The sequence below is a fragment of the Mercenaria mercenaria genome, chromosome 14 (genome assembly GCF_021730395.1).
Source record: "Mercenaria mercenaria strain notata chromosome 14, MADL_Memer_1, whole genome shotgun sequence".
Lineage (NCBI taxonomy): Eukaryota > Metazoa > Mollusca > Bivalvia > Venerida > Veneridae > Mercenaria > Mercenaria mercenaria.
The window spans coordinates 31,961,523-32,094,119 of record NC_069374.1 but is presented as its reverse complement, the minus strand read 5'-3'; the positions used below and the strand labels follow the sequence as shown (position 1 = coordinate 32,094,119).

Below are 132,597 nucleotides of genomic sequence, written 5' to 3'. Positions count from 1 at the left end.
CACGATATAAACGATGGATCACGAGCTTCGTGTATTGGAAACAATAGCGACTTTACACAATCTACAAGACTGTCAGGGAAGTATTCAAGCTTTGATGCAACCTGGCATGCAAGTTATTCTCTTAATTAGACGTGCTGAAGTAAAGTTTCAAAACAGTTATTAGTTCAATAGACAGTCACTGTTGTCGGTTTATTTATCTTATGTTTGAGCTTAATGCCATTTTTCAACAATATTTTTCAGTTTTGTAATGACGGGCGGTTTATATAACCAGTGTTCCTGGATTCTGTGACAATACAAATCTGTTCTCCGCAATTAAAGATAGGAAAATGATTATAATCACGAAATAGTAAAAAATATTTGCAATTTTATTTACATATGTTTATAATGTCCATGCATAAAACTTACTGTACTCAATTTGGCAGATACAAATAATTCGTACACGTTATATTTAATTATATACAATAACTGGCTTCCTGAGTCAAAGATTATGAAGAATGTAATATTAACCGAGGCGATCAATAAATAGTTCAGATACAGATAATGATGTTCTAATTTTTATGAATGATGACAGACTTTGGACCAAATCAAACTATCGCTTTTTACGAACTATATCTGATAAACAACAAGATATCATTAAATGTTTTAATGTTAGATATGCTTGTAATTTAAATGATTTGAAAATTTGTAGTTTATCGATCATTAAGGTTGTTGAGTAAAATAAAATACTAAGAAGCTAAACGAAGGTGTGTATTCCAGTAATAGTATTAATTATTGAATTGCTTGCCGGCTATTGGTAAAAACTATCGATCGGGGTCTGAAGATTATTAATTCTCACAGCTTTATATTCAAATAATTTTTGACATAAAAGCCCAGTAAACATGTTGAATACAGACCGGTTATATAGCCCAAACTACGGACCGGCTATTTATATAAGGAATCGTGCAATGATTTTTACAGCATAAGTAAATAATATCAATTTCTCTTGCATATTTATATACATGTAGTATAATTGTATATTTGCTTGTTGTTGCGTTTTTACATTTCTTTTCTTGTATGGGAATTGTATTTATGTTTCTCGTCTTATAGTGGAATAAAAGATAATCCAGTTTTTTAATCTTGTAGTTAAAGTAGCCCTAGCATATGCCTTGTTGGTGTTGAAATTATATTATAATATTCTTTTGTAAGACTACACTATTTCAAATACAAACATATAAATGAGTGAGTGAGTTGGGTTTTACGGCGAATCGACACAAAATGGTCATATATCGCCGAGAAGAAGTCATATTGCAAACGCCAACTGTAAAGCATAAACATTGATGTAAAAATGTAAAACATACCCAAAAACATCCATGTAAAAATGTAAAGAACACTATGAGTAATGTAAAACATATCTAAAACATCAATGTAAAAATGTAAAGCATATCTAAAAACGGTTATGTAAAAATGTATATACGTGTGTGTTAAAATATCGGCTGCAAACGTAATAATATTGCAAGATGTAAACAAAAATATGAAAAGTTAGATTTTTTGATATATTCCTATCTGCTTTAAAAACGATAAAATATTTCCGACTGAAACGTTTTCAAATAACTCTTTCAAAGATTGAACGTCATAATATGTACCGCGCTGTGTAGCAAAGTCCACACAGTCGATTAGAATATGTTTAATAGTTAGCGGTGTTTGACATGGTACACATTCAGGTTCATCTTCTTTATTCAAAAGATAAGAATGAGTCAAACGGGTATGACGTACTCGACAGCGAGAAAGAACAACTTCCTCCCTGCGAACAGATCTGTTCCCTTGGTGCCATTCCCCTAGAGTAGGTTTGATATCATGAAGTTTATTGAATGAAGCACTGTTCAATGACGATTGCCATTTAGATAAAATGTATTTCTTTATATTGGGCCTAAAATCGGTATGTGGTAATTTCAAATTAGATTGTGATAATAAAAGGGATTTCTTTGCTGCAATATCAGCATCCTCGTTTCCACGAATACCAACATGACTAGGAATCCAACAAAATATAATAGACTTTTTAAAAGATATTTCATGAAACCTGCGAAGAATATTTTGAATGAATGGATTTTCCATATTTCGGTTATGAATTGACTGTAAAACAGAAAGCGAGTCGGAAAAGATAATAAATTTTTCTTCACTATTTTTTTTATATAAAATTTAGAGCTAAATCAAAAGCTTTGGCTTTCGGCTGAAAATATTGTTGCATTATTTGGCAAACGTAATTCTGATTGATGAAGGAGGCTGACAGCAGCACAGCCAACCTTTGATTCATCTTTTGAACGTCTGTGTAAATTGCAAAATAGTCGTTTGTAAGTTGATTTGATTTCATGATATCTGGACTTGAATATTTCAGGGTTTGTTTCAGACTTTCTAAAGGCAGTTTTCAAATCGAAAAGAAACTGTAGGGTATGAAGGGTCCATGGTGGTGTATCTGGAATTGAAGTTTCTTTAATACTATCGAATTCAAAGTCAGTTTCATTCATAGAAGATTTTATGCAAAATCCAAACGGTTTGCTTTGTTTTGGTTTTTCCTCATATGAATCAGAGTACTTTGGTTTAAAAATAATTTCATGAGCAGGATTGGTTTTGTTGGCAGCCACTCTTAAAGAATATTGCAATGAAAGTTTTTCTCGACGTGTGTAAAGAGATGGTTCGTTTGCTTCAGCATATAAACTTTCAACTGGCGATGTTCGGAATGCACCAAGAGCAATACGAAGACCTTGATTATGGATGGTATCTAACATTTGTAAATAAGATTTTCTTGCGGAACCATAAACAATACAACCGTAATCTAGCTTAGATCTAATTAAAGCCCTATAAAGTCTTAATAAAACCGTGCGATCGGCTCCCCAATATATAAGTATCAGGGAAACAAGTCAGTTATAATGATTCACATATTGTAGTATCACGTTAATTGTTGACTTCTATGTAAATATTTGATAAAAGTGCAGGTTCCAAAGATCTTCCAATAAAACTAAAATCAACTTGTGTTTCTTTTAAATGTTGATATGATCGAAAGTTCATACTGCTGTACTTATAAATTATGAAAATGTTCTATTGGACATGGGCAAGTTTGAAGGAAGAAAGTCACAACGGCATTAGATTGCTCACCTAGGTGCATATCTTAACAGGTATTTAGCATATATTTCTTTAATGAATCGGTATCGCATAACAATTCTTTTTAAGGTTCAATGAAGGAACTATTGCTTGAAGTCGTTTTATTTTTAAATTGAACAAACGTTCTCGGATAAAAATATTTTGGAGTATACACTACTAATAAACTTTGATAATGTGGCAGTTGACCTCAATACAATCGACACTGTTTATTTTCCAGTACAGGTAAATCCAATGATTGCTTTACAATAGATCTATGACAGATTATCTTTGAACACCCCTGGACTTATTGGACTCAACTGCCACATTATCAAAGCTTATTAGTAATTTATATCGAATAAATAAAACGCCTTTGGCGGCCATTTCGCTGAAGGGCACTTTCTGCCTCTCATATGGGTTCGAGCCTCACGTTGGCTGAGAATTTTTCATGTGCTGAAGCCATCTAGCTAGTTTACTCAAGGCCGGTGGTTCTACCTAAGTGGTGAAATAATGTCTGGAGAGGCAACTGGGGTCTTCATCTACCACGAAAAGCTGGAAAATCGCCATATGATCTATAATAGTGTCGGCGTGACGTTTAACTCCACAAAAAACAACAACAACAACAAAAAAACTTAGCGGCTATTATTTTACGAGTTCCAGCGGCTTATAACATCTTTAGTAGGGGCTCATCTGAATTTTCCTGCAAATATGATATTAAAATTTGTCCAGCATTTTTTTAAAGAAGTATATTTTTGTCTATATTCTTATCAGAGAATATAAAATATAAAGATTTTACTGAATTTAAAATGATAAGTCTGTAAAATCTACTGAGCTACTATGAAATTATAGACTTCATATGACAAGTTTTGTCACGATTTAGCTATGTGAATACAACAACACATTCATAAATTGTAATTTAAACTTACGTTTACACTGTTTAGATAGATACGCATATTAATTGTCGGATAATACGAATGCGTGGCAGGAAAAAAAAGCCCCTGACCATGAAAGTTTGTCATGGTCAACGTAATACGTACCTCTAAATAAATCATACTTGACAAGGGGAATGTGTTTTTGTAAAAATTTTAATTTTACGTATACTGTAATTACGAAATCATGTCACATTGCTTACCTAGTTTCATATTGCAGTAATGTTACGAATAACTACAAAGTACCTATCGGTTATTACGTGCATACAAATCTGTTAATGTACTGTTAAAAGTACTAGTGATATCCTATAAATCAACGAACATTACCAATGAAACCACAATTAGGAATCCATAGTAAATAGGAACATAACAAGTGTATTTGAAAATGGATAAAGCAAACACAGTTAAAATATTATAACTAAAATAAAACACCGTTCTTTTGTACCGTTTAGAAATATCTTATCAATAGCAAATAATGTTTACTTCGAAACATTTTTAATGCAATAAATAAAAGCAATAAAAAAAAGCTGTAGAAGCTTCTGGGACTTTACGACTACTATAGTTTATATATTCGCAGGTAGCTTTTTGAACATATTTATCTACATAAAGGTAACAAAATTTAAGTATGTAAGAATGATTATGCCAAGTACTTACAAATAACAACAGACCTAGAAGTTCGAGATATATATACATCATTCAGTATATTTCAAAGAATGATTTTCATGTTTTTTGCCCTTGACTGTTCAAAGATAGTGTCCCATTGCTTTTAAAGTATTTGTTTGTTCCGTCTTTGTTGTTAAATTATTTCACTTTGTCTATGACTTTATTGTATATTTTGAAAATGTCAGTCATTTACACACCCATACTTTCACTTCTGTAAGGTTTTGTTTCGGGAAGACAGCGTCGTTTGAAAGTGGCTGTTCCTTTCTTTATATTACTGTTAAAGGTCCATAACGCTTTTGTTTATTATGTAGCTGCTACAGTTTTGTTATGAACACTATGCATATTTCTTGTTAACCTTTAGCGTGCTGGCGGCAACTGGTTTTGCCTTTGCGACCAGTGCAGACAAAGATCACCCTTTGAATAATAAGTGGTACTGTCCAAATTGAATGATGGACCAGTCCATTTTAAAACTTTAGCAGGGTAAAGGTTAAATCCTATTTTCAGTAACTATTTTCTCAAGGTTTTAAATGTATACTTGACCCAAATATCACATTTGAAAACATGAACAAATACTTCATATAGTTTATGGTAACATAGAATTAACAAGTTTATGTGTATTACTATGCATTGGGTTAAAAAAAATAGTACACGCTGTTTACATGTATAGCTGAACACAGTATAAATGTGTACTACCATTAAAAAACTGGAAGTGTTTTTTAAACAATCAACTGTTACTACATGACATTTAATTATGAAATGTAGCTCTCCATACGCAATTAATATATATATTTAGTAAAGTTACATATGTTTGGTGAGGATTTTCTACATTCAAGTAACTTAATCTTGATATAAATAATTCAGTGAAAGATCTTCTAACAAAATTTGAATTTTAGATAACATAGCAAAACATATAAATGAGTACACTGTTTATGATCACCTTCCTTTATAAGATCATGCACACTTTTCTTGACACCTCATGGGCGTAGGAGCGAGTTTGGGGGGGGGGGGGGGGGGCAAACCTTTCCGACCGGCAGCGAGGGGGGGGGGGGGCAAGGTATTCCCGGTGCATTATTCATGACAAAGCCTTGTACAGGGGCCAAAAGGGCCATAGGCCCCCTCAAGCCTCTATGTTTTAGCAATCATTGAGTTATTCTGATGATACACATACGTCTAGGCACTGAACTGTCTTAATCAGTCATATTATGTATTGTTCTAATTAAGTGTGCTATTTTTTACATTCTTCTGTTGAAGCGCTGGACATACAATCAATTTGTCTAATTGTGATATAAAGTTGTGGAAATATCATTTCCCTAGAATGGAAAATGAAAAACAAAAAAATACATAACGTTTACATGCGTAAACAGGTTTAATAGTTACATAGATTTTGCAGACGCTCAAACCGGAACTGTAGTGACTGCGCTGCATGATATAATATTTTATAAAATGTGATCAAACAATCCTTGGCATGGCGCGTAAAGATTTCAGTACTCACACTACGGAAAGAGACAAATCAGAATACAAGGGAAGGCCAAATGCAAATCAGAAATCAGGAACTAAGTAAGTAAATGTTATATTAGACTGCAAGTTATATCTCTTTTCCAAAATATTGGGGGGGGGGGGGGGGGGGGCAAACTATAGTTGCCCCCCCCCTCTTCTAGCTTTGGGGGGGGGATGGCCCCCGCTGCCCACCACCCCCCCTGCTCCTACGCCTATGAATGTAATTGAATATGCATAACATCTAAATGGGCACCTGTTTGATTTATTTTTAACATAAAATTAGAAGCCTTATGGAACTTCAATTATTAAGAAAATAATCAGTTGCTATATTAAGGAAAAGATATAAAATGTATCTTTGTTAGCTTTGATTCTTAAAAACAAAGGAATATAAGATATTTCCTTTATATACGCAAAGTAAAATGTGTGACATAGAGCTTTTGTTTTAAAAGAAATTTTGAAGTCCTGATGGCAGTTTTACAGTGAGAAAGTTCGGTAGGTACAATTGTCGAATATAAATATGTCGTGACATCAAGTTTAATCTTAACTCATCAAAACTAAAATGTGTAAATTTATGTCAGGTCGCTGAACACCTGCTCCGAGTCGATTTGAATAATGACGTGTTGTTACTATATATGTTCAGAACTTTGTCTGTGTAAATGCTATTTTTGAATAGCCAAAAAGGTTTGACAAAAAGGTAAGATCAAATGTAGAATTTTAGTTGATACTTTCGCTTCAGTAAAACACAGCAAAAACACACGCCATACATTACAACTTCTACTTCTATCGCTTTCTGTTCTCAGCATTTATTACAGTATGTCCAAAGAAGCAAAGGCGCACTTCTGGCTACTATAAGTAGACAGATGGAATGTAAGACAAAAATGCGATCATTTATAGTTTATCAAAGGAGAACTTGATCAGCGTGTTTAGTGGATATCACAGGCTATATCGTATTTCTTGAGTATCGATAAGATTCTTGTTTGATATTGTTATTAATTGTTTTTTGAAACCGGTGTAAGAGGAGCGTGTCATTATTGATACTATTACAACTTACCGGTGTTAGAATGATGAAAAAAAACTCCATTGAATTGCAGTCGTCACTTTCTATAAATATCAAATCAAGCATAGTGAGCACACTTCTAAAATGAAGTTACATTTAACCCTTAACCTGCTATATTTCTATAATGGACTGGTCCATCTTTCAATTTGGACAGTACCACTTATTACTCAGAGGGGTTTTCACTGAAAATTTACTGACTGAATAGCGAACAGTGCAGATCATGATCAGACTGCACGGATGTGCAGGCTGATCTTTGTCTGCACTGGTCGCAAAGGCAGAATCATCTGCCGGCTAAGATTTAATAAACGGTTGTGAAGACTATAGTTCCAGATTATTTTGTACGAGACGGAATAATGATATGCTTTAATCTATAGGCGTGTGAACTAAATGTAGAAAATAATTGAAATTATAACAGTTTTATATTGTAAATAATTTTATTCTCTTGATTTCTAACAGAGGAAAGCAGGTGTTATAGCCATTCTGATTTCTTCACGTTTGATAAACAGGAAGTAATGGCGTGACGTCATTTATCCGTAAAACGAAGAATAAAGTCTTGATTCCGCATACGGAAATGAAAATCATTTTATGAATTAATGGCATTTATTAAAACAACAACGTTACTATCATTCTAAAGATAAAATACGATATTAATATCTTTGACACGTTAAATAATTCAAGTAATGTCTTGAAGGTGGTCAATCACATTTAAACAACATTTAATGACATTTTTTACTTTTTGTCACCTAGAGCACAAAATTGGCGCAATTTCGTGACATACATTGCATTTGTTACAAGCATAAAAAGTATATTCTGGTAGAGAATTATTTAAGGAACAAAAAGACCGATTACACAGAGTTAGATTCCTATTTGAAATGTATATTTTATTATTTTTATAAAATTTTGTAATTACTCCCCTTTAATATGAAAGTATATAAAAAGCTGGGTATTTCTTTTTATTTCGATACAATGTCTAGTTTTTTTCATTTGAATTTGATAGACATATCAACTATTGAACAATCTGAACCAAAATGCAAGTTTAAAAGCTGTGTGTACCTTCGGAATTTTTTTATTTCCAATCTATCTTGGTTGCGCAACCAAGATAGGCAAAGGGAGGTAATAATAATTTTTCAAACTTGCGTTTCTAATGAATTCCATCTAAATACATATTTTTTAATGCAAATATTTAACACATATATTACAATATGTCTAATATTTATACATTTCCTTAGGCAAAGTATGTTTATCAAATTTATATTTATGATAAAATAACTTTATCTTGGTTGGGCAACCAGGATAGGAAAATGAAATTTTAAAAATACCTCCAGTGAAAATCTAATTTGTATTAAGTGTTAAGTGAACATAAATGAGTGTAAATGATCAGATGCTAAAGTTTCGAACAAATCCGTTACATGGCCAAAATCTGATTATCCACCTTTAAAAGATGCTTGAAATATCCGAATGTCTTTAATCTTAGCAAATATCTCAAAAACTAGCAAACGGACTTATATACTTTATACCACCATATTTTAGATCATATTTTAATTCACGACTGTCAGAAGTTTCAATAAAATCTACATTTTAGAAAATTTTCAATTGACAGAAATGTTAACAAAATGGTGATTTTCTCATACGGTCCCATTATGAGAACTTGTGTGAGGTCCTAGTTTTTCAAAACAGTCTGGCAAAAAGTCAAGCACACGACCCTATCTTTTTTATTTGCCGAATTTTCTAAATATATTCTGAAGTTTTGAAAAATCAGGGTTTAATCAAATTCTACATTGTAGAACTGTTTTTGATCCATGTCAGGATACGAGTTATATGACCAAGGGAATTGCCTACGCCTTTAGTATCTTTAACAATTATATAGGTCCTATCCCTATGGTGACTATGACTTAGACTAGCTGACAAACGAAATAGAATGCACTTTGTTAAACCGTATAGTTGGTGAGACCAAATATCTCATATATATAGAATTTTCCTCTAGCTACCTTGCCTAAATGATTCGTGTACCAATGATTCGTAAATGATTTTAATTATGAGCTAGACAATTTCAGGGATCAGGCAAATCACAAAATGTTTCAAACTAACAAAAATCAATTAGCTCAAACTACTATAGGCTGGAGACTCTATACTTGACTCGTCTTTTTGTTGAAGTTCCCGTCAGACAATGTCTTTGAATCAACAACATACGAGTCCTATCGCATAGATGCTCGGCTTCTGTCCTCTTAATTGAAGTTGCAACAATATAAATGCATTGACTCCTGGATGCTCAGCGCCTATATGCTATCACATGTAGCATTCAACTACTATGTAGGTATATCCCCGATGTCTTGGCTGTACTTCGCCAATAACGCTGAACCGTCTATAAGCTGGAACTCTCCTACTATCTCAGTAGATTACTAAACTCTGGGTCTCTATCTCAGCTTCCCGATGCTCAGCCTTTATATGCTATATATTAATAATTTATCCGCCCTGACAGTGTAATTTCAATAACTTCCTTATCAAGGTACTGGGATAAATTATTAGTTGAATCCTCGATGTGTCTTCTTCTATCGCCGGATACCGAATGCCCTCTGTCATCCATCTACCTATTTATACCTCAGCAGATATGCTATTTTTTTGAACTTGTTTCTGATTGGTCCAAATTTAAACATAGCGTTTTACAACGAGTACTTGCTCTATCAAATATCTGGACCCCTTTAACTTTTGTATATGACAATGTGTGATGCTGGGATCCAGCTATCCACATAATGAACCCAAATCAGCCACAAATGATCCAAATCCTTTTATTAACAGACTGAGTAATTCAGCGATAATTAGAGCAATGATAGCATGAAAAGGGAGTCAAGCACTATTTGTGCTTATGAATTACGTTGTCAATATATCAAATATACAAATTATTCTGACAACCTAAACGTGCAGAACTACCTTAAACAAACATAATAATTATATATAATTGAGCCGCGCCATGAGAAAACCAACTTAGTGCATTTGCGACCAGCATGGATCCAGACCAGCCTGCGCATCCGCGCAGTCTGGTCAGGATCCATGCTGTTCTCTAACGGTGTCTCTAACTGCAATAGCCTTTGAAAGCGAACAGCATGGATCCTGACCAGACTGCTCGGATGCGCAGGCTGGTCTGGATCCATGCTGGTCGCAAATGCACTATGTTGGTTTTCTCATGGCGCGGCTCATACTAGTATATTTCCAGTGAAACGTTTAAAAGGATATAACGTATTTTTGGCATGGATTTCATTGTTTGTTTTACATTTCTCTAAACAAGATAACCTGGCTATATTGTTGACAGGTACTTAGCCTGAGACCGCACGGCTTGACACATCTCATCACTAAACTATTTTTTTTATACATTTAGCGAAGGAAACGTTTTTGTTGACTAGTAACGATGAATAGAAAATTGTAACAATTTGATGCTGTGTAATGTACTTCTTGTCTGTGTCAAATGTATTTTACCACTTTTTTGCATCGATATTTATTAATTATTTCATTTCAAATGTCATATTTATAGGGATCGCTACTTTAATGTCTGCAGGCAGATGAACATACAATTTTCGAAAACACTTTCAAACAGTCATCCAGAAAAAATGCTACAGTTATCTCAACATGTTAACAGATGAGGAATTTCTTTTATATATATCTATATTTTATTTTGGAGTTGTAACATTATAGTTCTTATAACTGTTCTGTAATACATTATGACTATCATTTTTATTTGTGTTTAACTGACAAATATTTTCACTCAAAATTTAAGATTAAGAACTCGCCAAATTCGTAACCGCCAAATAGGAAAACGAGTAAAACTATGTGGCGTTTAATGATCACCATACCAAGAAAGAGGAAACGCAGAGATGTCGGTACTTTGACTCCAAAAGTAGTTTGCATTTAATTAACTCAATTACTATTAATAGAATTTAAACAACATAAAAGAGCCCGGAATTGCTATTAAATTGCTAAACCCTAAAAACCATCCTTAAAAACATTTGTTTTGAGAAATTGTGATAAAGATATACAAGATTTATTTAGATTTGTTTCAAAATCACCAAGTTTAAAAAACTTCGTAGAATATATGAGAAAGATTTTCTTTTTAGATTACAATAATCTGAAACAAAACTGTAGATAGAACAATAGAACTCCAAACTACAGAAATATATTCATAAAAGTTACAATGCTGCCGCAAAGAGTAATGCGTGATAAGTCGTATTTTGTTGAAATTGATGATTTTCAATTAACCTTTTATAACAATTACGGCTGAGAGTCAGACTTTTCATGGTACAACAATTATCAAAGAATACTGCGACCTGTTAATATGACCGATCCTTCTGAACGCACACATTTATCAAAACGTGTCCAAACTAAAGTTTCCTTATCAAAGTGTCCACCTGTGCAAGTATTTATATTATCATGCCTGCAGTTCATATGATATATTATATAATTAAGTTAGAAAAATGTTGCTGGACCCCAGGCATAAAGTTTTTTTTTCACAGAAAAGGTTGTGGTTGCCAGACAATCATGAAATAATTTTTATATAATTCATCTTCATGTTTTTATTTCGATGTAAATGAGATGTGAAACCAAAATTTGTAGTCCTGTTTGGCGCCATATGACCTATACTGTGTTGGTGCGCCGTAAAACCCAAATAAATAAATAAATTTATTAATCTTATTTAACCAAAGGATCGCAAAATAACCAACAAACTTATTCAACGTTTTTTTTCTTTGCCTTATAAACGTCAGATTATGACAATAAAACTGTTTAAATCGTAACAAGGTTATTCAAGTCCGACTAATAATTGTGGCAATAATATAATATATAATATATAATATGATGTTCGTTTTTGTATCACCGTCCACTGACCAGATTGACGTTAAATCATCGTGAACATACAGAGTGGATAATGACAAGTAATAACGATGTTATACGTGATATCATATAATTAAAACATCATATTTTGTGTCGGAGGTACAGCGCATTTATCACCAAAAACGACAAGTGAAAAGCCCGTATGTATGACGTCACGCTAAAATTCAGTTTTCGGTAGTTGAAAAAAGGATTTGAACAATAGAGGTTCGTGTTAAATGTTATACTTTTTATTTTAATTTTATAAGCATTTATATTCAGCATTTATATTCATGTCGTTTGGGTTACATTAATATCTGTTAAGTTTATATCTATTCTTATAGTTTTGTTTAGTTATTAATGGTCTCTTTGGAGCCATTTTACAGATACCTGTTAAAATAAAGTTATGAGGATTATTAAGGTACCATATCATTTTTGTTCGACTTTGTTTTCATCCTATATATGTGCTATATATTAAACATGTTTTTAATAAATTGAAAATATATTTTCTAGAAAAAATAATGTTCATATATTTGAGTGTGAAATGTTACAATAAATTTGCTGAAGTATGGTAGAATGTAAGCAAAATATACTGCTTTATATTAAACTGATTGAAACAACATTTATGTCGTTACATACAAATATATTACCAAAAAGAGATGTTATTAAACGCATTACACTACGCCAATAGGAAATTAAATATGTAGAAAATATTTAAAGCATAACTGTTACGAAATTTGTGAAATTGTTCGATTAGATACGACATATTAACATATAGCCGCATATGTAAAACTGTTCCATTACTGCTTATATGTACAAATGTATCCGAATTAGCTAACATGTACACATGTAGAATATATAAAAAAATGTGAATACGTGTGATATCTAGATTCAATGAAATTTTGTATGTATTTCTTCAGTTGCAAAGCTCATATACCTTAGCGGACGTAAATATATTCGAAGGTTAATAAAAGACTAAGCATTTATCAAATTCAATATTTTAACGCTTAACTGATTTAATTATGTCTACCACTGATTTGGAATATTGATACCCTTCTAGAAGAATTAAATTAGATATAGACTAAGTTCATGATTTTATATTCTGGAGCTCACAACAGTTTATCACGATTTTCAACTCTAAGATTAATTTATGTCATGAAAATACATAAATAAAGGTTTCATTTGTTATCTGTGTGTCACATACCATTTAATGCTATGAAATAAATGATTGTTATTTTCGTGTTTCACAACTAAGCTACACTAAAATAAAAACCGCACAGACGTATTCCTTGACGTCATTGTTAAACATTTTGATGCACTAACAGAATTTATCTCAATGCGTTTAGAAACAGATGATGGTAACAATAATAATAATAATAACAATAATAACGATAATTCATGTTGGAAGTATTGTGTAACCTTTAATATTGACACAAATGTTACGAAGTGCACACAATTATGAACCTTTGTAAGTTTTTTATTTTGTGCAAATAATGGATTTAAGTGTTTCCATTTTTACTTACGCATTGTTAGATTTCATTTTTTTGAAATACATACTTCTGTACATATATACATATTTTGTTTTACATTTATTGCAAATGTACATGTGGGATATACGTTGTAAATAAAATGCAAGTACATGACTTTACTGAAAGAAAAATCACGTTTTATTTGAGTAAGCACCTTTAAAGTCAAACACACCTGTAATTGTTTTCCGTGGTAATTCGTCTTCATTTGACTTTTTATGTAAATGACACAAGTGCATGACTAAACTTTTTGAGGAGATATTACATTAATTACTATGGTCTTTTAATTAAATTAAGATGACGTGAACACATCAAAACAAATCCAAACATACATGAAATAAATATGTAAATTTTCAAAGAGCATGACTAATGTATTCACATGATTGATATAGATTTTTGTGTTTTATACTATGAAATAGTCGATTCTTTTCTAAAGTGATAAAACGATATTCAAAATTCTCCGTGAGATCTTTCTCGCAAGGCATAATAATATTTAGGTACTGATTTTTTTTCGAGATATAAAGTCGGGTAATCATTTGGAACTTTTGGAATTAATACTGCATGTTAGAACGTTATGAAGTTCCCATTAAGTAAAATAATTTGAATCGAGAAATATACTATAAAGAACAAAGTGCGACTACAATTTTCATCCTGTTTTAAGCAAATGATTTAAAATTCAGACACAATGTATGAGTTAGGCGGAACTATATCTCTCACAGTGTGAAATTATAGATTTCATATTTTCACAGTATGAGTGATGAGATATAAAAATATTTAACAGAATACAGTATTTTATTAGTTAACATAAAATAATACTCGATACAATATGGAATAAAACAGTCTACAACTGGCAACTTGATTGTATTATATTAAATTTATTAATGAAAATTGACGTTATATTAATTTTTTTTTCAAATATGTTTTCAATTCAAACGAACAAAATTAGGCGTGCTATCATTGACATATCATTTTATCATATAAAAGAAGTAGCTGATGTACTAGCGTTCGACAGTTTCTCAGATACCCCTTATAGAAAGAAGACTGTCGTCAAAAGTGCCATAACCTCATAGAAGATACGAAATGACTACATATTGTCAGTTGTTACTGTATCTAATTTAAGGCCGATAAAGCCTAAGGCCGAAGTGATCTGGCTCTAACATCTTGTACAGAAATATCTTAAGGTCGAAGTAAGTGTTTATTGAAATTGCAAAAGATTATCCGGAAACATAGAAGTTTTAAGTTAAAATGAGGGTAAGTTTAATACTATGAATATCACCTTATAAGATAATCTATGATCAAACTGTATCCTTCGATGCGATACTGGACACAAAAATATACAACTTGAAGACTAGGTGATTAATTGATTAATTGTTACTACATTACTTTCCTGGTGTCTCGAGTCTGACATAACATATAAAAGTAATGTTAATATGTCCTAATTGCACCTATCAACTACTAACCACACATATTGTTATGATTAATGTCACTGTTACTTTTGTATTTTATGTACATATGTCTTGGTTGAATGGAAACATAATCATAAAGTTTTTTGTTTTGGTCTTAACTTGATTGCTAGTTTTTCATTTATTTTTCATATGCAGACATATTTTGTTTTGAAGATATGTACGTTATCAAGAAGTTAAATATGATCCGTCAAAAAAGAAATTCCATATCGACGCATTCTAACTGCACAATTACGTCATGAATTTACACCAAGTCCTAAAAAACAACGTTTCTATAGTAATCACATTTAAATAAAATATACAAAGCGTGCAAGGTTTTGCGTATACAGTTTTGACAGACATCTGATTAATAGACCGTTGCGTTGCTGGCGCTTTTATGAATGTCACTGCATTGTCGTTTCCCTTGCGTGAAATTTAAACAGTATAACCGACTTGCTTAATTAAAACAATAAATAACACGTGTTATTAATTATCTAAGTAATATTTGCCACGAACCTTTGCGTACTGCAGACGTTATGTGAGGGTAAAGTCGGTAATATCTTGCTTCTTGGCCGCCCATGAACGATTGTCTGGATAAATGCCAGATACCTTTAATTTGTTTGATTAATCATTTTGCCAAAAGCGATGATACAACTCTGACTGGTTCAGCCAATTCTGGAAATCTTGGCAGAAAATAGATACCATCTCGACTGTTTTTAGCCAGCGAATGTTCATTTCAAAGTAAAGTAGCCCTCTGCCCTGAAATATAACTAGGCTTTGCGTTGATCTGGAACGAAAGCCTGCACTTCAGTTCGAGGTTTATCATCAATTAGAACCTGAAAGACAATTGTAGCATTATGATCAAACGTGGTCGAATCAGATAGTGTTGTCTTTAGAAGTAATCAGGCAATGGTTGCATTCAGGATTCATAAAAAATAAAAATGTCTTTTGAATCGCTCTTTAGGTTCACATCACAATCAAATAATAAAAACTATTCAACAGTTTTTTTTTTAAAAAATACTTATATTATTTTTTATTAAAACTTATTCGCTAGCTGATTTAATATTTTCTTTATTATTTTGCATTGAACTATCGTATTGGCCTCGAACAAATAACAATGCTGATATGAAATAACCTAAATAATTTTCTTTTAAATAAACTTGTAACCGATGTATTACTTATATTTCGGAAGACATTAAGAAATTTATAACATTTTGGTGTGTACATTTGATTTGTATGTAAATGTTTGCATCTTAATGAGGACATTTCTCTGCTTTTCACAAAATAATCTTCGCAATGGACAAACACATCCATTCATAAGACAGTTTAATGGTATTATAAAAATGTTCTTATCTGAGGGAGTTATAATATTTTAAGCAAGTTGAAAACGTTATTTTGTTTCAGTAAACCAGTTTGGTCATAATTATTATTATTAAAATTATCCATACAGTACAGTGCAAAAAGTGTGCGTATTTTATTCATATTTGAAAAAAATCAATTTACTTGCCTATTTTTTTGTTCGTAGAATTACAATTTTCAATTTCTTCAACGAAAGAAAGTAGACCATTAAGAGGACTTGATACTAAAGAACATCAAGCCCTACACACATATATACTTTATATAAAAAGGGTTTCAGGACAGAGCAAATCTCACAAGATCTTTAAAGACTTAACTTGCAATCAGTTAAAGAGACACGCCCACAGATTGGGTTAAATTTTTCCACATGTTCATTACCACCAAGCTTGGCATAGAATGTATTATAATTATATGACACTGAAAAATGATAAAGTGGGTGAAAATAAAAGCAAGATACTGGTAAAAATGCACGAATAATGTAAATTTTCTGCATTATTTTAACAGCGTTGCAACGGGTAACTACCTTTTGCACAATATTTTAAGTTATTTAAAGGTCCAATACTAAGGAAAGTGAACATTTTAATTTCTTTTAAAAAGCACAGAAACTATTTCATTTTATTGGAAAATGAAAGTTGGTATGTAGAAATTCGAAATAAATCGCAGTATATGTACAATTATTTTTCTATGAAGTATGAAGAAAGTTAAAAAGACCTGGGGGGTCATTCTGTCGATTCATTGAAATTTCAACATAATACACATACATTTCTTTGAGTTCCAAAGACCTTCTGTAAATTTTGACCTGCCAATCTTCATTATTTAGTGTCTTGCAGAAGTCTATGCACTGGCTATGAAAAAAATTGCCAACTCACTTTCCCTTAGTAATGGACCTTTAATAAGAATATCTTGCAACAATCTTATGTCAATAAATTTGTACCACTAGTCACTTTCACTGTACGCACTTTTTTATGGATTTTGAGAGAAATTAGTTTTCGTTTAAAATATGGTGGTAAGTCCCTTTAAATAATGTAAATTAATTGCTTGTTGTACCGGTTTTATTGAAGCCTCAGTTCAACTGTCAAAACCCTAAAACCATTATTGCAAATAATGACACATTATGTAAGGAGAGGACATCCTTGTTAATGAGACTGTCAATCAATTAATAAACTTACAGTTACATGTCAAATGAAACCTCGTCTTGTTACAAAACACTTGTCATTTTAATTTTACTCATCTATCAAGACAATGGAAAAATAGACACGCGATTGTATTCAAATGACTACTACTAAGTGTAATTATTTTATAAAAATACCACATTTCCTTTGACATTACATGAAAGAAAGGACTAAATGCCTAACAATTACATTCTTATAATTGTAACTTTTTAATTTCTATATTACTCAACGACATAAATCATTTAAGAAATCCATTTGATATTTAAGACATTTGTATTCAGATATAATCAAGAAAATAATTGAAAAAAGTTGGGTCAAAATCAGACAATTCCTTTTACAATAAAATATTTAAAAAGTTCTTTTAAAAGCTAATACGCACCATGCAAAATAATAATAGTCTCGGTTTGATAAAGTCTGTTCATGAGAGGTAATGAAATCTGCACGTCTCAACGCCCCCCCCCCCCCCCCCCCCCCCCCCACGCCCCGATCTACTGAAGTATTTGTTAAAATTATATCATTACTGCTCAAGTCACAGCTTGTTTTGATACAAATGTACTATAAAGGTGCTAAAATAATACTGATGCCAACACAACGTGATTGTCCAGTAATACATTAATGTTATGTAACAATGTGCAGTTCTGTTGTTAAATCAAATCTATAAGAATATACTTTGGAAGTATTCTAGAACACCATGTAAAAGTCAAACTATTTCAGAATCTCCAGTATGACTAAAACACAGGAAGAAGAATGCACTTTTAGGAAAGAAAATATGCAAAGAAGCTGCAAAGTGACCATTCCTTATAATATGCACCATGCCACAAGCAGTATTATCAAGCTTATTGTCACAGCTATTAAACAAGCAGTATTATCAGTTATTATATTACCCCGGTGTCCGTCTGTCCGTCTGCGCGGATCGCATGTTCTAGATGTTTCGCTTCAATGTCAAGGTCACACTTAGGGGTCAAATGGATGTGTTTCGTGTCCGCTCTGTAACTCTTGACCCCCTGAAAGGATTTCAAAGAAACTTGACACAAATGTTCACCACATCAAGACGACATACTAAGCGCATGTTCTGGATGTCTCGCTTCATTGTCAAGGTCATACTTATGGGTCAAAGGTCATCGCTCTGTAACTCTTGAACCCCTTGAAGGATTCAAAGAAACTTGACACAGATGTATACCGCATCGAGACGATGTGTAGAGCTCATGTTCTGAATAGCAAGCTACAAGGTCAAGGTCACACTTATGGGTCAAAGATCATGCCTTCGGGCGTATATTGCTCCGCATTGCGGTGCTCTTGTTAAACAATTATTATCAAGCTTATATTCACAGCTGTTAGACTAGAAGTATTGTCAGCTATTGAAAAAAAGCTTCAAAGTGGTACTTTCTGAATGCCCCCCCCCCCCCCTCCCGAATTCATGCATTTATAAATATAACTTATTATAGTTGAAGTCTATGATAGAAAACTAATTTTGCATTACATGAAGATGTCATAATCAAGTAAAAGGCATGTTCATTATAATTCATAAGAATAAGGCTATTGTTTCTCTATGCAAATGGCATCTTTAACATCTTGAAAATAATATGTCTGATTTTATGTTAATTTAATTTAAACTATTATTAACCTGCTATTGCTTTCGGAGTTCTTAAATTAATTATGATGTATGTCTTGTCCTAACTATGTTTATTATTTCTTAACCTTTACCGTGCTTAATTTCTAAAATGAACCCGTCTATCATTCAATTTGGGCAGTGTCTTTTATTAGTCGAAGGGGCGATCACTGAAAATTTACAGACTAAATAGCGGACAGTGCAGGCATACCTTGGTCTGCACTGGCCCACCTGCCGCCAGCAGGCTTAAGGTTAATTACGTAAATAGTCGAGTATATACAGAACAGTACAAAAGTTTTATTTTGATTTGCGCATACAGCTCATCGGCATACAGCATAACATTACATGACAGTCACAATTTTACACAACATACTGTGTCATATTATAAAAAAAATTATATATACACAAAGAATTCATTTCACAATTGACAATTTAGAGATTTGAGAGTGATCATCTTTTAAAATCGTTATATATTTGAAAAACAGAAACACAAAATATATGTACAATAGAATGATCAGTTATTTAAATATTCATTTCTTATTTTGAAACATTTTAGGCAGAAAACTGCTAATTTATGTAGAACAGACATTTTATCTGAATTAAGCAATGCACAGAATGTATACATACTTGGACGAGTTCTAAAATATCTTGGAATATACATATTTCTATACTGATTGTAAAATGGACACACTAAAACAAAATGAAATTCGTCTTCTATATAATTTGTGTTACATAAGGTGCAAATACGACGATTCCTTTGAATGTTTCTATGTCTACCAGTTTCAATGTTGAAGTTGTGCGAGTTTAACCTTAATTTAGCAATGACATTTCTATACTTCGGAATATCAAAAAATGGTAAGGTATTCTGCACGATTAAAGCAAGTTTTTATTTGTCTGCATATGAGCAAAGATGTACATGATAACATACTAGTGCGCCATTCTGCCATATATATTCCCTTAAACGATAATTGGGCAATGGTATGAACAAGTCAATATATATATATGCTTTGGATGTGACATCTGTTCAAGCCCTAGCTAATGTTTCTAGTACTTATGCCTGACTATGATAAAATTTTGTATCTTGTATCTTAGTCCTGACCTATTTCACATATTCATGTATTTTACGTACTTTACACTTAACCTGTAATCGTACCATAAATTATTCTCAGCTGATAAAAAAACTGCATTTAAAACAGTTTATAATTGTGCGCATTCGCATTTTTAACAATTGTATCCGACAAGCCGGAACAAAAAGTATGTCAATACATTAGCTTTAGTTAAGTCAAAATTCTCATTTTTAAATTTTGGTTTTCAACGTGCAGTTGGTTATCTGAAATAATGACATTTGAACATCACAAAATCATAGAAAGAAAGAGTTGCAAACAGAACAGCGTATGTTACATGTATATATTCTGCAACACGATGGTAAATTTACTGATACAATCATTCACTTCGAACAGGACAGCATGAAGGGGCAACAATTCTAGACAGTTCAGCGCCTTTAAAAACACCATTTTCAGAAAACTGTTATATGTTCGTTTCAGTGCTTAAATTTCAGATAATTAGGTTCACCATCCTTTCAACACTTTTGAATACTATTGTTTATATTTATTTCTTAAATGACATTCTTTTGTAAAGTGCTTCGGAGGTGGCCAAGCTTTTGAGAATATTCATTAGTATGAACGGTACGGGATAGTGTGGTAAAAAAGTGTTGGACATTTAGATTGTTCATTAACAGTTGAATCATGACAGTTTGATAAAAGTTCATTTCATTGCAAGATATACTTCCGTTAGATTAAGTTTTAAATATGACGGATTTATATGTCATAGGGTAAATGGGGAATGATAAAAGTGCTGTATAATATATCTTAAAGCTACCACTTCACAATATAAATAAATAATATGAATAAAGTGATTGTTGTTTTTCATTGTACATTCCTTTATATAGTGAAATGGTACTTTAAGATATATACTCCATTATTATTAATAATAATTTAAAGGTATATAAGATCCAAATTTCACTAAAAACATGAACAATTACTTCATTTAGTTTATGTATCTAAACATAACATCAAGTTTATTCAAGTATTTTCAATTGCATTAGGTATAAATAGTACTCACTGTATGTATACATGTGTAGATAAACACATTATAAATGTATACTACCATTAAAAAACTGGCTGTTTTTTTTTAACAATCAGCTATTACTGCATGGCATTTAGTTATGAAGGTAGCTCTATATGCCAACTTTATTTATATATTTAGTAATGTTAAATGCAATATATGAGTATCTTAAACATTTGAAGTGAATATCAAAAGAAAAATATTTGAGTGCAAGATGCCCATTGGATATCTTTAAATGAAGGAGCTTACCATTTTCTTCAGTTGCAGGACTTGGACATTACTGCAAGTTCATACATAATGTAAATGTACAAATGCATGACAATTCTAACATTATGGTATCATATTAAAAGTGTTGATATATCCGAAAGTGTGACGCCCTTTCCTGCAATTCTACTTTGGATTCTAAATCATAAATCAATAAAATAACAGCTCTCGTTTAGCATAATAAAAATTTCCTAATTTTTCACATATATTTCTTTATATATTTCTCAACTTTAATTCATATCTTAATTATGTCATTTACAATTTAATGAATGGAAATTTCAGTAACCGCCTATGTTATGAGAAGGTTTATTTTAGTCGATAATTGATTCATTTAAGGTAAGTTTAATATTTTTGATGACAGTTTTGTACAGACAGACGTGAAGTTTTGACAAAAAGCGTCAAAAGTGTCTTCTGCCCAAGTAATCTGTCATATTAAAGAAAAACGTTCACACCCTAAAATTCTAATCAGGGTTCTCCATTGCCGAGTGGTTACGGTCGCTGACTTCAAACCCCTTGTCCCTAACCGCTGTGGGTTTGAAACCTAGCTTTGAATGCAGAATTTTTCCATGTGAAGAAGCCATCCAGCTGGCTTCTGGACGGTCGTTGGCTCTGTCTAAACGACCGCCCGACCCTGAAATTATGCACAAACGGTATCTAGGGTCTTCCGCCACCATGAAAAATCGGAAAGTCGCAATATCACACGATTGTTAATCTATAGACGTTTCGTTTAACAAAATAAACCCACCAAATTAAAAACATAAATTATATTGACTTGTCGTGGTAATGGTTTAATGTTCGAGGGGTCTCCGTGGCCGGGTTAATATTGAAATTATCTTCAATTCACTCTTCCTATGAGCACTGTCAAATCCTCGTTTAAGGTAGTTCTGCACGTTCGGATAAAAGCTTTTTCTACAATGTAGAATTTGATTAAACTCTAGTTTTTCAAAACTTCAGAAAGTACTAAGAAAATTCAGCAAATAAAAACGATAGGGTGTGTGCTTGATTTTTTGCTAGAATGATTTGAAAAATTTGGACCGCATGTATTTTTTAATAATGGGAGTCTGTGGGAAAATCATAACTTACATATACATAACATTTTCGCGTATAGAAGTTTTTAACTACAATGTAGATTTTTATGAAACTTCTCACAGTTGTAAATAAACATATGGCATATAATGTGGTGAAATAAAATGTAAAGGTTCGTGTGCTTATTTTTGAGATATTTGACCACAGTTAAAGTAAACCGCACATTTCGCGCTAATTTTAAGACATGATTTTGAATTATTTAATGTGTCAGATGTTTTAATATCATGTTTTAACTTTAGAAAGATAGTAGTCATGAATTTACTCAGTGCCATTGTAGTAAATTTGCGCACATTGGCATTAATTCATAAAATGATTTTCATTTTGCGTACGCCGAAGCCAGGCTTTATTCTACGTTTTCCGGATAAATGACGTTAAATCATCACTTCCGGTTTATCAAACGTGCAGAACTACCTTAAAAAGCATTATTCTTTCCAGGTGGTAGTTGGTGCCAGACCTTGACTGAAATAGCACCTGGAAGCGCATTCTGGATCTCCTCGTAATATATCCTAAATTTGAGTTCACATGACTAAAAGTCAAATTTATTATATTTCATCACATGTTTGACGTCGCAGGACTGAAATAAAGCCATTACATAAAATTGATAATACACTAGCGTAATAAAGCTTTGACGTCAACGTCGTTTAAAGTATAGGAGATGTTGGTCAAATTGCTTTGTTTATGAAGTTAAAGAAAGCAAAAATTTTGATTTTCGGAAGGAAAAGCTAACATGTGATAAAAAGAATATTTCATTTGTGATTTTCCTTATTGAATTTATTAAACTCGTTGATTAAAATTGATAAAATGCTCGACAGAGCCTCGCATATTATTATTATTATTATATTCAACCCGTTTAAAGAATTCAGTATGAAAAGACACTCAAGTAATATCCTCTATCTACTCTGATATTTTGATATTTGTTTGAATAGAAAAAATACTTTCAAAACGAATTCAATTGTAATAACATTTGTTCTAATATGACTAGCATTGCTTAAATTAAGTTGACGTCACGTCGGCGTGACATTTAGCGCCATGTATGCATCCAGAAATAGCGCTTTCAAATTTGAACAACTATTTTACTAAATAGCATGTTAAAAACGAAATGTCAATTTGCACAACTGTCTAGATTAATGTACACACATACAAATATACTGAGTTGGTTTATTCGCTGTGCAGAATAATTCGCCATCATTTTCGCCCAAATTGAACTTTTCCGCAAGACGTATATTACCATGGCGTGTATAACCAAAGGAGCGTGACGACCTACTATTTAGCGCCATGTATGCGCGAAGAAACAGTTCTATCAAACAGGAAAAGGACAAACGTCCTTGATCATACGAAATGCCCTGTATTTTCCCTACATATACCCAAACGCACCACCTATAAAATCACTATCGCATTTATCCATCGCTTAAAAGCTTCAGCATAATTATTGTGGAGATGATGTCACTAAAAAGGTTAGACACTGTAACATTCCATTTTTCCACCTTAAAAATTCAAATTCTTACACTTATAAAATAAACTTTCCATCGCTCTTTAAATGATGTATGTAAATATAGTAAAACCATAAACTGTCATAAGTGAAATTTATATGTATACAGAAATATGTAAAATCCGCTAGTTTAAAGGTGGCTAATCACATTTGAGCAACATTTTATTACATTTTTCAGTTTTCATGTATTCTGTTAGAGCCTTTTTTAAGATCCATTACATAGTGTTAAATCTCTTCTGGAAATGTATATTTTGATAATTTTCATGAAATTTTATTATTACCTCCTTTTAATATAAAAAAAGATATTATAAAGAACAGACTATTTCTTTAGATTTTGATATAATTTGTAGTTTTAGATTTGACTTTGATAAATATTGGGATACTTCAGCTACCTGAAACAAGTTTTGAAACACCGCATAGCTTCGAGATTCCATCTCGGTTGCGCAACTATAGGCAAACGGCGGTAAATAAAATTTAATAAACTAATATTTCTAATTAATTTTGGCAAAATGTATACTTGTCAATGCAAATCTTTGACAACTTTAATATAATAGTGCTTATATTCATATGAGCCGTGCCATGAGAAAACCAACATAGTGGCTTTGCGACCAGCATGGATCCAGACCAGCCTGCGCAACCGCGCAGGCTGGTCTGGATCCATGCTGTTCGCTAATAGTTTCTCCAATTCCAATAGGCTTTAAAAGCGAACAGCATGGAGCCTGACCAGACTGCGCGGATGCGCAGGCTGGTCTGGATCCATGCTGGTCGCAAACCCACTATGTTGGTTTTCTCATGGCACGGCTCATATCTTCTCTAAGGCAAAAAATATTAAATCAATACATATGCTAAAGTAACGCTATCTTGGTTAGGCAATCGGAATAGGAAAACCAAATTCTATAAAAACTTCCAGTGAAAATCTAACATTTATTAAGAACTCATTGAACACAAGTAAGTGTACATGATTAATTGTTAAAGTTTTGAACAAATCCATTAGTTGAACAAAGTTTGATTAACCACCTTTAATGTATGAAGAACAATTTAATTACCAAAATGCATAAATAGGACTAGACTTTCACGTCATACAATGTGTTGGCATTCAGCACATGGCTAAATGAATTAATGGGATACATGACAATGTATATGTGACAGATTTGCAAAGTTCTTCCAGTGCTTTTAAAACACAATTTTGCATATCAAATTTGCATGACTCTTGTTTTTCTTTTTCCGGTTCTCATTTAACTTTGAAAGTTATAAAGCTAAAACTGTCGCATTGCGCTTTTGAGATACATGTACACGATTGTCACAAAATGCATTATAACATCATAAAGTCATACCAATAAAATGTCATAGACTGAAATTTGATCATTAAACTGTATATAATATATTACAACAGCCTTGTCACTCATGTTAATACTGTACATGAGAATTTATAAATAATCTTGGCTCACAATGACTCTGTAAAATAACATTAAATAATATTATATAAGAGAGATGGTATTATAAGAAACGGTCGGTGTATTTGAGCAAGGAATGGATTTGATTCAGAACAAAAACATTTATTTTAGTTATATAAATCGCTGGTCCATATATTGAACTATATGGCCCGATGCACGACATTTGGTCGAAAAACATCTCGTCGAATACGACAGTTTGTCAAATAAGACACCTGGTCGAAACGACAGTTCGTCGATGCCGAGACTACGACTGCTGATTGAAAATAATTTTTAACAATACGACACTTGATTGGATATTTTTTATATAATAATCCTCAAATTACATAAGCAGAGATTTTCCAAGGCGTGCTTGATTTGATTGTTATAACAGTGAGAACGGATGGTAAACAAGATTTTTTCTTGAGATGAAAATAGACCCCGATGGATTGAACTATATGGCCCGATGCACGACATTTGGTCGAAAGACATCTCGTCGAATACGACTGCGACAACTGATCGAAAATATTTTAATACTACGACACTTGAAACTATTTCATTTTTATCGACAAAGAAAACTCTCTGATCAAAAAATAAATGTAATTATTTATATGGCCGTGGTTAACATAAGTGCTCTCAAGCGGGTGACTCTGAAAACATTCAAATTTGGTACTGCCCTATAATAGTTCTGTTGCCAATAGAGCAATCTTTGAAAAACTTGTAGAGGGACGCTAAAGCTATAATGATGACAGAAAGCCTACCGATAATTCTTGAAAAGTAATGTTCAACATTTATTCAGCAGATACAGTAGGCCTTACTAAAAACGTGCTGGAACAATATTCAATTTTGATTTTAATGACTTGACTGACCTTTGCCAGTTCAGCACATGATATTAAAATTGCATCTGAAAGAAATACAAGCTTTTTGCATTTTTACTGACAATTAAATAAGTTAACTGCTATAAGATTTTGATTGTCAGTGTTTGAAATGTATGAGGTCTCACATATTTTAGCGAGTTCATACAGTAAAATAAATACTTTGTGTTGCAAGAATTTTAATGTCACAAATGTAAACATAAAATGCCCGCATCTAGTTGTCAGAATATTTTTACTTTTCAACAAAAGTTTTTTATTCTTGTTGATACAAAATTTGACAAAATAGGTGTGACGGAAAAATGGCTTTACAAAATAAGTATAGGATATTTGCCTTATGTTATTAAAATACTTGCTGTAGTCATAAGTTATTAGAGACGTGTAAGAAAAGATTTGAAAGACGAGCTGTAACTTAAGGGATCTTCTTTCTCTGTCTGGAGCGTTCTAACCATTTACTGATAATTTGAATCTCTTATTATTCATTTGATAAAAAAATAGTCCAGTAACAATTTACTTATTATTCAATGATTTGAAATAGTTTGAATCCTTTGTTATTCATTTTAGTTTTAGTTTCATTGCGTTTAAATAAAGAGCATTAAAAAGAGCAAGAAAAATAATAGAAGCCCGGTCAAATACAAACAAATCCATATCGAATATGTGTGTGTTCGGGTTTAACGTCTTTTTCAACAATTTTTCAGTCATATAAACGACGGTGTCTGCTTGTAGTAGTGAGCATAATGCGAATAACATCACTTAAATATGACCTAGAAAATTTGACATTTACTGCATTAGTACACTGCAGCTTGTATACTGTTAGTATTTGCAAATATTGCCAGAAAGATCAGTTGTGTCCAGTAATAATTTTAGCTAGTATATTAGCATAAAATGTTAGCTAGTATAAACAGACCTAACACAATTTAAGTCTTATTAGGCTAGTAGAATTGATGAATTAGCTTTCATTATAATTACCTGCAAAAGTGGACAAAATTTAAAAACCTGATTAGTTGTGCTTTATTCCATTAGTCATATTTACAGACAAAAAAACTGTTGAAACGCCGTGTTGACATCATTCATTTAGTAATCGTACTTAAACGTCTCAAATTCCGCTCTAATGAATTCCACGTACCTTTTTATACCTGAGCAGAAGTGAGCTTTGATTGGTGCTATTTAGAACTTGTTTCCGGTCCAAATTTGTACATAGTATTTTACAACGGATACTTGCTTTAACAAATAGTTGGTTCCCTTTCACTATTGTATATAACATAAGGTGTGATGCTGGGATCAAGCTATCACTACAATTAACCAAATCGTCCATAAATGACCCAAATCCTATTATTTACAGCAATTCAAATATAATTATAACCATGGTAGCATGAAAAGGGCGTCAAGCACTATCTGTGCTTATGTGTAACGCTAACAAGATATCAAATACAAAAAATATTCTGACACATTTGGAAAGACGGTGGGCTGAGTAAGAGCAATAAAGAACTTTAAATACTTTAAACACTATGGGAATAAAGTCTTTGTGACAACAACAGCTGTAAATATTTTTTCATTTTTTTTTTCAAAGTTGGCACAAAATCAGTTGTTCAGCAGTATTACTTAACAAGGCACTCTACGTAGGAAATTTTAGTTACTCAAATATCCATTTGGAATCCCTACGGGACAAGCATATATTGAGCATATATTGTCTAGATACATAGGTACTCATGGTAGCAAAATGTAGGGCATTGAGAAGGGGGTTTCCTAATCTTTTGAAACGAAACTCATTAATTTATTAAAATATCATTTGGTTATAAACAAGTAAAGGATTACTTAAGTATTATAAAACACATTATGCTGATAGACAGAATACATTTCAAAACACATTATGCTGATTGCTAGAATACATTTTCTAACACATCATTCCAGTATCTTTGAGAAGAAAGATCTTTAAAGTCGGCTACAAGGAGACTTTTTTCTTTGTTGCTGTCACCTGTGGTATTCAGAACAAAGATTCGTTGTTTTTTATACGTTATCTCACACAAAATTCATTATAAATCCACAGTTGATATACAGAGTAGACGGCATTTATAGGTCGCGTAAAACGACATATTTAGTTCACGGTCACACTATTTTTTTTATTTTTTTTTCTGCATTCCTCAAAGTAAATAAACATTAAGGACTGTAAATATATTGTGAACGGTGAAAACAGAGCGTACACTTTTCAGACAGTTTTTTGCCTACTTATTGAATATCTAAATTACATTGACGAAATGAAAATGATCCTTACAACAGTAATATGAAATAGATATTGTTGAATAATCGGCTGCAGGAATACGGTATTAATTCAGTTATATCCCATGCTGCTTCAGTAACTGTAATAATGTTCTTGAACTATCTAGAAAGGAAGTACACCTAGTGGGAGCATGTTCTATTCAGTCCGTTTATTTCACTCAGTTTCATAATATCGTTATATTAAAAGATTTGTTAAATTTTCTATAATTAAACGACTTCAGTTCGGTCAGTATTGCTATCTTTCACAAAAAAAAATGAATAAACGTCTTTTAGTTTTATAGAAAGCACCAATTCTACTTAAACGAATCATCAAATAGTTGAACTCATTACACACTCCTTACAAGATATCAGTTTCAAATAGAAAATTATATTGATTGCTTGAATGACCTCTTAAAAAGACTTACTTTATAGTTCCTGAGGTATTAGTGTATTTATTTCTAGTTTCCACATCTCACAGAATTCATTGCTTTTTGCAATTAATTTTCAGTTTCTGAAACAATAGTATATGCATGAGCAGTTATAAATATTCTACCAATGTATAGATCATGTTTCATACAGGGTATATCCTCTATTTGTTCACTATTCCCAAAAGATTCATTTTAATCATTCAAATGAATTGAAAATAGTACGACAAACGCCGAAATTGCAATAAAATAGTTTCTTTTTTGTCAAATTTTTACAACTCATTGATCTGCTCGGTCGTAAATACAGCTGATGTCAATAACAAAACATTTACATCTAGGTGAGACAGCTTTGGCCATACTGACCACAGGACAGTATCGAAACATTGTCTTAGATCAATAAAATCACATAAAAGTTTTCCTTTTGCTATTTCTGAGCAGTTTGTCAATAAATTCAGAGCCACATATTTATCTCTACAGAAGAATCGTCTGACATCATATTTTGCAAAAAAAGTAGTTTTTAAAAGTAGTAAATAACTTTCTTAGACAAAATTAGTAAAGTAATGGGTGTATAATGCGAAGGATTGAGTTATTATTATATGCAAGATTGATAGTACACTTCATCCAGTTTCCTGGAATAATTCCATGGTCAAATATGATATTGAACTATCTGAAAATGTCTGTTTGTTAGCAGGTAAATAATTTTTAACATGTGCAGTTTATCACCAACAAAACAAGCTTTACCAGTTTTAAAAATGTTCAGTCTCATTCAAGGTAATAACAGAAGTTAGCCCATCGTTATCAGGAAAGAATGTGTTAGTAAGTATAAATTTTGATGTGCTATCAATTCCTGCAGAATTTACATAGTAAAAAAATCATACAAGTCTGACAATTCAACAGATATGTATTTTCCTTATTTACACACATTAGTTTCCTTTAGGCATTTGGGCGCAAATTCTTTAATTGGTTTATCCTTGATGTGTTATTTTTTCTACAATAGTTTCTTTTAATAAAATTGCTCTGATCATTACTCCAAAGTTTATAAACACAATTCACTCTTTGAAAAACACGTATGACATTTTACAGCTTTCATTAAATCAAATTATTCTGTCAACAAGTTGTCTGGAGTACAAATATTTCTTGGTGGTTCTAAGACTTTTACTTTCACTATCTTTATGTTACCTAACTGCCTTCAAGTTGAGCATGTTCAAATATTTCTTCAATCTTATTCGTATCTATATTGTTAACAAACTCTTTAAACCTTTTTGACTCCATCATTTTTTTTTTAAATATTTATATCACTATGTGTTTGATTATTTGTAACTGTTTATAAAGTTTTATAACAAAAAGACGAACTTACTGGATCATGACCATCAGATAACAGTGGACAAACATTTAGCACCCTCAAGCCTCCGACACTTGAAAATAAATTTGTTGAAAAGACAAAATTGTCTACTATTGGCCTACGCAGAATTTTTTAATGTATTCAGCTTTCGGTATCATGATTTTTTCATCCATTTAAGCGTAAGAAATCTAAAAACTTATTTCCTATTTGTATAAATATTGTCACAAGTGAACAACAAACCTTTATACTTCGGAAATCCTTTACGAGGGTCAGTCAATAAAAAGCGTGATACAGTCTAATTTTGGCGCCAACATTTTTGTGTGTCAAAATTTATGTGGCGCCAAAATCTATGTGGTCTCCTCTTTTCAGTAGTCTAGGGTTTTAGACACAAGTAATGTCAAAGAATATGACCAACATTTAGCCACATTTCTATTCTTTGTCATAATGACTATCTTTGATAAAATCATATATATAAGCAATTGAAAAATGACAATTTAATTATAATAGAATCTTCAGTTACTCGTCTTTTTGCCATTTTGATACTAAGATCTAGTGTACACGTACGTATAGATATTCATATTGAAGAAACTTTAATCCATTGTTCATACTGACTAATGAAATAAAAACTTTTATTATATATCTATATAAATTCTGTAAAACAATTCGGTTTGCATTTCACAAGTAAATATGAACAGGCGGAAAAAATCCATATTGTACCTTTTGTTTTGTATGTTGCCGGACTACTTTCGTTAATATGCATGACCTGACACAGCTCTATAAATAGCGCACATAAAACTTCACTAAGTTCCATTTTAACATCGATAAACATTGAAGATTTCGTCCAATAACAAAACAACAAACAAAAAGGTGGAGGTATATAATAAAAGGGTCATTATAACAGTAGCTAGATCTTGGTTTTTGTATCCGGCTCTCGTGGATTTTGCTTGCGCGACCCGTGAGATCCGATCTAGCAAAATCCACTCGAGCCGAATACAACATCCCAGATCGAGCTACTATTACAATAACCCTATCAGTTAAATGTACAAGGGCTAAAATACATACTATGATATGAAAATGAAAATGAAAATATATATTACAAATATTTCATACGCATCAGCATATCATGCAAACAAACTGTTTTGCAAAACACTTGAACGACGTATAAAAATGTTAGAATTATTTTACAAAACGATTGCATTTTCAAAGAACTGTTATATATGTCCGTTTTTTTTGAAAATTCATACATTAACTAAGTGTAACGTGGTTTTCAACATTTTTTATTGTTTTATTTATTCTTGACAAGTGGCATGTCTACAGAAGGACAGCATGAAAATATTTAAGTATCAAGTAGTACGGAAAATTATATGCAAGTATGGTAAAATACTTATTGGCAGGTACATTGTTGTTTAAATGTTCCTCGCTCACTTGCATATAAGTTCATTTTACGATCTATGGATGACGTCAGATAGACGTCATTACTGTTTATTTTATTTATTCGGTAGTTGTTTCCTTAATTCCTTTTTGCAAATGGCAATCTGACAAAAACTTCAAATTACTAACTAACAGGAAATAGAGAATATTAGGTTACTGAAAGAAATATAAAGTCGAGACCTTTAGCCTAGACTTTTATATTTTTAGTACAACAACCTAATAAATTTGAATTTATAAAGACAGTAACCTAATGTTCTATTTATCCTACCTTCTAATTTAAAATCATTTTTAATTAAAATTACCAACAATGTGTTTTGTAATTTTAACAAATCCCAAACATTATAAAATAAAAAAGGAAAAGCTAAGACTAACCTTATGTTTTAGCTGCTGAACACGATTTATTCATTTTAATTTTCTGCCGAGTAAAGTGCTAGTGTTATCCGAAGTTCAATTCCAAGTCGGCCACCCATTCTCACCAAGCAGGCTACATTTATACATGCCGTAACGAGGTAATGATAACCATGATAACCGTGTCCTCCATGATCTGATTCAATAACATTCCTTTCCAGATTCAATAATCCTTATGTGCAGAAATTCAAAATCCTGCATAATCGCTGAATCATATTCCATATCCTTGAGCGATTTCTTTGTGGTAATTGCAGATATATTACGTGAGATATCACGAACCTACTTAAAGCTTGTTTATGAAAATCGTTGCATAAATATGTCCTAATTAATTGTTCTTAACACCAAGATGGTGCCGTTTTGAAAAAAAAATGTCAAGAAAAGAAGTCCGGCAAACTTTTATTTCGTCACAGACGTTATAAAGCAACATTTATTATTTCTCTATCTGTTGCCCTTTATTTCGCACGAAGGTAGGATAAAAATAATCAAATAAGCACAAAATTACGTACATATTAATTTTAGGGCTCGGAGTGTGTTACAAATACATGACACAATGAACATGTTTTCCAGTTCTAAAACTGTATTATCGTATTAAAAACTTCTGGATATCCAGAAGGGCCACTCCTTCCCGGAGTATTCTAAGGCATATATCAAAAACAAGTTTTAGTAGCATATGGAAAATATGTTTTTGTTGTTCACTTTTGAAATAAAACTCCACTTTCTTTATATGATTTGGTTCCGTGACATTGAACTTAAGTCTTAAAGAATCTGAAGGTACGCAAAACTTGCATGTAACTGAACCATTGCCAGGATACTTTCGTTTAACATTTTTATATTTCATTGTTGTTTTATTAAAAAATATAATCATTTGATATAGAAACTTTGATAAGTCCATGTGCATAACCAATAAAACTACATATCTAAATCAATATGTGACAATTAATTACTAAGTATTCTTCTTTTTCTCTCAAAATTTCAGTCCCAATATATGTTATTATAAATCATAGATGTTACCTCTTTTTTTCTCCAGCACAACTGGCACAGTTTATAGGGAGAAAAACTCTTTCTAATAGGACTTCGAAAGAAAAGAACAGACCCAACATTTTTATTATTGCATTATGGTTCAAGCTTACATATTTATTCGTATAAAATTGTCAATAAATAGCAATTTTACCGTGCCAGATAATTCAAAATTAGACAATGTTACTCAGATAAAAGGACCAAATGGCTATGTTTATAATGTGACTGTCATTGTTTTTTTTTTCATTATAACCGTAAAATTCATCAACTTCTAATAAATTTCAGTTTTCAATTACTGTAAAAGCAGAAATTTTTGCGAGGGTTTAAATTTTGCTATATTCGCGAGGCCATACATATCGCGAAAATCAATCCTCGCGTAAATAGTCACCATCAGTATAATTGGATACCATTTTCGCGAACAGTAAACCTCACGAACTTTCTCAAAATGTCAAATTCGCGAAATTTTGACCCAGTGAAAATATGTGCTTTTTACAGTATGGTGTTCTCATAATATATTTGTATATGGAGTGAGTTATATTAGATTTCGAAAGAATTAAATTGAATTTTCACACTGTTTGCAATTTATCACGTTTTCCTGTATTGTAATTTACGTGACAACATTTCATTCAAGAATCTGAAATCTCACTGTAGTTTATTTGGGAGAAACGATAAATCTGTTTAGGCACAAGATTGACGTATTTTGAATCACACACACAAACACATTTATATTTGTAGAATGGAAATGAATAATGTTAAAAATATATGTTTCAGGATAACTGTGGATATATAAAAAACAATTTTGGTAGAAACAGTCACATAGATATTAAGACAATAAATGTAATAAAATTCTGCAAAGGCGAGATACGTATCTAGAGATTGCAAAGACAATTTCTAATTAATCAAGACCACGAGAAATCATCTCGTATGCTTGAGAGATAATGTCTTTGGAATGACATTTATGAATATTATGCGCATGCATCTGTATTATCACGGTGATATACCGAATAAAACTGTATTATGCATGCTTGATGCATGGTCATCTATATTTATATATGCTATTTCAGCCCCAGCAAGATGGGGTGGTCCTTCTTCCTAGGTGTTTTTTACATGGCTTTGATGACGAAAGCACAAGATGGAAAATCGGGGAGAGGAAATGCACGTAAGATAAGTTCTGACATATAAATGCTATAAGGTTTGGGTCAGTCCTCTTTAAGAAGACATTTTCCCAACAAAAAGTCATAAAATAGATACCCTAGACTGTCAATGAAATGGACAATGAATAATGTGTTCTTAATAGCATTGGCCCAGATCTTGCTGCATACATAACATGATTACTAACACTGTTGTAAATATGTTCGAAAATTTATTTCGAGTCTGCTGTTTTCTTTCAGTCCAGACCAGTATGCACTGGCTTAATACACTGTGTATAGGTATCCTGGCTCTGGTCGGCCGGACGTTCGGATGTAAGTGTTTATACTAATTTATTTTGGGTCGATTGCGAAACAAGTTCCACAACTTAGATTAATCACACCAGACACCTCATGTCTGACGGTGTCCTTAGACTTGAGCCCAGATTCCATCCTGAATGCTGAGCGCAAAGCAAAGGAGATAATATAATAATAACTGATATTATTTTCACATTTTTGGCATGACGCAGCAAGGGATCGAACCCAAGACTTCCTGCACTCGGAGCTCTAGGTAAGTATTTGGTTAGATATATAAACTTTGTGAAAACGCAGTTATGTGTTCTCTACAAAACAGGGCAGTCTAAGTAAGTGTTGTAAAACAGAAAATTCATTCTTGCAAACATAGCAGTCTCTAAAAAGGTTTTTGGTACTATTTGGTATATACATGTTTATTTTGAAGAGCCATGCACTCCGAAGTATGGAAAGCTAAAATCTTGAGCAAATTACTTGAACCATACTCAATTTACATTCTAATTCTTTAAAAAAAACAATGATGCAGCAAAAAAAAGGTATATGTCTTATATTGGGGTTATGTGGCTAAACAACATTATCACAATAGATTATAATATTACAATCAACCAAAGTATATAATTCTACGCCTATGATTTTTTGAAACATGATATTGTGGTGTTGAAACGACAGTAAAAGTAATTTTAGAGCAAGAGAGAGAAACACTGCTTAATTGTTTAAAAATGTGCTATTTTCATATAGCTTGATGCCATATGCATTTAAGAAGAAGAACGAAATAGCACAGCTATGTTGTACTAAAATCCTATGCACCGATAAATCGGTATAATTATGACATATCGTCGACCAGCGTTGAAAACCCCGTATATTCATTTTGGCGATTAAATCTTTTTCAATCCTCTTAGAATTCATTTATATTGCCGCATATTCTTGATATCGTATCAATTCAGAAAGCTACAAGTTTTACGTGACAAGATCCTGTAAAGTAATTATGTATAGTATCGTAGTTATTGAAGTTTTGTCACTTGTATATTTTGCAAAAACCTATTTGTAGGACATTTTTGCAATTCTTTATCTAAAACAGCTTTTTATGCCGGAGAAAAAGCTTATTTTTTAACTTTCTCTTACGATTATATCAATATGTTACGAATTTGAGAAATCTGAGGTGTATCAAGAAAAGTGTAAATCGATAACGCTATTCCAACTTCACGCGCGTGTAAGTAATAGTTTTTATTATATAATATTATGTTAATTTCTTTTTCCTGCAAAAAAAGTTTTGTTTTTTTGTTTTTTTTTTTTTTTGTCATTCCTAAAAAGTTACGAAAATGAACACTTCCGATGCAGGCCGGCGTTTTGACCATGGTGCTTAAAATTACAGATCGTTAATTAAATACTTTCAACTGCATATTTGATCCATCAAATTTTACGCCGACAATCGAGTGATAAAGATGAAGCATTTTTAGTGCAATGAAAAGTTAGACCTTTTCCACATGTTTAATTAATAACATTTTCTATCAATTAATGACAATTTAAAACCCTGCTGTATAAATTATGTGAATAATAAGAGGCTGAATGAACATGCATTTTTTTAAAAAAACATTTATAGAATTCAGTCATGTTGTATTACTCAAACTATTAAAGGATTTAATTTCTGCTTTAATTAAGGTAGTTCTGCACGTTTGAAACACCGGAAATGATCATCCGTAGAACGTAGAATAAAAAAAAAGGACTAAATTGAAAATCATTTTATGAAAATAAAGGCAACCGGTGAGTAGATTTATTGAAATTCAAACGTTTCTGTCTTTCTAAAGACATGATATGATAAAAAAATGTTTAACAAGCTAAATAACTCAAAATAATGTTTAAAAATCAGGGTACGGATCTCTTAACTAATGGGCAAATATTTCAAAAACGTATTTACCATATTATAGACCATATGCTCATTTCTAATTGTGAAAAGTTTCATCAAAATCTACATAGTAGATTAGAGGTGGTACATGTTTTTAATTTCTTTTTACTGGCGCATATATAGTGCATCTTTTAACTCTTCGTCAAAATTTATTAATTATCTTTTAAGGCTCTTTTATGCACTTCAGTGCACGATTAGCGAACATTTCCTAATTCTTATAATGTATATGTACTTAATTGCAAATGGAATATAAAAACGTGATGTATGATATATCAAAATGGTGTAGTATTTGTATAAAGTCTCTTAACAAATAAGAAAAATCAACAACAACACGTGTAGCGTTTGTTCATAGATAATTATTAACTTCCAACGTTTCGGCGTTAAGCCTTCCTCAGGGAAGAATAACAATAAAAACAACGGACGTGACGTCGTTAAACAACGTCGCGTAAAAAAGGCGGTAAAATGTATACAAAGTTTAGATCTACATTATTTACAATGTTAAATAAATTAAAAATAACGTTCCTTTAAATGGATTTAACAAACATACCGAGTAAATTGTCGGATAGTGTTTATACAAAATTTCCTATACTTATGTATATTAAGCTCTTGTAACTCTTACTAGAGTGGCCATTTACATTATATTTTATATGCAGTATTTTATATGTTTATGTAAATTGATTCATGTAAATGGATGAGACTCAAATAAAATAAATAAATAAATAGAAGAAAAAAAATATTCGAAAAATGGCTTTGATATTGTGATTTTCCCATAGACTCCCATTATAAAAAAACTTGTGTGAGTTTCATATTTTTTTTCAAATCGGTCTAGCAAAAAATCAAGCGCACGAACCTATGGTTTTTAATTTACCGAAATTTCTAAGTATAAAGTAAAGTTTGAAAGTATTAGAAGTTAATGAAATTCTACATTGTAGAAAATAGTTTGACCCAAACGTGCAGAAGTACCTTAATTAACTGAATGCATTTAACAAAATCTGCCTGCGGCTTTATACCGCTTGATATATTGACAGATACAGTGGTAAAATGAATTATTATGACATTGCACGACTGTTTAGTACATGCTTAAAAATAGATTTTTAATTAAATAAACTCAGGCAATGTTACACTTTTCTAGGTTCTGGCTGACATAGACATTTCACATTTGTATTTTAAATGTACACGATATTCTTGTTGTAAAAGACGTTATTGTTGTATATTCATTATTGTTTTTGTAAGCTTGATATTCTTATTGTATGTGCGATTTCCCGCGATATAAATAGCACAGCGACGCTATACAACTACAATCACATAACATAGAATAAGAATGACACGTTTTGTAAAAGGAATCGTCGGATATTGAACAACAATGATGACTTTTACCATAAGAATAACGACATATGCAATAACAATGGTAATACTTGGAATATGAATGACACGACATTGAATAACAATAACAAACTTACAATGATAATAACATACATATATAATTTAGCAACGTTTGACATGCCATACTCATTTGCTTTTTTGTTTGATAAATAAAATATGAAAATTTCCACAGTATTATCAGCATTATTATAATTATTATCATTATTACATTATTATTATCATTATTATTATTAAGTGTATTATATATCACACTTAAATAGCTCATTTTTCATGAATATATCTACACCCACAGGAGTGTTTTGCATAATACATTTTTGTGTCCCCCCCCCCTCCCATGAGCGAAGGGGGCATATAGATTTGCTCTTGTCCGTCCGTCCGTCCTTCCGAGAATAATATTGTGTCGCACCTAGCTCCAAAAGTATTTGACGTATAGTCACAAAACTTTACAGGAATGTTGGTCAGCATATGTAGTTGTGCACATGGGGTTTCGCGTCCAGATTCATTCAGTCATGTAGGAGTTATGGCCCCTGACTTTGTAAAAAATGGTCATTTTAGTGTTGTGTCGCACGTAGCTCCGAAACTATTTGACCTATAGTCACCAAAGTTTACAGGAATGTTGGTCAGCATGTGCAGTTGTGCACCTGGGGTTTTGTGTCCGAATTCATTCAGTCATGTAGGAGTTATGGCCCCTGACTTATTTTGGGTTTTTAAAAGTTTTTTCATTACACAAGACCAGACTTCTTGTCCAGACTTACTCAAAAAAAGTTTGTGAAACATGTATATTAAAATGTACTTGACCTAGAATCATAAAACATTAGAGGATTGTTTTATAGCCTATGAAGTGTTCTCTTTAGGATTTTACTAGGCCAGAGTTATGGCTAACTAAGTGAAAAATACACGTAAGGTTCTTAAAAGTTTGTGTTCCAAGATCATAAGAATTATTTAACCTTAACGATTATGAATAGAAAAACTTTTACATCAACCAGACTTAAAAAATCAAAATACAGACACACATACACGCACGCACGCACATAATAATTATGTTCTCGAACCAGAAAAACGTCCTACTTTACTGAATAGCTCGGCGGTCAATGGTCAAAGCTATTGCCTGAGTTCCAAAGAGCAAATAGTCTCGGATTCGACAGGTAGTTCATTGAACAAGTGCTTATTACATTACACTAGTAATTATTTTTCACAGTTTTTCTTTTAACTCTTTTGACTCATAAGCCCAGTTAACATTGTTGAATATAGACAGGTTAAACCATTGACGAATATAAGTAGTCATGTAATAAAGATATACATTTAAACTTTGAAATATTTTAAGGAAAAATACATTTCGATATGCAACACTCACCATTCTTTGGTATAGGAAGAAATCATTTCACTTGTCATGATTAATACTCAGTCTGAAAATAAGTTAAAACCTTTTTGTTATGTCTGAACAGGAGTAGGGTTAAGTTTGAGGCAGGGTGATCAAACAGTTGGTTTAAATTCTAATTTCGGCTGTTATTTCATGGTACCTGACAATTCTTATTCGCATACCTTGATGGTGTGTATGTTTGTCAGTTATTATCCCCTTTTGTTGCTATTTGAATAATATTCAAGTAGTTCTTCTGCATTTACCCTTATTCCCTTGTACAAGATAGGCGTGATGCATCAATGAAGTGTAATTTGATTCTACTTTATTTTTGTAATGCTTGCTTTTAATATTGTGCTAATGCCGGAACAGTCTGTGGATCTGTCTCTGTCTTATTTGCGTTACAAAAAAAGACATAGCAACATAATTTCATGTTAAGGCAACGTCATATTTTTGAAAAATATCCATGCGCTTTAGACATTGCGACATAAATAGCTTTTGAATGGTGCTTGAAATTCTGATATAAGTTGTTACTATGCTAGAGTTAAAAAAAAGAGAATATGATGCTTGTTTATATCTGATACATGGTTACCATAGGTTACCAAAGCAATCATGGTTTAATAATTTTTTTTTGTTATCAAGGTTATTTTAACAGTCTTGATTTCATTTTTGTAAATGTTATAACATGTCGATTAAATGAAGAAGATAGACTTTACTTTATTTAATATTTTGTAATGCCCAAAATCATACAGAAGGTAGAAGAATTTTGTAAACAAGGAACAAAGTTTTCTGACAAGGAGGGAGTTCACATTAAGGAAACAACATTCAAAGTTGTGAGGCAGTGTGTTCATATTTGTTGCAATTCACTGGCACCCATTTAACATGTTTTTCAATAGACTGTATTTTACCTTGAAATGAAAATTAACACTTTCTGCTTTGGACGTGATCTGCATTTATCTTTTGAATATGCCAAACAAAAAGCACTGTGTAAACCTGCTATACTTCCTGAAATATTTATAGTTTAATTAATGACAAATGCAGTCCTGTGTCATAAAAGTTATTGCAACAACAGAGCAGTACAGTATTTAAAAATGAATAAAAGTCAACTCTAATTACTTCTCGTGTTAGCAGTGAAACTAGTAGCCCCTCTCACAAAATGAAAGAGAAAGAATAATACCTCCTGTTTTAACAAAGGTTGTCCATATAATATACGTATCATTTTGTTGCCTATATAAAAAAATATGAATTTATAAACGACATCATATAATTCATTAATGGTACAACTTCAGCCTTTCTGAAAATTCTCGAAATACATACGAAGTTTTGAAATTTTGAACAATCGAAAGTTATACAATAAAGGAAAGTATTGTAACTCATCGAAATAACACTTGTCCTTCTCTACAGATTTAGAGGACCAGTATACGTTTACTTGCGCAGGCTATGTATTAATACAATTTTATGCGCATAATATATTTTTTTGAAAACTACTGTATTATTCATTTTTGTTAAAATTCGAGACAGCTTTGATTAATAAATTGTCGTTAATGCGTTTTTTTTTAAAGATTTTTGTGCCCCCTAAAATTATTTTTTGTTTGGAGGGGGGGGGGGGGGGGGGGCGGGTGCGCACTTAGAGTTGCCCTTGTCCGTCTATGCGTTCGTTTTTGTCCAAATTTGTATCGTGCATGTCTCAAGAAGTATTTGATCCAGAGTCATCAAACCTCACAGGGTTGTTATTCAGCAAGTGAAGTTGTGTACCTGATCTCGCATAACACGAACGGAGTTATGGCCCTTGAATAGGTCAAAACATGCATAAAAAGTGTTTTAAAGTTTGTGTCGCGTGTATTTCAAAATAATTTTGTCTTAGATTTTATTAGGATTATGAAATAATACAGGGATATTGCTCAGCATATGAAGTTGTGCATCAGGGGTATTGTTAGAGATTTTATTTAGCCGGACCAGAGTTATGGCCCTTGTTTTAGTCAAAATTATGCACAAAAGGACATAAGTATTTGTGTAACACGTGTCTTACAACGTTTTAGACCTAGGGTCATGAAACATAATAGGAATATCATTCAGCATGTGAAGTTGTGCACCTGAGGTTTTGATCTCAAAGAGTATTTGACTTAGAGACATAAAACATTAGAGACTTGTTATTTAGCATGCGAAGTTATGCACCTGATGTTTTGATTGGGCTTTAGCTCAACCAGACTAGAATTATGGTCCTTTTACTTAGTGGCGAATGCACATTAAGTACTTTAAAGTTTGTGTTGTGTATATGGTAAATATATTTGACTTAAAGTCATGAAATCATGTAGGAATATTATTCAGCATGAGTATGTAGACCAGAGATATGTTTTTACTCTGCAAGACTTCAATATATGGCCCTTGACTTAGTCAAAGTATGCATTAAGAGCATAAAAGTTTGTGCCCCATGTTTCTCAAAATGTACTTGACCCAGGGTCATAAAACATTTGAGGATTGTTACATAGTACATGAAGTTGTGCATCTGGTGCTCTCTTTAGGATTTCACTCAGCTAGATCAGATGTACTTTATAAAGTTTGTGTTGCATATATCTTTAATATTTGACCTAGAGCCATGGAACTATGTACAGTGACAGGATGTAGGGGCACCTGTGTCCTATGTACACACTTTTAGTTTATAAATTGTAGCGCCAGTAATAAAAGACATTGGTTAAGAAGCGTGTAATACTCAGATCTACAGCAGTTTTTAAAACTGAGATAAGCAACAACTGTATTTTTATACAATAAAATCTATAAGAAGATTATTCGAAAGCGTAGAATGCAACCAAGCAGATCAATAGCAGATTCGATTCTACTGAGTCTGTTCACGGGAGTTACGCCGCCTAGCAACGGACAAGATAACAACACTGAGTCAAAATTTCTGAGACATTTGACAGCCGCCACCAAGGCACTTAAAAGCTGCTGATGATGATAGCTAATAAAATCTATAAGTTGTTTCTTTAGAAGCACAGAACACAATCATGCAAAATAAATGCTACCTTAAAACACATACGCGAAACAGACGCCAGATCATAGGTAATATCTAACATCCAAGGGCTTGCATCTGCCTTTCGAATTGTTTGCACATACACAGAAGCAATAGCAACAGTAACATTCAAATCACACAAGAACAGTCACAATTTTACAAAAGGACACATGGCATACCGTTTCAGAGGACAGCAAATTCGTTTATTAACAAAAGTCAAAATTCAGTTTTGCCATCATGTTATAATAATATCATCATCCATTAAGAAAAAAAGAAGTTCAATAAAACAGTGTTTAGTCGTTATATTCACACTCCATGACGAAACAGCGGTATATCTTGTTTTGGATTTTACGTTTACATAGTAAATGTTCATTTCATTTTTGTTTCAGAATAAGTGATATTTGACAGAAAGAAAATTTAAAATCTTCTACTTGCAGTTGCTTGTCACCAAAGATGGACCTTGTTGTACGCTAACAGCGGAAATGGAACAACAGTTTACGGTGAAAAGAGGGACCTAATCAAAGCCACACTTTCCGGAGCAGACGTTAGAATATTCATTCCGTCCTGGGGACCAGGAGGATATTTGACAAGCGTCCAAAATACACAGACTATAAAAAATAATGTGTGCGCCCAAGCGCTCTTTCATGTTAGTAAAGCGTCTTATGACACGTTCCAGGAAGTTCCATATTTTTGGTTTGTGAATTTGTGTAGTACGGGTCACGTGCATATGGCAAGATATTTCATTGGTAACCATGTCTCTGCGGGTATTAATGGCGACTATGTTGACATGCAGTGGTATGTTAGGTAAACAGATACTTTAATGTCTTTGTATTTACACAGAAAGGATATTTATCGAGTTTAATCTGGGTAAAGACTTTTTTTTTAAAGTTGGCAAAAATATATACAGTACTGATATCATTAAAATCAGAAGAAAAGGCTTTATTAGTGCCATGAAAACTCATTTCCTCATGTGAACGCAAGTTGATGCAAACAGGAGCGTTTCAACAGTTTTTGAAATACGCAAATATTGCGAAAGATTTTGCATTCCTCCTTAAGGATTTGGACAACTTTTCTCCAAAATTAAACAAAAAATCCCCCAATGCATTATCTTATTCAAAGAAATGTGCAAGGCAAGAGTAATTTTCGTTTGTCAGCGCATTATCAGTGTATCATTTATGTCAATTATTCTTCTTCTCAACAATCATATAAAATCTAAAAATTAATACAATTCAACATAAGCATCTCTGTACAAAGCTTGTAGTTCATATGGCAAAACCAATGTCCTACAGAATGATTTCATAGGCGACACACATGCATTCATGCATAATTCATTCTGATAGGGCCTGTGAAATGGGGAACTATTGATATAATTACCATATTCTATAGTATTTTAACATTTTTCTTTTCATAATAAAATCTATAATAAGATAATTTGGAAGTATCGAAAGAGGCACAATACATATAATAGAAGACGCAGTTTGATTTAGCCTGTCTTGGTGAAATTCTGGTATTTATTTTATAAAAAACAGTATATGAAATAAATCATTATCCCAACGTTTTTCACTGAAAAGACTTGATCTTCTTTTAAATACTCATTATAAGATTTTTGTATAAAAATTTAATTCAATTTGTAAAAAGAAGTAAAACTAGGTCTTATGAGTGGCAACCATTTTTGTATACCTTAATGTTGACAATAAGGTTTGAGCTAAATTAGATACCAAGGACATTTAACCCGTTTGTAACACATGTTGATATTGTAAAAAGTCTGAGTTACCTACTTCTCTGTTCAACAGAAAATATCCAGATCCAGTGTATTCGCACACCCAAGATGGTACCATCATTTCCGGTAACGTTCGTGACGTCATCTACGCAATTGAGGCTGGTGCGGATATTCGAATTGTTGATCGTCAACTTGGATATGGAGTACGCATGGACAATGTCGAAGTTTCCTTTGATCGTACGGTTGCCGCTGGGCAGTCTTTATGGCATGTTAGCGAAAGAATGAATGGGCCTAATCTAGAATTTCAGGGAGACGATTACTGGTGGTTCTCCGTCTGGTGTACGGACGGAACTGTAGACGTGTCGAGATGGAACGTTGGAGAGCATGTAAAGCGAGGAAACAGCAGCATGCAACAATCAATGAACTGGTATATGATATACAATATATATATATATATATATAAATTATATATAAATATATATCAAACAATATATGCTATACATATTATTTAAATATCATAGGGCAGTATATAAAAATAGTAAACCCAGCATCACTTAAACATATATGCTACTACATTGTATTTAAATATCATAGGCCGGCGAGGGTGATATGGAAAAAATAGTACTATCCGACGCACTAGGCAAACGTGATATTTTCTTTTCGAATGTTGATAATAATTATCACCCGAGCATGCCTGTGTTATTTGTCTTATAATACCTAGACTTTTCACAATCTTAAATGTTTAAAAGTTTAGAAATCTTCAGTTGCAAATTTTCTCTTCGTTTTCTGTTCAGTACAAACACGTACTTTTATTCAGATTTTCGCAGGAGTCAGCAGTTTGATTTTCAGTACATGTATTTCGAAAAACGTATCACGCGGCCGGGTAATATTCAAATATCTCGCTTTGATATTGTTCGAAAGTTGGTATTCAAAATAAATGCCTGATGATCAATAGGGGTTTTACATTATTTAATTATAATAACATATCTTAACAAAATATTATAAGTCACATTTGTATGAACAAGTAGTGAAATTTAATCTGGTTAGAACCGGCTAGTTAACAAGTCTTAACTGATCAAAAAGAATTGCAAGCACAGTTATGTGTGCTTTATCGCTGCTGGTTATGCATGCACCCATGCGCTTGTTTAAGTTAAAATTTCAGGACACATTTGTTTCATCAAGCCGCTAAAAAACAACAACTCAAGGTTATAGGTACATAAATTTACAACATAAATTTAGAACCGTTTAAAAATACAGTGTTCTGTTTTATCACTTTACCTTATGACCTGATGCCTGAATTAGTTAACTACAGGAGTTTTATAAAATTGTACTGATTTCACGACAAGATACGCAGTACTACTATTTCCTAAAAATCTTAAAACAAATCGGAATTTCTTATATTTTAGGAATCAAGATTTAAATTGTAATACTTACTTTACTTTTTCTATATTTAAGGTATGCTGACAGTTGCTGGCAGATGGCATATAAACACGACGCTCAGGGTAAACTGGAGGACGGATCACTCGAGTTGCTTCGCCTTGCAGTCGAAACCGGCCACAGAATTAAAGTTCTTATAGATGGTGCCATAACAGTAGAACCTGACCAAATAAATGTAAGGGGAGGTCATATAAATGCTGAAATATTGAGTCTCGCTTCTAAACAAGATCTGAAATCCTTCACCGATGACGTGTTTTGGGACTGGCGGGTACTAACCACCACTGGTACGGAGACGTCAGAATATTTCAACGTTGGAGAATATTTCAACAGAGGTAATACAATAAAAAAGAAGCCCATGACTTGGTTTATAGACACTAGGACATGGAACAGAGTTCTCGTCAATGATAAAGACGGGACCATTTTAGCTGGTTCAAAACAGCAGCTTATTGATGCCATTTTGCTTGGAGCCGAGGTCAGATATAAACTAACATTTACTTCAAATGCCATCACTCATCAAGCAGACAACCTGGAAATAAGTGCTGATGGAAACGTCGGTGCGATGCACGTGCGCTCAGTGAGTCTTAAATTCACACCTGGGTCTCAGTACGAAGTCACCTTCCAGAACAGCCCATACTTTTGGTTCACGATAGTTTCTACGACTGGTAAAGTGGATATATCACGATGGACAGTTGGTGAACACGTGAACAGAAGACACACCCACTTGTTTGTGAAGGTCGAGTGGTTTGTTAGCTTATAAGATTACTAGACTCTTATTGTAACGCAAGCATAACGCAGATAATTCCTCGCACGCTGTATGGGTTAACGTACAACGTTACGTGCTTACGTATAGAAGGAACACTTTACGTTTTTAAATCTATAAATCGAATCAAAACGCGGCTTAACTCTTTTTCGATCGTAGCATCATGAGCAGCTATACTTTTTATTATTAAACATTTTCATAGTAGTGGATTTGACGGTTTCTGACGGTACACAACATGGCTGTATAGTGAAATCATAGATCAAACAGGCAGTGTTTACATGAACTAAACACGTACATTTACTATCTGACGAACACATAGATTTACAATCAGCTGAACGTAACATGAAATATAAACGCTGTGCTACACCACTAAGTGCATTGTAGCACTCGGTATCAAATTGTAGCCGATTCGTAGTTGTATTACGATGGGTTTTCAAATGAAATAAATTTTGGTACATACAAAATGCAATAAATGAATAACTTAAGACCTGTTTAATGAATAACTTAAGACTAGTTTTATGAATAACTTAGGCTATTTCTCATTAAAAGATTATTTTTAACACATGTACACGTGTTTCGCACATGGACACGTGATTTTTACTTGTCTCTTTTGTAGTCATTGGCAATGGTGCAGTTGCAGCATGCGTTGTGTCCAATGCACTTTTAAATTACTAGTGACTACTTGGCCGAATTTGGTATTAAGTACCAAACTCGGCCGAACCGTTGTGTGGTATCCGTTATCAAAATGTGTTAGTATCACTTTAAGGTGTAAGCCCGCCCGCTTAGCTCAATAGGGAGAGCGCAGATCTACGGATCGCGGGGTCGCAAGTTCGAGCTCTGGGCGAGGCGTATGTTCTCTGTGACGATTTTATAAAAGACATTGTGTCTCAAGTCATTCGTCCTCCACCGCTGATTCATGTGGAGAAGTTGGTAGTTACTTTCGGAGAACAAGTTTGTACTGGTACAGAATCCAGGAATACTGGTTAGGTTAACTGCCCGCCGTTACATAACTGAAATACTGTTAAAAACGGCGTTAAACCCAAAACAAACAAACAAACTTTATGGTTTAACATACGCTACATGTACCGCGGTACGTTGACAGATTTAGCGTGTGAGGGGAATTATGCAGTGCATCTATACGAGCCATTGCTTAAGGGGATCATGGGGCATACGCTATTTTAACGAGCACAGAGTAATTTTAATATAACTCGATTTGTTCTGCATAAATATTTGTATTAAATCTTGTAATATCTGATGATGAGGCATGTCTCCAGTTAAACATTACAGTATCATTGAAGTTAAAGAAATCGCAAGATCTATTGAAGATCCAACAATTTTACCAAAGGGAAATAAGTTTAAAAACTTTAAAGCTTCTTTTCTCTTTTCATAAACTTTATTCAGAAAATGAATCAATGCAGCAAAACACTGATTACCGGCAAGTTTAATTCATTGAAGATTCATTGCATTTGGAAAACACCGACGACATCCAAAGCAGCTGTGATACATTTGAGCCGTGCCATGGGAAAACCAGCATAGTGGCTTTGCGACCAGCATGGATCCAGACCAGCCTGCGCATCCGCGCAGTCTGGTCAGGATCCATGCTGTTCGCTAACAGTTTCTCTAATTGCAACAGGCTTTGAAAGCGAACAGCATGGATCCTGACCAGACTGCGCGGATGCGCAGGCTGGTCTGGAGCCATGCTGGTCGCAAAGCCACTATGTTGGTTTTCTCATGGCACGGCTCATTTCTGCTTTTACATAGTGAGGAACCCTGAAACAAATGTGGTGTATTCCCGGAGTACACAACAGTTTAACATGCAAGACAAAAAATACTGGTTAGAACTCAAGAGACTATTGTTTACTCTATTCTATTTGCATTCCCAAACAAAAGAAGTTTGACCTATATCTGGAGGCATGTCGCTAAACATTGTACCCTGACATAAATGTTTACTACTGTTGATGCAAAATCATTCATTTCTTTATTTTCAAATATTAATTAAAGCATTTCTTACATAACAGTATTAATGTATGAATAAACGTTAAACACGGGGTTTCGCCTTTGCCTTTATTTCATTTATATATTACAGAATTTTAATTAACACTGATATCAATATTATTTTCTATGAGTCCTGGAACAAAATTGTCTTAGAGCCGTATACGAGCAATACGAGCAGTAGAAAGAAAACTGTGGAAAGTTTTTGTTAATATGAAACTTTTCGCCTTAGTCATCAAATGTTTGATTATTCTTGCCTTCTAATATGTTGAAAAATAATATCCAGTAGTTATAAAATGCATTATTGATACATTTACCAATGACTTTGTCTTTGTTGGAAGTATTTTACTTAATTTTCAAAGCAATTAACAACAATAAAAATTCAAGCATTTGTCTACCTACCTATAAAAACCGCACCAAACGGAGAAATGTGGCGAAAAAACTTATTGTTTGAGGGACATATATTTCAGCTGCCCAGCAAAAGTTTAATCTTACGCTTTTGTGGTGAAAGTTCAGCTTTAATTGTATAGCAAACCGCTAGGTTCCCCCTACCTACACCCTAACGTTGTGTCGAACCAGCAACAGTGGGGGGCAACTGAGGCAGCATCTTCTATACCTGAAAAAAAAAAAACTGACTAGACAGATCAATTGAATGTAGATCTAGTTTCAATATTTTTCACTACCCAACGTCACGCTTGCCCTAAAGTTAACATTGTGGCAGTGTACTTTTGGCGCCTCGTTTCACTGTGACATGCATACGTTTAACATAATCATATAGTTTTATCTATTATATATAAAGCATCCACAAACTAGGCTTTGTTTTGTTTGTAGCAGAGAGGTCAGGTTATAAGAGTCATTCACCGGATTGAAATATCTGGCACTCGGCCAACTGTTTAGGCGGTAATGAGTACCTGTCGAGTAACGGCGAGAGACAGATATTTCCATCCGTACATTGTCGAGTAACGGCGAGAGACACATATTTCCATCCGTACATTGTGCCAGTGGTAGATTCGTTTTCTAGCATACCATATTCTTCAAATAATTGAAGAAATAAGAAATAGTATAAAATGAATATTTTTCTTTTCGACACATTTTTTATAGTATAGTATGAATACTTACGCATTTATTCATAAATCTTAGCACGAGAGTCATCTTACACCCCGGCATGTACGACAAGTTTTTCCAGAACAGGCAAAAAAAAAGCGAAACTCTTGTCTTGCATGCAGGATATGTTCTTATCCTCACAGTTAATCCGTTATGAATATATTATTTACTTGGTATATCTTCATTATTTTTATCGTCACGATTTTATTTTCTCAAGGACTGAATTTAAAAATAAAAGTAGATGAAACTAACATCGGCTGCACCTGACTTTGACCATGACCTCTTTTTTCGGGAACGATTTGCATGTAAGAGCATACCGGTCAAAGCCTATGGTACATAAGTGTCATTACAGTGAATCCAGAGTTTAGTCGTTGGAAAACCGCATAACTGAACATTTGTATTTTTTAGGGCTTTCTTAACAGACATTGTATTTATAACTTGTTAAAATGTCAGTAAGAAAAGAATCTACATTTAGTGCAGCGGATTATGTTGTTTTTGTTGGTACTTTGCTCGTTTCCTTTTCTATAGGAGTATTTTTTGCGATATGGGAGCGGAAGAAGAACACACCAACGGACTATTTTCTAGCAGGCAGGAATTTTAACACTTTGCCGGTCGCTTTGTCTTTTATAGTCACCTTTCAGTCTTCTCTGATGATCATTGGCGTTCCTGCGGAGGGATACGCATATGGAATGAAAATGTTGTATTATGTTGTCGGAGTTATAACAGCATACATATTCGCTGGAATCTTTATCGTACCTGTGTTCCATCCATTACGGCTAACAAGCGTGTATGAATACTTTTATTTGCGTTTTGGTGATAACGTTTTACGTTACCTAACACTCACCTCAGGCGTGCTTTACAATATATTCTACATGGGAACTGTAACTTACGGAACATGCGTCGCATTAGAGGTCGTGATGGGTATACCGTTCTGGGGTACTATCATTATTTATACAACAGTCACAGCTGTGTATACCTCTATTGGTGGTATAAAAGCCGTCATATGGACGGACGTTTTCCAGATGCTAATAATGCTCACGGGAATAATAGCCGTCCTTATAAAGTCTACCGTTGACGTAGGAGGTACGGCCAATATAATCAAGTATGCTGGAGACAGGTTTGACGCTGCTGACTTCCGTTTCGATCCAACCATTCGTTACCAATTTTGGAACACTTCTTTCGGTTCGTTCAGCATTATGCTCATTTGTACATACATGCAGCCCGCTATGCAACGTGTTTACTCAACGCCCAGTGTGAAGTCCGCAAGAACATTGTATTTCATCTCAGCACCGTTATACGCATTATTCCTCTCAATGGCCGCTCTCGAAGGAGCTTTTATCTTTGCTTATTTTGTTTCAAAACGCTGTGATATTCTTGATGGAGGCCTTGTTGAGAATATAAACGAGATTCTTCCGTTTACAATACAGCAGTTATTCAGCGACTATCCCGGTTTTGCAGGACTGTTTATAGCATCCCTCTCCAGTGCAGCTCTAAGCACCCTTTCATCATGCCTGAGCAGCCTTTCTGCGGTCACCTACGTGGACATTATAAAAGTTAATTTTCCTAATATCGGTGTATACAAAGCTACCAATATTTCAAAAGTTCTCGTTCTGTTTTATGGACTAGTGGCGATGCTACTAGCTTTTGGAATCGCTCTTATACCAGGAACAATTCATGCAATATTTGCGGGGTTCATGGGTTGCATCGATGGGCCAACATGTGGGGTATTTGTTCTATCAAGCATGTGGAGACGATCCACAAGTAAAGGCTTATTTATTGGAGCTATTGCTGGATTTTGTGTGTCACTATGGCTAAACGTCGGACAGACTTTCACAAATTTACCGTCATACCCTTATCTTCCTCCAGGACCAACAGATAATTGTTCTTCCTTTCTCGATCAAGCCTGGAATGCTACAGACTTTTCCTATGTTCAAAACACAGAGATGCCAACAACAGAGATGCCAACTACAGACATGTCCACTAGTTCTCCTGAGAAAACTGTTCTAGAGACAATTTATAGCATATCATTTATTTTGTTCTCTTTTATCGGCTTTGCAACATCGTTAGTTTTCGGTGTAGTCTTCAGCCTCCTAACCTCTCCTCCAAAGGTCATTAATGAAAGCTGTATTTTTTCGTTCCAAAAGCATATTATAGATGACCTTTTCAAACCGAAAGTAACACGGGATGAGATGGCAAAAGATACTACAGAGATGGAATTTTTTGTGAAAAAGGAATGATTAATCGCCCCTGAATGAATGAAAATGAAGTTATCTGTGTATTTTAACTTTGTATAAATTGTTATAAAACTTTAAAGTTAAATAGTTCGTTAAGACAATCAATATAATTGCAGTTCATACATAGCAAATAAAGTATCAATTAAAATTTCAAAGTTCATAAACTAATGAAGTACATGTATGTATTTGATAGTGTAAAGGTCGGTTTCAAAGGTTTATTTATAGTTATTTATTGCGCTAATTGATCAAAACAAATTCCGTTTTCTAAATTGATCAATGCATTACTGTATCATTTATTACTGTATCATTTACAAGTAAAACGAATTTTGTTTTGCTTCCTGCTATTTATTTTATTTTGACTCATTTTAGGGTCTATTTTGTCATACTCTTCAGAGGTATGGGGCTATACGAAATCTAAGGAATTTTGCCAACGAATTTTAAATGTTAGAACCAGTACATGTAATGCAAGTATATATGGCGAGTTGGGACGATATCCCCCTTTTACACCTGATAACATGTTTAATTATATATTATATATATATGTATATGATGATGTACTATGTACAAGTCAAAATAAAACGTATGTTTTGTTCTGTTTATTTGTATGTTTCTGATATAAGAATCGAAGATCAATATATCTTTTTTAAATGATGTTTCAATTTCAGTCATCCAAAAGAACACCTAGAGCGAAAACATGTTTCTTTTGGAACCTTTATATGATCACAATTTAGCCGACATATGGGATGCGAAAAATTTACCCAAGTAGTATAAGTTTGAAACGTATATAAATGTGCATTTGACTTAAAATATTTATTCAGATAATACATAATGAATAATGTAAGTGCATATATTGGTTCAATGTTAAATACAAAACACTAACTCAAATGATACTTTTTTACATGTAATGTATATGTAGGTGCATGTATCAGTTCAATATGCTCGTTTGTTATCAAACTGTACATTTTTCTTCGAGATTTCAGAAACGAAACTTTAAGGACCATAAAACAGGAAAATGTCATGTAGGAAAACGTTTTTTTTTTCTTTGAACAGTGTTTGGAAACAAAATTGAAATGGGTTTTCGCTTTTATTTTCCTTTGTTGCGTTCTTTGCGTCCAAATGATGTTGTTTGTTTTTAGATATATTTATAGGTTATTAGCTCCTAAAGTCGCGCAATACTTTCGCTGAAGAACTCGTGCATATTTCCCGATACAAAGATAATAACCTTTTTATTACATACGCATCTACACGTATAAATATTATGTAAATATCATAAATATGTTCAATAGCCTGAATAGGATTGACAATACTGAACTAAATAGAAAAAAGTAGTGCAACAACACACACTGAATTACGTCATGCACCCGATATGAAATTCAGGCGTCAGTGTATGGAAAAATATTGACGTTTCCGGTACCAGTGTAACTTAACGGGGAATAGAAACGAATATGTAATAATATCATTTATCACAACAACAGTTTGTAGGACAAGTGCTAGTTTTCGGTCATAAAAGGTATTCCCTGACTGGAACTTAATTTTTCTAAATTTCCTGATCCTTTAGTTTATACTAATTTGTTTTAGCTCGATTGTGATGAAAGCTTATTGGAACCACTCTCGAGTCCGCTTCCTGGAAAAACTCAGTACTGGTGTCATATGAGAAGTTATGGTCGTAACCTCAGTGGGGCTGGAACCCACGACCCCTAGATTGAGCGGTCGGCATCTTATCCACTAGACCACAGCTCCCTTTCTGATTCTTTGGTATCATGGGGACCATTTAACGACGATATTTGGAGAAACATTGAGTCAACGCCTTAGACAACTCAATGACAAAAAATACCACTGGGAAGTTTTAAAAATTTGGTTAATTGTGCACAAAACGTCACTGTTAACTCTCACCATGTTCCAAACTTACAATAAAGTGTAAATAGAAGTCAAATGCTGTAATTGAATTGCAGCTGTTGAAACCAGTAAGATTAAAACTGGATAAAAATCTGATGTGTGTAGTCACAAAATTTGTTTTAAAACGGGTACGAAAAAATGTACAGTGTCGGATACACATACTTTTTATAATGCGATAGTGCAATACTGTCTCTGTTCCCTACACCGGTATAAGCCAGTAAATTAATCCGTTCGGCTGAGAGTCATGTAAAACAATCTGATCTCTATATCCACGCACGCAATTTTATCATTTATCTCAGTATTTCAGCTACTGATTGATACCAAAGGTAAAAAATCCAGGCCATTTTGTTTGGGAATATTACATAATTGACACCGCTTAAAGACCGGCTTATATTACAGCTCGGTTGTCACTTAGTTTAAGAATAAACACCATATATAAATGGGCAAATTAGTACCCTATCTCACAGTCACATTGTAGATAACAAGAGATTCAAGTGCGGACAGGTTAATGTCCTTGGAAGATCCAGACACCAAGAAATCTTGTAAGCCAGGAGGATTATTGTCAGATAGATACACCGTATCGTGATAGACTAACACTAACGTCAATGTGTTTCGACAGCCCGTAAATTGCCTAAATACAATCCAGGGTATCTACTTATTTAGTCATGGAGGATTTGCTGTAAACCTCTCAGAAAAATAGGTACTTAAAGTCGTTAAACATTCTTATGTAGCTGGAAAGTTCACAAGTGTAAAAAAATGTGTGAAATATTTCACCAACTATTGTCCAACAGTTCAGTTTGAGTGTCCAATTGAGCCGTTTACTGGTATGTATAAAGAAACTGTGCGCAGAAAACGTTTAAAAAATATCTTCTGAAACATCGTCCTGCTTCCATTTCTCACTTTTCCCGCAAGTGTCTTTAACACGATGACGCCCCTGTCCACAAGTCAAACAGAATTATTCAATATTTGCGAGAACGGCGGGTTGCTCAGCTACCAAAATAACCAGATTTAGCCCCTCGTGGGGTTTCCTAACTTCTGTTTTCAAATTTGAACACAAATCTTGGGTTGCCGCTTAACTCTGTCTGTCATTTTCCAGTATCTGGTTTACAGAGTTTAAAGCATTTTAAAAGCAAATTGAAGAGTATTCTTCTGGTGCTGACACTATTTATGTAAACTGACCTACCCCTAACAATTTGATATCTATATCTATATTTATCTCTTTTCGTACGTCTTTCCAAATTAAGACGAATTAAATGCCCGTTTACATTACTCCGATCTCGTATAGGAATGGTGTGTGTTGGACTATGTCCCTTTTTAGATCTAAATGGGAGCCATATTAAACTATAATAGTTTGTCCACCATATTTGCAATTAATTGAAGGTAAAACCACAGAAGGCATTAACATCATAACGCCAGTATACTGCTGCCCAAGTCACTTTAAAGGTAACTCATATAATTACTATAATTAAGATAAAAAAGTATTTCAACTGTTTAAGACAATATTGTTTATATTCGTTAACCAAAACTTCAGTTGGATGATTTTCAGTTTCCAATATTTCGCTACCAATATAACCAGAGTTAGCCCCTCGTGGGGTTTCCTAACTTCTAATTTCAAATTTGAACACAAATCTTGGGTTGCCGCTTAACTCTGCCTGTCATTTTCCAGTATCAGGGTTACAGAGTTAAAAGCATTTTAAAAGCAAAATGAAGAGTATTCTTCTGGTGTTGGCACTATTTATGAAAACCGACCTACCCCTAACAATTTGATATCTATATATTGTTTAATATATAAAATACGAATTTCTCCCTCTCCGTACGTCTGTCCAGATTTAGAAGAATTAAATGCCCTACCCATATTTAAAATCTCCTAACCGTATGTTATATTACTCTGAGCGCGTATAGGAATGTTGTGTGTTGAATTATGTCCCTTTTAAGATCTAAATGGGATCCCATAATAGCTCGCCATATTGCAATAGGATAATTCGCCCACCATATTTGCAATTATATGTAACGTAAAACTACAGAAGGCATTAACATCGTAACGCCCGGACACTGCTGCCCAGGTCACTTTAAAGGTAAGTCAAATGATAACTATAATCAATAAACAAAATCTATGTGATAAAAAAAGCAATTAAATTGTTTAAGACAATATTGTTTATATTCGTTTATCAAAACTTCAGTCGTTTTCCGACATGTATTTTTAGATTAATGATTTGTTTTTAGGTGTAAGTGCCATTAATGATTTTTTTAGGTGTAAGTGCCATTAAGGAACATGTTTAGTTTAGGCAAATTGCATTCAACCGTTTATTAACATAAAAAAGTATGCTATGTGTATGACCTGTTTTCTATTCAACCAAATTTTTGTGTGCAATCGTCCGTGCATGTTAATATACAAATATTGTATCGGAATCATCTGTACAGTAGTATATTCTTATATGGGATTATATTCTCACTCAATTTCCGTATGATAAAGGAGAGCGGTCGCTATTTTCCTTTTTAACTCTAGATAGCGTATCAATTACTGTGTATAACAAATTATGTTCTCCTTCATAAAATCTCGAGTACCTATGACACATTTGTTGAGTATCTAATTGTAAATTTAAACGAATGCTATGTATTAACCTTGGTCCGTATTTTTTAAGTGTATATGTTATTTATAAGCGATTATCCGATTTCAAAATTTTGAAATCGTCCCAGCCCTAGTTATGAGATAAAGTTTTTCTTGAACTGCATTATCATGATTATCAAATAACTACGTTTAGATGGTATTGCATTTATAACTTGTCTGACTCCGATTTTTTATGTGAATAATAGCAGTCTCGTGCAACACGTGGAAACAGAGTTATGAAAAGTATGGTGGGGAATTCAAAGGCACATTTTAAATAGCATAAAAGTGAGGATAATTGTATTTTTGTCCAGTTTTGATCATTGACATTCCTGTTGTGTATTAGTAAGTTTTGTGACTGAGATTTGAAAGTTATTTTGCACATATTCACATTGATTCGACCTCTAAACCAAATTCCATACCATATTTTAAAGATTTTTTAAGAAAATACATTTTCAAAGGTATGTTGAATACGTTTCGATATTAAAGTGCATTGTTTATCATGAATGCCAAGTTGAAATTAATAATGGAATCATTTCTAGACCCTTATTGCAAGCAACTCGACTTCTGTAAACAATATTCATTTCATGTATTAAGGGGAATATACCATTTTAGTTTTGGAATGTGGCCTTCCTTGACCACCATATCTTTTCATATGCACTACTTTGTAAACAAACTGAATACTGTATTTTATAGAAGTCGCAACTTGACCGCGATGGTTGACCTTAGGCTGAATATTCATATTGATTATTTCATTGTAAAAACAAGGGGTGCTTAGGGTACCCGTGTATATTTAAATTTATGAATGCAAAGAGATGAAGTATTTTACGTACACTCCTTTCAATATTAGGTTGTGCCTCATTATGCATTATAATACAAAGGTCAACCATCGGGGTCAAGTTGCGTCCACTATACTGTCCGTAGAATAAACAAACGTGTTTGTAAACATGGACGGATCCAAACGGAAGGGGAAGAAGCATTTTATAGTAATATTTCGATGGCAAAATACGATACATATCCGTAGCCTTGACCAACCTATAAACTGGGCCAGTCTATTTTATAAGTATAACAATACGGTTGACCCATTTAAACGAGTTGTAGCTTACGGTATGAAAAATGAAAATGAACTTCTTTCCCTTTTCCTTTAAATTAGAATCAGTAGGATATTAATTAATGTTTGGACAAAGTAAAGTGCTATTATTTTCACACAAAAAGTATTAATTGTTGACTTTGAATGTTCACAATGAGCCGTATGTGATTCAACAATAACTTTCTTATATGGGCTTTTATCTTTATTTAAGTGAGCAAGTGAGCTTTCATTCGTGTTCTAATAACAGTTATATCAGTATCCATTCATGTACCGAAACTTTGTACCTTTTTAAAGATAAATTTTATCATACCCCACCCACTTTTTTTTCTAATTTCAAAGTCTGCGTCCCTTTAAACAACTCGTGATTGCAGTGAGTCAATGTACCGTAAGAGGAAGTAATCGCTGCGGGGACTTAAGATAAATAAGTAGGCATTAGTAGACGAGTAGACACTGACAAAGCGCCTAGTACACATGTATTTCACAATGCAATTTTTGACACTCCTATCCACTTGTACTTCTTCCTGATTAACCACAACACTATCACTTTCGTTTTCTTTTGATATTTTTGAAGTATCATAGACGCACAGAGTAGTGCTAAAACTCTCCACTTTTCCTTAAATAGGCACTATAAGATGTAAGTTGATTTTGATTAACAACAGGAAATGACAATAACGATAACACTTAGTCTAGGAAGTGATAGAATTCGAAAATATCTACATGCTGTTATTAATTTGTAAACATAATACATGTATGTCCGTACAAAGATTAGATTATCTAATTACTTAGGTAGAGCATGAAAAATGACATTTAGAAATACACTAGAATCTAGTGTGCAAAATCTTTCTGAACAGACCGCTGCTAGAACTTAAGGAGTGCAGATCACAGTTGGAATTAGAAGATAGTATTCTTATTTGCAGCATATAGGCAATGCTCTCATTGATAGTCCAAATTACGCAACATGGCAGGTAGATGTTTAGGCGACGCGCATGCGCATGTTAATCGAACGTTTTAAAGTAAGAGAGTATCACTGTTTATAGCAAACCGTATGTCGTCATACACACACGAGCATTTATAAAATGACCGTGGAATTTTGGCAAACACCAACTTACATTCATAAATTAATGAAGCAAACAGCACGGCAACATACTGTCAACAGCGCTTTAGTCTTCAATTTGCAGATGACCAAGAATTGCTTAAAAGACAGAGAAGGTCGAAGGCAAAAACAATTATTGAATTGACGATAACGCTAATCTATGATGAATCGAAACAAATTACTTATGGTGCGAACACGGGGATAAAGCACGGGGGTTGATAGTGCTCGAACAACTTATTATGACTTAGGTATTATTTATTAGAACAATTGAATGTTCATTACAAATTTAAAATAAGTGCAAATGGTCGACGACATCATTTTGAAATCAACGCACCGTTAGCGTTGCCGAAATTACATGTCTGGTAGTATCATAAGTATGGTCCTATTTACGTCAAATTTGCAGTGAAGTGTGAAGAAAAGTTGTGAATCATGATAATGTATTTATTATTTAGTTTTAAAATATAGAAAAGCTAGAAATAAAGTCTGCGTTATTTTGGAACATTCCTCGTATACAATACAAATATACATTAATTTTCTGGGAAAAGAAAAATGTTGACATATAAATATTCATAAAATTCAAATATACAAACCACTCACACGATACAGAAAATAATGATGAATAATTTCTACTATCACTGTGTTTCATAATGGGTGCCTTTTCTAGATTGGGATTCAACCTACTGTCTTCAAGTCTTGTTAAAACATTCGTCTGTGTCAGTGCCTCACAAATAAACACCGGAAGCGCGTTATGAGTCGATCCAGACTAGCTAACATTTATTTGTATCTGCTGCTTGGACTCGAACCAAAGAAAACAAAGAGGCTTTGCATAAAACGGTTATTTCATAACCGATACTCTTTGTGTGATTAGGATGTGTTTTATGGCCGTCGACTCAAACCACACCTGGGTTGTAGAAATAGCCATACAGCTTGCTTGCAGAAGGTCGATGAATCTACTCCGATACCTGCCCATGCCTGAAATAATTTGCTCCGAGGGGCATCTTCAATCTCCCTCTACCACGAAAAGCTGTAAAGTAGCAATGTGACCTATAACTGTGTCGGTGTGGCGTTAAACTCAACAGAAGTTACTGTTGGAGACTAAAACCCAACGAATTAATACGTGTACTCATGTTAACATATAGTGGACAGATGTAATGCACTGCTCAATAAGTACTATTCAATAACTATGATTGATATACATTTAGAAAATGAAATTTCAACATAATCATATTGTACTTCAGTTTAACATTATGCAACGTTACTTTAAATGTGCAAACGTTTCCTTCAATAGATTAGGTTATTAATGAACTGTCATAAAAAAAATCTGCCACAAAATGATGGGGATGGGGCTCCAAAAATAGTAGTACATGTCATGCTGAACTCATCCATAAAAATAACTGGTTTGACCATCATACTAGTGGAAATCATGTAAAGTTAACGTGGGGGGGGGGGGGGGGATTTTGATTTCCCGTTCTTTATCTTTATGACTCAGTTTATGTTGGCAACGTACTCAGATTTTCTCCTTCATTTTTCCTTTATCAACTGAGTTGAACTCACTCTGTTGTACTCCACTTAGTGCAATCCTCTGGTGATTAGTTATATGAACTTTTATGGACATTCACTGCCTTTTTATATTGGAAATTCTTCAAAAGAGCCACTCACATATACATGTTTTTGACATTTGGGCATGTTCAAGATTTGCATGTCACGAGAAACATTGTTTTCTTAAAAGGAACGCTTTTTCACGGTGTGAATCAAGTAAATCTTTTTCCATCCTTTTTACACTGTACTTGACAACAGGAAATGATGTATATAAAAAGTCATGTCCTGTTTTTGACATCATTTTCTGTGAACCAGTACTATTCATTGGCATTTCTTTATGTTCTTTGTACAAAGTTTTATTGTTTTGATTCAAAATTTTAGTATATTATTGAACTTTAAAGCAGGTCCTTATTTCTTATTGAACACTTTGTGCATGTTAGACACCCTGTTCTATCCGGCCTGTTAATGAAGTCTTTTAATTTGCTGAACCTCTCATCAGTTTTCTTTATTGTTGTTTCTTTTGTCATTGTAGACTGGAAAGAGACCTGGGCAGCACGAGGTAATAAATAGCTATTGTATAACCCATTCCTTTTTGAGTTTGGACAATGCCGCACGATCCGTATCTGTCCAACCCTAGATATAAAAATTGGGTTAAAGGCGGCCTTGCCACAAAGTTCCTCAGAGAAGGTATTGTTGACCTGGTTGACTGGACAACGAAACGGCAGCACTATGATATGCTTGCCGACATTAAAAAGGTGTATGGTGAAAGAGCTGTTGCTGGCTATACATCCTGCTCTTTAAAGACATTGATGCCAATACACACTAAAACTAGCCAAGGAACATGTTCACTAGGCCAAAAACACCACTGCAACTGCCTAAATCCCAAGGGCAAGCAGTTATGTCCGACGAAATTTTGTAGCGCCATGTACGACAAAATAATTGCTCAGCATCGCTTTGGTACTCCAAGCTGGAAAAACACAGACATAAGTCAATGGCATAATAACCACTGGCAAATAGCTAAATGCAACATACCTGCAGGAGAGAGTGTTGGGAAAATGTCAGCCTATGACACAGATTATTCTGGCCTGATCAATGTGATGGTGAACGACCTTGAGATGCAAACGGAACTATCCTATGTTGTAGATCCACCCCATGACGTAATTTCCAAGGTAACTCGTTATATTATCATACTGATGTTGGAAATATATTATGTTAAGAATTGGAGAAAATGAATAATTTATTTCGTTTGTTTTCTTTTAATTAGAGTGACGACGGCAGTATTTAGGTCATACTACGACTTTTTCAACTTTCTATGTTTGAAGAAGACTCCTGTTACCGCCCTGGACATTGTTTCAGGCATGACCGAGTACCATGGCAGAACCAACGACGTTTTGTTAGTCAGCTGTATAGTTTCTTTACATGAATTCTACACGCCATGCAAGATTTTGAACCCACAGCGATGACTGGGCATGTGACTTACCCACTCAACAACGGAGGAATTGTATGAAGTTGAATGTGTCTTTCATTACAGACCTTTCATTACAGATACAACTATCTACCAAAATAGGGGCCTACCTGGCCGAGTGGTTAAGGACGTTGACTTCAAATCACTTGCCCCTCACTGATATGGGTTCGAGACTCACTCGGTTCGAGACTCACTCAGGGCGTTTAATTCTTCATTTGAGGATGCCATCCAGCTGGATTACGGAATGTCGGTGGGTCTACCTAGGTGCCCACTCGTGGTGGAATAATTTATGGAGGGACACCTGGGGTCTTCCTCCACCATCAAAGCTGGAAAGTCGCTATATGACCTATAATTGTGTCGGCGCGGCGTAAAACCCAACAAAACCAAAAACGAACTAAATTTACCAAAATGTTTTACTATTCATAATGTTTACGCGAGGCATTTAGAATTTTGGATATTTACACACCAGATGCGATATGTTGGTACAAATGTACGTATTATTTCAGGCAAGGAAAGCAAGAAATGATATATTTCACTCCACAGACCTGGAACTTGATGATCATACAGTAAGGATGTACTTAAATGACATGATAAGTATACTTGACGACCGCATTTGTATTCGTTCAGAAGCACAAACAGCAAAGACAAAGCTCGAACAGGTATTTCATATGTTTTCAGGATGATGGATAACGATTTTATTCGTTCACAAAAAGGAAATGTTTCTGACACGTTATATAGATAGAAAGAAAATGCAGTAGCTTTTAAGGATTAATAATGTATTCAGAAATATATTAGCAGCGAATCAATTGTTATATGGTAAGTAGACATGACGTGACTGTGTATTAGTGGCTTTACTTTAATTAAATCAATATGAAAATTGTAAGAAAATGACTGGTTATGTTCTGAAAAATAAATATTAAATTTGAAGATATTCCACTTAATCTAAATTATATTAGCTAGTAGGTAAATAATCTGACACATACATGAACATACACAATATATGTCAGTAAATGAGTAAATCAGTTGTCATGTAAATTTTAATATCCTCCAAATAAAAGTTTTATATCCTTGTAATGCTTAAAAATGTTGTGATAAATATATGACTTATTCGTCATCATGTTGTTATTTACTAAAACTTTAATTAATAAAAGTTTGTTCAAAAGTTTCAAATTAGTGATGTTAATACACCTTGGCCTTTTTGCATTATTAACTTTTATTTTAATATTTGTTACCTTGTTCATTTAGCTCAGAGACGACACACTTGAAATTACTATAGCTGACGAGATGGAGATGAGAAAGGCATCGTTAAAAGCAATGAGAGAAAAGGAATGTGAGATACTTGAAAATTTGGAAGCTAGGAAAAACGAAATTATATCTGATTTGAACTTGTGTGTTTTGCAAAATATCAACGATCAGTGTGCTTCCCTAAGCACTCGAGAAGAATATGAAGAGCTGAAGTCTCTCATTGAAAGCATAGACACTAAAATCAATTCAGTTAAAGACGGTTTGTCGGTGCCTAGTACACACGATGGTGACGATCAAGATACTTTGATAAAAACAATCCAGAGTCAGGTCGATACTCTCAATGATAAAGTAGTTACAATGGAAGACTTTCAAAGCCAAAATAAATCTATTAATGACCAACTTCGCATACTGTCTGACCAACTTGAAGAGTTACGAAAACCACTTAAAGGTTCTTCGGATACAACAGAGACGTCACAGCAGTCAACAGAATGGATCGAATGCTTGGGAAATACAGCAAAGACCGCCGCGCAATTAAATCAGGAATTAAGGAAGTACGTCAGGTAAAACACAGAAGTCTTTGGATTACACGTCAGATACACTTGTATTTTGATATGGCGATAAAGAAGATATCAATAACTTTCGAAAAAATCTGGTCTGTGGTTTCAGCTTTGTTTTATTACCTTAATGCACAGAAAATATATGGATTTTCTTTTACATAAAACATATTCAAATATTAGTAATACCTTACGGTTTCAATCCTATCGGTAATATAAAAAAGATCGTTTTTGACCATCCGTAATATCTTCATAGCAGAGATAAACGAATATTTGCAAAACATTTCCTTCCATATGTTTGTAGGAATTATACAACTTCAAAAGAGACATATCAGTACGTAACCGGACACAGGAGGAACATGAAAAGCAGCTCACATTTCTTTCAAAGAGAAAGTATCAATTTGCTATAAACATATTATGGTAAATTGAATAGTTGCTGTTCCTCAGTTTTAAGATTAAGCCTGCTGGTGGCAAGTGAATTTGCCTTGGCGACCAGTGCAGTCCAAGAACAATCTGCACATCTACAAGTAAACAGAACTATAGATGGAGACTTATATACAAAGTGGATTTTTATCATGTAATTTGTTACAAAAATTAGAAACTACTAATGATACTTTACAATGATTTGCAACAATTTTTTTCAGATTTACAATCGGACTTGATAGAAATGTACCTGAAATATAAAACCAAAGCATCTGTCTTACCCACCATGCCCGAAGAAGAGACCGATGTCACAAATATATACGAAAAACCTGACATGGTAGTAGCTGACAGCACTCAATCTCATTCCATGAAAATTATATCGGCTATAAATAAAGGTTTTCAAAATATGAAGTCATATAAAGAGATGTTTCCCCAATATGACAGAAGAAATATTTATATAAGTGGAGATGCAGGAATGGGAAAAAGCACATTTTGCAAACATTTAATCCAACAATGGTGCGAGGTACATATGAAAAACAAGGAACCATCGGTACACATTTTTGAAAATCGAGAAGTCCTGAAAGCCTTTGAATATTTGTTCTACGTGTCTTTATGTCATATGACGCATGAGTATCATGTTCATCAGATGGTCAAAACACATTTGTTAACAAGCTCTTGGAATAAAGAACTATTTGATACAATAGTCGAGACAGAATCAGAACGATGTCTGATTATTTTAGATGGACTTGATGAATGGAATCCAAAGGGCGTTGATGTAGACAAATGCTTGCGAAGAAGCAAAATTCCTCAAAGAGATTTACTGAAGAAATATACGATTCTTACAACAACGCGGCCTTGGAAAATGGAAGAAGCAAGGCTTAAAACAACAGAAATTGATATTCATGCGAAAGTCCATGGCTTGACCGACAGATCATCAAACCAGTTCATAGGAAATGTTGTACACTACCTCAATGTGAAGTTTGGTCGGTTCAAAAATGATTCGGATTTTCTAAAATTGCTTACTTTCCAAGGATTATCCGATATGAAATCAGTTCCCGTCGTACTCCTGCAACTTATTTGTCTGTGGCATGATGACAAACCTCTTGGAAATTCGCTCTGTGACACATACAGCAATATGATAGATCTATTTTTTGAAGTTGCAAAGTTTGAGCTAAATGTACAGGAAACTTGCTCACAACAATTACCACAATGCTTCCACAACAACAGAAATTGCCAGAGAAATAAAGACTTAATATTCAAGTTGGCGAAATTTTCATACAAAACACTTTTCTCGGAGAGTCCCGAGTCTACTTTGGTGTTTGATAGGTCAGTGGCACATGACTGTGGCATGACATCAGAAGATATTGACATGGGTTTGAAAATCGGACTTCTGACGGAGAGTAAAATTTCTGGAATCTCCGCCTCAGAAAGACTCACGAGCCTATCATTTTTGCATCAAACATTCCAAGAATTTTTAGCAGCTGTTTTAATTTCTACTTCGTGCGCGTTGTTTTCAGACCGGGCACAGAAGGGCGTTATCAACACCCATTACGATGACAGTTATTCAGGTATTGAAAAGCAGGTTTTCAAGACTTGCAATTCTGTTACAGATATTCTAGAGATGAAGAATATTTTCTTATTTGTTTCTGGCATGAATCCTCCAGTGGCAAAACAACTATCGAGGCGCATTCAGATGATTGTTGATGAAGACGCAGATGTCAAACGATACAGGGAAGATTTCCGTAGAGGTGAACTAAAACAATCTCCGCATAAAAACGTGTTTTCTGAATTGAAACAGATTTGCAACCTCATAACATGCTGCATCGAGGAAATATTGAATGCAAGAGGCTACATGCCCGTAGAAACCGGTTCTTGCATGTACCTATCTGACTTGATGTGCGACAACGAAGACAGCTTGCAGCCTAGAGGGAGGGAACCACAGCTAAGTAGTCTTTTGTGTATTGACAAAGAACATGTTAAGTCAATTTATATAAAAGGCAACTGCGATGTACTAGAAACCCTAGTTGATTTTGTCTCAACATGCGCTTCACTGAACAAACTTGAGATACAGGATCTTGTCTACGACAGAGATCTGGCAAAAATGAAATTTGCAAGCTGGTTATTAAAACTAGGACACGACGTGATGAAACTCTCGAAGAATTCTCTAGTATATTCAGCATGGGAACTTGGTATGAATGGCAACTCCCTACAAATGCTGTTTGAGGAAGAAGAAAGCAAGTCAAGTACAATGAAAGTAGTTCTAGAAATTTTCCATATTCCGCATCACCATTCGGACTTGGAGAATGTATTAGAGGCATTACCTCTTCTGACGGAAATCAAACTTGTTGATACTTACTGCATTGATCACAAGCTTGGAACCTGTCCATTGCACATACAGATGTCGGACCACCTAACACTACAAACGCTGGTTTTGGAACATTTATTGTTGAAGGGGATTGATATTCCAACATCGCTTTTGGATCTACAGTACATAAGTTTGAACAATTTTGAGTTTAGCCATGATGACCTGGAAAAGATAGTTTCACGTTTAGAAAACGCTGAACAATTGAAAGAAATACATCTACAACGCATAGCTTGTGCTGACCATGGTGTTGGGAAGTGTACATTTCTACTTCATTTGACGAGACACGAGGGTCTACAACATGTTGACTTGCAATACGTTCCCTTTCAGGTTATTGTGAATCAGCCATCATTGAAATATTGTTGTAGCAGAGAATCAAATGTTGAAGCCGAATTCTTAGAAGGACTCGCTAATTGCCATTCTTTACAGATGTTAACTCTTTCACAATCAAGAATGGCTCCTTTGAGTCCACACACAGCTAAAGCTATGACTGAAGTCATACTTGATTTCAGTCAGCTTCAGGAACTCAAACTTTTGTCCATAAACTTTGGCAACGAATCACCAAGACTAAGCAATGGAATGAAGAAACTGACATATGTCATGTTACGAAAGTGTACACTGACAGAAGAATCATTTCAACAATTTCTAGCAAGTGCTCCAAAAGTGAAGCATAAACTAAAAATCAGCGTACTTTGTACACACATAGAAGAAAAAGAACCACTGCAAGATAGGGAAAGAATCTACAAAGTTTACTCAAAACAGGCTGGTCTCGTCTGCAAAAGTGGTGCCGTTTTCGATTCATACATCAGTTTTAGGTTTGAAAATTGAAAAGACTCAATGCGGAAATCACTTTGAATTAAACTAACAAAAAAAGAGGGAAAGAATCATTATAATTCTTTTCACATATATTTCTAAGCATGCAGATAAGAGATTAATGAACGTTGAATAGATTTAAACCGTCGTCAGATGTATATAATAACGCTGTGTAGCTTATAACAAAATAGATACTTATTGACTCACGTATTGTGCACATTATACATTCTTAAGTGTTGTATTTGCTAAATTGTTGCGTGCTTGGTATAGGCGTGTTTCATGAGTATGCAAGAGGTTGAAAGATGTGCATATTAACTACATATACTTGTCTGAATGATTGTTGCTGCTCTCTTTCAATATGGCTTTTTCTGTTGAACGTTTATCTTAAAAAAGTTTGCTGTTTCTTCTAAGGCAGCTGATATAGGACAAAAAATATTTCATGTGCCACTGCCTGACACTTATTCAATGCTGAAGGACAATAACGCATTAAACCTATTTGTTGAAATTGAAAATTTATTATTTTATTGAGAAAATAAAATTCATTATTTAGTTGGTTTAACAACATTTGATTGTATCAGCAGAGCTTTAGAATTTGTAACATTTCAATGAAATTTTAATTTCTTATATTTGCTGCATCTATTTATCAAATTTGAATGCAATTATTACGACAATTTGCAAATTAAACTGATTTTAATATATCCAGTGAAAACTGAACCACCATAGCAGATAATGTTTGGGCATTTTAATACTGCTTCAATGGTACTTATGTCACAACTTAGCTTGTAAGAGTGATTTGATAATGTCATACAATGCACAAATAATAATCTAAATTCAGAATGTAGAATCCTTTTTTTTCTAACTTAAGTGTTTTTTTTTTTTTCATAATCTGTGAACTTGAAGAGCATTAGTTTCTAAGTCAAACAAGAGAAGAAAAAAGACAGTCAATGAACTCGTTTTAATTTTCTAGGGCATTTTCTTCATCCACTGTAAGCATTTCTGAAAATTGAAAAAAAATGGTGGTACTTTATAAAATATATAATATCTCACTTAATGCTATATGGATTTCAAGTCTTACAGGTTACTATGAATACAAGGTGATATCAGTATTACATAAGCATAAATGACACTAACAAATCTCTGTCATTTTTACATGTTGACATAATTACCCCACCCACTTTATTTTCAATGGGAAAAACGTATTTAAATCTACAAAAAAATCTGACGTTAAGATTTTAAAAATATTTTGCAGCTTTAATGATACACAAATATTTTTCAAAATGGAAAGAAGTAAAGTTTGGGTCACCGTGCATCTAAGATATTTATTTAGAAAAAAATCTTTGAAAAAAAACAATGATTTTGATATTTTAGTTCTTTTTGTTTTAATTTATATTTCCTTGGTAATATAAAGTGCTATGTTGAAACTTTTTATTTCAATTGTAGCTGATTATTATATATATCAGTCAGAAAAATATCAGAACCAAACCTGATCTACTTTAATAGATATTTAAAGTTACTGACCCTTACCCGATTGTAAATCTTCCATCAATTTTAGGCCAATGCCAGTCAAATATAAAGGTGAACTTGTTTTTAGCAGAAGTAGAAAATTGTTGGTTAAATGGTCCATAATAAGACATATTTTAATAATTTGGCATTATTTTTGGTAAAATATTTGTAAGAAAGAAATATTCGAAGAAACATTTTTTCAAGATAGCGGAATTATCCTGAAAAAAAGCACGCTGGTACATCCTTAAATTCGTTTAAATTGTATTTATAATTCATAAGCTCTGCACACGCTTTTCGAAACATATTTATCTGCAAAAAGTAGATTTCTCGCATATGTTTCGGTCAATTATTTAGTATCTTAGAATTCAACAAAAGTTTAATTGCTTTCGGTTGAAAAATCATGTATCTAATAGTGTTATATGTTTAAGCGCATACTTCTTGACTTTTATGAATGACATGCTGTCATATGTATTATTTTAGATATAGAATATATTTCGAAAACGGATATTTTGTGTATTGTCTTTCCCAAGCTATTTTTATCCTTACCTCTTCCTGACTGGATCAGTTTTGTCTTCGAATGACATCACTGTAATGGGAATTCTTTGAACTGGAATGTAATTGTAACGAAGTCATTGTAAAAATGGAAAGTCAATGTTATGGAAAGTCATTCTGATAGAAAAAAACACATTGTAATGGAAAGCCATTGTAATGAAAATGTATTGTAATGGAAAGTGGAAAGTCAATGAAATGGAAAGACATAGTAATAGAAAAACATGTTATGGAAGGCCATTGTAATGGTAAGTCATAGTTGTATATTTCGATACATGGTTTTTCAACATTTTTAAAAAATACTTGGAGAAAATGTCTCCTAGTACATAACATTCCTTTATTATAAAAAGATTATAGCAAAGTCGAAAATCCGATATAGCTAAAGGAACAATACATCTTTTAAGTCACATGCCAGAAGACCATTTTAAATTAAAGCCGCTTCAAGCTAATACAGAATCATCAAAATATTAATACGGAGAATTCTAAATATAATACAATGTATTTCTCTGCTGAAACGTTTGATACATGTTTTGCAGTTTTCTTGTGTAACTGTGTCTTTATGATAGCTCCAAATTTGACCGAAATCTCTGCATTGACAACATAGGAAGAAAACAATCAGGTAATTCTACATATACAAGAGGGCCATGATGGCCCTGTATCGCTCATCTGAGTAGCATTGCTCAAAATGATATGATCAAGTTTTGACATAGAGCACATAGGCATACACATTTAATATCAGGATAAACATTTTCTAGTCAGGGCCAATTTTCATACCAAGTTTGAGGGTCCTAGCCTCAAATGCTGCATTTTTGTACTAACATGACTATTCCTTACCCTGGAAGACTTAAAAAACATTTAAAACCAATCTCATTACATGCTGCTGAGATATATTTGTTTACATAAAATAAAGGGAGGTAATTTGTCATAAATTCGGTCAAAAGTTATCTACCCTGATTGTCCGAGTCTATCTGATGGCACAAATGACATTTCAAATCAGAATCTTCATTGGTAACCGAGATACACCCATTTTAATTTGAAACGAAGGGAGGTAATTTGATATAAAATCAGTTCATAGCTATCTACCCTGATTGCCTCAGTCAAACTAAAGACAATAATGAAATTTCAAATGAGGTCATTAAAAATTTACTGAGATAAATCCATTTTTATTAAAATCAGGGGAGGTAATCATGCATTGGTATATTCATGTAGAAGATACAGAGTACAAGCTACAACAATATATTAGTAAAGTATTCATATCGATAAATGTTCAATCAAGAGTTATCTAATATGACTACTTCTTACCATGGAAGACATAAATAACGTTTCAAACCAATCTCATTAGAAGCTGCTAAGGTGTATTCATTTAGATAAAAAATAAAGGGAGGTTATTTGGCATAAATTCAGTCAATATGTATCTTCACTGATTGTCCAAGTCCGATTGTTGACATAAATGAAATTTCAGAGCAGTATCTTCATTAGTTACGGAGATATACCCATTTTAATTTGAAATAAAGGGAGGTAATTTGACACAAAATCAGTCCATAGATATCTACCCAGATTGTCTCAGTACAACTAATGACAATAATGAAATTTCAAATAAGTCCTATAAGTACTTACTGATATAAATCCATTTTGATTACAATCAGGGAGGTAATCAGATATAAACAACTCTGGAACCTATGATGGATGTGACAGATTCGTCATGGTATCCAAGATTTATTGTTGTTATCTTCATTTTGAAAGTTTGTATCAAATCAAACCATAAATGAAGTCTCTATATGGCTGCAAAAGCCAAATAGCAAATTTTGGACCTTTAAGGGGCCATAACTCTGGAATCCATGATGGAATCTGGCCAATTCAAGAAAGGAAGCAAGATCTTGTGGTGACACAAGTTGTGTGTAAGTCTGGTTAAAATCAAATAATAAATGAAGCTTCCATTGTGCAGACAAATTCAAAATAGCTATTTTTGGCCCTTTCAGGGGCCATAACACTGGAACCCATTATGAGATCTAGCCGGTTCAAGAAAGGAACTGAGATCTTATGGTGACACAAGTTTTGTGCAAGTTTGATTAAATTCAAATCAAAAATAAGCAGACAAGGTCAAAATAGCTAATTTTGGCCCTTTCAGGGGCCATAACTCTGGAACCCATAACGGAATCTGGCCATTTCAAGACAGGAACCAATATTTTACGTTGATACAAGTTTGGTAAAAATCAAATCATAAATAAAGGTGCTATTGTGCAGACAAGGTAAAAAAAGCTAATTTTGCCATAACTCTGGAACCCATAATGGGATCTGGCCAGTTTAAGAAAGGAACCGAGATCTTATGGTGATACAAGCTGTGTGCAAGTTTGGTTAAAATAAAATCATAAATGAAACCACTATCGTGCAGAAAAGAAATTGTGGACGGACGACGGACGAAGGGCGATCACAAAAGCTCACCCTGTCACTACGTGACAGGTGAGTTAAAAAAATTCACCTAATACCTTTGTTCGAAAAAAAGATTTTTTAAAGTTTTCTTGATGTGAAAACATCAACATATTATCTACATTAGCCAAATTGGTTTCATTGAAAATTATGACAGTAATGTTGCTTTAACCACAAAAATAACAATAAGGTCATAAAGACCCTATATCGCCCACCTGTTAATTTTGGCCTAAGAATCATCAAGATAAACATTCTGACCAAATTTAATGAAGATAGGATCATAAATGTGGTTTCTAGGGTGTTAACAAGCTTTTCCTTTGATCTGAACTGGTGGCCTAGTATTTTGACCCCACATGACCCAGTTTCAAACTTGGCCTAGGAATCATCTAGATAAACATTCTTACTAAGTTTCATGAAGATAGGATCATAAATATGGCCTTTAGAGTGTTAACAAGCTTTTCCTTTAATTTGAGCGGGTGATCTAGTTTTTGATCCCATATAACCCAGTTCCGAACTTGTTCTAGAAATAATCAAGATAAACATTCTGACCAAGTTTCATAAAGACAGGGTCATAAATGTGGCCTAGCTTTTCCTATTTGACCGGGTGGCTTAGTTTTTTACTCAAATGACCCAGTTTTGAACTTGGCATAGGAATCATCAAGAAAAACATTCTGACCAAATTTCATGAAGATATGATCATAAATGTGGCCTCTAGGATGTTAACAAGCTTTTCCTTTGAATTGACATGGTGACCTAGTTTTTGACCACACATGACCCAGTTTCGAACTTGGCCTAGAGATTACCAAGATTAACATTCTGTGCAAGTTTGTATCATATCAAAGCATAAATGAAACCTCTATATGGCTGAAAGGGACAAAATAGAAATATTTACTCTAGAACCCATGATGGAACCTAGCCGGTTTTTGAAAGGACCCGAGATCTTATTGTGACTTCAATTATGTGCAAGTGTGGTTAAAATCGAATGTAAAATGTCACTTCTATCGTGTTCACATGGTAAACATTAGCTATGTTCGACTGTTTCAGGGGCTTTATCTCCGGAACCTATGATTAGATCTGACGGATTCATCATTGAATCCAACATCTATTGTTGTTAAAGCTATTTTGCAAGATTGAATCAAATAAAACCATAAACTAGAGCTGTCACAGGAGTGACGAACTATACCTCCACAATACGGCCTTGTCACTGAAGTAAGCCAATGTCAAATGGAAACTGAAAATCAATTGGGATCATCTGCTGGTCATGATCAACCTCCCTTTAAAGTTTCGTGAACCTAGGCCCAAGCGTTTTCAAGTTATCGTCCGGAAACGGTTTAATTGTTCCGGGTCACTGTGACCTAGAACTTTGACCCACTGACCTCAAAATCAAAAGGTGTCATCTGCTGGTCATGATCAACCTCCCTTTTAAGTTTCGTGAACTTACGCCCAAGCATCCTCAAGTTATCGTCCCGAAACGGTTTAACTGTTGCGGGTCACTGTGACCTTGACTTTTGACCTACTGACCTCAAAGTCGAACTTGACCTGTATTTTATGATGTTACACCTGTGTAGTAAAATTTATGATCCTTGGCTCAGGCGTTCTCAAGTTACCATCCGGAAACCGTTTAACTGTTCCGGGTCACTGGGATCTTGACCTTTGACCTACTGTTATCAAAGTCGAAACTGACCTGTATTTTATGATGTTACACCTGTGTACCAAAATTTATGATCCTTGGCACAAGCGTTCTCAAGTTACCATCTAGAAACCTTTTAACTGTTACAGGTTGGGTCATTGTGACCTTGACCTATAACCTACTGACCTCAAAGTCGAACTTGGCCTTTATTATATGATGTTACACCTGTGTACCAAAACTTATTTAAATCTGTCAAGCCTTTCATGGGTTACTAGTATTCTCCGGAAACTGTTTAACTGTTCCGGGTCATTGTGACCTTGACCTTTGACCTACTAACTTCAAAGTCGAACTTGACCTGTATTTTATGATGTTTAGTTACACCTGTGTACCAAACATTATTTAAATCTGTCAAGCCCTTCATGAGTTATTGTCCGGAAACCATGAAAACCAACGGACCAACCGATAAACAGACCGACCAACCTATATACCCCCAAAACTTCGTTTGTTAGGGTATAATGAAGTCTCTATATGGCTGCAAAAGTAGCAAATGTTTTGAAAGGAACTGAGATATTATGCCAATACAAATTGTGTACAAGTTTGATTAGAATTGATTGCAAAATGTGGTTTCTATCGTGTTCAAAAGCCAAAATAGCAAATTTTGACCCTTTAAGAGGCCATAACTCTGAAACCCATGATGGGATCTGGCCAGTTGAGGTGAGCTAAAACACCATAGTTACTACAACGCCGCTTAGTGATCACGTGCCACTGGTCATGCATTTGCTGATCATATTCGGTCGTTCATTTCAATTGACTTCAACTGAACTCGGTTATTAAATTTATTTTGTTGGGTTTAACGTCGCACCGACACACTTATTGGTCATATGGTGCCTTTCCAGCTTTGATGGTGAAGGAAGACCCCAGGTGCCCCTCCTTGCATTATTTCATCACGAGCGGGCATCTGGGTAGAACCACCGACCTTCCGTAAGCCAGCTGGATGGCTTCCTCACATGAAGAATTCAATGCCCAGAGTGAGGCTCGAACCCACATCGGTGAGGGGCAAGTGATTTGAAGACAGCGACCTTAACCACTCGGCCACGGAGACCCCCCCCCCACACCCAGTTATTAAAGGAACAGTGTTTCTCCATTTAAGGTTAATAATCAGAATATAGATTATTACTTTTGACCTACTTACACAAAAATAGGGCCATTCTATGACCACGCACAATCTCCTTTAAAGTTTGGTTACTGTTTGCCTAAGCTTTCTACAGTCACTGATGAGTTTTCACTCTCAATGTTACTTTGGTGTACTGACTCTCAAAGCAATATGGTTCATCTACTGACCATAGGCAAGTTAGCAATGTAGGTCAAAGTGTTTTCTAGTTTTTGATCAGAAACAAAATTGTTCACCAGTTAATCAGCATCGGCAATAAATGTAACTAAGTGGAGAATCCTTACACTGCTACTAGGTGATGCTTCCTTTCATGATCGGTTTCAATATTAGATACAGGGAAGATGTAATTTAAAGTAGGCTAGCTAAAACAGATATGCTAATGACAAATATAAAGTCATATATTTAAGAAAAGAATAGTTTATTCAGAAAACTACATGGAATGTCATTAAAGACAAAATGTCGAACAATACAGACCAGACCAGCTGATCTTTATAAACAAATTTAAACTACTTTATACAGTGCGGTAGGTAAATAAACAATAGTGTAAGCTACAACTAAAATCTAAACATGTTAGTATTGGCAATAAAAAAACACTTTATACAAGTTCTTAAGGAGGTTATGCACGTTCGATTCACTAGAAGTGATAGTGTAATGTCCTTTATCCAGAAAACCTGGATAATGCAAGGGAGCTACTACATAAATAGCATAAATGTTGCAGGTAATTTATTAAATTCTGAGAATTAAGATTAATTTTGATAAAAGATAGGTTTTGGTGTACAATAATTTAAAATACAGCATGAAATAAGCAACAATGGTAGGACTCAGACTGTTTGTTTGTTTGTTTGTTTTGGGTTTAACGCCGTTTTTCAACAGTATTTCAGTTATATAACGGCGGGCAGTTAACCTAACCAGTGTTCCTGGATTCTGTACCAGTACAAACCTGTTCTCCACAAGTAACTGCCAACTTCCCCACATGAATTATCAGAGGTGGAGGACTAATGATTTCAGACACAATGTCGTTTATCAAATAGTCACGGAGAACATACGCCCCGCCCGAGGATCGAACTCGCGACCCCGCGATCCGTAGACCAACGCTCTTACCTACTGAGCTAAGTGGGCGGGCTTAGACTGATATTTGGCAAATTGTGAAATATTAAGCACACCTACCGATACACTTTATTTGGCCATACGATTGAAAATAGGTAACTCTACACCTATGACAACAATCATTAAAATCTATATTGCAGAAAATCTACTATATACGAAAATGTCATCAAAACTTCAATTTTTCCATAGAATTCCACTGCAAAAAATTAATTGGAGGACCAACATTTTCAAATTGGTCTAACAAACAAGAGCTGTCGGATGACAGCGCGCTCGACTATTCGAAGAATTGATTGAAGAATGGGGTCAAAATATTTCCATAGATTTTCAGACTAAACAAAAAAATGGATTAAACAAAAAATGTTCTTGTATTTGTGGATTTCGATTAGTCTTGCACTAAATGGCAATGTGTGACCATGATGGCAAATATGTTAAGTTATATGTTAGGCAAAACATGGACTTATATGAAAAATTTAACTAATTTCCAAGTCCAAAAGGGGCCATAATTCAGTCAAAATAGTTGACAGAGTTATGTACTCTTGCCTACAGATGGAAATCATGTTGATAAACTAGTGTTAAAAGTTTCAAAGCCACAGTTCAAATAGTTTTGACAAAACGCTGACTTGTAAGAAAAACTGAACAAATTTGAAAGTCCAAAAAGGGCCATAATTCAGTCAAAATAGTTGTCAAAGTTATGTACTCTTGCCTACAGATGGAAATCATAATGATAAACAAGTGTTTAAAGTTTAAAAGACATATGTAAAATAGTCTTGACAAAACATGGACATATACAAAACAGAACCAGTTTCCAAGTTCAAAAAGGGCCATAATTCAGCCAAAAAAGAGGAGAGAGTTACGTACTCTTGCCTATTGATAGAGACTATTATACTGAACAAGATATAAAAGTTTCAAAGCCATATGTCAAACACTTTACACAAAATATAAACTGGTACGAAAAACTTAACCAAGATTTCTAAGTCAAAAGGGGCCATAATTCAGTCAAAATGCTTGATGGAGTTATGTACTCTTGCCTACAACTGGATATTGTGATGGTAAACAAGTGTTGAAAGTTTAAAAGCTTTATCTCAAAAGACTTTGTCAAAATGTGGACTGGTACGAAAAACTTAACCAAGATTTCTAAGTCAAAAAGGGGCCATAATTCAGTCAAAATGCTTGATGGAGTTATGTACTCTTGCCTACAACTGGACATGGCTATGGTAAACAAGTGTTGAAAGTTTCAAAGCTTTATCTCAAAAGACTTTGTCAAAATATGAACTGGTACGAAAAACTTAACCAAGATTTCTAAGTCAAAAGGGGCCATAATTCAGTCAAAATGCTTGACAGAGTTATGTACTCTTGCCTATAACTGGACATGGTGATGGTAAACAAGTGTTGAAAGTTTCAAAGCTTTATCTCAAAAGACTTTGTCAAAATATGAACTGGTACGAAAAACTTAACCAAGATTTCTAAGTCAAAAGGGGCCATAATTCAGTCAAAATGCTTGACAGAGTTATGTACTCTTGCCTATAACTGGACATGGTGATGGTAAACAAGTGTTGAAAGTTTCAAAGCTTTATCTCAAAAGACTTTGTCAAAATGTGGACTGGTACGAAAAACTTAACCAGGGTGTGACGCCGACGCCGACGCCGACGCCGTGGTGAGTAGGATAGCTCTACTTATTCTTCGAATAGTCGAGCTAAAAATCAAGCAAATGACCCTTACTTGTTATGGCTGTTGTTCCTTTGGATACAATGATGCTTTAAAAAGATATGGTTTAATAAATTCTACATTCGAGAACAACATTTGCTCCAAACATGCATAACCACCTTAACTGATTTTAATATTTTATTTCCAGATTTCTATTCAAACCTTTCAAAAATCATTAATTAAACATTTACCAATTATTCACTCTGCATCTTTTTATCACAGATACACTTATTTCTTAAATGTTTTGCTGGCCAATGGCAAGACTGCATTTTCAGACTGGTCTACAAACTTTAATGTATGAATTTCCAATCTGTTTACAGCAGATGGTGACTCCTTCTAATATAATTATCATGTTTAAGTGTGACATTTAATCGATATTCTTAACTGACAAAAATGATAAACAATATAGTAGTATATACACAACAAAATAATAAATAAATACAAAACTAAACAGATAACACAAGATATTATAAAAAATGATGTTATAAGGAAATAAGAGGGCCATGATGGCCCGTTATCGCTCACCAGAGTTGATCTGGCCTATCGACCTAGTTTCTGACCTCACATGACCCAGTTTCAAACTTGATCTAGAGAGCATCAAGACAAACATTCTGGCCAAGTTTCATAAAGATTGGGTTACAACTATGGCCTCTAGATTGTTAACAAGTTTTTCCTTTGATTTGACCTGGTGACCTAGTTTCTGACCCTACATGACCCAGATTTGAATCTGACCTAGAGGTCATCATGACAAACACTCTGATTAATTCTTATGAGTTTCAAATTTAAACTGTGGACTTGAGTGTTAACAAGATTTTCCATTGATCTGTCCTACTGACCTAGTTTTTAGCCCCATATGACCTAGTTTCAAACTTGACCTTGAGATCATCTATACAAACATTCTGACTAAGTTTCATAAAGATTTGTTACAAATGTGGCCTCCAGAGTGTTAACAAGCTTTTCCTTTGATTTGACTGGGTGACCTAGTTTTTTAACCCACATGACCTAGATTCTAATCTGACCTAGATGTCATCAAGACAAACACTCTGACCAATTCTCATGAGTTTCCAACTTAAACTGTGGACTCTAGAGTGTTAAGATTTTCCTTTTATCTGGCCTACTGACCTAGTTTTTGACCCCACATGACCAAGTTTCAAACTTGGCCTAGAGATCATCAAGACAAACATGCTGACAAAGTGTCATAAAGATTGGGTTACAACTGTTGCCCCTGGAGTGTTAACAAGGCAAATGTTGACACACGCCGGACGCCGCTGGATGCTGGACAATGACCGGTCACAATAGCTCACCTTGAGCACTTCATGCTCTGGTGAGCTAAAAATAACAAAGTTTGTTAATAAATGCTTATTGGACGGATATAAAAATATATTATCACAGAAAATGTACATGTTATGACATAAATCATAAAATAAAATATGTTATTCGTGTTCAGAGATGAGTGCAAAAGTCAGTAATACCTTGATTTACCTTACAGCTGCACTTATAATTTCAAACAACATGAAAACTGTCTTTTTATCTCTTTTTAAAAAATGAAAAAACGAAACAAGTGTACGGCTGATGTTATAAAAAATAACCTCTCTCCATTATAACAACAGGCTGATTTGAATGTTTAGGAAAGCACACTAATAAATAAAACAATTTTTAGTTTTCTATATAGTAAGCATTCTATCAAAATCTAACAACAATAAGCAAATTGTGTTACCACAGGAGTCTGAAAATCTATCAATAAAACTCCAGTATATAAATTGAGACTACAAGACTTCTTGAATCTAACTGATAGAATTTCAGACTCCTGTGGTATTTCAGCTATTAATCAGCAACTTTTTAGTTGCGGGTTTATCCCGCTACCAAAGTTAAGTGTATCTCTGACAATCATGTAGCATCTTTATTTGATTCCAAATCACATCCAAAGGAATTTGTTCATGTGCTACACAAAGTAGTCCCATTCATGAACAATGCGGATGAATTATCAATGATCAAGCAGTTCTTATTCATCCTCTATCCATTCACACTGGCCATTTAGATTATATAAGATCTGTCAATGATTAGGTATCCCAGCCCATGTTTACATCATTGACTTCCAGCTGTTCATGTAAGGTCAGGCAGAGGTTATCTTAGATATGAGGCACATTAGTATTTGTTTCTTATACATGTATATTTATAGATTGGCAATTAAAATGAAAATAACTCTAGCAAAACCCGCAACCACCAGACATCTCAAGGCTTTGATTAAGTCTTGTGGTCACTGTCACATTGACCTTCATCCAACTGACCAGCAAAACTATAGGTTGAACCACTGACCACAGGAACAGCCTTTGAAGTTTGACGGTCGTATGCCTAATTAACAAAAGAGGTTTCTGGATTCTGAACATTTACTTTAAATCTTGACATTATGTTACTTCAAGGTGTTAAAAATGATCTAAACTTATAATTAAAATACTTCTGCTTTTATAAAACATCAAAAATCATATTGCATATGTTGTACTCTCTTTATTTTTTTCTCTCAATAATTGTACGTTTATGTTACACTCTCTCAGAGTCTTTCATTTCGGAGGATTCTGTGTTGTAAGTTACTCTTCACTATAGCAAAAGTGCAGACCTATCTTTATATAATTTCAAATCCAACTACCTATACCAAACTATAATAAAAATTAGTACTATTGAAACAAACATATAAAATTTTACAAATCATTTAACAAGGTGACTCAACAAATCAATAAAAGAAATATGTTGAGATAATTTCCCTATACAGTCTTTTGTGATGTTCTTTAATCAACATTTAGCTTAAACTAATTTAAACTTTCTTAAGAATATTTGTATAATCTCTAACAATTTAGCAAAAAAAAAACAACAGTATATTCAAAAATTATTTGTCACTATAATATGGATAATTCAAAACAGCATAAACGTTAATCTGGGCAAGACAAATTTAAAATGAACATGTACAATGTAATAAATGGAAGAGATTGTAATATAAGGCCAGAAAAACAAAGAACTATTTTTCTACAATTGCTATTAAATGCAATAAACATTTCTTATATAGTCAACAAACATTTTACACCTACACTTTGATTTTTGTTGAAATGCTGTTTAAACAAATATTCTTCCCGGCATATGTATTCCCTGCAAATGTATTTGCTACAAATGGCAGAGATTGTGACTCAGTTTTAAGCTTTAAGATGAGGAATATCATTTTGTAACTCAGTGAGCTTGCTTAATATAATTGTTGCTGTTGAAACATCTTATCAAAATTTAATATTTGTTTTTAATATTGTGTCCAATATTTACTGAAATATGTCAGTATTTGATGATGGGGACAAAAATGTAAAAACAAAATAAAAAGTGTGGAAGATGCCTGGACACAGTCTGAGATACATGTTTGGCTGTTTAATGACAAATTACAGGTTATTTTGACCAAAGGGTATAAACTTAAAAGACACTGGATGACTCACATGCTTATGATTATCCTTCAGAGGACCCTTTTCCCAATAAATGCATTGAAGTAGGATATAGTGAAATAGTGTCGTATCTTTCATTTGTTCAATATTCCTATTTTGGTCGCATACCTTTTACTTCTCCAACTCGTTGCGTAATTATCACTTTCATTTCATTTCAGTTTGACTGTCAGGGGAGGTAACTAGAGTCACGAATTGGGACTAACCTTTTAACTGATAATGTATCAACTTTAAGCTGATTCAATTAATACTTTAAAAGAAGAGTTAATTCTTTTTAGATACAACATTTTAAAACAATGTAAATAAACTGAAATATTAAATAAACCTGGTAAACTTGATTACTGATAAATATTGCCATTTAGTAGTTTATTTAGATTTGAAAAATGTTTAATATGGCTAAATAAGGTGGGTACCTTGACATACATGTATGCTTTGAATATGACTTCTTAAACTTACACATTCATTTACGTAAAATCTTTTCAGTAGTGTCTTGACATATATTTATACAATTTAATTTTTCTACAATCTCCTACCATTTTTATAGAATCCCAAGTGTTTAAAAGCAAAAAGAAATAATATAAAAGAATCAAACATATTGTGTTTGAAAATTTGATTTTCCCATACACCTTACTATTGTCCCCAAAGCCAAATTTTTCTAAGGTCTATTTTTACTGAATCTTATACAAAGCCGCTATCAAATAAAATCATCCAATGTCTTTAACTTTTACCATTCTAAAAAGTCTTGAAAAATATGACAATATTTTGCGTAATATCAGGTTTTACTGCACATACAAAAACAAAAATTGATATAAATGTAAATACAAACTATACCTATCTCACTGGTAATAAGAATTTTTCTCTTTTAAACATAAAGTAGTCTTTGAGCAAAAACAAGTTTGGTCTGTTTTGTAAAACTATATCAAATATAAATCATAATAAATTGTGACAACAAGTACCGAAGTAAAGAGTTTCAGATTATTCAATTCCATTTACAGTATTTCTTGTATTAAGTTAATGCTCACAAATGAAGGAAATACAATAAAAGAATGATACTTAAACTCAAAACAGATAAACTGTCGGATAAAGAATGTTCACAGAATACAACCTCACTATATAATGTACAAATACCAAACAAGACGGCCATGATGACCCTAGATCTCTCGCCTGAGTTTCAGAGCTTTAACAGGCTACAGAGTGTGCAACTTTGGAACAGAACCATATTATGCTCCAGGTGTTTGTTTGTTTGTTTTGGGTTTAACGCCGTTTTTCAACAGTATTTCAGTCATGTAACGGCGGGCAGTTAACCTAACCAGTGTTCCTGGGTTCTGTACCAGTACAAACCTGTTCTCCGCAAGTAACTGCCAACTTCCCCACATGATCTCCAGGTGTTGAAAGTTTCAAAGGCAATAGAAATTGATTACATAAATAAGTGTCAGATGACAAACCGTTCAAACACTATATGCTACTTAGATCATTAAGACTGGGTTGAAAAAATACACACAAACCACTGGAGCAGGCTGGGAGCATTTTGGAAGGTCCAGCAGTTAATGAGGAGAGGTTGTTTAAAGGTATTTCTTATTTAGCTCTAGTGGCACCTGAAAGGGCGTTGAGTGTCCACATTTTACAAAGTTTGGAAGAGGACTTTACAATGATACTACAGAACAAGTTTGGTGAACATCTATCCAAGGTCAATGAAGATGCATCAAGCAGTTCAAGAGAAGAAGTCATTTAAAAGTATTTCTATTTTTAGTTACTATTTACCCCTAAAAGGAATCAATCTCCTCAATTTTAACCAATTTAGGAGAGGACGTTACAATGATGTTACCAAGGAAGTTTCATGAAGATGCATCAAGTGGTTCACGAGGAGAAGTTGTTTAAAGTTACTTCTTTTTTAACTGTAGTGGCCCCTAGAAGATTCCAAGTGCTTCAATTTGAGCAAAATCGGAAGAGAACCTTATAATGAAGCTACAGTTCAAATATGATGAAGATCCTTCCAGTGATTCATGAGCAGAAGTTGTTTAAAAGTCTTTCTACTTCCCCTAAAAGGGGCTAAGCACCTTAATTTGGACAAAATTGGGATAGGACTTTATACTTAATGATGCTAGAGTCCAAGTCTGATTGAAATCCATCAAGCAGTTCATGAGAAGAAGTCATTTAAATGTTCTATTTTTAGCTCTAGGCCCTCCAAAAAGGGGCAAATCTAAAATATTTAAATAAATTTAACATAGCTTCTGGCTAAGCTTGGTGCAATTCTGACCAGTAGTATCAGAGGAGACGACATTTGAAGAAAAGTGTATATGGAAGATAGACGGATACTAGATGGCTGGACGGTGAGAGATCACAACTCATCCCGAGCACTTCCTGCTCAGGTGAGATAAAATTGCAACATCCAATTACTGACAAATATTTCTTTTTTTAAAATCTGAAAGCATATATTTTGTAAGCATGATCTTTGCCACATGTGTAAATCTGAGTTTCTGTTAAAATCCATGTATTAAATACAAAATCCATAGCATTCATTTACAAAAATCAAATGTCAATGAATGTAAAAGTCACGTAAAAACTTGTGAACCACAACTTCTTCAAAACTGCCCAATTTTTCAATAATTTAGTGCATTTAATTACAGTTACCGTTATTATCGATTGACATTCATGTCCAAAATAGGCAATTTTCGAAAATCCCTTACTGAAGTCTAGCTATGCCACAAGACCAATTAGCATTCTGTTACTTGGAATTGTGAAGTCTTAGGAAATATACCAGACAGACTGGAATACAGGAAACCTTGTGTGACATCTTCTTTTCAACTTTCCAATCTTGTCAACATCAAATATGAAAGAATACTGTAGCAAAAATAACTCAGATTTTTAACAACTGAAAACCTTAAGCAGTGTCACGTCTTCTACAGATATTCTGTATCCTTACTGACGATCAAATTTGTATATCCGAATAAAATCTGTCCGAATACAAGTTTCATAGGCAGTAATTATACCAATTACAACATGATTTCCATGTTCACATATGACAAAGGTCATACATCAAGTATTAGTGAATGGATGCTACATTTTTTTTACTTTTCATGAGTGTAATATGTAATTACAAAAATATGAAGATATTTTTTTGGTTAAACTGCATAGTGTTGATACATATATTTTTGATTAGCGTAAAGTTTCCAATCCAATAAACCACTCATCACACCTACTCTTGTACTCGACATGCTCTAAATATGCCAGAGACATGTGCAGCATTTGGTTGGTTCGTAACACAATCCAGTGCGACTGTATGGGTCCATCACCACATTCGTCTTCACTTTGTTGATCACCCAGAAAGGGAACATCACGCCCAGAAAAACTGTAAAAATTAATTCATAATGAAATGATTTCCTCTCTCAGTAAGTACATATATACAAATGTATTAAAGCAACAAAGAACAAGAGCTGTCTCCATAGGATAACACATGCCTCCGATGGCACTTTGAATGAATATATAGTTATGGCCGACGTTAGAGTTTAGGACCTTTGACCTATGGAACTGGGTCTTGCGCGCGACACGTCGTCTTACTGTGTCACACATTCATGGGTAGATATTTTAAAATCCATGCATGAATGACAAAGATATGGACCGGACACGCCTATCAATGCACTATCATGAAAAATGACCTTTAACGTCTAAGTGTGACCTTGACCTTTGAGCTACGGACCTGGGTCTTGCGCGCGACACGTCATCTTACTGTGGTACACATTCATGCCAAGTTATTTGAAAATCCATCCATCGATGACAAAGATATGGACCGGACACGCCCATCAATGCACTATCCTTTAACGTCTAAGTGTGACCTTGACCTTTGAGCTAGGGACCTGGGTCTTGCGCGCGACACGTCATCTTACTGTGGTACACATTCATGCCAAGTTATTTGAAAATCCATCCATTGATGACAAAAATATGGACCGGACACGAAAATTGCGGACAGACAGACCGACAGACCGACGGACCGACAGACGGTTCAAAAACTTTATGCCTCCCTTCGGGGGCAAAAAAATGGTCATTTAAATGAATTGATTTTATACAGTGATGTGCATTACTACAAGCATTTTTTTCTATTTTGTTGAAAGACTCTTGAAATTCAATGGGAATCTAGGTCTTTGTCACAGAAACAGAGGGTCTTAAGCACAAGTTTGCCTATACTGGTTTGATAAAGATTTAATGCCATCTATCTACAGATTTTCAGTAATGCAAAAACAGTCAATTAAACTACCAAGTGTTCAACTTATTCCATACTTATACCTTTAAAACTGTTTTTGTGAGTATTTAGACTAGAGATTTACTGAAACTAAATAGAGAAATGGTGCGATGAAAAAAGTAATTGCATAACCATATGACATGTCTATGCTTTAAAGCTTAGTAGTATTTTCACCATGAAGAAATTGCAAGGTAAAATTAGTCATGGAAACTTCGGCTATACACCACCACTGCAAGTCTGGGTCTCATTTTTCAGCTGATCTCGTAGTGTGTTTGTCCGACTGAAAATATTTCCTTGCAGCAAATATGTAAAGCACCCACACACTGGAGTTCTTGCGTCTTATCTCAATATTAGTAATTTTATATGAAGAAATGGGGTGTCAAAGCCAAGAGCAGGGAATGAACTTGTGACCTTTTGATTGGTATACTTGTACTCTACCTACAATGCTATCCAGGTTTGTCACATATTTAAAGCTACTAATTCAAGGACAGTATGATTGGCATAATATGTATACATGACAAAACTGGTGTTTAGCAGTAAATGACTATCCAAGCTGGCTGTTGATGTATCACAGTGCTGTTGAGTCTTTCAGAACACTGCACTACACCATTCTGGGAAAAAATTATGATACATTTAATGGTTTATAACTAGCCTAATATGTTATCCCTGTAAAACTGCATTTGGTCAACTGACAAAACATTGACCATACTAAAATATCCTTAAGTTGGTGTGGATTTTTACTTGAAAACAATCAGCAAGACTTCATTAACTTTAATATTTAAACAAGAGCTGTCACTAATGGTGACAAATGCCCCCGCAGCGCCTTGACCTTTGACCTGGTGACCTTGGCCTTTGACTTGGTGACCCCAATGTCAATAGGGGTTGTGTACTCAGTACGTTCTATTAGCATGTGAAGTTTGAAGGTCCTGGGTGCAGTGGTTCGCGAGTAAAGTGCCTTCATGCAAAAAGTTAACGTTGTGACGAACGAACGAACGAACGAACGAATGGACGGACAGTTGAAAACTAATATGCCTCCCTTCTGGGGCATAAAAACCCTTAAATTGATAAAACAACAAAATGATACTACCTAAACAGACAACAGAAAACATGGAACTGGTCAGTGACAGGTAATACAGTTCTGGTGTGGACACAGACTGAAAAACAAGATAAATGGATACTTGGAATTTACATCAATGAGAAAAATACAGTATATGAAATATTTACTTAAAAGTAAAATGTATTAATGCTTAGTACATGTCTTTTTGTTTCATAAATAATTATCAGTATTAAATAACAATATGATAAATCTGAATTCAAGAAAATGGCAAAACCAGCCACAGACTGAGCTTTACAGGTAAAAATGTTCTATAACAATTCTTTATATACATTTTTCTATTAATACTGCAAAATCAATAATTTTCATGGGGGACTTATTTTTGTGGATATGGTGGTTGAGTCAATCAATAGTTTTTATGGGGGACTTATTTTTGTGGATATGGACTGATTGAGTAAATCAATAATTTTCATGGGGCACATAATTTTGTGGATATATGGTGGCTGAGTCTATCAACAGTTTCCATGGGGGACTTATTTTTGTGGATATGGTGGCTGAGTCAATCAACAGTTTTCATGGGGGACCTACATGTATGTTTGTGGATATGGACTGTTTGAGTCAATCAATAATTTTCATTGGGGACTTATTTTTGTGGATATGGTGGTTGAGTCAATCAATAATTTCCATTGGGGACTTATTTTTGTGGATATGGTGATTGAGTCAATCAATAATTTTCATGGGGGACTTATTTTTGTGGATATGGTGGTTGAGTCAATTAATAACTTTCATGGGGGACTTCTTTTTGTGGATATGGTGGTTGAGTCAATCAAATTCACAAGGCAGCTTATATTAATACAAGGTTTTAAAGACCCACCACAACTTGTAGGGACCTAATGTTTTTACCCATTATCTTAACCTAATATATGTCACTGTCATTTTGTTAGTAGATTTTTTAAAATGTATTTCTCATTTTTATCATGCATATCATGTATAATTACCATCATGGATATACAAAAGAATACATTTATTCTGTGGCGTGTCTTTAAGAAATTGACCTCTAGTGATATTGTATAAGTTTCAAACAAATACATCTACAAAGACACTGATCCCTGGAACCAAGTACATACATGTACTATACTTGGCCTGGAACCAGTTCAAAATCAATATAGCACCTTTAGTTGCATCTTGCTTTGTATTCATAAGTAAGACAATTATACTTACACAGTCCTGCTTAGCTTGGAATGTATACGCTGTCTGCATCAACCCAACTATAAGACAGGCCACACCAAACACATGGAAGGCTATCTTTAACTCTCGTGGCACAGGTATCAATATGCAGAACAACAACGAAAATGCTGTGAAAATATTGAAAAAAAAATGTCACTGTAAACTTAGAAATATGATGTTTTGATATTGTTTTGTTTTGTTTTTGCTGGGTTTAATGTTACATCTACATGACTTTCCAGCTTTAATGGTGGAGGAAGAACCCAGGTGCCCTCTATGCATTATTTCATCAGGGGCAGGCACCTGGGTAGAACCGCCGACCTTCTGTAAGCCAGCTAGATGGCTTCCTCACATGAAGAATTCAACGCCCCGAATCAGGCTCAAACCTACATCAGTGAAGGGCAAGTGATTCAAAGTCAGTGACTTGAACCACACAGCCACTGACTGAGGCCCTTTGAGGTTTTGAAATCTGTCAAACAGACTGAAGCCACAGAGACTGAAGATCATAGAAAATTTAAATTAATTAATTAAAGCAATAAAGAGCACCAGGCTAGGACCATCAATGATCCTTCTCTACTAACTAGCTGGATGACTTCTACATGAACACCACATCTGGGCTCGAACCCATAAACTTTAAGGTGAGGCGCTGTGATTTTGTTTGGGATTTTTTTTTACAAAAGTAAAAAGATTTGATATTCCCAAATGCTACTAAGTTATTCTTTATAGACTGTTGTCCTCAACAAATATGTGAAGTTCATAACAGATCACTGTTTGAAGCTAATACCTGGCTGTACCATGTATATTTTTACCAAACTTATATGGATATACTTCAGGTGTAGGTAGCAACGGTGCAATTATAATCAAGCTGGTATTTCTGCTTAAAGTTTTTGGCAAAAAACACATTCTCATTCTGCCAGTTTTTTTGTTTTTTTAAGTTAAAGATCCAGGTACTGGTAAGAAGACAATTTTTGCTCATAAACAAGCACAGGTTTATATTAGCACATTGTGACATATTTCATGGCATAGCACTGGCATTAGTCTGATTCCCTGGCTGCATGGCTATTTTTTTATAAATAGTGCAAACCTTTTATACTGTAAAAGCAGAAATGTTCGCGAGTGTTCAAATTTCACTATATTCGCGAGGCCATACATCTCGCGAAAATTAATCTTCACGTAAATATTCACCATAAGTATAATTCAAATCAAGTATATTAAATTCAAGAACATTAAATCTCGCGAATATACTCAAAATTTCAAATTCGCGAAATTTTGACCCAGTGAAAATATGCGCTTTTACAGTAAGTAAGTTTTAAGCCTTAGCACATTTTCATCTGATGGCTGAACCTAGTGGCAAAAAATGTCAATATAGAAAGAGCCTGCTAGAATTAATTCCACTATTCTCATGTATGAGAAATATGACAGAAACAAACATAGGGACAGGAGCCAGACAAAACTGGCATACACAATCCAAAGTTTGGTACAATTCCTACTTGTAAGAACGTCTTTTTATTTTCATGATGCTGGTCAGTGCCTTGATCGGTTTTACATTTTTAAGAAGCTTATTTTGTACATCTGTTCACAGTAGTTATGAATAACATTTTTGCTTTTTTTAGAGAGATGTAAGAAACTGAACATCAGATTCTTAACTTAATATCTATCAAAACATATGTTTCACATATTTTCTATACCGATGGAAATGTGGATTTTAGTGGTTCTATCAAACTTTGATTACTTTCAAAACAAGCATAGATAAGATACCTACTGTTTTAAGCTCTGAACCTTTAGCCTGCTGGCCGGAAGTAATATTTTGCCTTTGCGATCATGCAGACCAAGATCAGCCTGCACGTCCGTACAGGCTGATCATGGTCTGCACTGTTCGCTATTCGGTCAGTAAATTTTCAGTGAACACCCCTTTGAAAATAATTACAGCCCAAAATGAATGATAGACCAGTCCATTGTAGAAATTTAGCAGGATAAAGGGGTTAAGACTGTGATTTGTTAACTTACCATATATCTGTATAGAATGAAACCTGGCCCACTCAACCTAATTGCGAGAAACGTTCTTCAGTCTATAGAAATGTAAGTTTATTTTACAGTTTTTGGGATTATAATTTATACAAACTCACCTATGGTAAAGAATGATAAGACAATGGCTGCTATAGCCAGATCCAGCAACGGTTGTTCACACACTCTCGATGAACTGTCCAGACTAACCACATACAACTGAGGAACTGGCAGCAATAGGGCAAAAACCATCAGTAACAGACTCCTGAAAACATAAATGATATGGTACAGTGTAAATTTAAAAAGACTTAAAGATCTTTTAACATACAGTTGGACTTTGTTCACTTCAACTCGATGGGACAAGCAAAATTTGTTCAGGTTATTGTAGTTCCGTACTAGTTCGAGTTACCGAAACAATATAAAACATAGAATTTTAGGCCTGACATGACAACGAGTTCACGCAAATGGTGGTTTTCGAATTATCACATTTTTTATGACATAATCACTGATGTTAAAAACGTTTTCATTTTTACAGACAATTAATAATAATCCCTTTTTTATACATGGGGATGAAACCTGATTCTTACACAAATATAAAGCAGCTTTCACAGGCGAAGATAATTTGCGGAAGCAAAAAGTTAGTAGCAAACTTGTGAATTAACCTAGTTTTTAGCCTTGTTAAGTTGCCTTTAGCCTGTCCTAACCGCTTGTAATGTTATTTTCAATTGATGTGCTTTAGTGGAATGACTTTGATGCCAAAAGTGTATAAGACTTGTTCGAATAGAGTTCAACCTTCTGCTTTGTACGCCGTTGCTAGCTTGTAGTGCAAAAATAGTTTGCAACTGGGCAATGAAGTGAAATATTTCTGAAAGATATGCTTGCCCAGAAGACTGCCAATCACTGATAAGGAAACATTTTTTAATAAAAATTGCAGACCTGGAAGCAATGTACATGTCAAATTGATGTTTTATGCTTTGATAATGGCTCACTGTCACAAGGGTAAACAATTTACAAGATGACTTTTTAGCAGTAGAAAGCATTACTATTGTAATATATTTAAGGTTTAGCAGTATATCACAAAACAAGAGATTTTTTTAACAAATGAACAGCATCTTGACACACAACTTATCTGTCCAATACATGTTTTACTGTTCTGTCCCACAGAGTTGGATACTTAAAATGTTCTTAATGAGTTGTCCCCCTTTAAATAAGAATGTCATTTGTAAAGAAAAAATGTAAACAATTGACAAAAACAATGTTTTACCTAGTTATGTAAAGTTTAAACACTCGCACGATGTTGCAAATGCATCAAAACGAAGACGTGAAAACAGCTTTTAAAAAATGGTGAGTTTTTAAAGGCGCTGAACTGTCCAGAAGTGTGGCCCCTTCATGCAGTCCCTTTCCGGAATTCAATAATATATCAGTAAATTGACAATGGTTTTGTAGAATAATATAAATGTTTTATACGCTGTCAAATTTTCAAATAAAACAATGCTTTCTTTCTATGATAATAGAATACATGAAACCCTGAGGGGATTCATCTCAAATGCAAAATAAATATAAATTTAATTGAGGTAATAAAAAAGTAGCAAAAAGTATGGCATTAACATAAGTATCCATAAACGGTAATTCTGCAAAAGTCAGGATCAGCCTAGTAAATACACAAGCCATATAAAAATTTACAAAATGTACAAAAATATTGGGGTATAGTAAAGATAAATTACCAAATAACCACAGAACAAATAAAACAAGAGCTGTCTCCATAGGATGACGCATGCCCCCGATGGCACTTTGAACGAATAGTTATGGCCGATGTTAGAGTTTAGGACCTCTGACTTATGGAGCTGGGTATTGCGCACGACACGACGTCTTACTGTGTCACACATTCATGCATAGTTATTCTAAAATCCATGCATGAATGACAAAGATATGAACCAGACACGCCCATCAACACACTATCATGAAAAATGACCTTTAACGTCTAAGTGTGGCCTTGACCTTTGAGCTACAGACCTGGGTCTTGAGTGTGACACGTCGTCTTACTGTGGTACACATTCATGCCAAGTTTTTTGAAAATCCATCCATAGATGACAAAGATATGGACCGGACACGCCCATCAAGGCACTATCCTTTAACGTCTAAGTGTGACCTTGACCTTTGAGCTACGGACCTGGGTCTTGCGCGCGACATGTCGTCTTACTGTGGTACACATTCACGCCAAGTTATTTGAAAATCCATCCAATGATGACAAAGATATGGACCGGACACGCCCATCAATGCACTATCCTTTAAAGTCTAAGTGTGACCTTGACCTTTGAGCTACGGACCTGGGTCTTGCACTTGACAAGTTGTCTTACTGTGGTACACATTCATGCCAAGTTATTTGAAAATCCATCCATCGATGACAAAGATATGGACCGGACACGCCCATCAATGCACTATCCTTTAACGTCTAAGTGTGACCTTGACCTTCGAGCTACGGACCTGGGTTTGATCGCGACATGTCGCCTTACTGTGGTACACATTCATGCCAAGTTATTTGAAAATCCATCTATCGGTGACAAAGATATGGACCAGACATGCCCATCAATGCACTAAACTATAATGTCTAAGTGTGACCTTGACCTTTGAGCTACGGACCTGGGTTTGCGTGCGACACGTTGTCTTACTGTGGTACACATTCATGCCAAGTTATTTAAAAATCCATCCATCGATGACAAAGATATGGACCGGACACGAAAATTGCGGACAGACCGACAGACGGTTCAAAAACTATATGCCTCCCTTCGGGGGCATAAAAATGTAAGCATTACTTATGTTGGCAGATAAATTAATTTACAAGCTCATTATAAAATCAAGCTGGTCAGCATTGTTCATATCTTGCTTAAAAAAAGTTTCAATGACTGCGAAAACTTTACGCATTTTCCTTCTTGCCAGTTTTGATTTCTTTTGTTCTTTCATTCAGCTCTAATTTTCATTCGAAATTTTCAGTCAATCTCGATAACCTGCACCACCAAAAACATGATCATCCATTTTTAAAATTATGTAAATGATATATGAATTTCCATTCGGAAACGAAAGAGTAATCTATTAAGAAGTTGTTCGTTTTATTAATTTATTGTTAATTTTCACAGCTTCGTTAAGCTTTGGTTATGCCGTCTTTTTTGTAATATCCCACAGTTAAATGCTTGACTATCAGGGGTGTGGAAATCCAAATATTTTTCATATGTCCACGAACAAGTGAGACATAAAAATCCACTTGCCCGCAGTAAAAATTCACTCGTCCGGATTTTCAACAAAGCCTGCATTAAACTGCCAATTATTCTTTATTTCAGGCAAGTGTTTTTATGATCTACAGGTAGGACAGAAGTAAACATAATAAAGTGTATTATTGTAACTGTGACAAAAAAAATCTTAGTCAACGCCTGTATACAAGGCTGAAGTCGCATCCGCAAGGCTGGGGAACCTAACAGATTTAGTATAACAAAATGCCATGCCAAAACATTGCCTATGCGAAGCCAGTTGAATTTTGATAATCAAAACTCATGAAATGATCTGACTTGTTTAGAATCATACCCGCGGTCTCTCTATGCTTTTGATTTTTGTTTTTACCCGACTATTGACTGTTGTCTATTGTGCTTGTCAGCAAACAAATCTGTCCAAAGGTTTTTGCGAATAGAATTACCGTGTGCAACTGAGACAAAGGGCCAATCAGAACGCAGAAAAAGATGCAAGTGTATGGTTTTGCCAAAACTGCAGCAATCAAGACGCCCTTGGTGGGTAAAACATGAATTTTGTAGAAAATATTATTTTTTCATCTCCATAAACTTCAAGGAACAGACTCACTTAATTATTCTTGCTTTTTTGCATAATTTATACCTGAAAATGTATTGCTTGTCCGAGGACAAACGGAAAGAAAAAATGCACTTGTCCGCCCGCAAAAAGTCCCCGAGTCCGAGAAGTTGGACATAGGAATTCCACACCCCGGACTATGCAATAATCTTACTTCTTGTATATTTTGCAAGAGAATGAACAATTTTATGGAAAGTGTAGGAAGCAGCATATCCTCCTGTAATATTTACATTATTCTTTATCCTAGGTACATTACTTCCACCTGTGAATTATATTACCATTGCATATTTAATCATATACCTGAAATAAAAACCTGTATATTTTGTTTGTGGTTTACAGTGGCTAAGAAAGTGCCTGGTCAAAAATGTCCACCCTGATTTCCTTTAAAATCCAGGCAGACTTTTCAGATGAAATACGTCTAAAATTTCTTCGAAGAGATTTTAGACGTATAATATATGGACTAGAAGAAATTTTAGATGTATCCTTGTACTAGATGGAACTAGAAGAACTCATTTGAACTTTTTTAGCTCGTTTCCGCCTGGAATAGTTGCCTTAATCTGTATAAACGAGCTCAAAAAGTTTAAATGAGTTCTTCTAGTTCCATCTAGTACACGGCTTAGACAAGCTTAATTACTGTCACTGAGTGGCTGCTTTTTAATTTCTAACATTTGCAAATACAGTTTGACCGTCACAATATAAAACAAGCTGTATGCGTCAGATTAGTTTGACTAAACACAGGGGTACCTATAATTACATTAAAGTAAATGAGCATTTCACACTTCCTGTAGAAATTTTATATACTGGTATGTGTCACAGGGTGAGAAAAATGTGCAGCCAGACCGGGACTCGAACCCGGGGCCTCGGAATACCGTTCCGATGCTCTACCGACTGAGCTACCCGGCCACCTACACATTTTCTCCCAGTTTTAATGATTCAATTTCAAGTCCTGTACCGTGACATATATACTCCCCCGCTAAATGAAATTCGTCCTCGAATTTCTAATGGGACAGAGAACAAGGTAAACATGATCTCGGAGTATATTCAGTCACGGTCCCTTGTTGGGCGCCAAATGTCACAGGGTGAGAAAAATGTGCTGCCAGACCGGGCCTCGAACCCGGGGCCTCGGAATACCGTTCCGATGCTCTACCGACCGAGCTACCCGGCCGCCTACACACTTTCTCCCTGTTTTAATATATTTCAAGTTCTGTACCGTGACATATGGATGAATTTCATTTAAATGTCAACAAAATGTTTCCTTCAAAATTTTAAACTGACTCGGTCGGTCGCATTTACATCTTGGAATAAATCTTACATTTTCAACCGATTGCCCTGAGGAAACCATCTCACACCATGATAAGTTGCGTGAGCGTAGAAGTACTGCCACATTTCTAACAATAAATTTTAATTACTACTCCAAGCAGAACAGAAGAATTTATTGACAACAGTATTTGTTTGCAAATGGCTAACCGGAAGTTAAAATCTAAGGGGAAGAACTCGTATTTACCTCAAATACGTATCAGTCGCCATTGTCCAATAATAGGACGTTTAGCGTGATTTTCATGTCGTAACCCGTAAGTTTTGTTAATGTTAAAATGCTAAGTGATGTTCACATTTTTTTCGCAGCATCTGCAAAAGTTACGGAATTTAAAGTGTTTTATTTCTATTTTTATTTTGTTTTGCAAAAAAGTGTTTTCCGCTATTTAGGCATGCATACCGCGGAAGTAGCAGTGAAAATCGGCGTCCAGTGAATTTCTTTCTCTAGGTCAAATCTAATTAATATAATAGAAATAAATCAAGAAAACAGTGATGGATTGTCTATACGTGTGTACATGTGAGTGAGAGATCTATATTGCTGAGATATACATATGTTTTTTCTGGCACCAACCCCACCTTCTTTTATCAAACATTTTTTCCCCTGATAATGTTCATTGTTTAAAGTAGGCAATAAACGATAACATTTCGTATTTATAATGACAAGTAGTCCATACTGAAATATCATACCCTGTGAATGGAGTTAGAAACTAATTGTAAAAGTGTTAATTAAGACCTCCATGCTACCCAGTTGGCATATCAGTGCATTATGTTTGTCAAAGCTGACTTGCTCATTATCTATAAGTTTATGGATGACTGTTGCCAAAAAACTTTGAATATATATGTATTGTGCACATGCAGTTGTAAAGACAGAATTGTACTCAAGCGACAGAATGGCCAACACAAAACGAGGCACTTAAAAGTCCTTAAGTCTACAACGTGGAAGACCCGGGAGACATATAGCGTTTGAACTGTTTGTCCGCCGCATGTGCACTCAACTCCTTTAGTGTCCATCCAGTACAAATGAACTTTTGTAAATATCATCAACATGAAGTAGACATGGGCTTATTGTCGGATGTTCCGTGTCTAATTATTTCTTCCGTTTAGTTATGTCCCTTTTTGTCCTATGATAATATTCTATCAAGAACTTTTCAGGGGACTTGTGTCTTGTTAAGATAAATGTTAACGTGCGAAATTTTGCGCAACAACATAGATCAATTGACTTGATCTAGATGGTTTGAAAAAGTTAATGGTACCCCACTCGCACTCTTCCTCTCGGCACTAATACAGACATATAACACATAGGCAAAGATTGCTTGTTTTCAGGTTGCCAAGTTTGGCCTTTATCTTTATAAAAAATAATGATATTTGTGAAAGATTTAAGTGTATTTTGTAAACCAGTTTGCAAACTGTATGACCCTTTTGGGGATTTGATATGAGCGTGTACTCCTTTTTTGTGGGAGAACCACTTACACAAAATTTTATTTTTATCCCTCTTCTTCCTACCAATATCAGAGAAACAAACAATTAGAATAGTTGCCTCAAAAGTTTCCTTGTTTTCATTTGCAAGTAGAAACATCGATTAAAAACAGAATAAATGACGGTTCTATATACAGGGTGAATGATCGAGTAATTGTCACAACGTGTATAAAATACGTAATTGTAAACAATATATTTCTCAACATTTAAAGTCTCTCATTTAAAAATTGTGCGTTATATTCAGCCAATTTTTAGTTTCTACAGAAAGATTGATATTTACTCTATTGGAGTAAGTAAATTTGATCAGTATTTTATGACTTTTTAATTATTTTTTTAATGTATTCGTTTTCCTAACAGTAAAATGAAGAAGCGGTTAAGTCTTAGAGGGATTGCAACTTTAAAATATCAGATCATAAAATAAACCGTCCCGATAAGCTGAACGAGTAAAGCGAGTTACTTTCTCAGTGCATAACGCAAGTTATTCCATTCAGTTATAGATATCACAAATCCCTACTAAAATTTTAACCTATCCCTAGGAAGAGATATTGTTTCCTCAGACGCGGAAAAGTGTTAGACAGCTTCAAGGTCAAGGCCATTTTAACAAGAGGTTAATTTCTCTCATCTGCATTGCTTCCAAACTCGTTGACAAACATTAGTACACATATTGATAATTATGATCAACTTAGCCAGTACTGGCATGGCTTTTGATCTATACATATCTGCAAGACTCAACTTATCAGCTTCAAACAAGAGGTCTTAGACTGATTTGAAAATGGTAAACAGACATATGCTATTACTAAAGACTGCAGTAAAGCAATTGACAGAATTGGCCACAATAATCTTGCTAAATGCTCGAGTCCGATCTTTGGCATCACGGTGGATTAAATCATTTTTAAAAGACCTAGATTACTGCTAGAGCTGTAGTAGACGATGCACTTCAGAAACTATACCTGTCCTATTTAGGGTTCCCCATGGCTCCGCTACAGTCTGTTGTCTATTTCTCTCTACACAAATGACTTTACTGACATAAAAAGCAAAGCCAGTAACTTGTATATCTGTCAATCTTCGCCAGACTCCCAAAACCTTAAAAGAATGATTTTCATGCTCTTGAACAGCAGGAACAGGACTTGTTGTAAGACCTTTATCTGCCCCAAACTATAATACTGTTAAACTCTGACACCTCTTTCAAAAGTAGCTAACTAAGTTGAAATGATTAACAAGTCGGTAGCACTCCATTGTTTCCCGCATGTTAAATACATATACCTTAAACTGGCTTACCCTGAACAACGCCGTGTTCAAACTTTTTTGGTCGAAATTTACAAAATCAAACATAACCTGCTCAGTGTACTCGTAAACCACAACCACAACTACATTTCTCCTACCACGAACCTAAACTACCCAATTCAACATTCAGGCACACAATATTACTCAGATTCCATGTTTGTTTTAAACCATTGGACTGTACTCTCAATCTTTCAGCCTTGCACTTTGTGAGATCGTTTTTACTTTTAAGGTTACAACAGACTAAATAGCTGTTCTTCTTTATTCTATATAAAATCGACATATTTCTAATGGCTGCAGCACACATCAGAACCCATTTTAGATGTCTGTAGCCTACATTTTCCTGAAGAATATTGTCAGTGCTGAATAAAAATCAAAAGAAAAGTGGGGGTCATGTTCGATGCAAGAAAATAGTTTCAGTCAAAACACATAAACATGTCGGTATGCCTTAACAATTGTCACCTTATATGCGTATTGTTAATGAGTGTGTGGAGTAATATGTAGATGCTAATGTCAATTTAGTTGTTGTAAAGAATGAATTTGTATCTAGTGGAGATTTACACTGAAATGTCTTATATAGTCTATAAAATTATTATTAAAGCAGTGTAATAATTATTGGTGTTCAGAGTTACGGGCATTACCGCAAATGATGTTTCTGGTGATGTTGAATAACCATTGCAAATTGGAAAACAATCTTTATAAAAAATAATACAGAATGAAAGTGATTGAAAATTTTAACCTGAAATTCTATGTTAAAACTTAAGGATGATGATTCTTGGAATATTGGTGAAAGAACTACAAACATTGTGACATAGGAATAACTGCAAATCCATTGGGGGAAACAATAGACATAGAGTGGAAGTCGAGTCCCAGTTTCAAAATACACTACAGTATTTATAATGGAGGTTTAAACATATATCCCTGTTCACCTAAAACGTAATTAAATCAAGAATAAAGTTCACACTATTTTCCAAAATTGACTGGGACTTTTGATTTGATTCTCCTTTTTCTTACTTATTTATAGTGTTATATAGTATCTTTGCTTTGCAAATTTGATAACTAGTGTATACCGTTCTTAACTTTTGACCAGTCAGAACCTTTTCCATATCCTACAACATTTTGATCTATACCGGTCAGCTTATCTATTACCGGCATAGCAGTTAAGGTCTATATCATCAGTGTTTTTATATTTCCTTAGCTTTCAGATTATCAATTAACCACACAATGAGAAAACTAACATAGTACATTTGCGACCAGCATGGATCCAGACCAGCCTGCGCATCCTATTGCAATTGGAGAAACCGTTAGCGAACAGCATGGATCCTGACCAGAAACAGACTGCGCGGATGCACAGGCTGGTCTGGATCCATGCTGTTCGCAAATGCACTATGTTGGTTTTCTCATGGCGCGGCTCAAATCAATTAAATATTGCTGAATGAGTTCCTCTTGTCTGGGTAGTAGAGTTCTGCTATAGTTTGAGGGGTATTTCACATGCCATGACCTCTAATGAACAGACTCAAAACAACCAGTGTCGGTTAATATATCACATTGTGAGTTTCTTTGCTCGGAAGAAGATATTTTCATAATAAATTATGTAATCTTATAATCTTGTAATTCATGAGCAAGAAGTGTTAAATGGCACGGAAAGAACAATGTGTTATTTTTTCCGCATAGCGTTTGTCGTAAATTACTTTGAGGAAGTCATACACGTTCTATTTACATTATTCAATGACATTTAACATGGTTTTTGAACAAAAAATAGCATGGTTTCTTTTCTGTTTTCCGGTTTCTCCATGTCTTATGTCTTAAGCGAGCCGCAGTCCAGTTTATTTAAAGCATTAAAGAGGGCCCACTTTCCATTCACCGCCCCACACAAAAAAAAAAGAAAAAAAAAACAAAACAATAAAACCAAAAACATATTCGATCTGCACAGGTACCTTGCAGGTGATAAAAATGAACATGAATTCACAGGGACGAAACTCCTCCAGAAAACATACGTTACTGATTAGACAAATTACAAGGTCAATTAAGTTGTTCAGAGACGCAGCAATGACTCTTTCTCCTCGTGTCATTTGAGCCGCGACATGAGAAAACCAACAGAGTGCATTTGCGACCAGCATGGATCCAGACCAGCCTGTGCATCCGCACCCACGCAGTCTGGTCAGGAGCCATGCTGTTCGCTAACGGTTTCTCTAATTGCAATAGGTTTTGAAAGCGAACAGCATGGATCCTAACCAGACTGCGCGGCTATGTTGGTTTTCTCATGGCGCTGCTCAAATATATATCATAACACTCAAGCAGACTTAGACCTATAGGTTCAGTCTGAAGTAATGATAACTACAATTACAGTAATAAAATAAATACTTTGTTTGTTTAATAAAACAAATATGTCAATTATAATGATCCAAAGTGTATCTGTACGACCTCTGTTTCTATCGTTCACATTACACATAAGAACACGTATACTTTTAGTTGGCCTTATCTTTTGTCCTACCTAACACTAAATTATTTTAACTTTGTTGAAGTGCTGGCACAAACACGTGTTAAGTTTTACTTTCAACCTATTTCACAAATAAATCTCACAAACACATTGATTTGAATTATTCTATGTGAAAAAATCAAAGGGTTCACTACTACTCATGGTATTTTCGTTTATTTTTGTCCTTTTAAATGCGTTCGTACGTATGTTATTGACAGTGTCAATTTCACGAATTATATCAGCGGCCTTTTCTGCTATCATAATAACTGATGCATTAGTATTCCCAGAAATAACATTAGGCATTATAGAAGCGTCTACCACTCGTAGGCCTTCTATTCCCTTCACTTTCAACGCAGGATCAACGACAGCTTCAGGATCTGTGTATGAACCCATTCTACAAGTTGATGTCGGATGATAAACAGTGTGAGCTAAATTCGTTATCAGACATTCGTAAAATTCTTCCGACTTAAATTCATGCCTTGCACAGAAATCAGCATTCTTAAACCTGTCGGAATTCGCTCCTATTTGTTTAAAAGTGTCCGTCTCAAATAACTTCTCCGATGTCTTTATTGCTCTTTTGAAAACCTTCATGTCTTCCTTATGGTCTAAATAATTCGGGTCAATATCCGGGTAATCGAACGGATCGGTACTTTTTAATGTTATCGTTCCACGGCTCCTAGGATGCAATAGTATTGGGATCAGGGTGAAACCTTCCTTAAACTCTTTGTTGTACACATTTCTTAGAAATGCTCCATTAACTTTAAAATGTTCAAATTAGGTTGTCCTGCACCAATGTGAAACTGAATATCTGGATATTGTTTTAGATGTTCTTCGGACTTGATAAACGCTGTTCCAATGAAACCAGTAGATGATAAAGCACCCGTTTTAAATAACAAGTATTTAACAATTGGTGATACACTTTCAACTTGTGACTTTCGAAGGACTTCTAATGTTCCATTGACATCTGACGGGTAGAGTATAAAAAGATGGTCTTGTAAATTCTTACCCACAGGCAGATCTTTAACTACATTTATATTCAAACTCTCCAAATGTTTCTTTGGACCTATTCCTGACAACATGAGGATATGTGGTGAGCCAATCGTACCTGCAGATAAAATTACTTCTTTTCTTGCCTTTGCAATTTGATTAACTCCATCTTGAACGAACCTGTAGCGGTTTCCTGTTCTATGTTGACTTTCGTTACATGTGAGTTAACAGCAACGTGTAAATTACTGCTTGTCAAAGCCGGGCGAAGAAATTCCTTAACAGTACTTGCTCGAACTCCATTCCTCATGGAGGTTTGGCTGATTCCAAAACCCAGTTGACTGTCGCCATTATAATCATCGTTTTCTACATATCCCAAGTATTTACCAGCTTTTATAAATCGTCTCACCAAATCTATGAAAAAAGTGTCTTGACTCACACCTAATGGTCTACCAACATGATGGTATTTCGAGTCGAGTTCTCTTCCCAAGTAGTCTTCCGACTTCAAAAAGTAGGGTAGTATATCATCATAACTCCAACCTGTGCATCCATTTTCAGCCCATTCGTCATAGTCATATTTACTTCCTCTGACATACTGCATATTATTGTACATACTTGTTCCTCCTAGAACTTTTCCACGAGGCCAGTAGTGTCTATTTCCACCAATCAAACTTGCCATACCAGACTTTCTTTGAGGTGTTGTGTAGAACTCCCAGTCAGACGAAGAACATTGTAATAGTGGTGCCAGCAAAGGTGCGTCATAAAAGGTTGAGTTGTCTGTTTCCTCGCCGCCGGCTTCGATAAGTAGGACACTCACATGTGGATCTTCAGAAAGCCTTGCGGCTAGAACGGAACCGGCTGAACCGGCCCCAACAATGATGTAATCGTACGTACCGTTTACATTTTTTACAACTGGCGACTTAGACGGAGAGTTTACATAGTAAATCAAATAAGCTATTATTCCAAACAAAACTGCAGCTTTTAAACTTCCCATTTTAAAACATACTTAACAGGTTTAACTCAAACTGCGGATATTTTTTGTACTTCACTGATCACAATTTTGTTCAGTCTAAATACACACTGTGTAGATATATGTCCACGATATAAATGACTTAAAGTTTATATTTTTTTTTGTCATATCGGCACGAACTAAATATTGAACTGATTTATTCAAATATAACCTTTATCAAATAAAAACTAACGATCACGAGAGTCGCGAGTGAAGAAGTAAAAAGCAAAGAGAGGTAGGCTAAGGTAATCAGTGGCCAGCTATCATCAAATAATTACTTTAACGTTGATTGTAATGTCATTTTAAAGTTATAGTATTTTAGATAAATCGCTATTATGCTCTAATTCGCTTCACTCAAACGAGCATAAATTATTTATAACCTCCAAGCATACACCTTTTATATATAAACAACAAACAACTGTATATATTTAGGCCTGAGGTCGCCCGGGAGCCGTCTTTATTTGTTAACCCAGCCCTAACAATCTCAGATTCTGAACATACAATAATATCATTACATTAATATGAATATTCATATACCAAAAAACACCTGAATCAAATCTTTTTAATCTTAAGGGGACGCATATTGCTACATTCACAGTTCATACAGAAATGCGGAAGGGGTGCATATACAAGAAATCGATGGTGGGAAAATAAAAAACATATTCCTAAACTGATATAATACTGATGGACACCTGTAATAGTCAGTATTTTGTGGATAAGGATGTGGTACTATGAATGTAATAGGAAAACAGAGGTCTTTGTGAAAGTACATTCAACACAAAATATTAAGCTTTTGTATAAGGAAAAAACAGCTTTTTTACAATAACAGTGTTCCAAATAATGTTGAAGGGATGGGATTTTCTTTCTAACACACCAGGTTTGCTTAAACAGGTAAAAATTTAACACCACGTCATTTCAGCTCGGGATGGACGCCATATTTCTCATTGATAAAAATGTAAACAAAAAAAATCAGAGTGGGATTAGCATTGCAAGTGCATAACATGACATTCTACACAATGAATACCTTAGAACAGATATCTAAGATGCTACACAGGTCAGGCGGGTTAAATGCATAATGGCGATCACTTGAAATTCATCTTGAAAAGGTGGTTAATTTTAGTTTATTTACATGGTTTTTAATTTTCCCACGACTTCTCGGCGATTCACTGCAAATGTATTACTGCGCCGGACGAAAGGTAACTCTAATAAACAACGGGAGACAACTTAGGTGTCAGCACGTGTACGATTTTTAAAAAAACATGTCGATGATTATAATTTCTTATCAAATAATGAATCCTATTCAGATATTCGTCTTTAATATTAGAAAATTATCAATTTCTGTGGACATTTGTCAAAAAATATTACTTACATTGGACTACTTTGCGCATCAAACTGGTTTCCGCTTCAGTTGTGAGGCACTTCCGTTATACTTTTTGACAACAATAACAAAACACAAAATGAATCCATAAAGTCACTTATAAACCGACTGCTACTTAAATCAGTGTAAGTAAAATTGTTGTTACAACATTATACATGTTCGTTACGTTATGAGATAAAGTTTATCTTGAACTGCATAATCCATTTATTACGTTTAGATGATATTTCATTTACAACTTATTTGACCCCATTTTTTACGTGAATGACAGCATTCTCGTGCAACTCGTGCAAACAGAGTTATGAAAAGTATGGTGGAGAATTCAAGGACAAATTATAAATGACATTAAAGTGAGGATAACTGTATATTCGTCCAGTTTTGATCATTGACATGCCTGCTGTGTATTAGTAACTTTTGTGGACAAGATTAGAATGTTATTTTTGCACATATACACATTGATTGGACCTCTCAACCAAATTTCATACCTTATTTAGGGGATTTTTAAGACCATACATTTTCAAAAGTTTGTTGAATGTGTTTTGATATTTAAGTGCATTGTAGTTCATGAATACCAAGTTAAAAATTAATAATGGCAACATTTCTAGGCCCTTATTGTAAGCCACTAGACTTCTGTAGCGATAAATGTTTAATGTATTAAGGGGAATATACTCTTTTAGTTTTGGAATGTGGCATTCCTTGACCACCGTATCTTTTCTTATGCACTACTTTGTAAACAAACTAAATAATGTGTTTTAGCTTACATATGCGAAATGAAAAGCAAGACAGTGACCATATTTAACATTCTTTCTTTAAATTAGAATCTGTAGGACATTGATAAATGTTTGGACAAGGTGAAGCACTATTATTTTCGCACCAAAAGTCTTAATTGTTGACTTTGAATGTACACAATAAGTCTTATGTAATTCAACAATAACTTTCTTGTTTCAGTTTTCTCATTTTTATTTTAGTGAGCAATCCTTTGTGTACTTATAACAGTTGAAACAGTATCCATTTCATGTACCAAAACCTTGTACTTTTTTGCAGGTAAATTTTATCATACCCCACCCACTTTTTTCTAATTTCAAAGTATGCGTCCCCTTAAATGCAGCCAAACTCTGAATGAATCTAATTATTTATCAATTTTTGATTTCATCCTTAAACTGTCGTTATTATCTGAACCGAAAGATGTTTTAGAAACCAAAGTCGGACTGCAGAAAGCGGGGCACGCGACCCTACTCCGTCTTCGGAGGGGGACGTGCGACATCAGAAAAATGCCTTATTCTTCAAGAGGATTCATTACTCCCGTGCTTTGGAACTGCAGCGAGTAATTTAAGTGCGCCTGTCCGACGATTCCCTAATTTTGAATCCAAATTTAGTTATAAAATAGTGTTCAATACGTTCTCAAAATTAGAAAGCAAACAGTAAAATTAGCATGTAAAGAATGATAAGATTAAATAATCTGTAAAATAATGCACAAAATAAGAATAACTAATCCAGCATGCCTTCGATATAGAAAGTTCATAATCCTGGTAATTTTATAAAACGTATTCCGAAATTCGCTTGTAGGGTCTTCTAAGGAATTTTCTGAAAATATAATACATAAGTACATGACGTTTATGCATAAAATGGATAATGTCTAGAATATGAAATGGTAACGAACGTGACTGAATCATGAATCAAATGTAATCTTCGAAACTATGAGCACGTTTAAGGTTTAGGTGTATATCACCAAAACACAGAAATATTTTATAAACGAACAACATCGTTACCAGTATTTTACCTGACCATTACATGTTCTGCCGTACTGTCCCGTACTGAAAATATTCTAAAAAAGTTGTTCCCTTTGAAAATGAATCCCTTTGTAAAGAAAAAAATAAAAAAGCTGAAATGTGTTCCCCCTAGTTTGAAAATTTTTTACACTCGACGTATTAAAAAAGCATCAAAAAAAACTGTGTAACATTTCCCTTAAAAATGGTGATTTTTTAAAGCGTTGACGTCTGGAGTGGGGCTGTTTAAACAGTTTTTTTGGAATTCTATTTAATAGATCTGACACTTGCTTTATAGAGAAATTTAAGAAATATACACGTTCATTAAAAAACAACAAAACAAGGTAGTATACAAATATAAACTTAAATTTCGAAAAAAAACTGCCTAAAATTTTACCCTTTTGGGCAGTCAAGCCTTCAAATACTCACCATTTTTTAAGAACTGTTACACTTTTTAGTTTTGATTCATTTGCAATCGCATGGGTGTTGAAATTTAAAAAAATTTTGTGGAACACAGTTTTCAGCAATTTTTTATTTTTTTTTTTAAAAAAGGATCTTTTCAAAAGGGGGGAAATTTTTCGTTTTTTTTCAGTAGGGAAGTCGCCGAAATGTTGGTTAAGTAAATATTGGTAAGTTTATTTGTTCAAAATATTTCTGTGTTTTGGTGTATACTCCAAACCTTAAACCTTTTTAAAAAAAAAAGGAATAATATTTCGGATGTTAGGAAACGAAAATATTTCCGGAAATTTGCAATCGAAGCGTAATGCGCGACATGAAGGGTTTCGAATCATTTAATTTGCAAAATTACCCCCCAAAAATTTTTACCAGTAAACCAATTAAAAAGAAAATCCCCAATATTTAAAAACACCCTTTTAAAAGGTGTATACCCCCCGTAATAATATATTTGTCATGTCAAAGTGTAATTAAATTTTAAATTTTTTTCACATTATTTCGTGCATATAAATAATTAAATTTAATAAAAATTTTTTTAACATTTAAAAACAATAAATTTGCCTTTTATATTATGTTATGTAATTTATAACTTTAGATATTTTTTAATTTTATTTTTTTTGAAGCCCGGGTTATTATCATATGATGTAAAACTAATAGAATTAGTTATGTATATTATCGCCTGTCATTGTGGATAGTGAAAGTAGTAAATGCAAATTTTTTTGTTTAAATTTTGTTTTTTCACAGGTATCGTTTGGCCTCTTGAATTAAAACTTTTATACTGAATTTAAATACTGTGAGTCCAAATGATTAAATTTTTGGTTTTTTTTGTTTTTTTTTATATGTCTGTTTTTTTTTTTAAAATTTCGCAGTTTTATCACATTATTTAAAGATGGTTTTTCAGTATGAAAATGTGCAATAAATTTTTTTTTGTATGTTGTTTGTATTTGTTAGGTTGGTGAAAGGGTTTATAGAGGTATTTCATGGTGATTTTTTATTGATTTATTATCGGTTGCAATAATAATAAAAAAGAAAGGGTTTTCGGCATTTATCGATTTTTTTAAAAAGTTGAATAAATTTTAATGTGGAAAAATTTTTTTTTCAAAGTTGCTTTTTCAGCCCAGAATTAAAAAATTCCAACAGTCAGAACTTTTGCCACCGGAAGAGCTGTTTTAAGCTTGTAGCTCATTTCCTGAGCTTTCAGAATTATGAATTAAATTCAATAATTATTATGTCTATGTAGTTTGTATTTTTTTATGAGTAGATAAAGTGTTATATAGAGGATATTACATGAGTGACTTTTCATATTGACTTTATAAAACGAGTTGAAATAAAATAATAAAACGCGAGACTCTGTCGAGCATTTTATCAATTTAATTCAACGAGTTTAATAAATTCAATGTGGAAAGTCACAAAGGTAATACTCGTTTCATTACATTGTAGCTTTTCCTGCCGAGACATCAAAATTCTACTTTTTTTTAACTATTATAAACAAGACAGTTTGACGAACGTCTCATATACTCTAAACGACGTTTACGTCATAACATTATTACACTAGTATAGTGTATTATCAATTTTATGTAATGACTTTATTTCACTCCCGCGACGTCAAGCATGTGATAAATAATTTTATGCAGTTCTGTTACGTGATGCCATGATAATTGAACATTTTCAGTTTGAGTAGAAATCAATAACTCTATTATTTATTTTTTTCATGACTTTATAATGAAATTTTGCATAATTCAATCATTTAACTTACAAGGCTTAAGGGAGAGGTTAAAGCGTGCTAGACTTCGCCAATGGAAAGACGTAATTAATGTTTAGTCGTGGGCCTAATACATGCTGTAAACAATGTCTAAATGATACCAGAAAACAAATAATGATAGTATAAATGACTTACTCGGAAGACATGTCCTTATTCATATAGAAACAAATGATAATCTGTATTTCTCGTTAAACATTTTATGCACCAAATGATAAAAGGACTCGAATTCGTGTCACATTATTTAAAGATCATTCGTACAGCATTAAGGCAATCTATGCTGACTTTAGTAAAGTAATCGAGCCTCAAGAATTACGAAGTCGGTGAAAACACATAACAACCAAAGCATAGGTCCTAGCTACAGCCTTAATAACCTGTTTAAGAGTAATAACCTTTCTGAAATTTGGAGTAAGGTTAATGATGATAAGAAGCAATACACTTTGAAAAGACACCCCCGCCTCACACACACACACACACGCACACACACACACACACACACACACACACACACACACACACACAAATGAAAATAGTCGTATTAATTTTTTGGCTAGTTGATACATTTAGTTTCTTCTAGAGATAACTGATCTGTATTAATATAAAGTACTGCATCATTTAGCATTATTACGGTGCCCCTAAATTGACATGTTACACACATTTTTTCCAATTAGGTAATGTGAGACTTTTTTTTATTTCGTTTAAACGAAATCATTTCGTTTAAACGAAATAACTTATTGATTTCGTTTAAACGAAATAACTTATTGATTTCGTTTAAACGAAATAAGTTATTTCGTTTAAACGAAATAAGTTATTTCGTTTAAACGAAATGATTATTTCGTTTAAACGAAATGATTTCGTTTAAACGAAATAAGTTATTTCGTTTAAACGAAATGATTTCGTTTAAACGAAATGATTTCGTTTAAACGAAATAACTATTCTCGAAATGATTTCGTTTAAACGAAATAATTTATTTCGTTTAAACGAAATAAAAAAAGTCTCACATTACCTAAATGGAAAAAAAGTGTGTAACATGTCACTTTAGGGGCACCGTACATTATCAATGAAATTAAAACTCCATGTAAGCCTGTAATCAGAAATTAAACAATTTTTGGAAGGTGATTTACCGCGAGTAACCGCGCAGAATTTAATCAGGAATAGACTGACCACCTGTCGTCATTATCGTTACAGACCGGAAAATTTGGCCTACTCTATCACCACCGTGGACTTGATCAAAACGTACAAGTACTCATGTCCAGTAAAAATGGTTCAACATACTTTGAATATATACCAATGGCGCAGTAATTTACTACGAATAAGTATCGGCTGCATGCCTTTACTCTACATCTTTTTACTTTATAGGGGGTTTGAATGCATAACATAATTGATGATATGTGTAGCCGAATCAAGTCCTATATGTTTTGGGTTTCTAACTGTCGAAGCGCTGTTCGCGTTCTGTCATTTATTACGGAAGCTTATCAGGGCCTCCACTTATCTAAAAGTTTCGCGTCAAGTCAACTTGTGTCTTTTCGTTTTGAACAAAAACATCTGATGAAGGCGTGATAATTAATACATTATACGTAAATGTTTTTAATCATTACGCATACTTTTTTATCGAATTGCGTGAAATATTTGTCAATGCGATTAACTTCTACACGTCTAACTAGATCTTTCAGCGAAGTCGTCAAGAAACATAACAAGAAGTTAAATGTATTTAGTATTTCAACATAATTTACTCGACTTGTTACATCTTTTTCTCGAGAACTTTTACTTTAAGCGATATAATTATGCATGTCACGTGATATTTAAACACGTCAGGTTCAAAAATTGCCTATATTAGTCTTGTCTGCACAGTGATGGTTTCATTATGTCTACGCCAGAAATATTCTAGGGAGACATATTGTTTTCCCCGAGTTGTCTGTCTGTCCGTCTGTCTGTCCCGACGTGCCCACACGTAAATTTGCGGTTAGCGTTTCTGTTGAATTTGACATTCTGAGGTTGTGGTCATTCTGGGGTTAAATTGGTATTGTGGGGTTAAAAATTAGTATTGTGGGGTTAAAAGGATCAAAGGAAGATAATAGGTAATATAAGGGATTACCCCACAAATCCCGTAAGTTCGTCCGTCTGTCCTTCACAAATCGTGTCCGGGCTGTATTGTTTAAACCCCTTAAAGGATTTTCAAATTACTTGGCACAAATAGTCACTGTAACAAATCATGGAGGCTGGGGGAGACATGTGTTTTTGTTACAAAAACCCTTCTTGTTTGTGAGTTGATTTTAACTAAACTTGCACATAACTTTTACCACCAAAAGATCTTGGTTCCTTTCTTGAACCACGCATATCCCATGATTGACTCGAGAGTTATATCCCCTAAAAGGGCAAAACTTGTCTAAATTGTGGTCTTGTCTGCACAGAATTATTGTTTCATTTATGATTCTATTTTTCAGCTATATTTCAATATGAACATGTGGAATTTCATAATAACACAACAACACTCCACCCTCTTCCACCCACCCCCATATCACAACCCCCTCCCCACACTGAGGTGGCCTGCCCCGCCCCCCCCCCCCCTTACAAAATCTATTGTTCAGCTATATTTTCAATATAAACATGTGAAAATGCGAAATTTCAAAACAACAGTTCCCCGCATCCCGACACCCTGCACCCCCTCCACCAGGGTGACATCCCTCCCCCAGTTATTCTTTTTATTTTCCAGCTCTATTTCAGTATGAACATGTGAAATTTCAAAAGAGCACTTCCACACGCCCCCGCCCCCTCCCCTCCTTCTTCCCATTCAGTTATATATGATTGTCCTTTTTAGCTCGACTAAATATATCAAACACTATCAAAGCTTTGATACTAGCTAGATCAATGTAATTTTGTATGTGAATAGAGGGCAATATTGAAATTATGAACAACACTTTGTTAAAATTCATGTTGCTATGGCAACAGAAATAGTCAAAATATAGTTTTCCCATATGGATCCTTTGATGACTAAAAATGATAGTGGCTAGGTAAATGTAATTTGGTATGTTAATACATGGAAATATGGAGATTACTATAGGTTTACTCTCCATCTGTCTGTCTGTCTGTCCATCCGTAACACAATGTTTATCTCGAAAATCACGATGTATATTTTTTTCAATTAAATATTTGTCGAAAATAGAAAAACATCGAGCATATTGAGAAAAGTTAAGTCGAAAAGTGAAAAACATCGAGCATATCGAGAAAAGTGAAGTCGAAAACGGAAAAACATCGAGCATATCGCGAAAGGTTAAGTTGCATTACCTCTATACTTTTAATCTTTGTCAATAAATTTTATTGACATGTGTAAAACATCTTATCTAGGCGAGTAAAGACAAGCCGACTTAGCACAAAACATCTCACCAACTGTAGGCCCTAATAAGCTTCCATAATTTTTAGAATGGATGTTCATACACGTACTAACATAAATCGCATTCCATCACTTATGAAATAAAGGCAGGTTATGTTATACACTTCAAAACGAAATGAAGAGGTAATGAACTGATCGAACTATCATATCTCTCGAGCATTTGCTGAAACATATTAACTATACTACTCTTGACTCCCAGTAAAAACACTAGCCTATTGGATGTCTGTTTATTAACACTTTTCTCCTGCAACTATATTTTAGCATTATATCTTAAATCGTAACTGAATGAGAGTCTAGCAATTAATATTAACAGCTGCACTGAAATCATTATTTATTACAAGCTTTTCTTAAGGTCTTTTAAACCTGTATTTAGCAATTTTTGATTGCTTTTGTAAGTCTATTTAAGGCAAACAGTATAGTCGGAAAGGTATAATATGTGTTGTTAATGTTCCTAATGTAATATTGTAAAAGGACAAAATGATTAAAATATGTAAATCTATATCTGTAACAGACATTCATTTTGTTTATATAATATTGTGTGGGTGATTTTCGGTTTCCCCCTGTATCTGTTACATGTTCCCACGCACAAATTGCGTAACAATGGATTCCAGCGAAATGGTATAGAGGGGGAATACTGATGCTGCAGAATAGGTTGTTCATAGTACAGTGTATTTGTACCTTACTGTCTCTTTTGTAAATTACGTCCAAACATGACGTTAAGATAGTTTTGCATGTTTGATAAACCGAAAGTGATGGCGTGACGTCATTTATCCGGAAAACGTAGAATAAAGCCTGGATTCGGCATACGGATATGAAAATGATGTTATGATTTAATGGCAACCCGTGAGTACATTTATTATAATGGCACTGTTACTATCTTTCTTAAGTTAAAATATGATATTAAAAGATCTGACACGTTAAATAATTCAAAATAATGTCTTAAAATTAGCTTGAAATGTGCGGTTCGCTTTAATTATGTTCAAATATCTCAAAAATAAGCACGCGGACATTTTATTTCACTACATTATAGGCCATATGTTTATTTACGACTGTGAGAAGTTTCATTAAAATCTATATTGTAGAAAAATTTCTATTCGCAAATGTGTTATGAAAGTTGTGATTTTCCCATAGACTCCCATTATGAAAAAAAAAATGTGCGAGGTCTCAATTTTTCAAATCAGTCTAGTAAAAAGTCAAGTACACGACCCTACCTTTTTTGTTTGCTGAATCTTCTTAGTATATTCTGAAGTTTCGAAAAAATAGAGTTTAATCAAAATCAACATTGTAGAAAAAAATTCGATCCAAACGTGCAGAACTGCTTTAATGCAATGACAGTACAAAATTTTTAAAACTTGAAAGATGTCATAAAATGTACTAAAACCAAATTTGGAGAAAGGTCGTCAGTTGCAGGAGTATGAAACCGTTACACATGTATTATTTGAATGAGATGATTTTGACAAAATTTTGTGTAAATCTTTTTGTTCGTAAAGAAACCTTCTTTTTCTAGCTGTTAAAGATATTTTTACATTGACTGGAAACATATGGGCAAAAGGATAAGCATATAATGATAAAATAGACACGGCACATCTCGGTAATGTAACATCAAGTGATTCCCAGATAAAGAACTATTTCCGTTCTACATATCGAAATTAGATAAAGCATTTTTTTACTAAGCCGTTAAGCCAAAGGACAACACCTTACCCATGACATTTCGAGAGGTGTGTGGAGACCACTCTTGGCGTAAGTTATTTTATTTACAATGGCGATCGCCATACAAAGACGCATGGCCTTGAGGGTGTTGCACTTTCTATTACCTCTCATGACGAGACAGTCAAACCGAGCCTACCATCAATTTGCTTGAGTGCATTCTGTTTCCATTGGATCTTCTTATGGATATTATTAACTATAACAACTGTTACAGCAGTTTTTAAGTGCCGTATGGCGGCCGTAAAGGGTCTCCCCGTACTTGGGACTCATTGTTGTTATATTTTCTGGTCCTTTGGGATCACGGAGTCCATTCAGTATCTATATACAGTGGGAACTCGATATCTCGAACTCGCTTATCACAAAATTCCGAAATATCAAAGATATTTTCGTCTCCCGTTCCGAAAACAGGTGCACAAAATATCAATTTAAGTCGAATTTCGGTTATCATGCGTTATCTCGAAGTAAAACGGCCAGTCCCTTTGAGTTCGAGATACCCGCTTTCTTCAGTTGAGCCGCGCCATGAGAAAACCAACATAGTGGCTTTGCAACCAGCATGGATCCAGACCAGCCTGCGCATCCGCGCAGTCTGGTCAGGATCCATGCTGTTCGCTTTCAAAGCCTATTGCAATTAGAGAAACCGTTAGCGAACAGCATGGATCCTGACCAGACTGCGCGGATGCGCAGGCTGGTCTGGATCCATGCTGGTTGCAAAGCCACTATGTTGGTTTTCCCATGGCACGGCTCAGTTGTTCCTCATGATATCATAAATTGTACTGCGATACTTATTACTAAACGCCACTATAGATTGAAACACGTTAGTTTGCATAGGTCCGTTACCATCCCATCTCATGACTTCTATAAAATCTAAATCATTTCATTTTAAGATGTAAAAATACAATGGGCACTGGTTCGTTGGACAACATTTTTTCTCATATCTTTCCTTTTTTTCTGTTTGTAAATACTTTGCGCATGCATGCGCTGCAGTAGGCGGACTTTGAATTATTATTACGGAGACTGCTATTCAATGAAAATAGAAAGAAATGTAAATACAAATGTCACATTCCAAGACTCCAGGCATTTCGAACCGAAACCCTACAACACTTAACACATAATAGGTAAACAAATTATTAGAATATTCACAAAATTGTGAGGGTAAAACAAAAAGACAAATAGTATTTTTTTTGTTCTGAAACCAAGGCTTATCATTTAAACCCTAAGTTTTGAAAACAAAAGTCAACCAAGTGGTAAATTACGTAAGGAGCTGAAACAAACAGTATAAACCTGAGGTTTCCAAGCGTCGGACTAAGAATATTATAAATATATATTGTTAAAAACGTAATCTCAAAAGTTAAAAACATGCATCTTGCATATAACATCAGAAAAAGTTAGTTTGAATATATTTACTTTATTTTGCCCTTCCGAGATGAGATGAGACGTGATAGAGCAAAATATGTATCTGAACTCCCATATAGGTCTATTTGTTTTACCATTTTACATGAAACAAAGGCCTTTAAAAATTACAAATCTTTAGACTATAGATCGCGGATGTTTCAAGATAATTTTCATTGTAATATCTTAATTCTGATTAAATAACAACACTTTCTCTTTTTTTTAAACTAATTTTACATTTTTGTTTTGTTGTGTTCTATTCACCCTTGACAATATGATACGAATGCAGTGCTGTGAGATATATTTATAGTTTCAAGAGAAGATATGCAAGAAATCGTGTCTGCAGAAAAATACATTTACCAAGTTCCTGTCAGTAAGCATCAGGTTTCTTTCAAAGGAAAGTGGAGAACATTTGCTATGAAAAGACATGTACATTACATAACTCAATTAATTACGGTTTATTTTAATTTTTAATTTTGACATATAGCCAGTTATGAAACGTTCATTGATTTGATTTATAAATGATGACATTTATTTTTGTTTCATAAAGTATATAAGTAAACTATTTACAGAATGAAAAGCACGTTATTTGGTACAGGACGTGAAAACGTTACCAGATTTGTATTTCATTACAGACTGGATGCGCGTGTGCACTTTTATTAGAAGGTTTCACATTAATGTATATGAGATATTTTTCTCAAATAAAGAAAGTCATTAAAATCACCTGACATGTCGTGACATCTGTATCTTTACGCGACAAAAGCAAAGCAGCTTTGCAAAGGTCCTTGCTGGCGAAGCAAAATGCAAAGTTACCATTCAATTGTCAGACATGTTTCAGCTGCCACAAAGACATTTAAGATGAAAAATTAAAAAATGACCGTAATATTGCAATACTGGAACTTAGATACTCAAACTAAAAGTGTTATTGTATTATTGGTATAATTAACAATTGTTTTTATGTCTGTCAAAAATGTTTAGATATTGCAGTCTCACATGCTCTCTTGCTGAGCGGTTATGAACATAATATAAATGTGAAACTTTTAACAAAATATTTATACGACATATTTATGATGGAATCTGTATTAATTACATAAAGTGTTTCATTTTCTAATAATGTTGTCTCCGCCTGCATATTAAATAGCCAAGATACACTTTTCTTTGAAATAAAACGCCAACATAAGAAAGTATCACGTATGTAAAGAGAAAGGTAAGGAGCAATTAATCCTTTACAAAATTTTTAAACACATCCAATGCCAATGCTTCATTAAAGTATTTCGTCTTTAGATATTTACTTCAAATATAGGAAATCCTCATCAAATATATCTAACATCACTAAATATATCAATTAATTGCGCGCGTAGAGCTAGATCTATAATTAAATGTCACGCAGGAGCACAACTTCCATACTATATAACAATCCTAGAATATTTCTAAGTCAAATACGTTGAGAGATGCATTTTGCACAAACTTGTGTGCCCTTTACGCATGTTTCTGACTACATCAATGGCCATAACTCTGGTCTGAGTAAAAGAATCCCAATAAAAACCTGGTGGACAACTTCACATGCTGAATAATATTCCATTTGCGTTTCATTCCTACACAATGCTGTGCTTAAATTCAGACTTACGTAGTTGTTCATCCGAAACTTAGCTCAGATGTTATCAAAACCATTATTCTGATAAATGTATATATGGAATGTGGGCTCTATATGACCTGGCTTGCCGTTGTACATATAGTGTTGTCAACAATAATACTTTTACTCATAAGTAGTAGACTTTTACAATTGGTAGTTATACCGGTTTATCAATACAAAAACGCGGGTCTCCATTATCTTATTTTTACTGTCAATTTTCATTTTCATATTATATTCATTATATTTTACAAAGATCCAAGACTTATTTAAATAGATACAGTTTTTCAAATGAATTATTCATATATATGTATTTGATCTATTACCTCCCTTTATTAAATTTTTGAATTTCTGAATAAGTGTTTTGTTGTGGAAACCTATAACTTGCTATAAGTAGCGCGGTTTTTTTAAAGTAGAAAATATGTACCCCAATTTTGGCGGATGTACGTCGATTATATTGTTTACGTTAACGTAACTTCGAGTTTATGAAATGCAAATAAAATTCGAAACTAGATGACCATCTGGGCTTAAGGAAAGGTAAAATTATATATTATAAAAACATTGTTTAACACATTTTACATGATCAACAAGAGGTCTGTACATAATGTTTGTCTTTACAAGATATTTATCAAGTTTGAAACTGATTCATCCTTTGTCAAAAGCTAGGGAACTAGATTATAATACAGGAAAATACTTTTTACATTATATAATGCATATTTGTTTCCTGAGTTACATGAATTTGTCTTCATGAAATATATGGCAATTTTGAAACTGGGTCACACCAATTTTAAAACAAGGGTAGTCGGTTAGCTGAGAAAAATAAGTACTTTAGAAATTGGATCTACATGACATTGTTTATCTAGAAGTTTTAAACCTAGACAGTCTTTCAGATAACTTGGCACAAAAATTTCTCCGGACTTCTTCTCTGACATTTTTTTTATCAAAACGACGCCATCTTGTTTTTGGAGACAATCCTTAAGACATATTTATGCAACAATTTTTGTAAACGAGTTTTTATCAGATATTTGAAACCCGTCATGTATGCATTTGCAATTACCACAAGAATTTAGTATAACAAGTCATAGCGTTTGTGTAGAATTTTAGCTATAAGGCATATTGCATCTAAAAAGGAACGTTATTGAATTTAGATCGTCGAGGACGGCTTTAAGGTCTATATAAGATTCACCTCGAACTAATGTTTGCTTGGTGAGAATGGGTATCAGACTCGCAATTGAACTTAGAATGAACATTCCCTTGGTAGCAAATATAATAACGTTTAATTCTTTTCGTACATAAAATTTAGTTTAGTCTTAATTTTCCCTCCTTTATTTTATAAGGATAGAATTATGCTCAGTACATCTAGAAACGCAACGTTTTTTTCCCTCGATTTTTTCATACTTTCCTTGTACCTGTATATTTGAAGTTTGCGTAATAGTATTGTAAAATCGTATATAAACATGACCATATCCAACTCCCCCCGCCCCACCCCAAAAAAAATCAAGTAAGTGCAGTTTTCTTGTCAATTATCAGGTCAAAAAAATATTGTCTGTAGCCCAAGTGTTGCGTTTCTAGATGAACTCAGTATATTTTGAAATAAATTATCAAATACATGTAAAACTTACATTAGCGAAATAGTTATTTTGAAACTATTGTATATACATCGTTGATGGATATGTACATTAAAATGATTTTAAATCAGAAGATTAAATAGAACATTATGTTACTGTCTTTACAAAATTAAGAATTATAGACTCACCAGAGCATCAGCTTGTACTTGTTTTCGATTTGTCTTATAAATCTTAATATATGAGGCAGTAGCTTAATTGTCCCTGTATAACTGTTGATGAACTGCCAGCACGATACATTATTTTATCAAGGATGTTCTTATAATTAATTGAGCCGTGCCATGGGAAAACCAACATAGTGGGTGTGCGACCAGCATGGATCCAGACCAGCCTGCGCATCCGCGCAGTCTGGTCAGGATCCATGCTGTTCGCTAACAGTTTCTCCGATTCCAATAGGCTTTAAAAGCGAACAGCATGGATCCTGACCAGACTGCGCGGATGCGCAGGCTGGTCTGGATCCATGCTGGTCGCACACCGAATATGTTGGTTTTCCCATGGCACGGCTCAATTATTTTTTCAGCATCGGAAAAAGCCTTAGTAACAGTCCTGTTAAGTTCATGACACAAAAACTGTATTTCACATAGATTAAAAGCGACGCAAATAGTTTGTATCCTGTTTATTTGGGTATAAATAAGATCAATAAATTAAATACCATTTCATTAGAATTCAAAAGTTTAATTAAATATTCGCACGCCATTTACAAATGAATTGTATACTGCATGATGGTTTTCAAAAAGACCTTTATATAAAATGAGCCGTGCCATGAGAAAACCAACATAGTGGGTTTGCGACCAGCATGGATCAAGACCAGCCTGCGCATCCGCGCAGTCTGATCAGGATCCATGCTGTTCGCTTTTAAAGCCTATTGTAATTGGAGAGACTGTTAGCGAACAGCATGGATCCTGACCAGACTGCGCGGATGCGCAGGCTGGTCTGGATCCATGCTGGTCGCAAAGCCACTATGTTGGTTTTCCCATGGCATGGCTCAAATATTGTTGTACAGCAGGTTTATTGCATTTTCAAAGGTTGTGTGCTCTAGGGAAACTAAAGTATCAGGTTCCATCAATGCACTTTCATCAAAGAATACATACGACTGACATTTCTTTTATCTGAGCAAATAATAAAACATTTGTTAACATGAAAGTCAACTGTGCTCAAACGTTGTCATTGCAAAAGCTCTAGCTTAAATCATTAAACCGATTATAATTGATAACATGCTATCAATTCAAAACACATTATTCAAGGCTTGCAAACGGAACCCTTTTATAAATGCTTTTTGATAATTTGACTCTCCATCTATTTTTTCTAATTAGATACACCTACCTGCAATTAAAATTAATGAAATTTAAATAGTATACATCCTGAAACTTCCTGACGTTTGTGTGGTCTGAATAATTATATTAATGGTTTAAGTCTGACATTTTTGTTTACGTCAGATTAGTTAAAACTACTCGCCCACAGTCTGGGTGAAATATTCAACATGTTCATTTCCGCCAAGTTTGGCATCGAATGTTTATGGCACGGAGAAATGTAAAGTGGGTGAAAAAAAGTTAGATATAGGTAAATAATGCAAGAAAAAATGTAAATTTTCTGCATTATTTCAAAAGCGTTTCAACAGTTTACTACCTTCTGCACAATATTTTGGATATTTTCAGAATATCTTGCAAAAATCTTTTGTCAATAAGTTTGTATCACAAGTCACTTTTAGAGGGATTTTTGAGAGCCTAAAATGTGTGAGTTAGTTCCTTTAATAGCTGAGCGGTAATTGATGCCTTGCACCAGTATGGAAATTTAACAACATTTCAAAGAACTGAGCACACATTTCAACTTCAATTAAAGGTCCATTTTCTCACCGTATCAAGTAATGAACTGACCTAGATTTTTTAATATGCTAAATTTTCCTTTTACTCTGTTCTTGTTACATATTTTACATCGGCTAAGTAATATGATTTTTTTCACTTTCACGTATATACAATTTGTATTTGATCTGATAATTTGTCACAAATTTCCGCGTAAACTTAAAATCACGAATACTTCTTCCAGATCATATGATCTTTGCAGGATCGAAAACTAACTTGCGGTAAACAATAATATCTGACTCGCTGAAGGCTGATGGTCATACCCAGGTGCATGCCTATTGCTAGGAGTGTACAAATCCATATACATGTGGCTGCATGATATCTACTGCGTACAACTTCTGATACAAAGTATTAAAATCATGTGAGCACAAATGCCAAGTTCAGAAAAACCACATTTATTTAAGGTATCCATCCACTCATCTATACTTTTGACGAGTTTGATTATGTTTAATGCATGGACCTACAGTCGCCGTGGTACTGCTGTCACATTTCATCAGAGCAAGTAGTCTGCCTTTGTATGACATGTCAACGACAATACTCCAATAAGTAGAAACAAAAGACGTACCTGTCAAACGCTTTCTATTTTGGAGATTTATAGTTAGGTTATGCGTACTGTTTGTGTCACAGCATGTTCCAGGTCCGTGACTCATAGTGTTCATTTTTGTTCGATTTTTGTTGTTACCTTTTTTGTTACTTTGTCTATATTCTTTAGTTCTGTATCCATTGTGTAAAAATCCATTTACATAGTGCAGTAGGATATCCATTGTGTACAAATCCATATACACACTGCTGTAGGATATCCATTGTGTACAAAGCCATATATACACTACTGTAGGATATCCACCGTGTACAAATCCATGTACATACTGCTGTAGGATATCCATTGTGTACAAATCCATATACATACTGCTGTCGGATATCCATTGTGTACAAATCCATATTCAAACTGCTGTAGGATATCCATTGTGTACAAATCCATAAACATACTACTGTAGGAAATCCATTGTGTACAAATCCATATACACGTGACTGTATGATATCTATTTCGTACAACTCCAAATACATACTACTGTAGGATATCAATCGTGTACAAATCCATAAACATACTATTGTAGATATCCGTTGTGTATAAAGCCATACACACATGGCTGTAGGATATCTATTGTCTATTAATCCATATACATACTACAGTAGGATATCCATTGTGAACAAATCCATATACACACAGCTGTAGGAGATCCACTGTGTACAAATCCATAAACATTCTGCTTTAGGATGTCCATTGTGTACATATTCACATACATATTGCTGCAGGATATCAATTGTGTACAAATCCAAAACAATCTGCTGTAGGATATTCATTGTGTACAAATCCAAATACACACAGCTGTAGGATATTCATTGTGTACAAATCCATCTACATACTAAAGTAGGATATCCACTGTGAACAAATCCAAATAAACACTGCTGTAGGATATTCATTGTGTACTAATCCATATACATACAGCTGTAGGATATCCATTGTGTACAAATCCATATACATATTGCTGCAGGATATACATTGTGTACAAATACAAAAACACTCTGCTGTAGGATATCCATTGTGAACAAATCCATTTACACACAGCTGTAGAATATCCATTGTGTACAAATCCATATACATACTACTGTAGAATCTCCATTGTGTACAAATCCAAATACATCCTACTGTAGATATCCATCGTATACAAATCCATATACACACTATTGTTCGATATCAACTGTGTACAAATCTAATACACATTATTGTACGATACCCATTTTTTATAAATCCATATATACACTGCTGTAGAATACCCGTCATATACAAATCCATATGCATACTATTGTACGATATGAAATGTGTACAAATTCATATACAAACTACAATAGAATATACATTTTGTATGACTCCATATACACACTACTGTAGGATATTCGTCCAAGGTGCTGCGTTCTCAAAACTTTGTCTTCTTTAAGCACTATGTCCTAGGTAGCTTAAAGGTGGTTAATCAGATGTTGGTCAACAAATCGATTTGTTTGAAACTTTACCAACTGATCATTTACACTTATTTGTGTTCACTGAGTTCTTAATACACGACGTCAGATTTTCACCTGAAGTATTTTGAAACTTTGATTTTCCTGTTCTGTTTGCCCAATAACGTCATTTTAGCACAAGTATAAATTTAATAAACACGTTTTGCCTAAGAAATGATATGGATATAAGCAGTATTGAAATAAAGCTGTCAAAGATTTGCATTGACAAGTATATATTTTGCCAACATTCATTAGCAATGCAGTTTTATAAAATCATTATTACCTCCCGTTGTCTATCTTGTTTGGGCAACCAAGATAGCATAAAAACTAATTAATTCCGAAGCTACACGTTGTCTTAAACCTTGCATTTTGTTTCGGGTAGTTGAAATATTCCAATATGTATCAAATGCAAATGTAAAACTAGAAATTATATTGAAATCAAAAGAAATAATCTAGTTGTTAAACACTTTTGTGTTAAAGGGAGATAATTACAAAATTTCACAAAAGGTAATAAATTATACATTTCTAATAGGAGTCTAATTCTATGTAATGGGTCATTTAGTTACTTAAACAGAACATATGAAAACCGAAAAGTGTCAGAAAATGTTGCTCAAATGTGAAAAACCACCTTTGAAGATTACCTAGGTACACACAGACAAATATTTATATAAGTTGTGCTGACTGAGACCTATAGTTGAAGTGCAGATATACTTTCAGTCAGGGCTTTCTATTATTTCATTATAGATAGATTGTGCTTTGTAGCAAGGTTGTGATTTAAATATACTGTGATCTACCTAAGTTGTTCGGGGGCCTCCGTGGCCGAGTGGTTAAGGTCGCTGACTTTGAATCACTTGCGCTTCAACGATGGTGGGTTCGAGCCTCACTTGGAGCGTTGAATTATTCATGTGAAGAAGCAGTTCAGCTGGCTTACGGAAGGTCGATGGTTCTGCCTAGGTGCAGTCCCGTGATGAAATAATATACGGAGGGGGACCTTGGATCTTCCTTAACCATCAAAGCTGGTAAGTCGCCATATGAGCTACACTTGTATCGGTAAAACGTTAAACCCAACAAAAATCAACCTAATTTGTTCACAGACATGAACGAGATCTTGCCGATGTTGTTCACACGTTAGACCGTACTGCATAACAACACAGAGATAAAGGCAATGAACTTGTATAAAAGAAATTGTGGGCGCTTTATGTGGGATCTTAAAACACATTCAGTCTATTCAAAATACTGTTTTCATATTTTTCAAGGCTAATTAAATGACTTCACGTTTAGCTACGCGGATATTGAAAATTGCTTGCTGCGTTCTTGAGTTCCATTCATCAAGGGTATTATACTGAATACATTAAAATTGACTTTTTAGACTAATTGCTTACAACTTTCAGCAGCCAGTTTACAACGTTTATCATTTAGAAAAAGTACGCAATCAGAATAATTCAGAATATTTCTGCTGTGTTGATTAATTATGTAAATGCTTTTTAAAACTTGATTGCGTTTTTCAGTCAGATATCTGCTTCTACACTTCTCTATTTTAATTTTATAAATTGCAAAACATAAATGTTATCATCATTAATCATACGATCTCTTGATGTGTTATTTGATTAGAAATTTAATCATTGGCATTAAACTTTTAACAGTGTATTAATTTCATTAAATTAATCAATATATGATCAATCGCTTATATGGAGTAATAAAAAAGTAGCTAAATTTGATCATTCATTCTATAAAAGTTTTAACTCAGTTGTTCTACTTCTTGAAATGGAATTTGTAAACTTAACAATTCAGGAATAATTTGCAATTATGTTATAGATGAGTGCAGATGTCCTGTCTTCAAATGTAATATTTAACCCTTCTCATGCTGGACACGATTGATTCTGCCTTTGCGACCAGTGTAGGTCTTGATCAGCCTGCACATCCGTGCAATCTGATCAAAGTCTGCACTGTTCGCCATTCAGTCAGTATCTTTTTGGTATGCACACCTTTTAACAGTTAATGGTGCTGTCCAAATGGAAAGATGGACAAGTTTATTATGGAAATTTAGCAGGGTAAGGGTTAAAGCAATATATAAGTAAGAATGCATCCGTATATATTCACATTTATTAGTCTGCTGAAAATCGAATTTGGGAAGAACCTTTATAAACGTGTACCAGTAGACATAAATTCGATTGCTTTTATTGCTCTTCTTTCTACATTGCCTGGTAATGTTACGTCAATTTTGTTTAGCAATTAATTTATTTCTCTCAGGTCACAATACATGATAACATGAGGTATAACATGTCACTTAAACAAATGAGGCAACAAAAAAGGGCATAGTATCGTATACAATAGTAGATAATAAAAACATGAATAATGATATATGCATGTAGTTGATTTATGATTATCGTCAGAGAACAACATTCTAACTTATAAGTAGCATATAGAATATATAGATGTGGTATTAATATTCTCACTGTGACATCTACATAAATTTAGCAATTATTTCCTTTACAAAGAGACTTGTATTCAGGCACATTTATCTTTTCAATTTTCATTAAACTGTTGATCTTGCTTACATTTGGTCGTGTATGATATTCCGATTTAAGAAAATGTCTTCTTCTTAACCTAAAATACTGACATTCAAATAAATAATGGAACTCATCTCCGATACTGGTGTTACATAAATTACATATTCTCAAATTATAATCAACTGTTACTGAATTCCAGCTTCCAGTCTCAGCTGGCATCTTATGATTTCTAGTTCTATATTTTACCATAAATCTTAATAGTTTTGACGTTGTTTCTAACAAATAGTCTTCAATTTAAATTCAGTTTTAAATAATTTGTAAATTCTGCATCGGAATACCATTCGTTTAAAAACAAACCTGACATTTTTTGTTTAATGGTGGCTGATCAGGTGTAATTTACAAAATCAGGAGTGTCCCATATGTTGTATAATCCGCCTTTTATAAAAATATTTCTAACATTTTTAATCCATTCAAACATGCGTACTGGAACAGGATTTGTGTATCTAAAATGACATAGCATAATACTGTAAGACAAACTAGATAATTTTGGATAAACAGGTTTAACCAAATAAGCCCAGTATGTAATAATTATAGATTCAATATCTACACTAAGCGGTTTAACACCTGTCCCACCATACACCATAAAACTTGGTGTTGATTACTCAAGTCCAAGAATATATTTCAAAAATTTCAGCTGAACTCGCTCAATTTCCTCAATATTACCAGATACCCAAATTTCACAGCCATATAGTAAAACGGGTTTGACAGTTTTGTTAAAAAGATCAATTTGCATGTCAATAGGAGGGTAGAGTGAATTTGCCTTCTTAATGAGGCTACACATTGCCTTTTTTTCCTTTGTTTAGCAATTAACTTTTTTTGCATTGAAAAAAGAACCATTTCTGCTGAATAAAATACCTAAATATTTATATTCATTAATAACTTCTAACTGTTGTCCATTAAAACTAAAAGTATAATTCACATGTCTTCCCTTCGAAAATACTAGAATTTTGGTTTTAGCATTGTTCAGTTTTAGTTTCCATTCATTGCAATACTGTACGTATACGTTTAAAGCATTTTGTAAATCCCTCTCTGATTCTGACACAATAACAGTATCGTCTGCATAAAGAATAACAAAGAGTTTAACAAAGGTCAACACATCATCATAAAGTTGGTTTGACATACAGTCCATACCTTCAGCTATACCACTATTTACTAAAAATCATGCAAATCATTCAAATACAAAGAAAAGAGCAAAGGCGACACATTTTCGCCTTGACGAACGCCGACTGAGCAAGAGAAAGAACTGGATTTTCCCCCATTAACATTGATACAGGACTTTGCAATGGCGTAAATATTTTTCACCACTTTTAAAAATTTTCCATTAATATTATAGGCAAACATTTTTTCCCCAGAGACCTGCTCTCCATACTGTGTCAAAAGCACTTTTCAGGTCCACAAAGGCACAGAAATATTTCTTTTTTCAACTACGTAACAGATCAATTAAAGTGTTTAAAATAAACATATTATCAATAGTGGAATAACCTTTTTCTTAACCCAAATTGTTACATTTTTATAATATCCGAGTCAAGCGAATATTTCTCTAAATGTATATTTAATATTGCCGTAAATAATTTGCCCAAACATCTTAACAATGCAATAGGTAATTAGGTAATTTGATGGGTCTGTAACGTCACCTTTATTTTTATACGCCCGAAGGGACGTATTATGTTATGACGCTGGTATCCCTTGTGTCCCGCCCGAGCCAACGTCCTGGGGTCTATGAGCTTCATTCCGTCCATGTTTTATATGAAATTAGAAGAAAACCACCTGATTTATGTGGAAATTAGCCCCTAAAGATCAAAGAAAGTGACACATAAACACCATATGTTGCACGTCCGTCCGTCTGTCCGTCCGTCCGTTAGCAATTTCGTGTCCGCTCTATGTTTCGGATGGCTTGCTTCAAGGTCAAGGTCACACTTAGGGGTCAAAGGTCATATGATTTTGTTTCGTGTCCGCTCTTTAACTCTTGAACCGCTTGAAGGATTTTAAAGAAACTTGGCACACATGTTAACCACATCGAGACGTGCAGAGTGCATGTTTCCGATGACTCGCTTGAAGGTCAAGGTCAAACTTAGGGGTCAAAGGTCATATGACTTTTTTTCGTGTATATTGTACTGTATTGCGGTGCTCTTGTTTTTATTTGGCAGATCCATTTTTTGTTCACTTACAATAATTTTTTTATTGAATTACTTCCTTTTATGTTACTATAAATAGCTTATTTTGTAACTTTTTATTATTGGTCATAGAGAAAAACCGAGACCACTTTAGGTCGTATTTTGACATATCTATACCTGGTAAGGATTTTTTGTGGACTTATTTTTTTCTGTCGACTTAGAATTTTTTTTTTTTTTTTGAATTTATTCACTTTGTTCTTCCTGTCCTTTGGGCTTCAACAGTTAAGTTCTTTAAATTTTGATCCCATCCTCCTCTGATATAACCCTTCGTGCGTATATTGCCCCGCTTGGCGGAGCTCTTGTTATATATCGGGTTAATAACTCCTATTGTCCAAGATTTTGGGATAATACCGTAATGGAAGATAATATTGAAGAGTTACAAAAATAAATCTTACATAATAGGGAACGATTTTTTAATATGTTCATTTAAAATATCGTCTGAACCACTGGCTTTCCCATTATTCAGTGATTTTACAGCATTTTCTATTTTCTGTACAGTTATATCTCTGTTTATTTCTTCGTTTATTTTTCATCATTTTCAACTTCAGTATTTATATCATAATGTGTGTCATCAATATTGTCATCAATATTGCCATCACAATTTAAGATTTAAAAAAAGTTGTATAAATCCTTTAAATTAGCACTTACATTAGTTTTCTTTTTTTCGTTCGGAACTTTCCAGTATTGTTTAGTATCAGCTCTTTTTACTTTTCTTAATTTATCAATATTCTTATTTTTGAAATTCATCAAATTCTATTCAAGTGTTTGTTTATACATCTCACTTTCGTTTCTCATTTTAGTTCTGTTTTCATCAGTTTTTTTTAATTTGTACAAACATTTAGCCTTATGAAAATTACGTCTAGACTTTTTTTACATTCACGGTTAAACCAACTGGGCTTACTTTGTGCTTTATCAATATTGATTGCACTACAAGCTTCTACATTTAAATCATTTATATTTGAGACAGCAATATCTAGATTTTCTTCCTTGAGATTTTCTCTACCCATTCTGCAGAATTTTCACGCTAATAAAATGAGATCTAGTCAAAGCAATTTTATGAAAATGCTTCTGTTAATTTAATTATGCTTATAATGGTAAAACATCCATCTTCAGTAATACTTTGTAAAATATAAGTACATATACTACAAATCCTGACGTTTTGTTCAATATTTAGTTTAATAGTCACGGGATTTAATTTCATTAGACTGTTTAAAAGGTGTGAGATAATTGTTAGCATCCGTAGAGAGCCGAAGGCCAAACAGGTTTAAAGATACTATAAATAATTAACCAAATATTTCCACTTTAATTAAAGATCTGTCTCTCGTCTTTTATTTCAGGTCCCTTTTCTACCAACTTTCGGAGACATAAATAAAGATGCGTTCTGTCAAAGTTAAATGCAATTAGCACGGATTCAGCCAATACATGTCTTAAGTTCAGTACTTTAATTATTATGTTCCCTTCATGTATGTTAACGGTGTTGCAAAAGTTGCTTTATAAATCTGCCAAAACAAATTGTGTAGTTTATCAGTGTGTATTGTACCGTGACTGCACTTTGAAATATAAAATATTCCTGGTTACATTTGTAAATGTATGAGTGTGTCTGGTAAATGTAAGTAAATGTAATAACACATGTATAAGAAAATACAATCGTTAAAATGCATATAGCTCGATAGCTCAGTTTTACAGGTGAAATTACATAGCATACAAACTAAACATGTTGCTCCATGTTTCAAATCCTTTTCTTCTTGTTACATTTTTAATATTTGTTTTGGATTTTGAACTAACTGGTAATGTTTTCGAAATGGCTTATACGAAATTGATGTTGTTGTGTAGAAGAAATTGGTTGAAAATATGTGCACTGTTGAAAACAACTACCACGTTGAATATATTCTTGCAGATCAAATTCAACAGACTGTTAACATGACATTGAAAATTATTTGGAGAAAGATCAGAGCAAGCGAAAGCAAACTGTAGTCAATATAACTGCAAGTCGTAATATGAAATGGATCTAAAATGCCATGAATAAAGATTTTCTCAAAAGACAGTAAATATAAAACAGTTCCAAACTTCATAGATTGAAAACGAAAATAAACCGTATATTTGAAAAAAAAAATGAAAAAGAAAATGTTTACTAGAATTCATCAGGATTGGATTCGAACATGTTTTGTATAGATCCGAAACCATATCATTTAACCTGCTGAGTTCCAGTAACTGATAATTTTAAAGATACTGTGTTTTACATACAAAGTATGACAGTTAGTCCGAATATATGACTTCCCGTTCAAAATAGATTCGTCTGCAGGTCAAACTCAGAGGTCAGTGACGAACAAAGAGTTAATGATTTTGTTTCACCTACTTCAAAAAAAAAACAGCCCTGAACTACACCTTTAAAACTGTCATTTCTCCCAATGTCGGGACCTGTGAAAAATTCGAGATTTGGAGTGAATTTTGGCACCCGAATATTATGCATGCAATTCATGCTGGGATGGTCCTAGATGACCAAGCATTGAACTTCTTTAAGAATACTCAAAGAAAAGGGCTTATTGTTGTTGCATCTTATTGTAAGTAAGGCCAGGGGATGGAGCTTAATATTGTTATATCGTAATGTAAGTAAATCGTTGGTTTTCTAGGACCATCCCAGCGTTAATTGTAAAGAAAGATTACGTGTCCCGAATTCGGGTAATAACCATTACGTTCTATGCACATATGTATTTAATAAAGTATAATAGGAAATGTCCGTTTTTTTGCACTGTATTTAGTGTATTGCTGCTACCCCATTCAATGTGTCATTTCAAAAGTCTTTGTATCGGTGCAAAGTGTGTGCGGCCAGCTATAATATGATTCCTTTCTAATGCATGCGTGCATCGAAATATACAAACACGGATTAAATTTAATAAGAAAAAAAATACGATCGCCCGTGGGGAGTGGCTTAATATTGTCTTTCGGAACGGAGGAAAATACTTGGTCCTCCAGGACCATCATAGTTTTCATCGCAATCAAATATTGCGAGCTCTGAAAATTTGGGACTCTGCAATCTTTGCTGATGGTTTAACATGACTAAGCACTTAACTCCATTATGATATAACGGCTTTAAGCTCTGTTCCAGGGCCTTCACACTCTCAGTATTTAATCTATCTTTGGTAAAATTTATTTCTCCGTGCTCGAATATTTCGGAGCTGGACCCTTAAAAATTGTCTTTTCTCTCAAGGTCGAGACCTATGAACAAGTTCGAGTTTTGGATTGATATTTGGCATCCGGATATTTTGCAAGCAATTCATGCTAGGATGGTCCTAGATCACTAAGCATTTACCTACTTTAAAACATACGCACCGGAACTGCACCCTTAAAATTGTCATTTCTCTTCAGGTAGGGATCTGTGAAAAATTCGAGTTTTGGGGGTGAATTTTGGCATCTGAATATTATGCATGCAATACATGCTATGATGGTACTAGATGATCCGAATATTATGCATGTCACTCATGCTAGGGATGAAAGCTTAAATGAAAATCTTGATCAGATATAAGTAGGCTGTGAAAAATAGTCTCTAAATTATATGCAACATAATTCCTTTTAGAAATGGCTAACGGACATAACGAAGTTGTTGTTTTCAGACATTGATTATATTTTCAATAATCTGTAAAGCTTGGAAATACCACGGCATAAAAGAACTGAATAACAACACCAACACATCCTGTTTTATTGCAGGAGCAATAAAGACAAGTTAAATACCAATTTATTATAAATTGACAATTCTATTAAACAACCAAACGACATTCATAAAGACGCGGCAGAATTAATAGGCAATTTTGGCAATTAAAATTACTCTTATCAAAGAGTTATTATTTAATGAAAAGCTTGTGCTCTACTGGGAGGGTTGAGATCTAGTTTCATTAATCCACTTTTATTAATGAATTTCATTGATTGACATTATGTTTAGCTAAACAAATATTAAAACACTTGTTAAACATGCTTGCTACCTGTCAATAATCAAGAAATAATATTAATAGTTGCCGTTGTTCAGACTTTAATGAAAGCACGAGTTTTAATAAACTGTTTTTAAATTGCACCGGTTATCACTTAAAACACAATTACACTGTTCTTATAAAATGATTCAGGGGTACCCGATATTTCCGACTCCTTTATGCTCAATATTTATGTAAATGCTTTTGAAATTAAGCTGACTTATGTGAATGGTTTTGAATTTGCGCTTAATTACGTAAATGTTTTGAAATTGTGTTAAATATTTTCGAAACCTTTACCGTGTTTTTCATGAAGTATTGATTCTACACTTATCATCCAGCCTTATTTAGTAAAATGCAGATGATGTTATTATCATATGCATCCTACAACATTCTGAAGTTTTGTTTGATCTTAAGTTAGATATTGATTTGGATAAACTTTAGAAATTTGTTAATTTCATTATTTTGATCAATTACATTGAGTTAAATGTTTATTTAGCACCCGTATAGCGTCAAAGGCTAAAATATTAAATAATTTAGCAGACAGTTCGACTTCATGCAATATGAGGGCATTGTCTTATCTGGCAACACTCTGTTTATATGCGGATATTTAAATATACTAAAGTGTATGACTAAATGGCTGAAAAAGAGCCCATGTGCCCCTAGAAGCGTACGTATAACTTCATAGAAGAAAAGACCTATCGCAAGTCAAAGTAAAATACTTAATATCTATACATAATATATAATGTATAAATATTCAGTAATCTGAAAATCTCTTTTATATTCTTAAGTTAGATAAGTCTCAAAATGATAAAACAAAACAAAACAAAATGATAATCTATTATGCCCTCTAAGAATAAGATGCAGTTTCCGCTGAATAATCAAAGAATGTTTTCGTCTATGACAGTAAGGTAACGTTTGGTACTCGTACATGATTCCTGTTCTTTTGAGAATTATTAACCACAAGAGTCAGTTTTACGCTAAATAAATAAATAGGTAGGACGATTGCATATGGGCAGTGAATGACTCCTATTGTTTACAGTGTTGATAGGTTACAGACGAAGAAGAAACTGATATCGAGAATCACATTCACATAAATTATAGAATATTTTACAACTATATTCGTTAAATGCCTGTGGTCAGGAAATAACTAGTTTGGGATCAAAACATCAAAATAGAAAAAAATGGACACTCCACAGGTCGCCCAACACCACAATAATGAAAATGTTACAGGCTCCGTTTGATTGAGCCTGCTCACGGACGGTAGTTGGAATACATGCCAAGATTCATGCCCTTTAGCCCCGGGTTGAGCAGAACTTAACATTTATACATGTTTCAAGTACCAAATACAAATACATACGGCGGTGCACACGGAACCTTCAATGATACACTAGTGTGTAATTCCATGAAACGCATGTATGGTCCCCAGTTAAAGTAATGGTCTAGCCCTAAACGAGAAAACGATGTGCAGAACTAAAACTAATAGAATTTAGAAAGGGGATCTGATGTTATGGAGCCTGCATATCACAGAAAAATTAAAAAGCAGGCATCGTATCCAAGAGGTGATTATACAATACCCTGCGCTGTAAAAGCGGGGTATTGGAACCACCGAAGCCGAAATGTTAAATCTGAAAAGCTAAAAAGTATCAATAACACAACATAAAAGTCATGCTGAACCATCTGAAAAGATCGAAATATAACAGCGCTGATTGAATGTACAGGGAAACTTTTTACGGCCGCCACACAGCAAAAACAACGCTGCTGTAATAATAAAATAGAAAAGTCAAAGTTTCAGTGACCTTGAGGTAATTATTAATACTAGTACATGGAAAGCACTTACGCCTACTCTCTCAAACCTTCATATGGTACTTGAGCCTGAAAACTACATTATATGCCTTCTTACGTCTTATTTGATCCGCTTAGCTTGTATGCTTATTTTTCCAAAACATTCAATTGATAAAACTACCACGAGTTTGTCTCATAACATAGCTATTTCAATCCTTTTTGTTTAATCTGTCTCTGGGGCCTCTGTGGCCGAGTGCTTAAGGCACTGACTTCGAATCACGCGAGTTCGACTCTCATTCGATGCGTTGAACTCTTCATGTGAGGAAATCATCCAGCTAGCTTTCGGAAGGTCGGTGGTTCTATCCGGATGCCCGCTCGTGATGAAAAAATTCATGTAAGTGCACTAGGGGACTTCTTACATCATTTAAACTGAGAAGCCGCTATATGATTGTAATTATGTCGATGCGACATTAAACCCCACAAAACAAAACATAATATGATTCTATACAACATTGAACTACTGTCTCGTTTAATCAACATAGAAAGAGGTGACGCAAAACAAACTTTTAGAAACTGATATTGGTATGAATCATGTAACTTTGAAAATACCTTATTCTCAAAAAAGAACACGAATTTTAGACAAACGTATAGAATAAGGTAAGTCGAAAAAAATCTGTTAACTGGGCTCCTGAACAGTGTCATGACAACATTCCCCTACCACTTCTACAAACAAACCAGTTTTATGATTAGGGTGTCATTGTGAACCTAAAGTGACGACCTTTCCATCAGTTATTACATTTGGCATTTGAATACAGATAAGCGATAGTAAAACGGCAACAAATTTTGATAAAAACGAATGAAATGTCAGTTGGGCAGATGTGCAAGAATCTTTTGTCATATTGACAGATGCTTGAATATCTAAGCAATTTACTTGCAAAATTCATGTCTACGCTGATCATTGTGACTGAACATATAGGGTTTGGGTAAAGCCGTATCAGAATGAATTCTGCGGCAGACAAAAACAACTCCAACAAATGTATTTCACAGGCAATATATATTTACTTTTTTTTGCTACGTAAAATTTCAATTTTTATTTACAACATGTGTAACATTCAAATGCGTTTATGTTCTATTTCATTGCGTTTAAGATTATATATCGACTTTGCAGATTGATTTTTGCAAATTTTAGCTGACGAATGTATGGCCATTTAAATCGACTAAAAGTACAAGGATATTACGTAAATGTTTTAGCCACAACAATCTCAGTGGAACCGGTAAATTTGATTCACCGATACAGTGCTTCAACATAACATTTGTTCATCGAAAGGAATACCTATAAACATGAATATAATCACCATTAATAACTAATGAAATATATGTGCCAGTCGCCGTTTCAGCTGCAAAAATATATGCTTCCCTGAATAAAGTTTGTCTTGCGTTTCTCTTTATAGTAAATTGATTCACCGTCTATTTCATGTTTCTGAAAGGGGTATATAGATCTTGCGCAGTAAAGTTCTACAAATGATTGAAATTATGAAAAGTAACCCCCCCCCCCCCCCCCCAAAAAAAAAAAAAAAAAACCTTGTGTTAAAATGCTACGCTGATACATAACGAACAGCACATCTTAGAGGCATATTACCCGTATAAGCAAGTGATAGTATCGTTAAATGCAATATTTAGTAATTTGTTCATTACTAATAATGTTCACTAACAGTATGGCCGCACGTGGAATGTACTGTTCCATATTAAATATCAATGTTTGTAAGGTAAGTCGAAAAAATCTGTTAACTGGGCTCCCTAACAGTGTCATGACAACAAGCCCCTACCACTTCTACAAACAAACC

At 34.0% G+C, this 132,597-nt stretch overlaps 5 protein-coding genes, 1 non-coding gene and 1 pseudogene across 10 annotated transcripts in view; 4 read left to right on the top strand and 3 right to left on the bottom strand.

Annotated features, from left to right (window-relative positions):
* Positions 1–1,108, top strand: part of LOC128548428 (G-protein coupled receptor 157-like) — a 5,675-nt gene extending 4,567 nt beyond the window's left edge. The window contains exon 4 of the mRNA XM_053523184.1: positions 1–1,108. This exon is cut by the window's left edge and continues 342 nt beyond it. Coding sequence (XP_053379159.1) covers positions 1–129 — 129 coding nt within the window. The 3' untranslated portion in view covers positions 130–1,108.
* An 11,102-nt stretch (positions 1,109–12,210) lies between these two features.
* Positions 12,211–48,416, top strand: LOC123527182 (uncharacterized). 3 transcript variants are annotated; one of them, XM_045306500.2, is made up of 5 exons: positions 12,211–12,339; positions 34,425–34,519; positions 42,887–43,253; positions 44,243–44,596; positions 45,625–48,416. In XM_045306500.2, the coding sequence occupies exons 2-5, from the start codon at positions 34,435–34,437 to the stop codon at positions 46,361–46,363; spliced, it is 1,545 nt and encodes a 514-aa protein (XP_045162435.1). In that variant the 5' UTR covers positions 12,211–12,339; positions 34,425–34,434; the 3' UTR covers positions 46,364–48,416. The 3 variants fall into 3 exon arrangements, with proteins under 3 accessions (XP_045162435.1, XP_053379158.1, XP_053379157.1); XM_053523183.1 differs by lacking the exon at positions 34,425–34,519 and adding an exon at positions 34,752–34,823 and having other exon boundaries at positions 12,273–12,339; XM_053523182.1 differs by lacking the exon at positions 12,211–12,339 and adding an exon at positions 13,533–13,579.
* A 983-nt stretch (positions 48,417–49,399) lies between these two features.
* LOC123527181 (sodium-coupled monocarboxylate transporter 2-like) lies at positions 49,400–52,289 on the top strand. The gene has a single exon (XM_045306499.2). The coding sequence runs from the start codon at positions 49,909–49,911 to the stop codon at positions 51,697–51,699; it is 1,791 nt and encodes a 596-aa protein (XP_045162434.2). The 5' UTR covers positions 49,400–49,908; the 3' UTR covers positions 51,700–52,289.
* Positions 52,290–55,528: 3,239 nt separating this feature from the next.
* LOC123527180 (uncharacterized) lies at positions 55,529–68,789 on the top strand. 3 transcript variants are annotated; one of them, XM_053523180.1, is made up of 6 exons: positions 55,529–55,667; positions 60,452–61,088; positions 61,891–62,043; positions 62,630–63,189; positions 63,488–63,576; positions 63,826–63,995. In XM_053523180.1, exons 2-6 carry the CDS (start codon positions 60,525–60,527, stop codon positions 63,843–63,845), a joined length of 1,386 nt encoding a protein of 461 aa, XP_053379155.1. In that variant the 5' UTR covers positions 55,529–55,667; positions 60,452–60,524; the 3' UTR covers positions 63,846–63,995. The 3 variants fall into 3 exon arrangements, with proteins under 3 accessions (XP_053379155.1, XP_053379156.1, XP_045162433.2); XM_053523181.1 differs by lacking the exon at positions 63,488–63,576 and having other exon boundaries at positions 63,828–64,016; XM_045306498.2 differs by lacking the exons at positions 55,529–55,667; positions 60,452–61,088; positions 61,891–62,043 and having other exon boundaries at positions 62,973–63,189; positions 63,826–68,789.
* Positions 68,790–74,462: 5,673 nt separating this feature from the next.
* LOC123527179 (uncharacterized) lies at positions 74,463–94,164 on the bottom strand. The gene is made up of 5 exons (XM_045306495.2): positions 94,026–94,164; positions 88,984–89,126; positions 86,855–86,988; positions 85,667–85,733; positions 74,463–83,691 (listed from the first exon to the last, which is right to left on the bottom strand). The coding sequence occupies exons 1-5, from the start codon at positions 94,097–94,099 to the stop codon at positions 83,561–83,563; spliced, it is 549 nt and encodes a 182-aa protein (XP_045162430.1). The 5' UTR covers positions 94,100–94,164; the 3' UTR covers positions 74,463–83,560.
* Positions 93,545–93,616, bottom strand: Trnat-ggu (transfer RNA threonine (anticodon GGU)). Its single transcript has one exon. It is a non-coding gene; the product is annotated as a tRNA-Thr (tRNA).
* A 4,968-nt stretch (positions 94,165–99,132) lies between the features above and the next one.
* Positions 99,133–101,305, bottom strand: LOC123526744 (glucose dehydrogenase [FAD, quinone]-like; annotated as a pseudogene).
* Positions 101,306–132,597: the final 31,292 nt, after the last annotated feature.

Excerpts from the sequence above, each read along its gene's own strand:
- LOC123527179 (XM_045306495.2), bottom strand. The coding sequence starts at position 94,099 with ATGTGGCAGTACTTCTACGCTCACGCAACTTATCATGGTGTGAGATGG. Across the intron at positions 89,127-94,025 it reads CAGGGCAATCGGTTGAAAAT|GAGTCTGTTACTGATGGTTT; the intron begins GTAAGATTTATT and ends TTATGTTTTCAG. Across the intron at positions 85,734-86,854 it reads TCCAAGCTAAGCAGGACTGT|TCTGTGTCCACACCAGAACT; the intron begins GTAAGTATAATT and ends CTTGTTTTTCAG.
- LOC123527180 (XM_045306498.2), top strand. The coding sequence starts at position 63,118 with ATGGATCGAATGCTTGGGAAATACAGCAAAGACCGCCGCGCAATTAAA. Across the intron at positions 63,190-63,487 it reads GAATTAAGGAAGTACGTCAG|GAATTATACAACTTCAAAAG; the intron begins GTAAAACACAGA and ends ATATGTTTGTAG. Across the intron at positions 63,577-63,825 it reads ACATTTCTTTCAAAGAGAAA|AGATTTACAATCGGACTTGA; the intron begins GTATCAATTTGC and ends ACAATTTTTTTC.
- LOC123527181 (XM_045306499.2), top strand. The coding sequence starts at position 49,909 with ATGTCAGTAAGAAAAGAATCTACATTTAGTGCAGCGGATTATGTTGTT.
- LOC123527182 (XM_053523182.1), top strand. The coding sequence starts at position 13,548 with ATGTTACGAAGTGCACACAATTATGAACCTTT. Across the intron at positions 34,520-42,886 it reads ATCGGGGAGAGGAAATGCAC|TTGCTTGTCACCAAAGATGG; the intron begins GTAAGATAAGTT and ends TTCTACTTGCAG. Across the intron at positions 44,597-45,624 it reads ATGCAACAATCAATGAACTG|GTATGCTGACAGTTGCTGGC; the intron begins GTATATGATATA and ends TCTATATTTAAG.